Here is a 124,936-nt window from a genome sequence, read left to right as displayed (position 1 = left end):
GGAAGGGGAAAGGGACACATTATCGTTTTGGTTTAGTGATTACTGTGCCCAAGCTGTTATTTTCATCATAATTAAACATGGGGTTTGACATTCCAGGGCTGAGACTTTTGAGAAATGCAAATATAAATGAATAACAAAATAAAAAAATACAGAGTAGCCTTGAACATGGCCATATTCTTGACCTCATTGGCCTAGGAGAAGTAGAGCAGTGAATGAAACCCAACTCGTTTTAGAACACTGGTAACAGTGTTTCTCAGAGGACATCATGATATTCTCTGAAGAGTTAGGTTGCCCTTTTGGTGACGGGTGGACGCATTACTACCCCCCCAGGAGAGAATCCAGCCCCTGAGGTGCCAGCTCAGTGGGCCTGTCTCCTCCCTGTTTGCTGCCGTGTTCTCTCGACCTGATGGCAGGAGCTCCTTTGCGTATACATGTTGGCCCCAGTGCATCAGCAAGGCTGCCCTCACAGAGAAAGTCAAAAACAGACCAAAAATTACAAATTAGCCAGCCCAGAGATTTTTAGAGAAGCATTGTATTCCTTCCATGAAAGAAATAGCAACAAAAAAACCCCGTAACTTATGAACTTTGTCACCAAGAACTTCATAGCCACAGAATGATCTTTTTCTTTTTGTAACTTGGGTCATTTCTCTCACCCATGAAAGGACTCCTGTCCCAGTCATGGCAGCTGGGGTCTTAAAATTGTGGAAGCTCCCGCCTCTCACCCCGCCTTTGAGACTCAGGCCAGGAATGGATCCACAATGACTGCCCAGCTGGAGGGCTTCCAGGTGACCACCAAAGTCCTTTGATTCAAAGCTGTGGGATTCAGTGTCAAATTATAGTTCTGCCAAGTTGTGTAACCTTGAGCAATAGTTAACATCTCTGAACCTCAGCCTCCTTACCCATAAAATGGTAATACAGGATTAGTAATTCCAGTTAGATAGTAAAGCCAAGGTTTGCTTTCAGGCTTAGCACTGGCTCTATCTATAGTAGGCCTGGAGACCCTTAGTAGGCCTGGGAACAAGGTATGAAGGATTCTGCTAACAACACAAAAAATAATTGGAATAGTTCTTTCCAGAATGCTATGCTTAGAAAACAGGGGTCAGCCTCACAACCCGATTGCCTAGGCAGAACTCTTCAGTTTGGCCCAATCGTCATCTCAAGTGGTTTAGTTCCCATGTGTGCCAGCTCAGGACGCAGTGATATGAAGTCCCAGGGTTCCCCCAGGTGTGTGCAGTGTAGCTGAGGCAATAAAGCTACACCATGTAGAATAGTTGGTACAGATCAGTATATGAATTATAAAGATGTGATGGGAAGAGTATCCGAGATGATCCAGGTCAGCCCAATGTGATCACAAGGATCCTTATAAGAGGGAGGCAGGAGGGTTAGAGTTGTAATGATGGAATCGCAGCTTGGAGGGTCACGAAGCCACAGATCCAAGGAATGAAGGAAGCCTCTATATAAGCTGGGAAAAGCAAGGATACAAGTTCTCCCTTGTCGCCTCCAGGAAGAACGCCACCTGCTTGCTGAGACTGGTTGTGGACTTCTGGCCACAACTGTAAGAATCCGTCTGCGTTGCTTTCAGCAACCCTATGTGTGGCAATTACTGCAGCAGCAGTGGGGAACTAATACACTAGGTCGGTTCAGAGGAGGGAAGAATGCTCTAGAGCAGTATTTTTCACATTGAGAGTCAGAGTCCATTAGTGATTGTAAAAGTCAATTTAGTAGGTCATGATGAATTTTTTTAATGAAATGAGAAAAATAAAATTTTGTATTACATGTAGTAAGTAAGTATTGTTTCACAATACTTATGTTTCAGATACACACAGAGGTTTGTACTAGGTCACAATATATATCACTGTGGCCCTGAACAAAAACAGTTTGAAAACCACTGAGGTAGACAGAGTCAGTCACCTGAGGGGATTCATGAGGAAGGGTGCTTTATTCACACCTTGACGCATCACTGCAAGAATAGCTAACTGTGCCGGGCACCAAGGTAAGCAATTGATAGGCATTAACTGCTCACAACAATGTTGTAGTGTTGGAACTGCTACTGCCACATATTAAAGATGACAAAATTCAAGTCCAGAACCGTGACAATCGCCAGAGCACCAGCCGTAAATGCTAAGCATGCGCCCTATTGGGCAAGGGCAGGGAGTGGAGGTACAGCAATGACCAAGCTCAGTTCACTCATGCTCAGGAGTACGGGGGATGTCACTGGAACTGATGGAAGAGGACCTCTCTGATGATGCCTTGTGCAGTTTCATTGTAGACCTGAGTTTCTCAATTGAACTGCCACATAAAACTGTGTGGCTTGGAAGGGGATGTGCAACAAGGGGCCAGCCCTATCAGAAGGCCTGCCCCCTAGAGCCAGGGCCAGGGGTGTGGAATGCTGAATGCTCCAAGCCTCAGCCATGGTGGACACCTGACCTCCCAGGCTTTGGGCACCTCACATGTGCGTATGGTCTGGGGAAGGAGGCACAGGGTTTCCCCTCTTCCCTTCTGCTCACAGGGATCAGCAGGCTATCCCTTTATCTCAGGGATAGAGACCCATGGTCCACATTCAGGCGTGGGCACACATTGAGACAGAAGGAGAACATGCTGGGCTCTTCCGGGAAAGGGTTTTCCCTGGAGTCCCAATGCCTCAGCCAGACCACTGCGTCCTGAGTCCCCATGTATGGAGCATGATGGCAGCATTACCCTCTTGTGAAAAGAAGCAGTAAGGCCAGTGTGGAGAGGAGGAAGGAGCAGAAAGTCAAAGAACCCTGATGACCTGGAGCCATTACCCCAGCTCCTGACTGACTGCCCTCCTCCCAGTTAACTCCAAAGCCTGAGTATGTAGGTGCATTCCTTGGACACCTGAGGAGGAGGAAGAGAAAGAAGAGTGTAGCCTCTTCTCAGGGCACCGCAGGGTAAGGCAGCTTCCAGGAGGAAACAGAAAGCTCTCGCCTTGTTCTCAAAACTCCAAATGAAATTCTTCACCCCCAGGCTCCCCTCACCCAAGAAGTGGTTTCACTTCTTAGACTTAGAAAACTTTGTCTCCCATTTCAAATAACACTTCTGCCACTTCCCAATTTGAGCTGTGCTCTCCCACCCATTGGGTCCTCCCCCTCACAGAGACCGCAGGCCTGTGAGGCGGGCAACAGTGCATGTATGAGTCAGCCTCACTTTACAGAGTCAGAAAACAAGGCACTGAAGGGAAGTTATATTTGCATGAAGTTACACTACAGGTAAAGTGGCAGAGCCAGGAATGGGTTCAATTTTCTAACACCACTTGTTCGTTCATGCATTCACTCATTCAACAGACATGCATTGAGTGCCTCCTGTATGCCAGGTGCCATTCTAGGCACCAGGGAGAGCAGAGTGAGCGATACAAACATGGTTTCTGCCCGCACTAAGCTTACGAGTTGTCCTTTCATCAAATCAGGCTACCTCGGACCACTTTTCAAAATGAAGAGAAACGAGTCTGAGTATGATATTTGTCAGGATGCTTTTAGTGATAACAGAAAAACTCAAATCAGTTTTAAGAACAGACTCCTTAGCTCATGTATCTGAAACCTCTGGATAGAACAGGTTGTCTCAGGTTGACCAGTCAGAGGTTGACCACGGTTCTGGCCCTTTTCCTGGGATTCTGTCCATCTGAGCTCTAACTGGGTCACCTGGCTTCCTTTGTGGCTGTTCCACTTTTGTGCTCAGATTCGTACAGCTCACCCAGATGGGGCTTCTCTCCCTCCATCGTTATCCAAAGTCCTGGGCTTTGCTTTGGCCTGGCCATCTGAGGTCACAAGTCCAGGATAGGGAACACCAGGAGCTGACTGGGCAAAAGCACTCAGTGCCCACACCAGAGGTGCGTGTCAGCCTCACCTGGGGTAATTTCCTGGGCATATACAAAGCTGTGGAGGAATGGAATGGAAGCCAGAGGTGCCACAGGTGCCCCACGGTGTCCCCTCATAACTGCACTTGTCCCCACGGGAAGGGCGTTGCTAGTACAGACCACCTGAAACTTTCTGGTTAGACTAACACTATCACCAGGATTTAACAAGGTTAGATGGGGACCCCTGGTGACTGCCACTCAGTGTCTCCTCTGAGCCAGGAAAGTTCAGGATCTTACAAATCTTAGCTAAAGTTTACTGAACACTCTACTTGCTACTAGAAGTGCTCCATGTTTTTAGATACATTTAATCCTGCAGGAGTGGAATTCAATGAAATAGGAGCTGGGACTGGTGAGCACAGGATGGGAGTCCAGTGGACATCTTTAATGGGGAGGGGGTCAGGGTGAACGGTGAGCTAAGATGCTCAGCCACACCTGCAGGATAAACTGAAGTAGGTCAAGTGGGGAGAGGGTGGGAAAGTGTTCTAGGCAGAAAGAACGGCACCTGTCAAAGCCCCTAGATCTGGACCTCCAAAAACCATGAAGATCCCACACCTCAACCCACCCCCTGCCGCTGCTTGCTGCCTGGCTGCCCTTGGGTGAAATGAGTCATTCCTCGGGAGAGGGTGCAGAGTTGTCACCAGGGTCTCCTCCTTCTGTCAGGCCACCTAGCGACATCAACAAGGATGAGACAAGGTAGAAGTGGAAAGACTCACGGGGATCACCTGGCCCAAGATCCAAATTCAGGTGGCCGTAAAAGGAGTGAAGCAGTCTGCGGTGGAACAGAGATGTAAGAAGTCGGCCCTGAGAAAATGCTGGGCCCGCCAGAGTCAGGCAGGGCGCCAATGTGCACTCCGCCCCCACCCCCATCCCCGGGTTTCGTAGGGCGGACGCTGAGACGGGGAGGAGGGGGCGGAGCTGTCTGCCTTGGCGACGCCCTGCTGCACTTTTGGCGCCCAGTGGGTATCAGCTGGTGAAGGAAGGGGCGGTCCCCGCGGTCTGGGGACCGAGTCCTGCAGAAAATCCCTAAATTGCTGGGTCACAGCTGGTGTGAACCCAGAGCCCGCCCCCCTCTTGGTGTTGTCGAGGGGAGGACATGCACCTACCGGACTCCGGGTTCCCGCCAGCTGGCTGCTCAGGCTGCGCACCCCTCTCTGAGCCTCAGTTTCTCCGTCCATAAAGTGGTGAGAAGCGGTCACGGACAGTGCCAGGGCCCCGGCGGCCCCCAAATCCAAAGAGGTGGGCGGGGCCTTTGACCTCCTGACCACCGCCCGGATCCCGCCCCCGGCCCCGCGGAGCTGAGGCTGCCAGGCCCCGCCCCCCGCCCACGAGGAAGTGGTTGCGGGTCCCAGAGCCGGTTCGGCGCGTCGACTGTCCAGAGTCCGCGGCCAGGAGCCCCGAGGTGAGGGGGCGCTGGGAGTTGGTGGCCCCCAGACGGAGGGTCTAGGGGGCCGCCTGGAGATGAGGGGCGATTGAGGGGACGCGGGGATGAGGCGGGGCGCGGGGAGGGGTCAAAGGGTGGGGCGCCTGGAGGTGAGGTGGGGGCCTGCTCGGATATGTGGGGGCGCCCCGAGGTGAGGGGGCGCCTGGTGGTGAGAGGGTACGGGGGCGCAGGGTGCGGGTGGCGGGCCCGGCCGAGGGTGGACAACGCAGGGCTCCCCGCACCCGGCGTCCTGGGGGTGGCCGGGCACCCGGCCTCTGCGTCCGCTCCTGCCCTCCTTCCCCGCTTTCCCATCTCCCCGATTTTGCTCCACGGTCGGTGCCCGCCCCGTTATTTCGGTCGGCGAGGGTCCCACGCCTAGTCACTTCCCCTCCATCCTCCAGCCTTCCGGGTTGCTCCAGCGGAAAAAGAGCTGGCGTCCCCGCCCGGCACCTCGCTCCTCCCAGTGCCCCCTCCCCGCAGCCTGCCTCCTGCCCCAGGGGCCAGGTCCAGGGGTTCCCTACAGACGGAGCCAGACCCCGACGGATCTGATCGGCCCCTCTGCTAGCTGCGGAGTGAACAGCCAGGCCACACAGGCGGGGCAGGGCCGGGACCGCGGGCAGTGACAGTAATACGGTAATGACTAGTGTGAAGCAACAGGGGAGCTGGCTCTCCACTCCCCATCCCCGCTACCCTCTCGACGTTATTCCAGGCTGTCCCCACGTTCCTATCACCTGGAGGCCAGGACTACCCAATGGGTAAGGTCGCCCATTGCTGGTGAGGTCTTAGGGACCTAGGTAATAATGCCAGCTTCTTCCTTCACGGTGATGACCTTAGCAAGCCACCTTCCTTCTCTGGGCCTCAACTTGCCTTATCTGAAAAATGGGGGCCTTTCAAGTCCTGAGCCATAAATATGATCATCTGTGCATGGCACTTGCCAACGTGCCAGACACACACAAAGTATAAATGTGTGCTGCTATTGTCGCTGCCGTTATAAGGCCTGCCCGCATTTATCGAAGTATCTATCCAGGTGAACCTAACCTGAGATTTGGGGTCAGGATCTGCTGTGCATTTTAAGAACTGTGTGACTTTGAGCCAATCTTGGCTTTTAGTTGCATCTCAGTTTCCTTCTGTACAAAATGAAGGTTAAAGAAAATTCTTAGGCTTGCTTTATTTTTTTTCTTGTTTGAAAATGTAAGTGGGACCTCATAATTTTATTTCATTTTTTTAATTAAGCTTGCTTTAGGTAAAAAAGAAAATAGACTATATGTAAAAGTTCTGGGAAATCCTGGGCATTTAGAAATGGCAAATAAAGTTAGTAACTATCACATGTGTGTTTATAATAGTTAAATAGAATTAATATCTCATGTTCTCATTACACATCTGTAGTCATCTGGATTTTTCTACCCTATTACAAAGAAGATTATTATGAATGTGTTTGCTTTAAAAAAGAAAAAAAGCCAGTGGCTATTTTCTTAGCACCGAAATGAATTTATGTCACCAGAGTGTTGACAATCTTTTATTTAAAGCATTTTTTAAAGATTGATTGATTGATTGATTGATTGATTTTTAGAGAGAGGAGACAGGAGAAGGAGAGGGAGAGAAACATCATCATTGGGTTGCCTGTGGTACTTGCCCAAACCGGGGACAGAACTTGCAATCCAAGCATGTGCCCTAACCCAGAATTGAACTGGCAACCATTTGCTTTGCAGGAGACACCCAACCAACTGAGCCATACGAGTCAGGACAATAGTGTTAACAATCTTAATTTCCTGTTCATGTCATTCTGTTCTGTTTTTTCCTACCCAGCTGTTAAATTAAGCATTATCATGTCACTCTTCAGAAAGACTGAACAAATTAGCAACAAATGAAAATTTCTCTACAGCCCTGCCAGCATAGAGTTTTATGTGGTTCTGATTTTTGTTTTGTTTGAATTACTTTAACTGGGGCTTTTTGGTGCTTTTACGATTGTTTTCATTTGTGTTTCTTGACTTAACTTCTTCGCCTGATTTGTGACTTCAAGAGCAGAGTTGGGGAGAAGGGATTGGCTGGCCTGTTTGGGTGGCAAGGGCTGCTCCACACACAACAGGAAGTTGAGTAATTGCTTAGCATGCTGCAAAATGGCTCGCGGGCAGCTCACTCCAGCCAGCCTCTGAACTGGGTGGGGACTTCCCTGAGTGCCTGTAGTGCAGAGATCCTTGCTCCAGGCAGCTCTTGCCTGGATTAGCCTCAAGTACAGCCAAATGTCTGGATTTAGAGAAGGCTGGCAAGCTTCTCTGAAAGTGAGAAAAAAAACCTACAGTGTGTGCCTTGTCCAGCCCCAGCCTTTTCTGGATGGAGATGTGAAGAAAGCATTGTCTGAGAGCATCCAGCCAGTATGGACAGAGCCAGAATTTGAACCCGGCACTGTAAGGAAGGAGCGCTGAGGCCTGAGACCTTTGACAGGGCAGCCTGAGACTTCACCTGGCTTGCTTTGCCTCAGAAAGGATCTATATTCTCCCCAAATTCTCAGAAGACCCTCTAGATTCCGGATTTTCAAGCGTTTCTGATCATTGATCCTATCAGGAAAAAATGTGAGCACATGCTCTCCAGTAAATATTTACAAATTTCATCCATGTGCCACTGAAGTAATAATATGGCATATCCCTTATAGACCATCCCCTAAGACAGACATGAAAGGATACGATTCACTGATTCAACTACATTCAAGAAATATTTATTGAGCACCTATTATTTTTCCAGGTACTCTAATTGGTGCTGGAGATGCGTCAGTGAACAAAAATACCCCGTGGGGCATATGTCCACACCCCAGAGCATGGTCTTTGGCACCCCCTGGATGGAAACCCACGCCCCACCTTGTAGACCCACACCCCTTTCTGGCCCCCATGTCACTCCTCTCTGCCCTCACACCCCCAGCCATGGGTGCTCCTGGGTCCGTACACCCTGAGCATCTGCTGTGTGTGGACATGAGGGAAGTGCTGCTGGGACCACAGAGAGATCCTGGCTCCAGGCTGGGGGAGAGCAGGGATTCTTTCAAGGTTTGGCCTGTGTTCCCCCAGCCTCATTCAGTTTCGGAGGTGGTGGGGGGCAGGGGCACAGAGCACTGGCTGTGAACTCCAAGTCCCAATGCCATCCCCAGGGCCCCCTCCTCTCCTTGTCTTTAACAGTCAAATGGGCCCACAGGGTGCTGGCTCACAGAGCCAGGTGACAAGTGGGTGGGTGTCCCAGAGGCCACAGCCTCAGCCTGCCTTTGTCTCCACCAGGAACCATCACAGAGGCAATGCACGGGCAAAGCAGCCCTGACAGCATTTCCCTCAAAAGGAGGTTGACTGGCAGTTGAGCCCATCTCCCCACCTTTGTAGGGCAGAGGTTTTCCTGGGAATGATTGAGGCAAAGTTCCCGAGGCAGGTGGCCCAGTGTGAAGGCTGCGTACCTGGGTCTGGCTGCAGGGACACTCCAATGATTCCTGAGCTCGGAGGCTACAGTGGCCAGAGAAGCCTCTCCCCTCTCTGGGCTCTCACTTCCTCGTTTGTAAGTGGGGGCTGGGAGTCATTGCTGGGGCCCTGCTGGTTGCAGTTGCTTTGCAGAAGTTATGAAAAAAGGGAAATGCATTTTGCTCTCTCCCACTGCCTTCCTCCATACCCCCTGTTCCCCTTCAGGTGCTGGTTCAGTGAACTAGGAAGTATTTCTGTATGAGTTCATGCTAAAGGGTGACTGCTCATTGGTGTGGTCTGAACCTCCTTTCCCTGGCTGTCCCACTGTGCATGTGGCCATCTTTGCCAGCCCCTCCCTCTTCCACTTGACAAACTTTGGGTCCCAGGGAAAAATGATGAGGGTTCCCCAAGTTCTATTGGTAGCATGGCTTGCTAGTATGGGTGCCACAGCCCTCAGCTGATCCAGACTCCCGTCTTCTCAGCCTGGAACTCGAACATCATGCTAGACAGGCTTTTATATGACTGGACACTCTTGCCAAGACCTTGCAAAGAGCATAAATGACTGGCCACACGGTGAAGCTGGGAAGTTGGGTTCTGCTGACCAGCTTGAACCCAAATCTGAGGTCTAGGAACCCTGATCCTCACCCTGGGCTCCAGCCACAAGGCTTCTTCCTTCTGGGCCTCCTGGGACTGAAGAGGTCAGGGGTGGTTGGCTTCCACTGGAGTCCAGGGGTTTGGAAGTGGGCTCTGGCCTTAGCCCAGCCCCTGCTCTGTTAGTGATCTTGGAAAATGGGGCTGGGCAGATTAGCACAATTTAGCAGTCAGACAGGGATGGTGCTCCCACTCCTGGGTTGTCATCTGTAGTGTAGACAAGGATGGCACCCTGCCGCAGCAAAATTGGGTGCCAACACTGGTCCAGTCCAAATGCACTGGAAGCTTGGGGGAAATCCCCATTGGGCCTGCTGATCTGGGCTGACAGCTTGGTCGTCATTTCCTGGCCTTTGCTCTACACAAAGAGGCCTTATAAGGAGAGAGGCTGGGGAGGCAGCCATTGTGGAAGCAGTGTGCTTGTGTGTGTACAAGGCTGAACGTGCATGAATATTTGTGGCCTGAGCCTGGGCTGCTGAGAAAGTGATATTCACTTTGGTCTTTACAGATGAGTAGGACGTTGCTGCATAGAACAGGGGTGGGCATTGAGTGCCTGGAGAGAATGGCTCACAGGTGTGAAGTGTGGACAGAACTGGCCTTGAAGGTACATGACGCACATGCCCAGGAAGCAGCCTTCCCTGCAGAGGGAACAGCATGTGCGAAGGCCAGTTCTGCATGCTCCAGGCACAGATATGGCTGAGGGCAGTAAGCTCCACATGAAGAACTGGCAGGGGGGCCTTGCCCACCCTCACAGCCAGGAGTGAGGGGGTAGCCTGAGAGGTCAGTTGCTGGGAGGAGCCAACCAGTCCTGGGCAGAAATGTGCAGAGCAGGATGAGGGGGGGTAAGGGCAAAGGGAGGCTGTGGGTGACCCACCTGCATGTGGACACCACCCCTCCTCAGGCCCAGCCCGCCCCTGCAGCAGAGCCAGCAGGTGGGAGGAGGCTGGGGATGCGCAGGCACTAAGCTTGGGGCTGGGCCAGTGAGCCATGGCCCCTCTCCAGGTGGGAGGTCCAAAGGCTGCTGCAGTGAGGCCTGAAGCTTCAGGTTTGGGTCCAGTGTCCCTCCTCCAGGCACCTAGCTGCCCTCTGAACTCTCCTTCACCTCACATTCAGGCCACCCCAGGACTCCAAAGACCTAACCACCCACTTCATCCTCCAGCCTCAGAAGCAGCAAATGGGTTTTTTTGATGAGAATGGAATCCGTCTGTCTGCTGTGCACCCCACGCAGGCCTCTACAGACCTGCCCCCTCACCATGTCCTCTCCCCATCCGGAAGAGAGTGGGGAAGAGCAGGGCCCTGGGTGTGGAGGGCACTGGTCTCAGTTTTTGAGATTGTTTCATTTCATCCTCACCCCATTCTGGGATTGAGCTCTATCTGTGAGAAAACTGAGGCACGGATAGATGACGGGTGATGGCCTGTCTGGTGCAGGGTCCCAGAACACCCTACTCACAGTGGCGGCTTCACCCACATCCCCATATCCCCCACTCCCGTGCCATCCTTTGTCTGTTCCCTGGAGCCTCTGAGTGAATGAAGCAAGGCACCAGGCCAGAGCTGGGAGGCAGACGGGCCTCCCGTGAGGTCAGTTAAGGCCTGGTTGGGGATGGGCCGGGCTGACTTGGGCTCTCCCCCTTCTTGGGCACAGGAGCTGAGAAGCCATGGCCTACCACAGCTTCCTGGTAGAGCCCATCAGCTGCCACGCCTGGAACAAGGACCGCACACGTGAGTGCCCTCCATCCTCCAGAGCACATGTGGGCATTGAGCAGCCAGGCACCCTGGATTTGTGGGCTCTGTGAGGGCCAACTGTCCCTCTCCTTCATCCCCAGTCCTGGGTGTTTAGGAGGGAAGGGATGAGCAGCTCTGGGACAAGCAGGGGCAGCCAGGCCAGTGGGCATTGAGGGGCGGAGGTGAGAGCAGGACCTGCACAGGCCAGGCTGTAGGTGCAGGGGCTCCCAGGCTGGGGGAGGGGCTGGGTTGAGAACCAAAGACATAACCTGCAATGGCAGGTAGTGAGATGAGCTTTGAAGGACAGCACATGGGGTAAGGGAAAGCAGTGGGGGCAGAGGTGTTGGTTTAGAAAAGGTGGCCGGGGAAGACCTTTTGAAGGAAGTGACATTTGTACAAAGATCCTAAAAGAGAGGAGGGAGAGGCAGGCACAGAGGCCCTGAGGTGGGAGAGCAAGGAAACCTGAGGTGAAGGAGAGGTGGCTGGAGTTGAGAGCAGAGTGCAGTAGCAGGGGACCGGGAGAAGTTCCCAGAGGTCTGCTGTGGGGACGTCCAAGGTGGTACAGGTGAAGGGTGGCCAGTCCCTGGGGAAGTGTCAGCGGGGGAGCCCAGCAGGGCTTGAGGGAGTTCAGGAGACCCCTCTTAGGCAGAGGAGTCCAGGTCTCAAAGGATACAGTGTTGCCCAGGTGGTCTATGAAGGGTGTTCCTGGTAGAGGGGAGTCGTGAGGGCGGGAGGGAACCTGGCCACGTGTGCATCGTCCATCTCCCCACACCCTGCTTGTCTTCCCTGCAGAGATTGCCATCTGCCCCAACAACCATGAGGTGCACATCTATGAAAAAAGCGGAGGCAAATGGGTCAAGGTGCATGAACTCAAGGAGCACAATGGACAGGTGACAGGTGGGTCAGGCCAGCTGGGACCAGCCTCCTGAGAGGAGGCAGGGGGTTGGTGTGGTCAACCAGTGCCATCCATCCACTCACTGTGTTGGTAAGGATAGTTTGGGCTGTAAGTAACACAACTCTGATTCAAAGTGGCTTAAGATATAAAAGGATTGTGTTGGTTCCTGTTATTGTAAAACTCAGAGTTTGTGGGCTTTGGGAAAAGTTTGATCCTGCAGCTCAACATCACTGAACACATTTCTTTTCTGTCTTTTGGCTTGGCCTTCCAGCATGTTTGGTGATAGTTGCGGGAGCTGTAACACTGCTCCCCCCACCCCAAGAAGCTCTAGTAGCATCCCCCCGGGCAGCTTTCATTCAGATTGTGACCTCTGGACCCCTCCTATGTAGACACTGTAGAGTCAGCCACCTCTGCTTAGTTCACTTCAACCTAGTGTCCCCTCCCCATCCCACAGGCATTGACTGGGCTCCTGAGAGTAACCGCATTGTGACTTGTGGCACAGACCGCAATGCTTACGTGTGGACACTGAAGGGCCACACATGGAAGCCCACACTCGTCATCCTGCGGATCAACCGGGCTGCTCGCTGTGTGCGCTGGGCCCCCAACGAGAACAAGTTCGCTGTGGGCAGCGGCTCCCGTGTCATCTCCATCTGCTATTTTGAGCAGGAAAATGACTGGTGGGTGCCTGGGAGGGGCCTGAGTGGGCTGTGAGGTACCCTGGGCTGCAGACCAACAGGTGGTAGGACTAGAGTGTCCCAGAAAGCACCAGAGGTGGTTTTGGGCCCCCTGTTCACGTTACCCTAGAGAATTGTGTCCTCTCTGGACCCTGTAGGTGAGACCAGGGGCTCTGCACAGCACTGGGTGCTCCCACAGCCCTATTTCAGTAACAAGGAAGGGCACAGAACACTCCACGTTGCCTCTATAGTGATCAGATTAAGCTCTGCACATATATTGGCCTTGGCTTCCTCACAGCCCCCTGGACTGGCATCTGTTGTTCTCCATACTTCACAGATGAGCAGAGTGTGGCCCTGAGGCAAAGTCACTTGCCCGAGGTAACCAGACACAAGCTTCCAGTCACATCATAATCTTCTCCGCTGGGTCTCTGAGAGCACAGGCCAGGCAGGAGCTCAGGCTGGAGTCTGGGAGACCCAAGTTCAAATCCCACTCTAGCCAGTTAGCAGCTTCGCTGAGCCTGCCCAGGTTGTGAGGTTTAAAAGAGACCAGGGATAAAGTTCCCACACACTACTGGGTTGAACTTGGCCCTGGCAAGCCATTGGGCTGACAGTGCCCAGACCCCTCCCTCTTGGGATCTCCGTGGTCTGCAGGGCCCGGTCAGAGCCTGGAGTTCCCGGGGCACCAAGGCCAGCGGGTTACCCACCTGTCTGTCCCTCTCTCTCCCTACCTGTCCGACTGCCGTATCCAGGTGGGTGTGCAAGCACATCAAGAAGCCCATTCGTTCCACTGTGCTCAGCCTGGACTGGCACCCCAACAACGTGCTCCTGGCCGCAGGCTCCTGCGACTTCAAGTGCAGGTGAGAAGGCAGGGCCCTGACATCAGTGCAGGAACAGGGATTGGAAGGTGAAGGGAAGCCCCCTCCTGGGGGCCTCAGTCGAGCATCTGTGAGGTTGTGCTCTTGGGAGGATCATCAGTGGGTCTTGTCTCCAGCCCTTGGAGAGTCTTAGTCTCTTTCTGCCTCCTACTGCCAGCATGGTTTCTCTCCTGGGCCTTCCTCTCCTGCTTCAGTAGAACCTCCCACCTCTTCAGTTTCCCAGCTTCTGTCTAAGGAAAATGAGTGGGTATACTTTTTCACACAGAGCTATAAGTGACTGATTAGCTGGGACAAACCCTCATTATCTTAAGGCCTGGAATGTCATTTCCAGTAGCCACGGGCTGTTTTTCACTTCTGGGTTCAGTAGCCCCAAGCCTCCCAAGACCTCCAACTCCCAGCACCAGGCAGATGGCCTGGGTCCCTGAATCTCCTCCTGGGAAACAAGGCTACTGCAGGCTCTGGAGGTCCCTTCGGAAGCCCTGGGCACAGGGAGGATGATGTCCTGATGAGGCTGTATTGGTGGGTAGGGGGCTGGTTTGTTGGCACCCTGACCTGTCAGTTGACCCCATGCTGCCTCTGGAATGCAGAGAAGAGGATTAATGTGTGAGGGAGCAGCAGTGTGCAGGGTAGAGCTGGCAGGACAAGGGGCAGGACAGGTTCAAGGTGCAGAATAAGGGGGAGGAAGGGCACCAAGGGGCTGGCAGTGGACGAGTGGCCTGCACGATGGAGACCAGGACACCCGTTGGCAGCATGTCACCAGTGGATGGTCAGTCCTCAGGTAAGGACCCCAAGGGCCCTAGGAGTTCACAGGACAATGAGCTGGGAGAACTCCTGGCCCCACTCCATTGCACAAACAGGGCACTAAGGCCCAGACTTGATTGTGTGAAGATGCAGGCCATGAAAAGCTGGCTCTGATACCGTAAGCTCCTAGCCAGTTGCTCTGACCTCACCAGGCTTCTTTGAGACAGGGTGTCTCTTGTTGGTGCCCTTCTCAGACCCCTCAGTCACCCTTTTTTGGGGGGTGGGGGGCTTTGTGGGTAGGATCTTCTCAGCCTACATAAAGGAGGTGGAGGAGCGACCAGCACCCACTCCATGGGGCTCCAAGATGCCCTTCGGGGAGCTGATGTTCGAGTCTAGCAGTAGCTGCGGCTGGGTGCACGGTGTCTGCTTTTCAGCAAGCGGCAGCCGTGTGGCCTGGGTCAGCCATGACAGCACCGTGTGCCTGGCCGATGCCGACAAGAAGATGGCGTGAGTACAGGCCACCCAAGGGGAAGACAACCAAGGCATAGAGCAGGAAGGGCCGGTGTGGCTGATACCTCTCTCTCTCACTCAGAGTCGCAACTCTGGCCTCTGAAACGCTGCCACTGCTGGCCCTGACCTTCATCACAGAAAACAGTCTGGTCGCTGCGGTAAGGAAGGAGGGAAGGAGGGAAGCAGTGGCCCTTTAGAGCAGGTCTCCCAGCAAGCCCACAGATGCCCAGGGCTTTTGTTCTCTGTCTCCCTCCCTTCCTTTCATCCATCCATCCACCCATCCTTTCATCCATATATCTGTATTGATCAAAATAGGTTGCATTATGCTATAGTAACAAAAAAATTCCCCAAATGCAGGGGCTTGCTTGCTTGCTCATTTTATATGTCCACTGTGGATATTGTGAAGGGGGGGGTCTGCTCAGTGCAGATGGAGGCTTTGTCACTAACATGCTCCCCCAAATGCCATGGAGAGAGAAGGGGGAAGGGGAGCACATGCCTTGAATGGATCCTGACATCTCTGCTTATTTTCTTGGCCAGTGGAAATGACAGGGCCATGCCTAACTCAGAGTAGGTCTGTGGGGGAATACAGTTCTACCGTGTGTCCAGAAGGGCACTACTGCTCTCCCTCCTCCTGCCCACCTATCCAGTTCCTTTTCACCCCTCAGCAAACATAACGGGAGTTCCAGAGGGAGAGCAGGGTTGTTTAACCTAGAGAAGCTATAGCTATGGGGGTCCCTTCCAGAGCAGGTGCAACCTGCTGGTTAGGACAGAAGGCTCCTGGGCTCCCAGAGTCCCAAACAAGCCTTCTTATCTAGTCGCTGGCTTTGCTGAGGTAGGATCCACCCCTATATGCTCACCCCCAACCTCTAGTTCTGCTGCCTGGGGTTGGCCTGGCTGTATCTGCACACAGGTGTCAGCTTCCCCATAGCTCCTCCACCCAAGTCCCACATCCAGCGACCGGGGTCACATGACTCATGGCCCAATGCCCCTTGGCGGCACACCTTGCCTCCAGCTTCGGTTTCTCTGGGCAGAAAATGGGGGCACTGCGGGCACTGTGCCTGCCCTCGGCCTGTGCTCAGGTAGCACCCCACCCTCACTCACTACAGGGCCATGACTGCTTCCCAGTGCTTTTTACCTACGATGGCGCTGCAGGGACACTGAGCTTTGGTGGGCGGCTGGATGTGCCCAAGCAAAGCTCACAGCGCGGCTTGACAGCCCGCGAGCGCTTCCAGAACCTGGACAAGAAGGCAAGTTCCGAGGGCAGCATCTCTGGCGGGGCGCTAGACTCGCTGCACAAGAACAGCGTCAGGTAAGAGTGGGCCTGGGGCGGGGAGAGGAAGGCCTGGGGTGGGACCTGGATTCATTGCACAAAAAAGGAGGCAGATGAGAGCAGTGCCTGAGGAGTAGGAAGGGGCCTGGACGGGGTGAGGCTGGGAGCGGCTGATCTGGGCTCAACTCTGCAGCATGAAGGTGCAAGCCCTGATGTAGGGATCCAGGTTGACCTTTTCAGCTTGCATAAAAATGGCATCAGGTGAGGACAGAGCAGCTAGCCTGTCTGCATTTGTAGAACATGGTTGTGAGGGGACCATCATAGGGGTGGGGCCTTTCGTTTTCTGGGGATGGCCAGGCAGTGACCAGCTGGCTTATAGGCAGGGCCATAGTTAAAGCAGGTCTAGTGCTAGAAACTAGTCCACTGGTAGTGGAACTAAGGGTGAGACTACAGCCTCCTTGAGGAACTAGGGTGGGATGAAGGGAAGACCCTCCAAAACTTCCAAATCCTACCAGCCACTGGTATCCGCCCCTTGGCAAATACACAACTGTGGCAAGACTTTCTGACCAAGTCAGTTAAACCCTCCTGTGGCTGCCAAGTCCAGTGTTCTCTTCAGACCAAACACCTTTGCCTGGCTTTCAAAGCTCTTTGGAACTAGGTCCTTGACCTCCCAGCCCCATCTTTTATTTTCCCCCATTGAGCCACCCTGCCATCACCACGCGCATTCTCCAGACACCTGCCCTTCGTGCCCTGCCCAGGCCTTTGTGTGCCCTGTTCCAGTTGCCTGGGCTGCCCTTTGCACCTTTCACACTACTGCTGTTTCTAAAGCAGACTTGTGAGCCCCGTTCTGTCATCCTGGACAACCTGCCTCCCAGGCTTTCCCTTTGAGGCCTACCCTAGCACTTCTGCCTGAAATCAGCACCCCCCGGAGCTCCCAGAGGGCAGAGGGGACTTGAGTCCAGCACAGACACAGACTGGGATCCATGAAGCCCTCATTCTCTTTGCAGTCAGATCTCGGTGCTCACTGGGGGCAAGGCCAAGTGTTCGCAGTTCTGCACTACTGGCATGGACGGTGGCATGAGCATCTGGGATGTGAAGGTGAGGCTCCCTCTCCCCATCCCCTTCTCCCTGGTAGCAGTCCTTCATTCCTGCAGGAGAAAGGCACTTTAATGGAATGAGGTGGAGGGATGAGAGGCAGCCCCTTGACAGCTGGGCTCTGCAGGCTCTGGAGTACCTCCTTAGGGCTGGGATTCGCACCCAGGCCTGCTGGACCCCAAAAACCACGTGTTCTGTCCTGCCTGGCTGGGGCAGGTGTGGGCCAGGTCCCTGCAGGTAGGATATCCACAGGACAGCTGAGAACCAGCCTGTTCTGTTCATCTCCTTCCAGAGCTTGGAATCAGCCTTGAAGGACCTCAAGATCAAATGACCCGTGAGGAGAATGTTGGCCTCAGCCCAGCTCCTGAGGGAGGGATCAGGGAAGCTAAAGCTCGCTTTGCTAAATGTTTCTAGGGTACCAGTTTGGATCCCCACAGGGGAGAAGGAGGGGAGGGGTAGGAAGCTTTTTTTACCTATTTGAAGAAACATGTGCCTTTTCCAACAAATACTTTTCATTTATTGTAAAAAATGTTCCCAAAGCACTCTGCTGGTCATGAATTGCTTCAAAACGTGGAGGTAATAAAAGTACGATTGTACAGATGCCTGCCTGTGTTTCAAAGAAGTTAGTGTTTGCATGGACATTGGTAGCTTATTTTTACTTGCCAGTAAAATTGAGCCATAAACCCAAGAGACTTCCTCCAAATGGTTCCTTTGCCACAGCAGTCCAGCCTGGAGGCTGCCAAGACCCTGCCTTTTCCTTCATTCAGTAGCCATTCTTAAGACGAGTGGTTGCACTTCCAGGTTGATTCTAGGCCTTAATGTCAATCTATTTTTACTCTATTTGATGTTTGCAGTGGTTTTCTGGTAAATGCCTTTGTTTTTTAAGGTATCTTTTCCCTCATTCTTATTTTATTCAGGGGATCATTTTTGTTTAATCACTTACTTTTTATTTACCTACTTATATAATCATGGTTTTTCTCTTTTAATCTAGATAATGAGAGGTTTTCTGCAGACTAGGGTTTGCTGCAGATGCTGGCAGCTGTGGTATCCCCCCTGGGGTGCCCAAGGCTGTTGACCTCCAGCGTGGTCAAGCCCAGGGGTGTGGTAGAGATCGCTGGGAGTCAGGGGCTTGATTCCATCTCCACTATTAAATCCTTCTGACCTCAAGTCAAACCCACAGCTTGGCATCCAGTAACTGATCTCTCAGGACTATGTGCAAAGCGAAGAATGCTGCTGTTCACAAGGCAGGACTGGCACCGTGGCCGAGTCTGCAGGCAGCCCAGGTTATTGTGCTAAGCCAGTGCCCCTGCTGCGATCCACTCCATACTGGGTATTGAGGACTGAGTGCAGTATTGCCTGGCAGTCGTGCTGGGTTATCAGCTACTGGGCTGCTTCCTCCCAGCGCTGAAATCCTAAGGCTGTTACCACCAGGGGGCACCTGGAGGACAGGACAGGCAGATCCAGAGTACTGATGCCAACCTGCTGTGGATGGGGACAGGTCCTTGGCCCCTCTGGCCTAAGATCTCTACTTGGTTAAGGGGAGGGTGCTGACTCCTGTATCCTGAGATCTCTTCAGTTTGCATGCCTGGGGTCCAGCCACCAAACCCTGCTCAGTGTCAATAAAATCTTGTGGGGCAGGCCTGCCTTGAGAGTGACAATGTGCCCTGCTCAGTTTGGGCATAGGGGCCCAAAGATGGATCATGGAACAAGGATTTACGATAATGTCGAGTTTAATCTGTCAAATATACAAGTTTGATTTGTGGAACATGTTTTGCCTGGGTGCTGCACAGTAAACAGAGATGTTTCTTGAAATGATCCATGGATCGGGTTAAGAACGGGCCCTGGCCAGAAGGGTGTAAATGGGGCAGAAAAGGGCACAGGGGAGGCCACGGGATGAGCCATGATCCTCAGGGACCCAGGGGTACAAGCTCCCAGGTGACAGGCCCTGAGAGAGCACCCAGGCAACACAGATGGGCCAGTTGTTGAAAACTCACCAGCACCCCTTACCGTGCAATCTACTGGACAAATGGAAGCTCTTCTTACCCCACCTCCCAAGCACCCCCAACAAGGGTTCTGAATTCTAAAAACAGCAAAAACATTCGAATGGTTACATATGAAATGCTGTCCTGCATCTTTCTGTCTCAAAGACAGCAGCTGCCCCCTCCCCCCAGCCCCCCACCCACCATCCCCCAAACGATTTCTGTGCCAGATGAAGAGGAGGCCCCAGGCCGTGGGGGGACTCCTTGTCTTGAGGGGCTGCTGCAGCGGTGCCAGGGCACAGAGTGGGCGAGACACAGCAGCAGTCCTGGCCTCCATGGCCCAGTTCTCTGGTATCTCCTCCCTCAGGCCACGCTACTTATTCAGGGAGAGCGACTGCATTCGTTTTCCTGACAAAGTTGCGTCATCTTTTGCTGAGGATGGAAAGGGAAGGAAAGAGTAAAGTTAAAACCAGCTCTCCACATATACAACCTCACTCCCAGAATCACAAAACTGTAAGTCTGAAAGGCCTCAGAAAATATTTGTGCAACTGACTCACTGGGAAGATGAAGAGACGGGAGGAGACCTGCCTGATGCCCCCCAGAGGGAGAAGCCACTGAACTCAGCTGTCCAGACATTCTAAGTTTGGGGCCCACTCCATAAAGGCCCACCAACACACAATCCACAACTCAAAGAGAACCCTGTGGAACCCAGTAATTCTAATCTCTCCCCATGGGTTCTGAATTCTCTAAAATCAGCAAGTGTTCGAATAGTTGGGATTTGTGAGGCAAGAAGAGCTGCTAGCAGGGAGTTGGGATAACCAGGTATCTCCAGTGAGGTAACAATGCTCCTGGGCAACTGGTTTCCCATTTCCAGTCCTCAGTTTCCTTGCCTTCTGGTAGGAGGCAAGACAGCAGGATCCCTAGGGTCTCTCATGGTCCCACATGTGGAGAGTGCGTGAGACCAGGAGACAGGAGGACATGAGTCAAACATTCCTATAAACCCAACTAACTCCCACAGCCAACCTGGCCTACAGGAGTCCTCTACCAGCTTTGGCCCCAGTGGAGGGAGGACATAGGGGAAGGACACTTGGGACAGATTTCATCTGAGTCTGCACCATGAAATCCAGCCCACCCTGCACCACCTTCCCAAGCCCCCAGACAGCTGTCCCAGCCACACAACGCACCAGACCTTGGTGGGACTTTTCAGACTTGAAGGTCTACACTTGGTACATCCCTGAGACCTCCCTCAGATGCCATGGACAGTGCTAGGGTTCAAACCCATATCTGACTCCATGCTTCTGCTGGAACCTCCCAGCACCCTAAGGGGGAGGGGGCGGGAACACCCAGTTCCACCTGACAGTGAGGAAGGTGCATACCTACAGGGTAGGCCTCTACCAAACAATCTGACCCCATCCCATTTCACAACCAGGACAGTGAAGTACAGGGTTTGATGCCCAAAACCAGAGCCAGACAATGCTCCAGTGACTCAGGGCTTACCTTTCCTCTCTTCTTCTTTCTTCCTGGCAGCCTCCTCCCGCTGTTTTCGGATGATCGCCAGCCGGGCAAGGTCAGCCTTGGCTTGCTCTGTCTTCCCAGCTAAATGCATTTTCATGTAACGCTCTTTTGCTTTTTGCTTCTCAATTTCTTCTCTGTTTGGATAAAGTGGTGTCAGAGGGGATATCTTCCCACCATTATCAGCTGGATGTGGGAGCCAGAATAAAGGCCAAGTACTCAGGCGTAGAGCCCAAGCGGTGGAAGGCACCCTGGCTAAGGAAGGGGCCCTGGCGCCATGTGCCCATCTTTGATGGACACTCACCAAACACACAGAGGGACAGGCCTGGACCTCTGCACAACAGGCTCAAGGGGCTGGGGGAGGTTCAAGGGGTGTACTCAGCTTCCTCAGATGGAAAATACAGGATAGGAGTGTGCTCAGCACCCGTGACCTTTGAAAACCCTTAACAGTGTAGACTATGGGGTGGTGAGGGGATGGGCACTGTGGTTAACTAGGATCCAGTGTCCATACTGATAAAGGAGAACCAAAACCAAGTGAACCATGTGTCCAGAGATGAACAGAAAGAGGAAGGCAATAGAAAACACATTCTATAAGGTGTGAACCAGGTGACCACAGATGGGAACCAGACACAGCACACAATCAATCAATCAGTACAGCTCAGATGTGCATGAAGCTGCCACCAAGGGGGTAAGCCCCCATAAATGGGGGTGTGAATAAGAGCTGGATTCCCATGGAACAAAGGTGACAGCCACCAAGCAGAAAGAGGAGAGGGTCCTTAGTTTCCCTTTGAGGATCTTCCTCCCAACCCTGAGATTCTGAACTAGAGTGGATGCCCTCCATGGTGTGAGATCAGGGCGTCTCATTTACACCAGGTTCTTCGATGAGCCAGTTCTGGAGGTAGCAGGGAAGTCCTGCCTGGCAGGAGCTCGGGGAAGGGAGTGACTTGGCATCCAGAGGCCCCATTACACACGGCTGGGAGTAATGAAAAACAAGGCATGGAACCTGGCCAGCAGGGAGGGAAAGAAACCCAGCAACCAAAGTCGGTAACAGATGTCTCGCCCAGAAGACTCTGGACTAGACACTTCAAAGATGAAATGGGAATACCGGTCAGTCCAGCAGACCCTCCCCTGGGAGGGAAGAGGGGGGCATGGAGGCATCTAGAATGATAAGCAAAGCTGCCTGAAGGCTCTGCAAGGCCCCCTCAGTGAAACCTAAGTGCCAGGCAGGGTGCGGGCCTCTCATTCTGCAACTCAAAAGGTGGAAGTAGCAATAGGATGCCTTTCTCACTGGTAATAAAGAAGCTACCGGAGTGGGACAGTCCATCACAGCCTCCAGTCAGACCCCATCATGGAACCAGCACAGGAAGGTGAATTTAAATACTAGCAGCCCAATCAGGAGAGAAAACAGGGCCATTTTCCCTAGGGGCATTCAACCTCTTGTAAGTCTCTTGTCAGCTGGTGTCCATCAAAAGTCAGGGCACTACTTGTGGAAAACTGGCTGTGTGCAGGACACTTAGTTACTCAACTGTGATCCTCACACCACCTATGATGAAGCTATCTGCAGCTACATTTCACCTGGGACTTGGAGAGGGCTGGGGCAGCCCATGAATCTCCCTGCACTGCGCTGCCTTCTGGATTCCACAGGCCCCAAATCCTCTCCCCAATCTCCATTGCCATTACAGATGGAAGACATTACAGATGGAAAAAGGCCAGGAATGATGATGATCAGGCTGGATAAGGGAAGTGTCCCTGCCTATGGAGGCAGGAACGGCAGCATAACCCTCTGTAACCCTGGGGATTACTTCAAGTGCAATGCTCAGATCTGAATCTGCTCTTCTATGTTTCTATTGGTGAATTCAAAAATTCTGAATTTTGTTTTGTTTTTTTGAGGAAGCTTCTATAGAGACTTTAGGGAATGAGATGAAACAAATCAACACCACAGCTGGGGCCCCAAGCCAGCCACTGAGGATCTCAGAGCCCAGGAAGTGAGAGCCTCAGAAGAGGTGAATGCCTCAACCCCCCACAGGTCAGCCCCTGGTCTATGTGCCCACAATACCAGGCCCAGCAGCAGAGGTTACCGTTCTCTCCTTGAAAGCTCCTTGGGCCCATCCAGGTCCAGTTGTGTGACCTTTTTGGTTGTCTGTGCCACCCGGTTGGGGTTCTCAATGTCAATAAGGCCTTCCACACCTTTGCGCTTTTGCTAAGACAGGACAAGAAACTGACTGTTGGTGAAGTTCAGGTCCTGAAGAGCCCCTGAAAGCCAGCCCCAACATCTCCCAAAAGTCCATCTGCATGGGGACAAACTCCTGTTCCATCCCCAGCTCAACACAATGCTTGGCCCAAAGCACCACAATGGGAATAGCACTCAGGAGTGTCTTCACCAGCCTGGGAGGTGCAAAGAGAGCAAGCCCACGTGACTAGAGCCCAACCTATACTAAGTCCCAGTAGCCATGGATTATTATCCCAATTCTAAAGATGAGAGAATGGAGACAGAGGATTCAATAACTGGCCTAAAGCCAACCAGTAAGTAGACAATAGGTGAGAAGTGAATCCAAGCCCAACACAAGAGCTCCCCGCACAGAACACTCGCTATGCTATCAGCCTCCAAAAGCAGTTTTCCATGGAATCTCACACCTGACTGCAACAAGCAATGCTGGATCCCCAGAGGAGGATGGGCCAACAACAGTCTCAGGACGAATTCTAATTCCTAGCCATCTACACTCACAGGAGGGAAATACAATTTGATCCATCAGATCATAATCTACAGGTTTGAGAGCTGGCCCAAGAATGTGGAGCCTACACCTCCCACACCCCTGGAGAAGCCGAGAAAGAAATGAGAGCACATGTTCTCAATGTAGGAGATTCGGTCAAAGTTTCAGACCCCATTAAGCCCATGTTTTCACTTCAATAAAGTGACGAGAAAGACAGCGTCTGAGCACTAGTCAATCTGACTACTATACAGAGCTGCAGACGCCTATATCCAACCCGGATGCATATATACACTTCAACTTGGATACCTGACATCACAAAATTAATGTATCTAAAACAGACCTGGAGATTCATCCTCAATCCACCCCGCTCTTCCTCACAGCCCTAAGCATGGCCCTATTCCTTCTTCCCTCCACCACCTCACCTAACCCTCAGCAAACCCTGCTAAGTCTCTCTCTAAAATACAGACTGAATTTGCCCATTTTTCTGCACTGCCATTACCACCACCCTAATATACGTCACAATTCTTGTCTAGATACCTACCAACATCTCCATGCTTCCTACCTTTAATATCCTACAATTCACTCTTTGCAGAGAAGCCAAAACAATCTTTTAAAAGCAAATCTGGTCCTCTCTTTCCAGCTTCAAGACCTCCACCAGCTGCCCACTGCTCACCTTCAGTGAAACCCAAATCCCTTCAACAGCCCCACAGCAGCTGCCTTTGCCAACCTCTCCTCCTTCATCCCTAGTCCCTCTACTCCTTACCCACCAAGCCACAGTCCCACCAACCTCTTTCTATTCCTTAAACATGCTCATGGTATTCCCACCAGGGCCTCTGCACTTGCTAATTTGGCTGTCTTGATCGCTGTGCAGGGCTGGCTCCATCTTGTTTTTGAGATCTCAGTTTAAAAGTCACCTCCTCATCACATGCTACTCCAAGTACCCTCAATCACAGTCCACTACTTGAAATTATACTGTTCATTTACTTCCTTATTGTCTATACAATCATGTGCCCCTTCACGACACAGGGACACAGTCTGAGAAATGCATCGTTAGGCAATTTCATCGTTGTTTGAACATTACAGAGTATACTTACACAAACCTAGATGGTATAGTCCACTACTGAAATTTATGTGCTATATTTACTTTTATGTGACTGACAGTACAGCTTTCTTTACACCAGCATCACCACAAACACATGAGTAATGCGTTGCATCACAATGTTACAATGGCTATGACGTGACTAGGTGGTACGAAATTTTCGGCTCCATTATAATCTTATGGGACTATCCCATAATCTTATGGGACCAACAATGTGGTCCATCATTGATGAAAACATCATTGTGCAGCATATGACTGCATCTCCCATCAGAATGTAAACCCTTAAGAGCAAGGACTCTCTCTGCATCCACAACTGGCACTAGTAATCAACAGGCACTTGATTAAATGTTTGTTGAATGAGTAAGTCCAGGTCCCAGGCCCCGACCAAACTCAGTACCTGGTAATCATCTTCTTCATCCTCACTCTCATCCGAATCTAATGATTTCTTCTCCTTTTTGGGGTCACCTGCAGCCCCATCTCCACTTTCTTCTCCTTGTTCCTCTTCTTCCTGTTTCAGAAATGGACAACCTGCAGAATTAAAAATGCAAAACAAACCCCCAAGACTGTGATGCCTACCCCAACCAACTCCAGACTATGGACTTTGAAAAGGCTGGGACCAAGGAACACAAAAACAAAGGTCCTACTCCAAGACCCTGGCCCCCCTGGGTCAGAGGCAGCCTATACATTTGACTCTGCAGCCTAGAAGCCACCCCTAAAGTCCGGCAAGCCCCTCACGCAGCTATAAAGGCCCTGCTCCCCTTCTCAGGGCAGGAACATCTCCCAGGGTCATAAGGATTCAGCTGCGGGGCTAGAAACTAGTCCTATTCAGCTCCCCTCCTGCTTCCCCAGCTGCCATGTGCAGCTGCCAAACTGTACTTTCTTGGGCAAGTCCTCCCCCACATTCCATTCCCACGATCAGTGGCAGGCCAGTCACTCCAGCCTGCCCCTGCAGATGCCCTGTGCACCGGCTTCCCAAGACAATACCCTGGCACACCACTTCCCTCTACCTTTCTTGCCTCCCCACCAAAGAGATCTCCCACAAAAACTATACATTCTTGCCCCTTTAGCACCAGCACACATTCTCAAAGATCCTGCTCAGCTGCCAGTGCCACCAGGTAGGCCCTCCTTCCTTCTACCCCAGCCTAACTGTGCTCCCTTCAGCCCTGATGCAGATGAGGATCAAACAGTGTAGTAGGGAACATGAACACCAACAATGATGGAAACATTTTGTTTCCTGACAGTGGGCTGGAAAAAGTGCTGTGGAAACAGAGTAGAGGCAACTACTAATCTTGCACTGGAGGGGGGAGGGTAGGTACCACCAATGAGAGTCACAGAAGAGGTGACATTGAGCAAGGTCTGGGGGAACAAATGTTAGTCTGGTAGAGGTGTGGGAAAAGCAGGACATCATGTTATGCTGGGTATGGCAAGCAGTCCTGCACGGCTGGAGCAGACAAGGGGTCGTGCTGGAGCTCAACTTGGGTATGAGAAGAGCCTGACGGTGGGAGAGCCCTGGAAGGTGGGAACACAGGAACAGGAACAGAGACATACACACTAAGGCAACCATTTCTAAGTGAGTGAAGCTCTAATTGATCCAATCAGAGGATGGCTGGCACTGGTTGTTCTGAGACTCCTGCCTATTCCTTGCTGCTCCCCCAAACTCCAGGTGTAGGATTCTTCCTGAAAATGGGTGATCCTTGTCTGGCCTCTCTTGGTGCCAGAGGCAGAGCGCCACCCTGGGACACTGGAATGGCCTAGACGGGTACATACTCACCCTGGCCTTCTGCTTTTCAGCCTGGAGCTGTGCATCGATCTCCTCAGGGCTCGTGTACTGCCGTGCCCGGCCTTTGTGGCCTCCCTTTCTACCTGCAGGAGGATTGGCAGTTTAGGAATGCGGGCAGGAAGTACCTTCCCGACTGCTGAGCCCCAAAGAGGGCTGCGTCCTGCCTGAGGCCCTCTCATCACAGGTTGCAGACCTCACCTACCCCTCACCAGGCACCCAAACCTATACTCCCGCACCCTCACATGTTCAAAGAGACAAAAGAGGTAACAAATGTCCATCTAATGCAGCACTAAACTATGTGCTGGATGCAGGCTCCCACAAACAAGAAATGCAGGGAGGGTATGGGGAAGGAAATACTGCATGTAGTGACTGGCTAAATCCCCTGGTCCCTTAGAATCCAAACAGCAGATTCAGACACAACCATGAGAACATGGAACATGCCCCTGCTGTCACTACAATTTTTTACTTGAAATATTCTGTCACAGCCATGGGCTTATTTGATCCTTAGAACAAACTTATGGTGCAGGACAGTCACAGTGGGTTTCATTTTACAGACAAGCAGACTTAAAATCAAAACAGAGCAGTGAGGAACACACATATGTTGCAGTCAGACCTTGGGGTTCAAATTTGGGCAGGTACTTAACCTCTAAGACTCTCAGCTTTCTCATATGTCCCTACCTCAAGGGTTGTCATGAAGGTAGATTTTAACATATGTAAAGTTGTTGGGACAGAGCCTGGCAATGAAATAAACACTACAAAAATGTTGTAACCATCATTTTTCTATCTATACAGTTTTTGGGGAGGGGGAAGAAAACAAAACCACATAGATGATTTACTGTACCTGTCAGGGAATGCAAAATATTAGGTCAGCCAAAAAGTCCGTTTAGTTTTTTCCATAAGACACATTTTTCATTATCACCAAGAACTTTACTGATTTGGATATTTTGAGTTTGTTGGCTATCTTCCACTATTCATTTCTAGTGGGTAGAAACCAGGGGCACTGCTAAACATTTTCCAATACGTAAGACAGCCCTGAAGCAGAGTTACTTGGCAAAAGTGTCAATAGTACCAAGAAACTTCGCAAACAACTTTTGACACGTTTGATCAGTCACAGCACCTTCTCCATACACTGCACAAACCTTTTTTTGCATTGTAGTTGTGTTTTCACCTTTTTTGAAATAATAAGCCAAAAATGTTGCGTATCTTCTTCCATCTTCAATATTCAAATGGTTGCACAAAATTCATCAATTTTGATTTTTTTTTTAATGCACACTGCTATGATAGCTGTCACAATACAATCGAACAAAATTGTTTCGAATGAGGTTAAAGACAAGTAAGCACTACTAGAGCCATTGTATGGAAAAAACTAAAACTTCTTAGCCAACCCAATACTTAATGTTCACCTAAGTGGTATGATAGACAAAACTTAAAATCTATTGGGGAAAACTTTCTTGTGCTTGAAATAAGAAACATAAAGTTGAAAATAAACCTGACTACTGTCTAAGAGTAAGAGTTAAAAATATGACTAACAAAGTTCATCTGGGAGTATCAGTTTTATAGACTGACCCCTGCTAAAGCATTAAGTCAGTTTTATAGCAAGGTGGCACTCCTTCTGCTGGTCCCAGAGGACACTGGGACCATCCCCACCTTTCCTGAAAGCTATGGTCCACCGGACTTCCAGTGAGTCTCTCACTGATAGCGGAGGATCTCAATATTAAGATAGCCAGAGCTGCTCTGAACTCTAAATACAGCAACATGGATACTGGCCTCCGCTGATTTCCTAGACAGCAGCTGCAGAGTCATAATTGGGCTGCTACAAAGTACCCACCCACTTTTAATGACTACCTGGGTTCCCAGGAGTGTCTCAGTATACGCTCATGAAAGACCTATTGTAAGAGATCAAGCTTGCCATTATAAGAAACCAACACCCTTTCTTGCCCCCTTAGTATTCCAGGCAATTAGTAACAACTCAAAACTGGCTACTACAGGCTCCCATCCTGCACACTTGGCTATGAGATACTGATCTTAGTGTAGTCTATAGTAACTTTTATTAGAAACCCTTCATGCCTCTAAAAATGTTTCATAGTTATATAATGGAAATAAAAGTTGGTTTTGGCTCATGGGGAATTTGATACTTTAACATCTTTGTGTTTTGTTTTACTTTTGAAGCAAATTAACACAAGCAAGAAATAGAAAACTTGTTTACATATAAATCTTTTCACAAGTCAGAAGAGCATGTCATTTAACCAAGAATTCACTTTTAACACTTTCTAACTAACCTCCAAACATGGTTCAAAGTATCTCCTAGAGCCAGAATTCTGGAGTCAGAAGGGCTCACCTAGCATCCTCTTTGTGCACAGCACTAAGGAATATAGAAGCGATACGGCTTTCCCTACCACAGAATAAACCAGAAGATAACTAGGTTTAAATGGATTCAGTTCTGTAAAGTTCAATGTCTCTGGAAGTAGAGTCTAGAAGTCATTTAGGTATGAAAACGCTCCAGGGAGATTTTCCTGAAGGTGGATACATCTCAACCAACATGACACTTGATCTACCAACATTAACTGAACATCTGTTCTGTGCCAGTAGCTAGCCAAGTACTTCAAGTGCTATCATTTTATGACTCCTAACCCCAATTCTCCAACCTATGGGTTATCAGCCAGGTGTTCCAGATGAATAAGACAGGCTGGAAGGAGTTGAATAACTTGTCAAAGCCACAGGCTGGACTTCAAATCGAGAACTGTTGACTCTTATGAGAAAGAGGATGGAGAAGGGTCGACAATGTACTGGGAAGCCATTAGATTCTTTACCTTCCTGGCCAAGGAACAGAAAAAGTCTTACAAAGAACAATAGCTAATGCGTACTAGGCACCTGACTGCCCATCACTGTATCGCACGCTCCACGTGAATTACCTAATTTAAAGTATAGCATCAGTAATATGAGGTAAGTACAATCATAACCCCCTTTGCCAATGAGAAAGCTGAGACATGAGGAGATTAAGCGACTGGCTCAAAGCACAGGTCAAGCCAATGCTGACTGAATGCGGCAGTCAAAGCTGAGTCTGCAACGCTCAAGAGCATCAACTTCTGTCTCACTCGGCAGGCCTGGCTCGCCCAGAGCCCGAGAGGGCCCACGTTTTACACGCGAGGCAGGCGGGCCCTGCACAGGCGCCGGACGCGGTGACTCAGTCCACAGCGAGAATAGAATAAGGAAAGCTCCAAACCCCCCTGTTCCAGGAGAAGCGCGCCCTACATCTGGCCTTGTGCGTCGGGCAAAACCCGGCGCCTCCGAGTCCCTTCAAACCCCCGAGGGAGTGGCTCGAGGCCACTATAGTCCTCTCTCCATCGAGACAATTAGGCGTCGAGGCCCAATTGCCTGGCCATCAGCTGGCACGGACATCCTCCCTCTGCGTCTCTCTCCGAGACGGGCGCAGGCTCAGTGGACAGCAGGAGCCAGACTCGGGCCGCTCCTCGAGGCCCGCCGGCCACGCGCGCCCGCTCCTCACCTCCTTTAGGCATCGCGGCTCCGGCGGCTGCGGCGGCGGCGCCTTGCACTGACACCGGAACCAGAAATACCAGGAGATCGACTTCTTCCGCCCAGCCCAGTGTCCTCAGAGCGCCGCCGCCGCCACAAGGACTGGGCAACACAGGGAGGCCGGTGCTCGGAGCTGGGCTGTCCCGCGTGCCGCCTGATTCCAGGCTCGCACGCGCGCTGCCGGGCAACGGTACCCCCAGCCTCCCCGCCTGAGGAGACGCGTAAGTCGGATGGTCAACCCCTGGAAAGTGAGGACCAAAAAAAAAAGCAACAATGATTTTGGTATTCTGTACAGGCAGAGCTTCGGACACATAAGATGACGCAATATTTGCGCGTAGTGGGGCGGGGCTCCGCAAGGCCCTCATCCTGAAGTGATCACCTGGGAAGCGGAAGCAGTAGAGAAAGAAGCGGCGGCCGAAGACGTTAAAGGTTCAGGTGGGTGTTTTTGATCTGTTCTCAAGTACCTTGGTAATGGCTAGGGCCAGATATCGGAGGTCTGCACTGGCCCGGAGAGCGATATGAGTGGCTGGAGTGGAACAAGTTCGGGTTTCGGGAATGGGAGGTCGTGGTGAGAACCAGAGAAGAGGCGGTATCTCGCCCGTTCTGCAGAGGGGATGGGAGTTTGGGGGGTCCTTGTTTCTATCTTTCCCCGTCCCCACACACGCTGTTTTCTCTACTGAGAAAGTTTTCTGCCTAAAAACTGCTTGTTCTTATAAGCTTGGTTCAGATGCCGTCGTTCTGTAAGCCTTTACTCCAGTCCTGGATGTAACATCTTCCCTCTTTTCCTTCGAAAGCCTTCCCACTCGTCGCCTCTGCCAAAGGCCACTGCCGATCTTAGACCTCCTGATATCTCTTCTTGATCTAGTTTACCTCCTACCTGTACCTCCCCTGGAAGGTCTCCTCTGACTCCAGGGCTGGGCCAGGGCCCTCGAATTTCTCTGGGTTATGGCAGAGTGGTTATTCCCGTGTCTTTGTCCTCCCAGCCCTTGAGCGCCAAGGCAGGAACCGGATTCCATCCATCTCTGGCTTTAACGTAGGGGAGACAGGCGCAAACACCACTGACTTGGGATTCAGGAGTCCCCAGTCAGAGTCAGACGCTGCCAGTTCCCAGCTGTGCGACCTTGACTTTACCTTTTGGTATTTAGTTCCTCATCTGTATGGTTGTTATGGAGAATTCATGAAAGGAAACCGTGAGGGTTGGCGGCGGGGGGGCGGGGGGGGGACTTTGTAAACTGTCGTGCGTCCTACAGAAGGGAGGGGCTGAATGAATTTGAGAGAGAGTAGTCTGCTGTACTTAACGGTAAGAGATAACTTGAGTTCTCCGCCAGCTAAGAAACGTTATGAGGTTTGAAAAAAGAAACTTTTCTATTTACATTTGGGCTGGACAATTATATGGGCTTTACATGACTTTCCTGTAGGTAGTATGTTTGCTGAGTTTAAAAAGGGACCTTGGTGCCCCAAGCAAGTGGCTGTTGATTGGAATGTTGTCCTGTGCACCAAGAGACTGCAGGTTCTATTCCCGGTTTGGGCACATATACCTAGGTTTCAGGTTTAATCCCCTGTCAAGACATGTATGAGAGGCAATTGATGTTTCTTTCCCTCTCCCTTCCTCTCTCTCTAAAATCAGTGAAAGCATATCCTTGGGTGAGGATTTAAAAAAAATTTAAAAAGAGACCTTGGCAATCCAGCTAATCCACCACCCTCATTTTACAGATGAGACTGAGGACCAGAGAGAGAATGTGACTTCCCAAAGTCACATTATTTGGTAGAGCTGGACAAGAACCTGAGCCTGTAACTGAAGAGACCAGAGATCTTTCAGTTACAATCTTGGGAAACAGCCCTAAGGTACTTGGGTTTTACATGGTCTTTTTCCTTTTTAAACTCTCATCCTCTCATTTCCCCCCATTCATAGTTCTTGAATTGTTGACTTTTTATTTTCTTTCTCCTTCCTAGATTGTTACCTTCTCAGGGACAGAGGTTGTATCTCATTCTTTGTTCTATGTTCCCAATATCCAGTACAAGACCAGGCTAATAGTTGGTGTCAGTAATTAATGACAACCTCAAAAACCTACTAAGCTCCCATTAAAAGCCAGGCATGTTGCATACAATTAATTATGTCTTCCCAACGACTCTATAATGTAGGTTCTATAACCCTATTTTATAGCTGCGATAACAGAGATAGAGAAGTGAATATGCCCCACAATGGAGGCAGGTGAAGGCCTTTGGATATCTGAGGGTCAGAAACTAATTTACTTAGTTTTTCCTCCCAGATCTTTGCAGATTATCTTGTGGGGAAAAATGCCTAAAGTCAAAAGAAGCCGGAAAGCTCCACCAGATGGCTGGGAGTTGATCGAGCCAACACTGGATGAGTTAGATCAAAAGATGAGAGAAGGTGAGTAGGGAAATTCCTGTCTGGTGGGCTGCATCCAAGGGTCACTGGCTTAGAGAGATGCCTCTATGAATCAGCCATAAATGCATGTATAAACACACAAAGAGACAGGGGGCACCACTGGGGCCCCCTGACACTGACATATTTTGTTTGCTTTATAATTCATAGGAATACAATGTCAAAAAGTAAGATAACACTAATGAAAAGGGCCTCAAGAACATTTTGGGGCCAATTTGCATATAAAAGCTTTAGGGAATATAGAGCAAATAGTTTGCCTGTAATTACTATTTTGATTGGATCTATTTAAAGTCATACAAAATGTATTTATTTACTTGCAAAATCCTATTCTTTTCACTTTTTTCTGTAACATTTTTATTCAGACTTTTTCCTTATGGGTTTCTGACCCTATTTTCATCATCTTTGTTTCTGCGTCATCTACCAGTTCTCCAGAAGGCACCATCTTCACTTCCCTCTAAATGTATGATTCTGCACTTGTGAATCAGTGTAGTGTACTGTTTTTTGAAATTTAATTAGAAGCCACAAGCATCTGTTGGCCTTATATGATCACCATGTAACCATTCATTAAATTTCTTTTTTTTTAATCCCCACCTGAGGATATGTTTATTGATTTGAGAGAGAGAGGAAGGGGGGGAGAGAGAGAGAGAATCAACAATATGAAAGAGAAACAATGATCAGTTGGCTTCTGAATGCACCCCGACTGGGTATTGAACCCCCAACCTGGATATGTACCCACAACCTTTCAGTGTATGACACAACACTCCAACCAACTGAGCTACTGTGGCAGGGCCTAAATAGCTTCTTAAAGTGATATTTTTTTTTTTTTTTTTAAAGTTTGAGGTAACTAGCCATTGTTATTGTGGAATCATACCACCAGCAGTAATTACTAAATCAGTGTTAAATTACTTTGCCTTCATTTTCCAAAACCTCTATTGAATACCCGGAACTTAAAGTAATTGAGATCATTTTGGGCTGAGAGATTTCTTCCCCAAACAGATCTTTATTCAGAATAAAGGGACTTGGAGAGTACTGTAATAGATGAGATTTTATTAGTCCTTAAAAATAAATCTTCCTTTTTTAAGGTATGACTTTTGGGGGGAGCGTATTTAGACATATATGGTCTTTACCTCCAAAAGGAGTATTCTTTCTCCCATTTTTACTTAACCATGTAGCCCTTCAACATTTCTTTGCTTTCCCAATTTACTCTTACTTCTACTATAAAGAAAACAGAGTGGGTGGCAGGTGGTACCAAACTTGGCTTTGGTGTTGGGAACCATAGGAAGCTCTAGGGATGTGGGCACACTGGAGAGGGGCAGAAGCTGCTCTTTCTGAGCCCATTTTACCATATTGAATACAGCCTGAGTATTACCCAATTTGCTAAATTTTTTTTTCTCCCAAGAGAAGCAGGAAATCTAGCTACTTTATGTAAACTCTTCTAATTTAAAATTCAAACTTAAAAAAGACTTTGTGGGAGGAGCCAAACAAAACCTATCTTTAGCCTGGCTGGGGCTGTCAGCTTCCAGTTTGTAGCCTGCAGTGCAAGTTTGTTCTATTAACAATTTTTTCTTAAATTTTACTTATTTTCTGAGAGGGGAAGGGATGAAGAAAGAAAGGGAGAAAAACATTCATGTGCAAAAGAAATGTCAATCAATTGCCTCTCACACACCCCCAACTGGGACCTGGCCTGTGGGCCAGCACATGAGCCACACCACTCAGGGCAGCCAGTGCATGTTTTGCCTGTGGAATCTGTCACCATGCTTTCAGGCTATAGAAGACCCCTGTGTGGCCTTTGCCACAGAGAGGCCCAAAGCTAGTGGCATTTCCAGGCCTGTTCTCTTGATCTGAGGGCCATTTACAAAACATTTCACACTTACGGAAGCAATTGGCACTGTTATCTTAGAAGGGAAGATTTCAACACAACTCCTCAGCTCTTCAGATGTCTCTTAGCTCATTATTTAAGTTTTTGTGTAGCCACTGTTGCGCTGTAAGTCCCTCCAAAGATGGCCCAATAATAAAGACTGAGGGTCAGAGATGGAGGAAATTATATGTGGCAGAGGATTTTATAGGGATTTACAAAGGCATTATCTCTATGGACTGTAACCAGGACTTGTAAATAATTTTGTTTTTATAAGAGCTTTAAACTAGTTGAAGCCCTGGCTGGGAGGTTCAGTTGGTTGGGGCGTCATCCTGTACACCAAAAAGCTGGGGGTTCAATTTCCCATCAGGGCACAAAGGGGAGTCAACTGATCAGTGTTTCTATCTCCTCTCTCTCCCTGCCTCTTTCCCATCCCCCTACCCCCTTCTCTCTCAAGAAAAAAAAAAATCAATAAAAACATATCCTCAGGTGAGGGTTTTAAAAAATTATAAACTAGTTGAAAATTGAGCATAATCAACATTTGCATAATAAACATTTAATTAGACCTTTGAGAATAGAACTTTAAAAGAATTGTTGCCTAGGAGTTTTTGTTTTTTAATTGATTTATTTTTAGAGAGATGAAAGGAGGGAGAAAGAGAGGGAGAGAAACATTGATGTGAGAGGGAAACACCAACTGCCTCTCATACATGCCCTGACTAGGCACTGAACCCGCAACCCAGACATGTGCCCTGACTGGGAATTGAACTGGCAACCCTTCGCTTTGCAGGACAACACTCAACCAACTGAGCCACACCGATCAGGGCTTCTTGCCCAGGTTTTGAAGTTAATGGGCAATTTTTGGTATTAGCCAAAAGGCAAAAAAAACCTAAGTCCCCTATAGCATGATGTCCCCCACTTCTAGCCTCTTTTCATATCCTCATAGTGACAGGACTTCATAGTGCCCACTGAAAACTGCCTTCCACTTTTGTGCGAACCTATGCAAAATAACATCCAAGAATGTTCATATTAGCTTGTCAAAAATGGGTCCAAAGGGGGATTGTTGAAATGTGTGATGCTATGACTAAAAAGATTGAGTGAAGACTCAAAAACAGGAGGGTTCTACTTCCAGGATGGCATCTGAAGGAGCTCCATGCCCCTGCATTTCCCTCGGTGGTCTCATCTATCCACATTGCTTTCTGCACTCTCTACCCAGGTTACCAAATGATTTCTCCAGCCTTGACTCCACACTAGACTGTACCAGCTGTCTGTTGGATGGCCCCATTTAGGTATCTAAAAACTTCCCAAACTTAACATGTCTAGAACTAAATCCTGATTCACCCACCCCAGAACTGCTTCCCTTCTCAGGCCATGAACTGTGAAGCTGTCCTTAACTACCCTCTTTCTTTTATTTCTGTACAAGCATCGAGGACATCCAGACTCCTACAAAGGGTGGCAGAACAACGGGGGAAAATTGTTACAGATAAATAAGACTTGAGACAAGTCAACCAAACACAACATCTGGACATTGTTTAGATCTTAATTCAGACACAGAGTTGTCAACAAGTATTTTTGAGGTATTCAGTGAAAATTGAATGTGGATTATAGGATCCTAATAAGAAATAATGATTGATTTTGTTGTGTGAGATATTGGTGTTACAGATATCAGTATGTAGAGACACATGTATTTATGAGTGTGATGCTCAATGTGTGAGGTTCATTTTAAAATACTCCTATCCCCCGACTCCCAAAAGTGGGGAGTACAGACCCTGAACTGGTGTGGCTCCGTGGGTTAGGTGTCATCCTACAAAGGTCTCCAGTTCAATTCCCAGTCAGGGCACATGACTGAGTTGAGGGCCAGGTCCCTGGTCAGAGGCACGCAAGACACAACCAATTGATGTTTCTCTCCCTCTCCTCCCTCCCTTCCCCTTTCTCTGAATAAATTAAAATCTTTTTTTTTTAAATATTAAAAATAAACTATGTTGCCTTTTTAAAAAAAATAAAAACGGGGAGAACAGGGCAAAATTAAACTAGCTGTTAGTAGTTCTTGAAGCTGAGGGGTAAGTACTTTGAAGTTGAGTAAACTGTTTTCTCGTGTATAATTGAAATTATTCATAGTGAACTCTTAGAAAATTCATTTATCTAAAATCTGATGCCTTTGATCCCATCTACCCCTACCACCTGGTTCAAGCTACCCTTGCCTCTCATCTGGATTACTGTAATAGCCTCCTGCTTCTCTCCCTGCAGTTTTCTCCGCAGGACAGCCAGAGTGAGGATTTTAAGTCATAAGCCAGGTTATATCGCTGTCTGCCCAGGACCTTCCAGTGGTTCACCTCCCCATCAGAGCAAAACCAAAGCCCTATGGTCTTTCAGGTCAAACATCTTCTCACCCCCAGCTCTTGAGCCCCATCACCTACCTCTCTTCCTCCCTTACCTTCCCAAACCCTCAGCCACCCTGCTGTTCTTTGATCCCCACGTACCTGCCTCAGGGCCTTTGTGTTGCTATTGGCTCTGCCTCTCAAGCATGTTTGCCCCTCATTTTTCTTTTTTTAAATTGAGATATTGACATAAAACATTGGTTTTAGTTGTACAACGTAATGATTTGATATATGTATACCTATATTGCAAAATGACTACCAGGATAAGTTTAGTATTAATAAATATCCCCTCACATAGTTACTGTGTGTGTGTGTGTGTGTGTGTGGAACATTTGAGATCAACTGTCTTATCAACTTCAAATGTACAATATAATGTTGTTAACTATATTCACCATGCTGCACATTACATCTCAGGACTTAATTATCTTGTAACTTGAAGTTTGTACACCTTTTGACCACCTTCACTCATTTTGCCTACCTCCCAGCCCACCTACACTCCTTGTTTCTTAAGGTCTCTGATTATATGTCTCCTGTGTGCTTTCTTTCATCACCCATATAAAATGACAGTGCCTCTTTCCCCACTTGCCATCCTGTCCCATGTTTTCTTTTTCTCTGTGGCTGTTACCACTTAATACCAAGTGTTGATCTACTTCCCTCCCCTGGAACACAGCTCTGGGACTTTTCTGTCTTCCTCCCTGCTCTATCCTCGTCTCCCAGTGCAGGGCCTCCCCTGCAGTGGGCACACTTACTTACTGCATCCTCAACACCTGCCTTTTGATTCCATCACAGAAATGTGTTTGTTGAACTGAATTGTAAATCTTAGGTAAGAAAATAGCCTTAGTGTTGGAGAAATGGAAATTTGTCTTGTTTGTTTTAACCATTCCTCACCTACCTTCTCTGCCCTAAAAACCAAGAGGAGATGGTAGATAAAGATCAGCTTGTAACTACTAAATTGCCTGTGGCAGGGGCAAGGTACTACCTGACCCGATAGATAGATAGATAGATAGATAGATAGATAGATAGATAGATAGATAGAGATACAGCAGTTATTTCCTGCAGGCCTGCCATTCTGTGAACTTTCAGACTTGCCCAGTTGTGTTTTTTTTGTATTATTTCTAAAGGACATTGATTGGGAAATGAAGTTAGAGGTACCTTAAAGATCATTAGGATGCCCATCTGTGGGCCCAGAATTATGTTGAAAAATTATTATACTGTAGAAATAGATCTGGAAGGACAAAGACCAGGGTGTTAATAGAGGTTACCTTTGAATTATTTTTCAAAATCTTTGATTTCTATATATCCAATTAAAAAGGTATTTTAAAATTAAAATAATTGTTTAAATCATGTGGCTTTCTCTTCTTGCTTTTTAAAAAGTAGCTGTATAAGATAGAAATCACATAATGTAAAATTTGCCCTTTCAAAGTGTTAAAAGTAGGGCGTGTTTAGTATATTCACAGAGTAGGCAACCATCACTATGGTCAGTTTTACATTTCATGACCCTGGGGAGAAAATCACATACCTGTTAGTGGTCATCCTCCCCCTTGACATCTCCCAGTTCTCAGCAATCAGTAATCCACTTTCTGTCTCTAAAGACAGAATCATATGGTAGGTGGGCTTTGGGGACTTTCTTTCATTTAGCATAGTTTTCAAGGTTCATCCATGTTGTAGCATGTATTGGTACTTCATTCCTTTTATAACCGAATTCCATTGTATGGCTGGTTTACATTTTATCTGTTTATCAGGTGGTGGACACTGAGGGTGGTTTTTACTTTTTGTGTGCATGTGTGTTTCCAGTTCTCTTGGGTATATTCCTAGGAGTAGAACTGCTAAGTCATATGATAACTCTTCAGCTTCCTGAAGAACTGCCAGACTGTCTTCCACAGCAGCTGCACCGTATTACATTCCCACCAGCAGCAAATGAGGGTTCTGATTTTTCCACATCCTCACTATGTTATTGTGTATTTTTTTTAGTCATTTTGATTTTAGCCACCTTAGTGAGTATAAAGTAGGATTTATACTTTATTCCTAGTTATTTAAAAACAAAAACAAAAAACACTGCATCCTGTGCAGAGTAACCCTACCTGCCTAAACAAAACACACACCTTTTTCTCTCCAGCTGAAACAGAACCTCATGAGGGAAAGAGGAAAGTGGAATCTCTGTGGCCTATCTTCAGGATCCATCATCAGAAGACCCGCTATATTTTTGACCTCTTCTACAAGCGGAAAGCCATAAGCAGAGGTAGCTGGTTATATTCTCTCTTGGCCTTTCCAACCTGAGTAGCTTCTCAACCTCAGCAAGTTTTCATGATTTTTCTTACCAGTAAAAAAGCGGGGGAGGGGCGAATGTTGCATACTCTTTAATGAAGAGTAGTGATGGGCTAGGGGTGGGAGAGGCTGTTACATCATAGTCTGATGTCCTTTTCCCCATCTTTTTGTCAGAATTATATGAATACTGTATTAAAGAAGGCTATGCAGACAAAAACCTGATTGCAAAATGGAAAAAGCAGGGGTATGAGAACTTATGCTGCCTGCGGTGCATTCAGACACGGGACACCAATTTTGGGACAAACTGCATTTGCCGGGTCCCCAAAAGCAAGCTGGAAGTGGTAATATCTCTATCCCTATCTTGTCTGACAGATAAGTTTGATGTTACTTTCACTTCAGAATTCTGTCCTAGTTGATGCCAAGGGAGTTTATACTTTTTTGGGGCTGGAAATAGTTTGGTTGCTGGATGCCCTGCTGGCCATCCCCTCCCATGCCCCAGCCTAGAAGTGAGTCCCTCAGTTCAGGAAGCCATGCTAAACACTTAAGCAGTAATCATATTTGCTATGTCGAGGGCCCAATCTCAGGTCGGTCTATGGGCAAGTTATTGAACTCCATGCCTCAGGGTGGTTGGGAGAATTGAGTCCAGGAAGGGTAAGCCAGTCAACAGTGCTTACCCTTCAGCTGCCCTTTTTTCCAGGCCTCCTTTTCCTCAACTTGACACTTTAATTACACTGTTTCTTCTGTCAGAACTTTCTGTTCCAATAGGCTGGGCAGCTCGGGAATGGTTCTGGGTATGCAATGGCTGAGCTGAGGGCACAAACCTCTCTGAAATGGAGTTACTGGGATGTTGGCCATTAGTGGCCTTTGAGTGCAACCCCTGGGCTGACTGTTGTGGATCCAGCTGGGAGCTGAGACCAGATTTCCCATCTTCTGGCTTGGCCTTTCACACAGTCGTCACAGGGGCCTTTACTGTGCAGACTAGTTTGTACAGTTTAACTCTGAGCCCAGTGCTTTAGCTCAGTAGGCAGCAGTCTCCCTGAATTCATCTGGAAAGTCAAGGACAGGCATTCTGAGCAATGAAAAGTGAATGAGGGCTGTCTCCCCAAGGGAGGGTGCTGTGGGTCAGTACCAGGATTGTATGAGCATCTGGTTGGTGGTCCTGCCCCAACCTTGTGGCCAGAATAGAGCCTGCTTTGGATTTAGTTGGGTTTTACCATCAGATATTGTTTGCTTAGACAAGAGTTTTACTCCCCACCCCCACCCCCGCCAAAAAGAAAGAGGAAAAAGGAAAATAAACTGCTCTGGGGTCCTCTGTCTGCTGGGCAGGCCCCTGGCCAGGCATTAGGCAACACACCTGGCCAAGGGATGAGGCTATTCTGCTACCATACAGATTCAGGTGCACACTGTTCTCTCCCTATCCCCTCCCTGGAAAGTTCCCCAGCCCAGAGGAGCCCCTGAGCAATGGGAGACACCCCCCCCCACCACAGGTCTTAACAGGGAATGTCATACTCACTTTGTAGAACAAGAAGACTCACACAGATTCACCCCCCCCCTCCTTTTTTGGGGGGGAAAGTTTAATTTGCATAAATTAAATACACATAGAGATGTAACTTCAGTGTCAACAGCAGCTGTTTCCATTTTGGTGAGGGAACTGAATTTTTGCCATCCAGAACTGTCATAGAGTTTCTGAGGAGTGTCCCATAGGGAATGACGGTCCCATTGCCAGCCGCCTCAGAGGGAGGATTAGCATGTATGTGGGGAGGGGTGGAATGCAGTCAGGGTGCAGTGTCTCAGCTGTCCTCTGTTGCAGGGCCGGATCATCGAGTGCACGCACTGCGGCTGCCGGGGCTGCTCTGGCTGAGGCCCTTGAGCCCTGGCCCCTTTCCAACAAGGACTTTGGACTTCATAAGTTTCTGCCTTTCGTGCCACCCCTTTCCTGAGAGCAGCTCTTCTGGTAGAGCAGTGCCCCAGGCCCCAGTTGGAGCATGGTCTCTACGTGTGAAGGCATTGTTGTTCATTAGCTGTAATTTGTAAAAATAAAACTTTTAAACCTTGGGCCCTGCATTAGTTCTTTCAGAGACAGCAGTCTGTGGAACCCAGTGGGAGAGTTCCAGGCCCTTGAGACTCAATCCTGACTCTGCCCCATAGGTGCCATGTGACCATGATCAAATTCACTTTCCTCATCAGTGATGGGGTTGACAACCTCTCAAGTGAGGATGGCCTGAGATGACGTGCCAAGGTGGCCCAAGCTGTGCTGGAACCTGCCATGAATTTGTCAGGCACCTGGGTCCAGCATTTGTCCTTATACCATTGCCTGCGAAATGCTGCAGCTCTCTCTCTGGCCAGACCTTGTACCTCATGTTTGAGGCTACACCAGTACATTCATATGTCTTTAACATGAAAGGGACTCCTAGAGTTCCCACAAAGCACTGTAAAGGCTGTGTACTTAGTTCCATCTCTGCTGGAGGTCCTCCAGGGCCTCCCCATCACCTGTCCCCAAGGCCTCTGTTCACATCAGCCTCAGAGAGAGTGTCTTGGTCCTCCTTGGGCTTGGTCCGGAACTTCTGCCATGGGTGAGGGGTTTCCTCTGCTGGCATTCCTTTCAGCCACTGCTTATAATAAGCTCGAAAACCATCAATCTTCTCTAAGTAGGTGTTTCTTCCTTTGTACTATAATTGGAAAACATGGAATTCAAGAGTTCAGAGAAGCCACAGTAAGAATCAGCATGCTACCCACAGCTAATCCCAAACCACAGCAGCTGACTGAGGCTTCAGGGAAGCTGTGGAGAAGGGAGAGGGCATGAAAGCTGAGTATACTATGGAAAAGTGAAGTGTGAAGTTGCTACACCATGAGTCAGATCCAGATTCCCACCTGCTAACAGTCCTTCCTAAATATGTGTGGTTCTGCTCCTATACCTGGGGATGTCACCCCAGTCCTCCAGGCTAGAATCACAGGGTCCCACCAGCTGTGCCTCTACAGTCCGCTGAGTGTCTCCACCTCAGTACAGTCACTGTCTCCCTTCTGACCGTCCTCTTAGCACTGCTGCAATGGTCTCTACAGAGGCGGGGGGAAGAAAAGGAGGAAACGAGCTGTACCAGTCAGATCCCAAGAGAAAGCTGGTATAGGAATAATAAAAAAACAAGCGTCAGAGATAAAAGACTGACCACATGGTGATAAAAGGCTTAATTCAAAAGATTTACCAATTCTAAACTTGTATGTATCTAATGTTGCCTTAAAGTACATAAAGCACATCCTTCACAACCAGAAAGACAAATCCATTCTTAAAAGGAAGTATGAATGTATGATTTGAATACAATAAGCTCTAAGTATTTCGGTAGTCTGGGGACTGCTGGCAACCTGAGAAGACCCTTAGTGGGCCCTCTACCAGAGTGAAGAGACAATCTACTAACTAGTACATAGTTGCAACATGCACCCAATAAGGCTAGTATCCAGGATATATAAAAATCCCTGAGGAATCCATAAGAGTAACAATCAACTGCTCAAAGATGGCCAGCTATGCTTTCTGCTTGGCATACTCTCCATTGCTCTCTTAATTCTTACTAAGCCTTCCAAATGGCACTCAAGCACCACACCTGCACAGCTGTCCCTGACCCCATGCCCCCATAGTTTGGTGTGTCCTTGCCATCTCCCCACCCTTCCGATGGTGCTCCTCTAAGCCACAGCTACTCTGGAGCTCAGCACAGGGTCTGACTCAGTAAACCTAAAAACAACCCCCAGAGGGCATGGGGAGAAGAGGCCATTACAGAACAGGTTCTGTCACTGCCCTACTACCATCCCCTTTCACTTGCCAACAGTCGTGTTGGGTGCAGGCAGTGGGCAGGCACCAGGGATCCAAGTGAGCAAGGCAGGCAGTCTCCACCTCTAGGGGCTTACAATTTCATGAAGGCGAGACACACGTGCACATGTAAACATAGGCTATGAAACACAATGAAAAGGAATAATGCTGTATGTAATGGGAAGGGAGGCAGCAAGCTGGGTATCTTCTGAGAAAGAGCCATTTAAGCTGAGACCTACAGGACAAAAAGGAGCCAGTTATGTAAAAAAGCAGGGGGAGCCTATGCAAGGCAGACAGAATGCAAAAAGTCTGAGGCAGGAAAAAGACTGGTGCTATCTAGAAAGGACAAAAGTCCAATGGGACTGACAGAGTCAACAAAGGGAAGAGTGGCCTGAGATGAAAGCTATGTGGACAGGGACTTGCAAGCTGTGGTCTAAGGAGGTTGGGAATTCTCTCTCCTAAGGGAAGCCACTGACAATTCAAAGCAAGGGAATGCTGATCCCAGAAGGCCATAACCAGGGATGGGGGAGGCACAGGCTAAGGAGACAATGGGCACATTAGAGCTCGGTGCACATACCCGGTCAAAGGTAGGTGGGTACTCGGCCGCAAACTCCAGTTGACGGATGACCACCTCATTCACTGGGACTCTGTTCTGCCTCATGTCCTTCAGGATGTTGATGAGATAGGTGTAGTCCAGCTTCTTGATGGCTGCATTGATGAGGGTGCTATAGATGTGGGTGTTGGGGGTCATCTGGGATGTCTGGAACATCACAGACATACAATCAGAGAGATGATGGAGACGGCTGGGGCAAAGCCTGCTGCGGCATGTCCAGCTCGGTGAGTTACCTTGCCAGTCAAGTCTGCTCTGCAGACCAGCAACCAAGGACAAGATGGGCAGAATCTTGTAGAAACAATGGACTTCTCTGTCCCCTCCAAAAGGAAAGCCCAGCTGCCCCACTCTGTGGGTCCATCCCATATGGCTAAGAACCTTACCCTCTCAGTCCCAAAGTACATGGAGAAAAAGAATGTTGCTCTCAGAGACCAGTGGACTCAGGCTGTAAACCGGAGGCAGAAGGCCACCTCCTTGGTTCTTGGCTGTGGGTTTACTGTACTGCTTGCCCCCTCCAAAATTCTGATACATCCCTGCTCTAGTCTACCCTCTGTCCCTCCAGAGTGTTGGGGCCAAGAACTGTCCCCACCCCTCAGTCTCACCCCGCTACCACCATCTTCAAGATTGTAACATCCTTGCTCTCAATGCCCAGTGCTGCAGCAGCTCACCAGGGTCTACTTTCTCCCCAGTTGGGCCAATGATCACTCTACACTTGAAGCTAGGGTGACCCACTCTCCCTGCTCCTGCCCCTCCCACACACAATTTATCCTGTCTCAGTACAGAGGTTTGGGGAGTTTGGGAGGATCCCCACTTCCCCCTACCCAGATTTTTTTTCTGAGCACCCCCAGAGCGCTCCCCAGCACCATGAGTCCTGGGCCCCACTCACCTTCATGTCTGCCAGCAACTGCAGACCGTCCTGTGGCCTGTGGCACCCAATGGCCAAATTGCAGAATGTCTGGAGGTTGGGGGCGATTCCCCTCTTTGCCAGGACTGGTAGCAGCGCCTGTGGAAACAGACATGGCATCACCATAAGCTGTAACCCATCAGCCCTGACAAGAACCTTGTCTGTCGAAGCTCTTGGCAGAACACTGGAGACCCCAGGAGCACAGGTCTGCTCCAAGGCCTCAGGCTCCCTCTGCTGGTCACACTGGGCACGGGCCTCAGCCCAGCATTCAAGGGCACAGGTAGGGTCCTGTCCAGCCATCTCTCAGAGCTGTCCAGCCAGCTCCCCAGAATTCAGCTCTACAGGTACACCTTGCCTTCCAGCTTGCCTATCTCCAACATGCTGTCCCTTCTCCCTGAATGCCTTATCATATTCCTGTCCCTTTCTACTCTTCTGTTGGCCATCCATCCCTGCACTTGGACCTTCAATGTCCACGGAGCACCAGGGGCCTTAGAGGCTCATGTCCCATGGTCCAGGGTGGGAGACACCGACAACAGTGTGAAAAGTGCTCCTGAGAAGCCTGGGCAAGAGGTGAGGAAGAGGACAGATGACACCTGCTCAGCCTGGCTGGGTCAGGGAGGGTCCCAGGGAGGGGCTCTATCATATTTAGCTTATCTAGAGAAAACTGCCCTCAGTACTGTAGGTCTGAAGGCAGAGGCTGTGTGTTTGTCACCTTTGATGTTCACAAGTGCCCAGGTTAGTGCTCTGGCAAAAAAAAGGTATCACATAGAAACATGCCATATGAGTGGACAAAATCCCATGAGGGTCCTGGTGTCCCCATCTGTGAAGTAGGGAAAGCTACATACCAGCAGTGCCTCCAGGTGTGGTCAATAAAGAAACAAAGGGATGTGGGGGTCTTAGAACAGCATCTAGCACAGAGTAAGTGCAATGCTAGTGAGGTGGGGGTGGCTGAAGGCTAGGGATACTCAGGAGCCACCAGCCTCTCAGGCCACATGTCCCCATGGCTCCCATGTTCCTTGTCAATGTCAGGATATGTTTGGTGTCTGCCTTCAACCAATCTGTGAGCTCCTTGAAGAGAGCAGGAAATGCAGCTTGCTCAACTCCCAGCTTCTCACTCGAACCCAGGCCTAGGACAGAGGCTCTGGACAATCTGCCCACTAGCTGTGGAAATGGACGACACACCTGGCAGAGAAACCAGGTCCCACAGTCAGAGGGTCGAAGGAGGAAGGGAAAGGGTCTCCAGCCCAGAGCCCAGTCTGCCTCCATGCTCACCTTTGCTCCCTCCAGATCGCCCAGCCTGCTCTTCTTCCTCATCAGAGTGTTGAAGAATGTCACGTCAGCCTCCACCTCGTACATGTCCAGGATGGTCAGCAGCGAGGACTCTGCAGGGCTACCGGAATCTACCACCTCAGCCAGCAGCGTGAGGGTTTTGATGTCAGGCTGGAGCCCATGCTCTGCCATCTTGCCCAGGAAACCCTCCAGGCCCCCCATCAAGGCCAGCCTGTCAGCTGGGGTGGTCACAGTCCCAAAAGAGACCACAGCTGAGGGGACTGTCCCAAGAGTCAGGAGGTTGGCCTCCAGCCCCCATACAGGCAGCTCTGAGGCCATAGAGGCAAGGGCCACGGTGTGGTCACAGTCCATCTTGGTTTCCACCTCAGGCTGGACCTTGCTGGGGACCCTGGCCTCTTGATGCTCCAAAGGCCTCTCAAGTGCCTGAGAAGGTTCCAGAAACAGCTGCCTCTCCAGGGTCTCCACGTGCAGCCTGGCTGTCACACTGTCAACCGTCCCAGCCTGGGCTTTCCTCCTTGCCCACCGTCCACGTGCAGGGGTCTGAAGTGGCACCATCTCTTCCCTGGGCCTCAGGAGTAGCGCTGAGGCCACTTCTGGGTCCCCCAGGCCACAGTCCCGAGCTGCTCCCAACAGTAGGTTGTAACCATGTCGGCTCGGCTGGAGCCCAAGACTCAGCATTTGCCTCCACACCTGCCAGAGAGAAACAAGCCTGAGCTCCACGCTCCCTCTGAGGAGGGAGCAAGCAGTGAGAGTCAGCAACCAGCTGGCAAACACAAAAGGTGCAGGAAGAACCCAGAGAGTATCCAACCACAGAACAGGCTGTAGGCAACTAAGAATCCTAAGACTCTGGGAACTTTATAGGACACTTCAGGGGGATACCACTCCTTTCCGCCCTTTAGCTCACCCCAAAACTCTTCTCACTCTGTCCTCTCACAAACCCTGTATCAGGGAATAGGTTTTGCCCTAGGTTCCTGCTCACCACTGTAGTCCCCTGGGGATAAATGGCCAGAGGGGCTAGGTTCTGGAACAGTCTAGGCCAACTTAAGGATTGGATTGAGCTGCACTTCCTGTCTACTGTGCACCCTGCCTCAGGCAGCCTTCTCACACTTGAGAGTACAAGGCGGGCGCGGGCGGAGAGGGACTCAGCCAGGCTGTGGGCCTAGGCAGCCCCTTTTCCTCATGAGATGAGATCATTTTCATCCCCACAGAAGTGTTTAGCATGCTCTGTCTATTCTCCAAAAAGCTCTTCTCTGATCATGGCTCGGTGACTGACACCAAGACAGTACCACATGGGCTCAAGGTATCACTTATTCCCCTTTGTCTCTCCGCTCAACAGAAGGCCTCACTCAGTGGACCTAGAGCTCTGATTTCCTGCCCTCAACAGGGGCCGGTGTGCAGGTGAGGCAGGGGCTGGTAAGGTCCTGGTGGGAACAACTAGCAAGAAGGCTGCTATGCACCAGATAGGGTCTTGAGGAAGGCAAGGTCTTAGCAGGCACCTCCACATGGAATGTTGACAAACTGAGTTTTAGCAGGGACACAGACCCTATCCCATGGTGACAGGGATTCTGACTCAAGAGTCAGATGAACCTCAGTTCAAATCCCAGCTCCACTGCTTGGTGGCTGTGGGGCCTTAGGCATGTTACTTAACCTTGGGGAGCCTTCGTTTCCTTATCTGTAAAACGAAGCTAATGGTGCCTTGCTCAAGCAGTTTAATAAGTACAAGACACTATGTGCAACTGCTAGTATTAAAGACTATTTCTAACTAGAACAGATCTAGGCCAAAAGGAACTAGGTCTTGGCCATTTTTCACTATAAAGCTTGCTGATGGCCAGAGCATGGCCAGTGGCCACTCCTTCCAGAAAGTCTGCACAGGGGAGGCAAGTTTTTGGCCCAGGGCTGTCCCAGATTACTGGGGTTTGAACTCTGTGCAAACCAACTACCTGGGGATCCTGTTGGAATGCCGATCTGGATGCAGAGATGGCGTGGGGGGAGTCTGCTGCGACCCTGGCAAGGCTCAGGTGAGGTTGCTGCTGCTGGTGTCGGAGGTACCTTAAAGTAGGAGGCTCTAAGTGAGCTGCGGGACCTTCCCCACTCTAAGGAGCTAGAACAGCTGTGGTACCACTGCTAATACTGCCTACCTACTTGGTAAGTGGAGTTCTTCCTGGGAATCTAAGGCGGCATTAGAGCAGTATGTCTCGACTTTGATGTCTGTGAGACTCTCCCAGGACTTCATGCAACTCCTGGAGATCCCCTGCAGGGATACTGCAGGACAAAACTGTAGGAGATGGATGAGGTAGTACCTGAGGTGGGTGTGCTGCAGGTATTCAGACACCATGAACTTAGTGGAGGCAGGCTGACTGCACAAAGTTCTGCTGAGCAGAGTAGGACAGCGTGGGCTGGCTGTGCCCTCACTCTCAGGGCAGCATGCCTCCAGACCACCTCCAAGGGCCTCCTCTCCCCATATGTAAAACAAGATGGGCCGGAGGAGCACTGTACTCTGGGAAGGCCACAATAATGCAAATATAAACACCCAGCCCAGGGCAGTAGCAGGAGCTCAGGAAATGTACACAGGATCATCATTTGCACCAGACACAGGTGCTTGGTGGGGGTGGGAAGGGAGACAGGAGAAGCAGGAAGGCAGAGCCAGGACAGACCTGTAGGGCATATCGGAAGCCTGTCTTCTTGTCCTGGATGCAGCCCATAAGCAGGAAACTGAAGGTCTCCTCTGTGACCGCATGCCCTTTATGAACGATTTCCTGGAGGAGGGAATGAAGAGGTCCCGCTGGGAATCTGCAGCAGAGCCCATGAGATGGGTCTGACTCAGGCACACTCTTGGGGAAGGTCCAGGTGTACCAGGTCTACCTACCCTGAAGAGGCAGGGCCCAAATCTGGCTCTGGGGCCAGCTCTGAACCAGCTGTGGAGCAAAGCTGTCCAACTGGTACCTGCACTTCCTCCCCCTCTTTCCCTGGTCTCTCTTCCCAGCTGCTCCTATCACTTCTATGCAGCACCTCTGCAAAGAGCACTCAGTGATCACTTTTAGCCCCTGTACTCAAAGCCTTGGAATTGCAGAGCCAGCATCAAGTCCCTGCTGTGGGAAAGAGGCAAGGCTCCCTGGTCTGTTTCCTCATCTGTGGAGTAGGATCACAGGCAGGGTTTGCCTTAGAGGATCTTTGAAACCACCACATGAAACAGTATGTGCACAAGACACTAATTATCACCGGTCTCTCTCAGGCCAGCTGGGGCTGGCCACGGTCTTCTTGAGACACTCCTTCTACCTTTCAGCACCTCAGGGTCTCCTCATATCTTCCTGTCTCTCTTGTCAGCAGAGGTGCTCCCACCCCACTGCTGCCATTTTCCAGCCTCCCCTCTGTTGCCAACCCATCCACCTCAGTGAGATTTTAGTCTGTGCGCTCTCTCTCGTACAATCATGGCTATCTCTTAACTGATCCCTTCCCCCACCAGCCAGAATAACCTGCCTAAAATACCAATCTGCAGCTCCGCACAGGTCAGGTCAGAGCCCTATCAGCCACACTTCTTCCAGAAGCTTCAGGCACCCTTTGGAGGTATTTGTCCCCCACAGGGAGGTCTCCAGGATCTAGACCCCATGATCCTGCTTCTCCAGCAGGGCAGGACCACTCAAGGTAACCAACCAAGGGTCTGGCCAAAGGCTGCTCTGCACCACGTGGTGCCTGGACAATCCATCAGGTCTTCTCTCCTGGGACGAGCAGGTGGGACCTTGCTACATGCGGTGAGGAAGACCATCAGTCAGTGATGTAAGGAATAAGACAGAAAATAGTCAAGTCACTCTAGGTAGAAGGTAAGAACGGAAAGTCAGAAATGCCTGAAGAAAGTGTATGAGGGCAAGGCTGCCAAGGGCATGCTGTGCCCTGACGTGACCCTGGTTCTCCTAAGGTTTGGTAGTGGCAACCCAGACCCTTCCCTGCTTCCCATAAGCCTTTGTATCAGTGTTAACTCACATCTGCCTGGTTTCCTTGCAACCTAAGAAAGCAGAACCACCACCCTGCACATGGTACTCCCTGCTCGAATCCCCTCCTGGTCTCCTCTGTAAACTGGGAATAAAAAACCTTAGAGGGCTCTGGCCAGGTGGTTCAGTTGGTTGGAATGTCATCCTGTACAGCAAAAGGTTGTAGGTTTGATTCCCAGTCAGGGACATGCCTGGGTGGCAGGCCAGGTCCCCGGTCGGGGGCATACAAGAGGCAATCAATCGGTGGATGTTTCTCTCCTTCTATTTCTCCCTCCCTTACCCTCTCTTTAAAAATAAAGAAATAAAACCTTTTTAAAAAAATTATTTAAATAATAAAACATTTTCTTGGATGAGGATTAAAAATATATATATTTTTTAAACCTTCTTAGGGGGGCCACTGAGCAGTATAAGCTACAGGCCACAGCCCTAACGCAGACAGACCCATGTTCAGTGGTCCCATGCCTGCACTTCCCCGTTTCCCTCAAACCCGACATACCAAATGGCCAGACTCCATAGCTCCCTGGATGCCAGGGCTTTGGCTTCTACTGTTCATTCTAAGGAGGAGGCCATCCCCTCCTGACTCATCTTAAGTGCTATGAGGCCACCCTCCTCCATGGCACCACTGAGTCCCACACAGCAAGACATAGCACACGGCAGCACACAAAACCCACTGCCTTCATGGGGTTGAGGGTCTCTCTGTCAGATCAAGGCCTCTGAGAGCAGGGTCTCGTCAGATTCATCTGTGAACCCCAGAGGAACCTTCCTGTGTGAGGGACACAGATGGCCACAGCCTCACACTGCTACATGGGACAGGTCCCAAGTGGGAGGCAGGAAGGAATGGCATTCCCACCTTGAACACATCGAGGCACATCCTAAGGTCTGCACACTTGGCAGCCACCTTCAGTAGGGCGTGGTATGTTTTCAAGTTGAGCTGGAAGTTCCTGGCCTGGAGCTGCTGCCGTAGCTTCAGGGCACTCTGCAGAGCAGAGTCCTTCCAGGGGGACTCAGCGCAGACATTGAACAGGGCTGTATAGGTGGCGTCTGAGGGCTCCAGGTCCCGCTTTTTCATCTGTGGAGATGGAGAGAAACGGAGGTGGCTCTAGGATCAGCTGGACACACAGGTGACAGTCACCCCAAGAAAGCTAGAGAGGACTCCATTTCTGCATTAAATGGGCCTGGGAGCAGGGCCTGCACTAAGGCAGAGCTGAGTCACATATCAGAGCTCAGCTTTCCAAACCTGATTCAGCCAGAAGGACTCTGAAAATTGACCCCAGTTTCACCAAACAAAAAACCATCCTCCCTCATGGTGCTCAGAAGCTCGCCCTGGCCCTAAGTTGCTTTAAGCAGGGTCTTCCTGATGCTCTCACCCTCTGGCCCTGGGGTGGATCTGATCTGGGAAAGGGTGGGAGGTAACAATCAAAGCCCAGCTCCAATGTTTACTAACTGAAGGGTGTGGGCAAGTTAGCGCCTCATTGGAAAAAACAGGAATGATACTGTCACCTTGAAAGGTTGCAAGGGTAGGGTGGGAGAGCGGCCCCCAGACCAGCAGTAATCAGGACCACATTACTGCAACACCTCTCAGGCTCCCCACACCCTTCGGACTCACAACCCCCAGGCTGGGTCCAACACCGTGCTTATTAAGCCCTCGGGGTGACTGAACTCCTGGTAAAGCCAAGTGCTCACCATTTCCCAGAGAAGGGCTACCTGACCAAGGGCAGGCAACAGTTGCTATGGAAGAGTGAGTGTGAAGAGCACTGAGCAAGCCATTTTGGGTTCAAATCCCAACCCCAGAGGTAGCTTTGGACAAGGCAGTTGACCTCTGTGGGCCTCATTTTCCTCATCTGAAAAATGAAGATGGTGATCCCAACCTCAAGGATTAACAGTCTGTATGTATTCACACATTAGACAGATGTGTACTAAGGACTTACTACAAGTCAGGCACTGGCCAACAGTAGATACTAGGACAGATACAGCTTGTCTCACTGAGCCTACACTCTAGCGGGTGAGAAACACAACAGACAAATAAGTAACCAACGACTGTGGTTAAGTGCTATGAAGAACGCCCACAGAACACGGGCTGGAAAGATTAAAAACAGTACCACCCTGACTGGTGTGGCCTGGTTGGGTGTCGTTCCACAAGACGAAGGGTTGCCAGTTCAATTCCTGGTCAGGGCACATGTGTGGGGTATAGGTTTGGTCCCCAGTCGAGGCGTGTGTGAGAGGCAACCCATCAATGTTTCTCTCTCACATCAATGTTTCCCTCCCTCTCTTTTTCCCTCCCTTTTCCCTCCCCCTCTCTGAAAATAAGTAAATAAAATCTTTAAAAAAAAAAAAGGTAAAGAAAAATAGTAACTTCATGGTGGAGAAACCTGGCAAATACCATTTAACCAAGTGATCAAGGTAAATGTCACCTGTGATAAGTCACACCAATGTTGTGAAACACTTATATAAGGGCACTTCACCTCTGTGATACTCCTTCCCCAAACCACAACCCCAGTCTTACCATGAGAATGTACAAATCCTCAAATGAAAGACACTCTACAAGACCTCTGACCAGTACTACTCAAAACTGTCAAGATCATGAAAAACAAGTACTCTCAGAAAATGTCGCAGATTGGAGGAGCCAATATGGGAATCTGGATCAGATACAGGAATAGAAAGAGGATCTCAATGGAAATATGCTGAAATCCAAATACAGTCTGAAGTTTCGTTAGCAGTAATAAACTAACATGGTTTCTCAATTTTGACAAATGTACCATCATAACCCAAGATGTTAACATGAGAGATGGAGAGGCGGAAGGAAGTATTTGGTAACTTTCTATATTATCTTAGCAATTTTTCTATAAATTTAAAATTATTCTAAAATAAAAAGTTAATTGGAAAAAAGAAAGCAGCAAAGTAATAGAAAATAACTAAGGTTAAATAGACTGAACTGGACTTCTCTAAGGAGGTGCCATGTGGGATCTTCCAAATGTAAGGAAGTTCTGCTAAGGACTCTTCACCAAGAGCCACAATAAATGCGCCACACACATACCCCCAACCCCTTTCATTTAGCACCTGAATGCTTTTTGCTGGCTAGGTAATCAGGGCAGTCTCTTTTTTTTCTATGCCATGACATGTAATTAAGTCTTTTAAAAAAAGAATATATTACTATATCGTTTGTAAGTTCATTTCCTCCCACTTGCCCCCAGCTAGAGATTTTCAGGCCTGGAGTCGGAGTATCCCAATGACAAGACTAAGGCTCCAAAGAATCCTTGCTGGAGTAAAGGATGTCCCAGCTTTTGGCTGCAGGAGAAGATGGGATCATTTCTGCTAAAGTCCACAGTTCTCTCCTGATTCACAAAGGAAACAGCTTCTTGGTTCTGAGAATAACAAATACAACACACCCCAGAGATGGGTAAATATAAAGTAAAACCATCTTCCAAGAGAAATAAAAGCCCTTTTTCAAAGGACCAACTTTGACAGAAAGGTGTATGTGTGTGGGGTAAGGATAGGGATGAGAGAAAAGAAACACAAACTGGGAACAGCAGTCAAAAAAGAAGGGGATGGGTCTGCCATGGTCCAGGCGAATGCCGGAGGACTTCCCATGTCATCTAATGTAATTATCCAAGATGACTTCCATTTTACAAGTGACAAAACTGAGGCTGCAGAGGTTAAATCATTTGCCCAGAGTCAGGTACTAGCAGGTGACACCTTCAGGATCAGCACCTGGCTGTTTTTGGTCCCCAAACCCATGCTCTTTAGAGCCTTGCCCCTGCCACCCCGATGCCCCCCACTCACATCGTTGTAGAGCCTGAAGGCCTTCTTCAGGTAGCCGGCCCGCCCGCAGCCCCCAATCAGCACCGTGTAGTTGCACTCAAGGGGCTGGAGTCGCTCTCGCTTCAGCATCTGCTTCTCAAACAGGTCCAGGGCCTCCGCCAGCTGAGGAAGGAAGAAAAAAACAATGGAGGGGTCTCAGGGTGGCCTCAGAGATCCTCAGCAGAGGGAGTTTGAGATCAAGTGACTCTCCCTGAGCCCAAGACCAGACCTGCCCAGGAGCCAAACACCCACCCTGAGCCTCTGCCACCAGCCTCTTGGTCCCAGTGCTCTGTAACAGGGGAGCTTTGGGGCAGCCAAGAAGGAAAGCCCACTGGATTCCCACCACCTATGGAAGCTCTCAACCCCACTGCCATGGCTAACCTCCCTCCAGCTACAGGTTGAACTCCTTGAGAGCAGGAGCCAAAGATGTCTTGGCATTTTTGTGGGCCTATTGTGGAGCCAAGGCCTGGCACTCAGTAAGTCCTCAGCAAATGTTAATTCTGTGGATCTCAGAACCTATTTTGCCCTTGCTTCCTTGGTGACCCCATCCATAGTGCCTATCCCTTGGGTCTGAGCTAGATGGAGGGCTGGGTTCTAGTCATTTTGGTGGGCATGCTCAGAGCCACTGTACTGCATAGTCACAAGGGGCCATTCACAGCGACAGCATCCTGAGATGGTGCAGAATGGCAGCCCTGGGTGACTAGCTTTTTCCAATTGCAAACTCCCTCAGCCCGCAGCTGTTTTTGCCCCATACCCACCTCTAAACCATTCCCCTTTAAACCCTTGGTCACTCTTTTACTCCTTATTTTTTCATCCATTCATTCAACCAGTAGTTACTGAGTCCTACTATGTGCCAGGCAAGATCTATTTGCTGGGGATAACGCTGAGAAAAAGAGGGAGCTCCCTCATGGAGCTCATCTCTTAGTTTGGAAAGAAAGACACCAAATGAGAAAACTAAGAAAAATATCTAGTATGTCAAGTGGTGTTAGGGGCTATGAACATAAATGAAGCAATTAAGTACTAAAAGAAGGGTGTGGGAAATTCAGTTTTAGAAGCAACCGCCAAGCAGGGCCTCAGAAGGTGACAGGTGAACAAAGATCCGAAGGAGGTGAAAGGAGGAGCACCATCGCTACCTGAGAGAACAGCCAGTGCAAAGGCCCTGAGGCAGGAGTATGCCTGGGGGTTGGAGGACCAAAGAGGAGACTGGGATGGGTACAAGAGGGTAAGTGGGGGAATGAGGGTGGCAAGGTAAGAAGGGCGAGGAAGGGTAGTGGCAGCAGATCTTGCAGGCTTCATAAGCCATTGTAAAGACCGGCTTCTCTTTGTTTATTTCTCAACTTTCATTATGAAAAATTTCAAAAATATAAGTGGAGAGAACTGTGTTAATTACAATGACTATTAATGTTTGGCCAATCTTGTTTCATCTATCCCTTGCACTTCCCCACTAAACAGAATTTTTTTAAAGCAGAATCAGAAATCCTATCATTTCATTTATAAAATCTTCAACACATACCTCTAAGGGAATTTTAAACATAAATGAAATGTCATTATCAATTGACCTAAGAAAGTGAACATCTTCAATGTCTTTGAATACATTAGGAGTTTTGGAGGAAGAGTAACACTCTCTGCTTTCTGCTTTAATAGAACGGCTCTATGCTATGAACTGACATCTGGCCAGGAGGTGGCAAGAGCGGTGGGGAGCCCTATGACAAGTGCAATAGCTGAGGGGGCAAGGAGAAGGCTAGGCCTGGACATTCAGCAGTGGGGTAGTGAGAAGTAGTAGGATTGGCAACATTTTAAAGTTAGAGCTAGTGAGGGAAAGAGAAGAGTTAGGAATGATCTGAAGGCATTTGGCCTGGACAGATGGAATAATGGGGTTGCCGTTTAGTGAGATGAAGAAAGTGTATGGAAAACGAGGTTGGAAACAAAAATTTCAGGTCAATGTAAGTGTAAGGGAGATGGCGAACAGAGAGCTAGATACACAGACCTGGAGTCCAAAGGAAGTCTGGCCTGGAGATTCAAATATGAGAGCTACAGTGAGGAGGGGGCACTGAAAGCCAGGAGGCTGGCGGGTCACCTGGTATGGCACCCAGGGTGACAGAAGACAGAGAAGAGCTCTGAGCATCCCTACCTTAAGAGATTGAAAAAGGCAGGGTGGCCCCTCACGAAGTACTGATCTACCCGCGGTGTAGGAGCCAGAAGCAGCAGAATCCAAAATTTCCCTCACCTTTCCTTCCTTGATCAGGTGTTTGCACTGAAAGAAGTACCAGTAAGGGGTATTTCTCCGGCCCTGCCATGATTTTGGCTCCAGCTTCCTTTCCTCATCTTCTTCATCTTGTTCCCCGAGCCGCAGGTTATACAACTGGTCCGTCGATTTGCGGAACATTTTCCGGGAGGAGTATTTATCAGAAAGAGTCCCAAAGTTCTCTTCCTCTTCTTCCTCCTGGGTGGCCATGGGGCTGGGCTGGCTCAGGTCAGAGCTAAGGCTGCATGTGTTCTTCTGCCTCCTCTGGTTGAGGGGCAGCTGAGAGAGGGAGCTACAGAAGGCTGCAGGGTACCTAGTCAGCCCGATGGCCCTCAGCCATGCAGACCCCTCCCTACCTCCTGTCCTCCTGGCTCGGAGAGGGTCAAGGTGTTGCAGGATGGACAGTCCCAGGGGCCGGGGGCTGGAGAAGAGCCGGGCAAGTCTCACCAGGTCCATCTCTGGCTTTTACCTCCAGGGCCTGGCACAGGTCAGAAAAATAATGAAGTCAACTCATGTTCATAGTCCAAAAAGGCAAAAAGGAAACAGAGAAGTGGTTACAAGCATGAGCCCTGAGGTTAGAAAGCCTTAGGTTCCGACTTCAGCTCTGCCAAGCAATGATCCATGAGTCCCTGGGCACTCACTGCTCTGGCCTTGATCTCCTCGCATATAAACTGGGATTAACTATAATGTCACCCACACAGCACTGTTTGAATGAGGCAATGATTGAATGAGGTCTCAGATATACAGTGTACAGCACAGTGCTGGCCCAGTAGGCACTCAAAAGATATAAGCTAGTGATACTATCAAGCCATGATCTAATAGCACAGGTGCTGAAATGAGAGCTGAGTTTGAGACCTAACCAGAGTTATGACCATAACCATTACTTGACCTTTCTGTGCATCAATTTCTTCAGCTGTAAAATGAGGATAATACCAGTCGCCTCACCACAAGGTTATAAGGATTAAATGAGGTGTTTCAGCACAATGCCTGCATTTAATAGGTGTTCAAAAACTGCAGCTACTATCATTTATTATTAGGAAAAAACTTTGACATTGTGGGCCTCTGCCCAGGAAAGCTAATTCAAGCGCTTCTTATCTGCAAAATGTCGTGGACAAATGGGTTAGAACTGTGCTGTCAAATACAGTAGCCACTGGCCACATGTGGCTACAGAGCACATGAAACACAGAAATCACACTAGATTTCAAAGACTTCATACAAAAAAAAATACACAATTATTTTACATGTTGAAATCATAATATTTCAGATACATTGTGCTAAAGAAAATTTGACATTTATTTCACAATTTCTTTTTATTTAATGTGGCTACTTGAAAATTTTAAATTACAAATGTGCTCCCACTATATTGCGAATGGATAGTGCTAGCCAGAGGTCCTGCTCTTCATACATGAAACTCTTTCATAAAAAATATCAGAATAACCAGCATGAAAATATTTTAAGGTCTAGTTATATCAGACAACTGTTGGAAAGACCTCAGAGGCGATTGCAGTTTGAACAGATTAATACCTGAGGCCCAGGGAGGAGAATGACTTGCTGGGGGCCCTGCAGCAGGGTTGTGGGCGGGATAGGTCAGCTGTGGAGACGGCCTGGCTTTGATCCCCAGTCAAGGACAGCCTCTCCTGACCTGCACCCTTAGTGACACTAGTGCAGAGGACCTTTACCATTCCGTGTCTGGCAAGGCCTGCAACTCCAACAGAAACATAATGGGAGCACATATGTAATTTTAAATTTTCAAGTGGCCACTTTAAATAAAGTGTTTACCTACGTTCAGTGAAATACACAGGATTACAAAACAATACATCGTAAGAGGTATCAAATGTTTTAAAAACAAACTTATGTTATACTAGTATATGTGCTTTTTTTCATATATGCTAAACAAGATCATACTAAAAACAAGATCCTGTCACCATGTCAAAGAATGATGGGTGGAAATAACAGCTTGTAGTAGTTGCCGATACTTTATCATTTACACTCACTTGAAACCGCGACTTAGTACTGGGCACTGCTAACGCTACCCGTCGGTCACGGAAGGAAATGCTCAATTTCACAGAGGCAATAAAGGTGTAATCTTCTTCCTACCCAAGTTCATTAACCTGCCCAAGCTAATACTAACTCCTGTCTTAGAAATACAGCTTCTCTCTTCCCTCGGCGGACCCGCCCCTCCTCGGACGCTACCCCGGAGCCTCAAGCCAACCCGATACCTCCACACTGACCTTTAGAGCCTCGGTTTCCTCACTGCACGCCCCGGTTTAACCTTGGCTGCGGCATTCGCTGCCCCTCTGGCCTGTCCCCGCCCGGATCTCGGTCTCCTGTGAGGGTCAAATAGGAACCCACTCTGAGTCCAGCCAGCGAACGCGGGCCGGGTGCCCGCGCCGAACCGACCCGGGCCCGCTACTGCCTCGCCTCCCAGCGCTGTGAACCCAGCTCTCCTTCTCCTCCACCCTTCCCGAGCGCGCCCCAGCCGACCTCGTGCAGACGCAACCTGTTTCGCGAACTCCCCGAGCGTAGTTACGTTCGGCTGGCAGATAGCCGGGCCTAGCAGAGCGGCCCCTACTCCGCGCTCGATTGGCCGGGTCTGAGCAGGCGAAGGGCTGGCGCGGGCTCCGGGCGCTCCCGGCATACTTCGGGCGGCGGCGGCGGCGGCGGCGGCCAGGTTAGGCGAGGCGAGGCGGCGGAGTGCCGTGTACGGCAGGAGGTGGCGGGTAGAGGTGTGAGAGTGGCAAGGTACTGAGGAGTTGCCAGGCCAGTGGGGCCGCCGCCGCCGCCATGCAGGAAATCATCGCCAGCGTGGACCACATCAAGTTCGACTTGGAGATCGCGGTGGAGCAGCAGCTCGGGGCACAGCCGCTGCCCTTCCCCGGCATGGACAGTGAGCATGGGGCCGGGGTCGGCGGGCAAGGGCGCAACCGACTCAGACCCGGGAACCCTCTCCCTCGGTCCTGGGACTCGGACTCCGGAACCCACCTTCCTCTGATCTTTGATCCCCTGGGGCTAGCTTAAGACAGTCTTCTGGAGGGAAAGACCGTATCTGGCTGTTCAAGTAATTATAGAATGAAAGCGGGTATCCTGGGTTGGAAAACCTTCCTCCACCCCCAAACACTCGCCAACTACAGGAAAGTGCTGCATAACCCTCTTTCCCATATCCAGCTCCCACTGTGATCTGCCTCTTCTTACTTTCATCGAAACTGGGCCGTTGGGGGAGTCAGGCCAAGACAAGGTCCAGTTCTCCCTGAGAAGACCCCCAATTAGTCTTTCAAGCTCCATTCTTCTCCTGGGATTCACACTTCTGAGAGCCTATCCCTCACTTGTTTTATGGACTCCAAGTCTGGGTCTTTTGATCACACGCAGGCTTGTGCCTGAGCTCCCTTTTCAAACTTTTTCAAGTGCAAACGACTGACACCTCAAGGATTCCCAGTTCCACCACCTTAAGTCTGTCCTAGCAAAATCTGCCTGCTCCCCAGAAGTCAAGGAAGCCCGTGCAAGTTAGCAAGTAGAGACACGAAAATGGCCTTCAGAGATGCTGGGTCTTCAGCAATTCTGAAACACCTGCTGATAGAGAAAACTTTGTGAAACCGAAGGTTTATTCTGATAGCCATGGCCAGTGAATTACTGGGCTCATTGGAACAACTTATCCTGAGCCAACAGACTTCTACCATATGCAGTCAGCCTGTATTCTCTTGTGCCCTTCACCTGAACCAGCTGCATCTGTAGAAGCAAAAGACTGTTCCTTTAATAATTGTGGTGGTATTGGATATTAAGAGCAGTCCCTCCTCTGTGTCTTCAATTATGCTCTCCCCTCCCTAATAGCCTCTCTCTCTCTGGAGCCTGTTCCTTCTTAGAGCCCCCATTCACTTGTGGTTCCTGTGAGATTGTTTCCTCTCTCTGCCTCACTTTAGCGCTCTAGAAGGTCCAAGCACCAAGTAATTAATGTTGATGATTTTGTGCCCCATTCTTCTCCCACCCACTCCCAATTCCTTGAAAGCATCTTTATTATAGGAGGCTCTCAGAAAGCCCTGAATAATGACTGGTCTCAACATACATGCCTCATTTTGCAGGGAATGAATGAAATAAACAATTTTTATTTTTTTGCTTTGTCGAATTTTGCTTTTTTTTTTTTTTTTGCACCTATTTCCTATATCATGAACCCTTCATAGGGTTTCTTTTCCCTGCCTTCAGATGTCACTAGTAGCAATTGCACCTTGCTTTGTTTAACTCCCCTCCTTATCTCTCCTCTCTACAGAGTCAGGGGCTGCTGTCTGTGAATTCTTTTTGAAAGCTGCCTGTGGGAAAGGTAAGAGACCCCTGGTTCCTTTATGTTCCTCCTGGGGTGCCTTCCACCACTCTGCCCTTTAGCAGACTTGTAGGCCATCAGGTCTCTGGGTTACATTGCCTTCTCCACACTAACAGTGTCCCAAGGTGAAACTGTGGTTTGGATAGGCTAGGAACATGATGAGGTATTCTGTGTAAAACCTAAAACACTGGACTTAACCTGGCTCTGAATCTCACCTCACTTTCCTTGTGGCCACGAGCTGACCTTTATGACATGAACAGAAGCTACTAGCACTGAGATGTTCAGGAACTTTCTCAAGGTCAAAGAGTTAGTGAGTGGCTGAGCCCACCACAGTCTGCACAGGCTCACTGTCCTCAGTGTCTTCTCATCAAAAAAAAAACCCCCACAATAGTCTGTCTCATGGAGTCTTGTTCATACTAACCGGGCCCCCACAGAGGCTACATGAGTCGGACTATTCATATGGAAAAGTATCAGCTGGGAAGGACTTTACATACTATGGGTAGGTCTGACCATTTTTCTTTCTATAGGAAAGTTCACTTGGAAACTAAATTTTAATCACAAGCTTAAATAGGGGGCACGGAATTGGAGCAAAATTGGTTTTAATGGCTGATTTTAGCAAGTTTTGGTTCTATAGCTCAGTCATTTACCATACCAGCTAGCTAGTTGGAATATCATCGCTCCTAGTCTAATTCCCATGTCCTTGCTCAGTATTTCTGCCTTTCCGACCTGCCACCATCTGTTAGCAAACTGTCCTTAACACAAGCACTATGACGGTCTCTTTGTTAACTAATATAGTAGCCACTAGCCACATGTGGCTATTCAAATTTAAACCAATTAAAAGTAAATAAAATTAAAAATGCAGTTCCTCAATCATACTAGTCATATTTCAACTGTTCGATAGCCACGTGTGGCTACTGGTTGCCATATTGGACAGCATAAATATAGAACATTACCATCATTGCGGAAAGTTCTGTTGAACAGGGCTGGTCTAGATCTTTCCCAGTCACCACCTACTTCTGGTCAGGCCTTCCCAGTGGTCCCACCAGGACACTTTAGAATTGCAACCTTCCCAGAGTATGGCTTTGTCCTATCTGTATGGATGATTGCTCAGGTCCTGCTACAGAAGACAGGCCTCCCCCGTTTTCTCTGCAGTGCATTTCTTCAATTCTGTAGTTGATTGTCTTTCTTAGTTATTGGAGGCTACATAGGCAATTTTAACTAAAGATGGAGCTTGCCTGAAGTCTGGGCTTCTTCTGGTGGTCCTCTTTACCTTCTATCTTTTAGGGCTTTGTTTCCCAAACCCCATTTTTTCTTTAACTACCCCTACAATGTCTGCCATGTTTGTAGATCATGGAACTATTCTTTACTTAAATAAAGAAATAAGTTCACTTCTCCTCCACACCGCCATTGGGCTTGTCAAGTCTCCATCTTACAGTAAAATCTGTGAAATCATGATTTTTTAGTTAGATTTTACTGAAGCACATTAAAATTAAATATATAACTATTTAAACTTAAAATGTGTGCCCCTGTACTGCCTAAAATCACATAGCCTTCTGCCAGGGGCAACCAGCATGTTCTGGGACATTTTGCTTTCAGGTGCTTCAGGGAGGTATGGGGAGAAGGCACCTTAGCTCCCCAAGGCCCAGTGCCCCTGGGCTCAGGGCCACATCTCTCTTTTCCTCCACAGGGGGCATGTGCCCATTTCGCCACATTAGTGGCGAGAAGACAGTGGTGTGCAAACACTGGCTGCGGGGGCTGTGCAAGAAGGGAGACCAGTGTGAGTTCCTGCACGAGTATGACATGACCAAGATGCCTGAGTGCTACTTCTACTCGAAGTTTGGTAAGGCAGTTCTGTGAGGTGTGTGGCAAGGCCCCTCCCTCCACCCGAAACCCCCCCTCATCAGTAGCCCTGGGGAGGCTCCACCAAGAACCAAGACCCAGAGGAGTTAAGCAGCTGCTCAGGCACCCACAGTATCTACCATCTCCCATCTTTCCAGCTTCACATGAGAACCTTAGGCATTGCCCTCCAACCTCAACTGGCCCATTAGTCATAGGAAGTTTTGATTATCTAATAATCCCTACATCTTTGTAGTGTTCTGTTTTTTGAGCACTTTCAGTTCCATTGGGAATTTGAGACTAATGAGGGTCTCCTGGTGGACGGGTGAGCAGTGCAGCTGGCTGGAAACCTTGTTTCTGCTCAAGTCAACCTCCCTTAAATCAGCTTCTTACTGTGTGACAACTGAATGCCCCCCGAGCCAGAGTTTGTTTTCTTCTCTCTGGGCACGTGATCCCATGTAGCAGTTTGTCTGTCCGAAATATCCCTTAAGAATAGCAAGTTTGGAGGGATTACATTCTGGTGGCAAAGAGCCCTGCTCTTCACCTTGAAACTGAGATTGCCTTGATCCCTGCTTAGGGAACACATGGCCTAAGCGGTCCTGAGTGAACTGCATGGGGAACTGGGGCTGGCCTGGGGCTCAGCCAAGCTCTTGTGCTCTCTGACAGAACTAGAACCTCCTGGCTCTCTGCCCTGAGCATTGATGAGGAAAAGGGCTTGTTGGTCAAGATGAGGGCTAGCTCTGGCCTCAGGACTGCTGGCCCCAGGCCCTGTGCAGAGGCCCAGTGGGAGGCTGGAAGCCTGCTGTACCCTTTGTGGTCGGCTGAGGAGCGCTAGACCTGCTGCATGCTTTCAAAGCAGTATTGTCAGGGGAGACGCTAATTATTTCAGCAGCCCAACAGGCTTGGCCTGCTGGCTTATTAATTACAATTGTGGTTCTTTTTTTAAAAGGCAGCACAAGCTGAAGTCAAAGCACAGGCAGACAGAAATGGGACTCAGGCTTCCCAGCCCACAGCCCCCACCCCACCTCCCCTTCCCAGCCACACTGGAACCAACATGGAAGGAAGCAGCAGCTCCTCCATGGGAGCCTTCTCACGTCTGGCCCCAAAGGCAGAAGCCAGCCCTCACGGGCAGATTCTTAAAGGTGCCTCCACAGGCTGGCCTGGGTTCCCTGTTTCTCTGCCAATGATCCTCGGCCCAGCACCACCACCCCCGCCAAGTCCCCCCGCCTTTGTGGCAAATCCCTGCCCACCATTCCCCTGAAGACCCTCACCTGGTGCAGATGTACTGCCTGCAGCACCTTTCACCTGTGACATGGTGCAAGGCCCTTCTAGGCCCTGAAGAGACAGTGGTGAAAAAGGCCTGTTCCCTACTCCATGGTGTTTTTGCCCTAGTAGCCCAAGGAAAGAAGCAGCGTTATGCCATTGAGACAGATAGAGGAGAGAACTGTGCACAATAAGTGCTCTGAGGAAATAAACAGTGAGGGAACCACCTGAGGAATTTCCTTTAGGTAGAGTGACTGGGAAGGCCTTTCTGAGGAAGTGAGACCTGAGCTGGGATCTGAACACTAAGAAGGGGAGAGTCCTGGCAGAGGACTGTCTTAGAACAGCTAGGGGGACAGTGTGGCTAGAGAGGAGGCGGCGGCTGGGGAGGGGCGGGCCAAACCACATGGGGACTTGTGGGTCTGGGAAGGAGCTTGTATTTTCCCAGACTGGCCATCCTTTCATGGGTGACATAGATTGGGAAGAAAGGACAAGCATGGAGTTGGCTGAACCATAGCTGGGTAAAAGATGCTGGTGGCAGCTAGGCCGATTGCTCCTGAGACAGCTCCTCTCTTTAAGGCTTCATTGCCTTCTACCACAGGGACCCAGCTTCAATTTCCAAATCTTCCCTACTTTTGTCCTAAAAGGTAGACTCCTCAGATTTTTCCCCCATCCTGGCTAGTGCATGTGAAAAGCTGATCAGAGAACAGTAATTTCCTGGCCTCAACGGGTACATTTGCCTATCTGGGCACACCACAGTACCGGGGGCAGCCTCTTTGGGTAAGGGATGGCACCGTGAGCTATTTGATGATATAAGTGTATACCCTGTGCCCACCTCTGTTAATGTCATTGACCCTTGTGGCATAATGGACACATATGAGGGAAGGACCTTCACAGCGCACGTACAGGTCAGGAAACCAAGGCTCTGAGGCACTCTCCTGAGTCTCAGGGTTTGCCAAGCTGGGACCGGACACCAGAAGCACCTGGCCCTCTTTGCCACACAGTGGGCCCTGGCCTTGGGAGAAACCGAGGTGGGTCTAGGTCCAGCTCTCCCAGAGCTGCCCCAGGTGGATACATATCTGTATTTCCCTGCAGGAGAGTGCAGCAACAAGGAGTGCCCCTTTCTGCACATCGACCCTGAGTCCAAGATCAAGGACTGCCCTTGGTACGACCGTGGCTTTTGCAAGCATGGTAGGTGTCAGAGTGGCTGGACCCCCTGCCAAGAGACCAGTCCTCTTTTCTATTGCTCATGTGACCCTCTACCTGTCCTGCCTATTCCAACAAAATATGGTGTTAGGCATTGGGGGCTAGTGAGGCTTTTTTACACTCTCAGCTCACTTGAACCTCCCGGAGCCCCTGTGTGGACCGCTTTTTCAGTAAGGAAACTAGTATTTTAGAGGTTGTGTATCCTGTCCAGTGTCCCCTGTGAATGAGAGGCAAAGCCAGCATTTGAAGCTCTGCTTATGCTCTCTGTACCCTACACGGTGGTCTGGGCAGGGCTCTGACTGTCAGAGGGGCACGAGGGTATCCCCTGCAGAGGGAATGTCTGAGTGACCTGATGCTTGACTCCACAGGTCCCCTGTGTAGGCACCGGCACACGCGGAGAGTTATCTGTGTGAATTACCTCGTGGGATTCTGCCCAGAGGGGCCCTCGTGTAAATTCATGCAGTGAGTAGTCATCCCCTGTTCCCCCAACTCCCACACTGTTCTTGTGCTGTCCTGCACATCTTTCCTGAGCTCAGTTGGGCTTTGTCACTGAGTGGTGTTAGCACAGTGCCTGGGGCAGGGGCGGGAGGTTGGGGAGGGACCCTTGCTGCTTCCTGAGCCCACAGGTGGCCCTGCCTAGACCAACATGTAACCTCTATTGAGCACAGCCATGAGGGAATCTGATGAAAGCTATGGGCTCTGTGCTCCAAAAGAATTCAAGCACATATGGCTTTGCATATTAGTTAGGGCCTTCAGGTTAAGAACCTGTGCTCTAAAGGAAGGGAACTATAAAGTGTCAGGATCTCCGGTATGGAGATACTGAGCTTAGGGTTTCACATACACTAGTTCATGTAACTCTCACAAGTGTGAAAGAGAATGTCCTATTTCACACATAAGAGCACTGATGCCACTCAGCCACTAGCCAGAGTTGCATGGTGGTAGGGGGTAATGCCTGCTCAAAGGCAGGTCTGCAAGTCTCCGAAGCCAAGTCCTTGCCCAGCGGGTGCAGTGTTCCACTCCTGGGCCTCAGTGCACCTGTCACTTTGGGTGGTTGAGGGGATACAGAGTAGTCTCCCCCTACCTTGCTGCTTCCTTCTGCACTGCCAGCACCTGTACAGGAGCAGTGTCCTGGTAGCTGCCACATGGTGGGCAGGTGGTCTGTGCTCTTGACTTGGTCCCACTCCCTAGATGAGAGCCCAGGAGCCCACAGGTGGCCCAGGGGTTTCTGCTTGTGGGGCAGGCAGGCAGGCCTGTCCCCCAGGGAGTCTCTGTTGTCAGAGAAAGTTAGACCCTGCAGGGGAGAGTATGTATTAGAAGGGGTTTCCATGCTCACAGCCCCTCATGGAGCAAGCTTGTGACCTCTGACAATACCAACTGCTGTTTCTCTCATTTCTCTGAGCAGCACTTTCCCCAGGTCTCAGCCAGGTATAAGCAGAGCTGGGTCTGGGCCCAGGCTTGTCAGCTCTGTTCTTCCTGCTGTCCTGTGGCCTCAGGGGCAGAGCTGAGTCCAGGCGGTTTGTGTTCTGTGCTTCAGTTGAGAATGACCGTGATAGCCCCTTGGCCAGAATTTGAGAACACTGCCTGACCTAGCTCCTCTTTCATCTCTTCTCTTTTTTTCTCATCCCCTCTGGCTGTCGGGTGACCAGCCCTCGATTTGAACTGCCAATGGGAACCACCGAGCAGCCCCCACTGCCGCAGCAGACACAGCCTCCGACAAAGGTACCGTGTCCTGGCCCCGCCTAGGCCCTGTGGCACTGCCAGCCCTGGCAGTACCCTTGCAGCAGAGAACTTGGTGCCTGCATCTATGCACGATCTGTCATAGACCCAGCTGGAAACTTTGTGAGAGGAAGGGATAGGACAGGAGGGGAGTCTCTCTGAATTCCAGCAGAAAATTCAGGGAGCAAAGCAGTTTGCATCTGCCTCTAGAGATGGAGGGCTGTCTGCTGGACCTGAACACCCACTTGGTTTCTCTTCCCTTGCCTGGCAAGTGCCTCGGCGGCTCAGCAGCACCCTCCTTGAGCCTATCTCGGAAGCCAGAGTGGAAGGCAGCATGAGCGCACCACATGTCAACCGCTCTTGTCGTATAGGGAGGGGCTTGCCTAAGGTACCGCAGCTGGGCAGGAGCAGATCTGGAAGCAGAACCAAGACTGGCAAGTTCTCTAGCCAGTGCTGTGATCCTTCTGTGTGGATGTTCCCAGCTGCAGGGAAGGCTGGGAGTAGATGGCTGAAGGCCCAGCTGACTCTAGTTGTCTAGACAAGACGGGGTCCTACAGCCCAGCTGATTTCCTCTCAAGCAGGAGGAAAGAGGGAAATGCCAAGGACAAATGGGAATCTGCAGCAGCCTCCCCAAAACCAAGGGCACCCTGGGTTTGGTTACTGGAGTGGGGGTGGGGGGTGGGAGCCCAGAGGAAGTGCTGGCCAATGAGCTAGGCAGGGTCTCGACAGGCTAAGTAAACCCACCTGCCAATCTTGAGCCTTCTCTCTTACCTGGCTGGACTCTGAGCCTGTTGCCAAAGCCCCGCCAGGTCCTCCTTAGTGCTGGAGGCTGAGCAGCGAGAAGAAATGTCTGCACTTGTTATACTGACCCCCGCTCTCAAGAGGTTATGGGGCAGACCGGATAGGATTCCTCATCGGCAACGCTGGGAATCCCTTGGTGTGGGTGCAGCCTTGACAACCTGGGTGTTTCTGTTTCTGGGTACCTGCACTTGTGAAGGCCAGAGCCAGAAACCACTTGGTTGGGAGGTGGCCTTGCTGTCCAGTCCCCACCCCAGCAGCCCCCGTCACCCTTGCTCACATGACTCCCTAGCGGAGGGCCCTCTCAGCCCCTAGACCACAGGTCAGCGTGTCAGCCTCCAACTGTTTTTCTGTGACTGTCGCTCGCCGTGTAGGCTGCTAAACATCTGGCTGAACCAAGCGTTCATCCTGACCTGAAGCTAGAACCTCAGAAACAAAAGTAAGGCCTGCTCATGCCCCCGCCCCACTGCCCCAGAGACCTCCTCGTCTCTTTGATGTTTTGTTTTCTACTTTTATTTTTCGTTTCTGTGTGTCTGCATGGTATTTTTCGGGCAGCAGCTCCTGCCATCATCACCAGATGTTTCTTTTCTGCCTGCTCTCCCGAGCGGGGCCACTGCAGAAGCTGGTCATGCGGGAGCAGTCCCGCCCTCTTTTTTTCCTGTCCCCATTGGTAGTCCGCGTGCACGTGTTTTCCGCAGTAAAACCGTGTTGTGTAACTCTTTCCAGCAAAGTAACAATCCGCCATTACAAAGGTCGTCCTCCTTGATCCAGTTAACGAGTCAGAACTCTTCTCCCAATCAGCAGAGAGCCCCACAGGTCATCGGGGTCATGCAGAGTCAAAACAGCAGTGCAGGCAACCGGGGACCCCGGCCATTGGAGCAGGTCACCTGTTACAAGGTGAGTCTTGGGGTTGGAGGGGGGATAGGGGTGTTCACAGTCAGTAGCCATTCCCTCACTCCCCAAATAGTTCATTTTGTGAAATGAAAAATCTTTGTTTTTGCTGATTGTAAAAGTAGGCCACTGGTGGGCTAGAGGCCATCCAACTTTCTTCCACACTAAGGCCAGGTGAACAATTAAACACACACTGTTCAATGAATGGAGTGTACTTGCAAAAGGAAGGACATCTCTCAGAGGCCAGAAACAAAGTAGAAGCGGGAATCCAGGCATGAGAGTGAGCCCTGGAGCCTCTGGTTGTCCTCAGATCCTGTGTGAGCATACTCAGTGGAATGTTTCAAAGCTCTAGACCCACACAGAGAAATCAGAATACCCTTCTCACCCCCTACATACACACAGACATAAAATAGGACACTCAGTGAAAGAGTAAACTTCTTAAAACCCCACTAGAAGACTTGTCATTCTTGGCTCTGGATGGAAAGAGTTGGGGGGAATCCCTTGAGAATTCATAGTCACTGGTGAGAGCTAAAAAGCTAGTTTTCTAACCTAAAGTAGTCCCAGATTGGCTCCTGGCACCTGGCTCTTTGGGGAATTTATTCTCAACCCAGGTCACACAGAATTTGCACAGCTAGAGTTCCGAAAAATGAGTGCACAATTAAAAATCACAAAGTGTAGGAGGAAAAAACCGTGTGAGTCAGTAGAAACAACCAATAATTGAACTAGACTTCAAAAACTTCAGACTGGGATTTGTTAGAAGGAATACAAAGTGCTTTTTGAAAGAACTTATTGATAACAAAGACGTGTTTAAGAATCAAAGGAAGTGTTGTCCCTTATCCCCACCTTTTCTAAAATAGCCATTTTACCCAGTATATTCTGTTCTCATGTTTTTTTAGTTTTGTTATTCCTTTATACTCCAAAACCCCTGATGGGGACCCCACCAGGAATCCCTGCACCCCACTTGGAGAGCTGCCCTTCTCAATTTGTTTTCACACAAGCACCAGTATAGTATGTATTTTAATATAAATGGAGCAGGCCCTAGTATGTACAATGTTCTATACTCTTTTCTTTGTTTCTTCACAATATATTGTATTGTAGATCTATATCAGTATATGTAAATCTTATCTTTTTCAGTGACTGTATAATATAACCATAATTTATTCTACCAGTTTTCTGTTGGTAGACAATTATAATTTTTGCAGCTAAAAACAGTGCTGAGTCTGATACTTAGACATTTGTGAGCTCTTGTCTGATGATGTCAGGAGCATTCATGTCTGCAAGTAGAAGGTCCAGGTCAAAAGGCATATATTTAAAATGTTCATAGAAAAGCCCACTCACTGGGTATTCCTCAAGGCCATCAGACACTCACTGAGCACATGCTCTGTGCCAGCTCTGCTGAGGAGACAAAGACTGCTGTTCCTGGGGATGGGTTTTTGTTCTCAGGGAAGGGGCAAGGCCAGTGCCCAAAGACACTGAAGTTAAAAGTGCACATGGATTCAGGGAAGGCCTCAGATTTCTTAGCCTGAGCCAAAACAGGTGAGAATACAGAGGAGGATGTGAAGGTGAGGTGAATGGGGGCTCTTGCCCAATGCAGAGCAGCTTCTGGCCAGTCCTCAAAAACTTAGCTGCCCTGAAGCAGTAGAGCTGTCATCTTGCCTCCCTGTAGGACTCTTCAGCAGGGCTTCTGTGAAGCAAGATCTCCTAAGTCCTTGAACCTTAGAAAGATGGGGTAGGGACCTGCTAACCTCTTCTTACCACAGGCTTTAGAGTTAATATTAAAGATGCCATGTGGGAATCCTGGATTACCCAAAATCAGCTGTGGAAGCTGATAGACACACTAAGTGCTATGAATGAGCCCATACAGTCCCTCCCTCTGGTCTCTGGTCATCACATCAGCCGAAGGACTAACAGGCAGCCACATAGGCCACTGTACCACACAGGTCAAATGTACAGACAAGAAAGACTTAAAAACATGAGGATGACATGCTCGGAAGTAGAGCAGCCAAGAATTCTGGGTAGTAGTGATGACCAAGTAGAGCCCCACAGTCCAAGCTGAGGGAGGGACTAGGAAGGCGCTGGATGCCAGGTTTGTGCGGAGTGGGTGCCCCTCCCGTCTCTGGACCCCTTCCTTCCTTGTTTGGTGCTTGAGGCTGCCATTCACTTCCCGTCTTAGAATTCTGCTTTTGAGGAACAAGAGTGAATGAAGGGAAGTTTTAAGGCAGGGACTGGATCATTAGAGCTGGGACAAATCAGGGTCACTGCTAGATTTTTTGAGGTGATTTTACCAGGTCTGTTCACCCAGTTCTAATCATTGTCCCATCTCTGATCCTGACTGGAACCTGTCTCCATGGGTAGCTTAGGCAAATGTGCAAGAACTAAGAGGGAAAATTTGGGTGCAGCCCACACTCAGTGTCCACAGCAGTGAATCCCTCCCTGCATTGAGGGAGGAGCCAGGTGCCTTCTCTCTCCTTGTTCCTTCCCATCTCCAGGGAGTCAAAGATCGGTGCCTCAGAGGTAAGTGTCTGGTCAGCCATGCAGAAGGGCTTGATTCCTGGACAGGTAGGGGAGCTCTGGAGCCATGGGCCTCTCTTCATCCTGCCACCCGCCATGAGAACCTTTCTTTGCGCGGGCCCCATGTGCCCAGCTGGGTGAAGGAGCTCCCTACCGTGTGCTCTCAGATCCCCTGGCTGTAGGGGTCTCTCTGTTCCACTTGATGAGTTGTTGGTTGCAGTTTGTGTCATGTACCTTCTATAGTTCCTTTCCCCTTGTATTTGAATGAAAATCTGTACCACTGAGAGTTTGAGTCCCCATTCCCAACCTGGTATTTGGTGGGTGCTGCCTTACATGAAAACTGCATTTGAAAACTTTTTTGTTTTCTTCCCTTACTGCTATTTCCAGTGTGGTGAAAAAGGACACTACGCCAACAGATGCACCAAAGGGCACTTGGCCTTTCTCAGTGGACAGTGACAGCAGCTGGAGACAGCTCAGAACAGCCCAAGGGACCCCGTTGTGGGGACCACTCTGGGCCACCCTTGGGAGTGTGCATTTAACTGTTCAATGCCAGTGTTAGTGCAACTCTGGCTGAAGCTGGCAGGCAAGCACACTGGGGTTTTTCAATGTAAGGGGCTATGTCTGTCAGTTCCCCTATCATCTTGCTGTAATTTTTTTTTTTTTAAGGGGGACATGTGCTCCATTTCTGTCCCTCAAGTCAGCATCATGTTTGTCTAGGCATCAACACTTCCTGTGTGGGACTTCCTGAACACCGCCCTCTGGAAAGGGGAGGAAGTTGCCCGGAAGAGCTTGTGCTAAGCCGTTCTGTATGAAAGACGGCCCTTCCCCTCAGTCCTCATTAAACACCAGTTCTTGGTGACCCCAGGGACAGGTGGATCATTAAAACTGCAGCTAGGTCATGCCTGCTTCCTCCATGTCCTGCTGAGTTTAGAAGCTGTGCCTATCAATGTGATTTGAACAAGGCAGCTCTTCAGGGCAAACTCAAGTGGACTTGTTGCCTCAGCTTGGTCCTCTTCCAAGCAATTGAGAGGAGAGGTGCAGGGCTCTCAAGTGTGAGGGTCTTTTTCCTCTGGGCCTATTTTCTTGGGGCACATGCTTGACAGTGTTTAAGGTATACCTTAAACTGGAGCTGCAGACAACCCTTTAAATAGATGACGCAGTCCACCTTTGCACCTACCTCCAGCCCCATCAAGTGTCTGTGCTGTCACCTGGACACCTTTGGCCTACAGAGACTACCCTAAGCCTGGAAATGTGAAACCACCTGGAACCTGCTGGGCAAGGGGGCCTATCCAAGTTCAATTGTAAAAACAATTTTTATGACGTTGATTAAAGCTTGTTTTTTAAGCTGTGTCTCATTACTTAAGACACTCCATGCCAAAGAAAGGATCTTGCTAGTGGCTGCACTAGCTGCCTGGCACAAAGCTTTGACACTGGTGCCTGCTTGTCCCCCTTCAACAAATGGATCTCCAGAAGGGAAGCGATGCTGCCAGTGAAAGGTCTTTGTACTGGCAGCTAGAAAAGTCTAGAAGCTTCGATTTTGTAACAGCCACCTGGCAGGTCCCATTTCATCTCAAATGTTGGATGATATTTATTCAAATTTGGGTCTTGGAGATACTTAGCCCCCAGCATCTCACCCTCTTCTACTGTGGTTTATTTGCTGACCATATACCCATGAAGAAACCAGTTATGGTTCATGTCATTTTGCCGAAGACCTTTGATGAAGGTAGATAAGAGCACTGGATGCAGGGCTGTCCTACCTTTTGGCATCTGGGCCACACATTAAATACACAAACACTAAAAAAACTGATGAGCAAAAAAGTTTCAAGTACATTTACAATTGTGTGTTGGGCTGTATTCATAGCCATGCTGGACTGAGGGTTGGACACCCCTGGATAGAGCTTTCAGGGCCTGTGCTTTTCCTCCCCTAGATCATCACACTGAGCTTCCTTCAGGCATATACTCCTGGGTAATGTAGAATATGGTGGGAAAGGCATTCGTGTAAGTCAGGTTCTGCGTTATACAGTAAATGTGCCAGGTGACAAAAAGCCAAAAGTGCTCAGGACACTCAAGGCAAAGAGCAGGGAAACACTAGAAAGTATAGTGCTAAGTGACACCCCCACACACTGGGCTGACAAGTGATGTAGGTGCCCAGGGCTAGCAGTTCCCCTTTGGAAGTGGTAAAGCTATCTTATCCCACTCAATGCAAAGCGACCTCCTGAAGTGCAGGGAAATGGCCAAACCAGTGAAGCAGCCCAGTACCAGCCATCTTTTTATTAGGTGTTAATTACAATATGAAAGGATTCAGAGGTGCTGTGCAAAGATAATGGTCAGGAATCCACACTGGGCCCTCTTCAGTGGTACTTGCGTCGCCGCTCGTGTTCTGAAGTTAGAAAGGCAGAATGGTAAGTTTCTTAAAATGTGCAGTGAAAACACATGATGGGAAGAAAACATCAGGCTAAGATCACATAAAGCCACCCTAAGAATTCCTTTCAGGAAAAGACTCCAAACCCAATACTGACATGGGGACAAGAAGGCACCTCAGGTGCTAATCTGGCCCCTGGCCAGCCTCTTCCCAAAAGGAATACCCACTCAAACAGCCATAAACCCAATTATGGCCAGCAGTGACACTCTGGCACCACCCACTGGACAAGTTCCTCCTGGGTCTCGACCAGAAATGGCTCCACTTTTCCAGAGCACTGCACTGACAAGACTATACCGCTTCTTTCCCTCTTTGCATGGGCTGCTAAGAAAATGAGGCCAAATTTTCCATTAGCCTTTGGCAGAGCCTTCAATATCTTAGAATGCTTCCTAAGTATTACCTTTACCCTACCTTCACCTTATTTTTTCCTGTGTATGTTCTCTTTGCCACAATTTTCTCAAAATAATATCCTAAATACTATATTCTGACAAGTCCCTCCACTTCTCTGCTGTCAGTAAAATGATGGACTTCTAAATCTGACAGTGAACCAATGCCACCCTCTCATGAGAAACCCCAAAGACAAGGTACCCAAGAGCCACTTACTGAGTTCCTTGTAAGAACGGCAGTAGTTAAAAAGCACGTAAGCTGCCAACACCATAGAAACGCCAGCAACATTCCCTTTCTTCACATTGACATACTTGTTGTAATACCGGTAGTAACCTGCAAATGAAGAGAAGGTCACTGTCCTCTGCTGTTCATGTTTCACATAGTGTGTAAAGCCAAGTCTGGTAAATTCAGACACCCAGTCCTGCTCTGGCTCTTTAAGCCAGTGACACTACATTCACAGATTGATAATGGGAAAAGCACAAATGCCCCAGAGAGTTTTAGGTCCCCATAAGCCCAGGAGATGCTCCATCTAGGCTCACCTTAATTCTACCCTTTGGCCTCAATTTGTAGACCTGGCTCAGCCTGCCAGCCTTTGATCCTACCTCACCCTCACCTCCAGCCTGGGAAAAGTTGAGAGGGAGAACATCAGGCTAAAATCACCTAAGCCATCCCGGAATCGTTGAGGAAATGATCCAGAACCTTCCTTTGTGTCAGCAGCTTACCCTAAATCTGAATGTGAATCCAAACCTCAATAAGGGCCACTTGGGGAAGTGGAAGGCTTTTATGCATTTCTCTTTATTAGGTGAGCCCACCAGTGAGGAAACAGTATCTGCCCCCTTGGCTCATGACCTAGTAGACAGAAAAAGAATGAAATGGTCATAGAAGGCCATAATTTACAATAGTGAGGGATGCCCTGAAGGAGCACTGCAGGGAGCTGTGGGCATTAACAGGCCACTTTCACCTCCACTGAGTCAGGGACTACTGCAACTAAGTGTGGGGAAAAGGCAGAGTATTCTAATCTGAGGACACTCAGGGCAGGAAGATGGCACACAAAAGAGAGCCACAGGGAGGCCAGAATTAGAAAGAAAACACAGTAGGGAAGCCCCTGAGGAGGATGGAGACCATGCAGGCCCCCATGGGAGGGTGTGGGTCTTTACTCTTAGAACATGACATGAGTTCCACAGGACTGATCTGACTAGCCATGTACTACAAGATACAAAGACTTGATGGGCAGATCATTTCAAATATTCATTGTAGAAGCTGTGCCTGGCAGGAAGAGCATTATACTTTAGACTGATATCCACTATGCTTCACTCATTTTCCTCCTAAAGAAGTCTCATGATTGTGAAAGTGCTCATAGACATTTCTCGAAGATGAAGGCAATACCAATTCCAAGCAACAGAAAACATTTTCTTGGCTCAAGTATCTCAGAGCCTTTTTTTTTTTTTTTAAGATTTTATTTACTTATTTTTAGAGGGGAAGGGAGGGAGAAAGAGAGGGAGAGAAACATCAATGTGGAGTTGCCTCTCACATGCCCCCTACTGGAGACCTGGCCTGCAACCCAGGCATGTGCTCTGACTGGGAATCCAACCTGCAACCCTTTGGTTCACAGGTCGGTACTCAATCCACTGAGCAACAGCAGCCAGAGCTCAGAGACAGTCTTTGACAGGACCAAACATGGAAATTCAAGAGCTAACAATCTCTCCCTGTCCTCTATCTATAAACTGGTCTGAGACAAGGCCTTTACTCCCCAAATCAATTCATAGGAAAAAGAAACCTCAATAACCAGAGATTTGCTTTTGTTTACACATATCCATAAGGCTCTAACCTCTTTGAAATGCTCCGGCAATGCCTTTAGGGGTGAAATCCCGCATCAGTATCCAGCTTGGCAGCTCCCCTAGTTTGACATCCATGAGTCTCTTCTCCTTCAATGGTACTGATTAGGAAAAGCAAAAAATAAATAAACACACACTGAAAAATCTCCCAATAACACAAATAGCATCCTTTTATGTCACTCATTTCAACCATTCAATAAAGAGGCATTCAATAACATCACGACATAGAGGCTGGACATAATATGAATAACTATGTCACACAAAATTCACTTATTTTTTTTTAAATCCTCACCTGAGGACATTTTTTATAGCTTTTAGAGAGAAAGGTGGTGGCGGGGAGGGAGCGGGGTACATGAACTGGTTGCCTCTCACACATACCTCAACTAGGGGCTCAAACTTGCAACTTTTCAGTGTACTGGACAACACTCCAACTGAGCCAGCCCAGCTAGGACCAAATTCACTATTTTAATCCAGAGTCTGTATAATGGCAGAATGCTGTACTGACAGATTAGTTAAAAACAAGATTTTTTTTTCAAGATTTTATTTATTTATTTTTAGAAAGAGGGGAAGGGAGAAACAGGAGAGAAACATTGATGTGTGAGAGAAACAGGTTGCCTCTTGCATACCCCCAACTTGGGACCTGGCCCACAACCCAGGCATGTGCCTGGCCAGGAATTGAACCAGCGACCTTTCAGTTCGCAGGCCAGCACACAATCCACTGAGCCACACCAGCCAAGGCTAAAAACAGGGTTTTAATTATAAGCTTGCTGAAAATAACTATGTAAAAGGAGAACTAAGCACTATGAGAAAGAAGGGAATAAAGTAGAGGACAAAATAGATTACTGCAAAACTAGTATTAACATTACATGTATTAGCTCATTTAATCTTTGAAGCAAGTAGTTGATGCCTTTATTTTACGGGGGCAGAGGGGGAGTGGCTCACAGAAGTTGGTCAACTTGGCCAAAGTCACAGAGCACACAGCCAGTGGAGGCAGGACTCAACCTCAGGTCTGGTCCTGATGATACTGAGGCCAATCTGATTTCTACCTCAAGAATCCTGCCTGCGACCAGAGATGTCAAATTACAGTAAAAACTACTCCAAGTGATCCAATAGGCCCCAGACTATATTTGGATGAGAGTCTGATGACTGGAGAAGAAGGGCTCCTAGCTGAGGCCATACTGTATTCATCTCTGTCCTTAAGAGTAAAAAGCAAGAGTGTGGGGAGGGGGCGGGACATGCAGAGCAGTGAGTGTCCAGATGCTCATGAGGGAATGGTCTCCCTTCCCCTGTCTATCCCCAGAGGGCAACTTTAAAAAGCTGCTTAGTAGGTGTCCTCTTCAGAGCCAGGGATCAAGGACTAAAGTCCCTTCTTAAAGATGACCAGCCACAGGAGGATCCAGACTAAATCACTCCAAGATTTCTTTTCCATTTTGGAGAACCAAGGAAAGACTAACGCTCCCTAAAGACCAGGCTCAAGAGTCCACTAAGTGGAATCCCACAGGTTTCCTGACATCTCCCAACCCTTAATTAAGGGCAAGGACTGTCAGGCCATAAAGAGAAATGCAAGGCTTAACAGCAACTTCTAATCTGCTACCGATGGTCTGGAGAACCAGACCCTTGGCACTGATGAACCAGACTGAGTGCCTACCACAGCAGGCCGCAAGTGACAGGTGGAGGCATAATCCTATGACTTGTATACATTGTTTAAGGGTCATGGGTTAGGCTGTCTGTCCCAAACAAACTGGCTCAACCTTCCACCTAGAATGAGCCAACAAACATGGAGCACCTACTATATGCCAGGTAGCAAGCACACCAAGCACTGTGGACACAGCACTGACCGCAGATGAGAACCTTGCTTTCAGGAGCCAACATTCTATCAGGGAAGACAACATATCCACTCATCTTCTTGGCCTCACCACACTTGAGCCAAAATCCTTTGTTTCTCATATGCAACAGAATTAATTCCACCTGAGTGCCCCACATTCCTCACCAGATTATCTCAACTTAAATGGTATCTCCTAAAAGGCCTCCTTCCCTCCCCTCCTTGCCTTAAGTTCCTTTCTATGTAATTTGTGAGCTCATTTCTTTTTCTGTTAAATGGTTTATTCCATGGATTGAATGAGAATCTATATAAAAGCACTTGGAACAGTGCTCAAGAATTGTAAACTGTTATTATTACTATTGAAATTTCAGAAGGTTTACGTGAAACTTTTTTTTGTTTTAAAGGATAGGAAAAAAGAATGGTATGAGGCAGGGGAAAGCACATAAACCATACTTTAGGACATTCCAACCACATAGGCCTTCAGGGATTAATCTCACCCTTTAGTCCTTTTACGAACAGAAAACTGTAATTAGTAATATTTTTGAAATGTCAAATAATCTCAAATGAATTTTAAGATATGTTCCAAATTTCTATTGGAGAGTTTAGTGTCAAATGATATTAAGCTCAACACCAAACAATGTCTTCCGAAAATGACCTATACTACCTTTCTCTGTCACCTTGCCTGTGCCATTTTTTTTTTTTTTTTTTTTTTTTTTTTGCACTTGTCTCCAAGATCTGAAACTGACGGCCACCGGCCAGGCCGTCAGTCACATGTCACTGGCACTGCTATGGCACTGGAATGGAACCCGTCAGCCACAGCAGGTTAACGGGTCACGAACAGTGCTCGCCTGTGCCATTTTTTTAAAAGTTAGTAAGTACATATCTTACCAAAACATCTGAATTGGTAGACTTTTAGTCCAAGGATTACTATACCACATTTATTCTTGAATAAGAACATAGTAGTACCTTTATTACACTCTCAAAGCCTTCTTGCATGTGGTAAGGAATGCAAACATGTCATTCTAAGACCAACTCTGGCTTTAAATACAGCATTGTGGTGGGAAATGGTGATGAAGAAATAGATCTAAAATAGCACAATGTTGCTAACTGCTGATACTGGGTAATAAGTACAAAGCACTCATTACATGATTCTGTTTCCTTTTTATTTTAATTCTTCCAAAATAAAAGTTTAAAGTGCTTTGAAAATAGAACTATGTTGGGGAAACTATGCAAAAGGAGAACAGTATTTTAAATCAAAATATTTTTTAGTGGTATAAGGCCGGTGACTCAAAAAACAAACAAAAAAAAAATCAGGCTACTTCTGGGCCTACTGAAGCTATCTTTTTCACACTCACAAAAACTATGAAAACACATTCCACATTCTCATGACTACATTCAGAAGATGGCATGGTGCCTTGGCATCAGAGGAGGAAAAAAGCCAACTATCATTTTCTACATACTTATCTCTCTGTACTACGAAGTCAAAAGTGTTTCCTTAATCAAAATGAAGAAATTTATATGCACAGAAAAAAAAATCACATTAGTTTTAAGGAGAGCAAGTACATCACCATTACAAAACTCCGAGAGGCAGATTCATTAGAGATACACCTACATTTATTCCAAGAATTTCTCTTTTAGTGGAAAACAAAGGCCTCAGTGCTTGGCAGCCGTACCGGAACCCCACTCAGCACTCCTCCGCAGTGCTGCACAGCCCTTTGCAGTCACTGGTTCCCACCAGTGGAGTGCAGTGATAACACAGAGGACTCTAGAGTCCAGTATTCTGAGTTCTGTGCCACTTTATAGCTGTGTGCCCTTGGGCAAGTTACTGCCCTCTCTGTGCCTCAGTTTCCTCCTTTGTAAAATAAGGGTAAGAAGAGTACCCACCTTAGTACTTGGTTGTAGGTACTGTGTAAGTGGGAATTATTATTATTTGTCTTTCTGTCTATGAGCTATCTGAAGGTGGGAACATCCACATACACAATTCCTGGTCATGACAGACTTTCAGTGAAGACTGTGGAAGGACCACGGGTCTGGTCCCATTTTATGACTTTAAGAAGTCAGGAAGGAGGCATCCATGGCAGCACTTCAAAAACATACTGTTTGTTCACTTATATGAAGAGGCATCTAAATGCCAAGTATCTTCTACGTGCTAAATGCAACCCAGGGATTTGCCAGAGAGTAAAGAATATAAGATTTGCAGGCCACACAAGGCCTCTGTAATAAAGTCTTTTTCTGTACAATTTTTTAAAAAAACATAAAAACCATCCTTAGCTCACAGAAGAAAACAGGCCTCAGGATATCCAGCCTACTGGCCATAGTCTGCCAACCTCTGATCTCATCTATTGCTATTAATTTATATTTTCATCACTTTATTTGCTAATGAGTTAGTGGCTTTATACTCTGGCAACAGATATCACCTACAAGATAATCAGTACTTAAGAGACTTGGGACTCCAATCCCCCTTCCCCAGATGCTGCTGCATGTGCCAAATGTAACATAACTATGCCCAAAGGTCAGAGTTTAAGCTGGGATGACCAGTACTCACCTGCGCACTAGGCCGTGTTCCCAGTACCTTATATATACTAGGCTGTTAAATCCTTAGTCCATAGTTCTCTTCACAACAACCCTCTGCTTAAATAAGATGCCAAGTCTCAATACTTCCTTTTCACATGTAGCCTTATTTAAACAACACAATCACCTGTGGATAACTACTCTCATGCCCATTTTTACAGATGGGAACAGCATCAGTCTCATCTTTTCTGATCCCCTTTTCATTTCTCAAGGCTGAGATTAAGAATAAAAAGACTGGAGTAAGACACACATAGATTAATCAAAACTCTGCCACTATCATGCTATACGACCTCAGGCAGGCCACACCACATCTGCAAACATTATTTTCCTCATCTTTAATATGGGGTCAGCATTCGGTACTGACTTCTTGACAAGGTTACTGTGAGGATCTAGGGCTTATACGTGGTTTCCGTATTATTTTAAGAATAAAAGTCAGTGTGCACTTGTTCGATGACTGTAGAAATTTATACATGTCACCGAAAAACCGGCTAGTCCTAAAATCATCTTTGTAATTCAACTTCAGTTTACCGCGAGGCCCCCAATTCCTAGCTTTGAATCGCAGCTCAGTCGCCTCACTAGCTGTGACCTTGAATAGGACACTTCACCTCTCAAAACCTATTCGGCCCAGTCAAGATATACGCCTCTAACCTTTCGTTGTCTCAGGCACTGCCCTAAGCATTAAACTTCTCCTGAAGCTTAATTTTAATTTCAACTTTAGAAAGAAGGATACAGTCTGCACATAGGGTTCAAGTGCAAAGTGCCTGGGTCGCGGCGAGGACGAGAACAGCTATTCCTTAGCGGGGACTGGGTACGAGTCCCGAGGCGACGCATTCCAAGCCCGCGGCGGTGCGGCCGGGAGAGGAGAGAAAGGTCGGCAGGCGCAGGATCCCTGGCAAAGTGTTCAGTGCGCCTCGGGTAAGGTCGCGGCGAAGGTCTTCAGCGAAAGACAGGTAGCTCCGCAGCTCCCTCCCCACCCATTGCATCTCTGAGAACTCACCCCGACTCCTGCTTCTAACCTGACAGGCCCTAAGTGATTCTCGGTACTCACCGACTGACGCCATTTTGGAGTCCTAGTGACCCTTCTGCGGGGCGATGCGAGGACTGCTGGGTAGGGCGCATGCGCCGCACGGTCGCGGAGAGCTAAGGCTCACGGGAAGTAGGTCACGACCGATGCTCTCAGCTGGGGCTGCAAGTGCACAAGGTGAGGGGTGAAGTGTATGGAGGACAAAACACCGTGACCCTCTCAGTTGGGGACAGGGGTAGGGGAAGTAGGGTTCAGCCTGGGCTCCACATTATGAGAGGGAAAAGAATATCCTGGTTTTCTTACTCTGTCGTCTTAAATTTGTTGTAAAAAGTTACAAGAGTACATCAAGATCCTTCCTCCCAACTGTGCTGGATGGGAGGTTAAATTCCGACTCTCAAGGAATTTCCAGTCACCAGGAACAGCTGTGTCCAGGCTTAGGTTCCAAGTACGTTGGATTCGAGAGTACCTATATGTGTCCCAGCTCAGGGCTGAGTTCTAAGTACAGAGGTATGCAAGGCCCTAGGGGCTCATAACTCCGGCCTTTTCTTTTTTCCCCAGTTCTTTTCCAGGCGCTGTGACAACTGACCACCTTCTTATTTTTTTAATGGAAAGGCTACGTTAACCATTGCTGGTTAAGGAATTCTGACTTGGGGGTGATGTTTCAATTCCTTGAATCTCAGTTTCCTTCTCTGTAAAATAAGGATGTAATTAATGCTTACCTGGCATCCTTGTGGTAAGAATTAAATGAAACAATGTGTGTGAAAATAAAGGATTAAACACTGAGTGGATAGTAGGAATTGGACCAATAAACTGCTAGTTTTATCAGGGAAGTGACATGGGGGAGTTAGGAAACTTTTTATTCACCAAATAAATATCAGCCATTTATTCATTCACCAAACATACTGGTGTTACTAGGGACATAGAAATCAATCAGACATGATCTCTGAGCTCTAGGACATCTTAGTGAGGGAAAGATCTGGAAGGACTTGGAAAGAGAAGAGGAGCTTATCTGGGCTGACTTTCAAAAAAAATGGAGAGGTAGTTATTAAGTGAACAAAGTGTCCAAGGGAACACCAAGCACCAGGAACTGCAAAGGTATAAAAGGTTTAGAGCCATGTATTGGATTTGGGACAGGATCTTAGCAGCCCAGGAGTTCGGGTTAGATGGGCACAGAGTTTCTGTTTGGGATAATGAAAACGTGGAAATGGATAGTGGTGATGATTGCACAATAACATAACAGATGAATCTGGGGAGGTAAGCAGGGGTCAGAACACAAAATGTTGTGAATGCTGGGTGAAGAGTGGAGTTTATCCTCAAAGCAGGGGGGAGCCAGTGAGGGTTAAAAAAGAGAGTGAGATGGTCAAATTTACATACTTGAACAATAACCCAGGCTGCTGGGTAGAGAATAGATAGGGGGAGAAGTAAGATGGAGGAGGGGGCGTTAAGACTGGAGGATGCAAGCCGGCTATGTAGGGAGGTCATAACTCTGTAGGATGCTCATGTCAACAAATACTGAGCGCTTTCCTGTTTCAGGCACTGAAGATCCTGGGAAAACAAGTCAAATAAAAATCCCTGCCTTGTGGAGCATTTGTTCCTGAAGAGAGAGGGACAATAAACAAGTGAAATCTATAGTGAAGGTGGGCTAGGTTTGGCTGCAGTAGAAAAACACCTCCAGCCCTGACTGGTGTGGCTAAGTGTTGGGCATTGTTCCACAAACTGAAAGTTCACCAGTTTGATTCCCAGTCAGGGCGCATGCCTGGGTTGCAGGCCAGGTCCCCAGTTGGAGGCCTGTGAGAGGCAGCTGATAGATGTTTCTCTCCCTCTCTTTCTCTCTCCCTTCCCCTCCCTCTGAAAATAAAAATATTTTTAAAAAAGAAAGAAAAGAAAAGCACCTCCAAATCCCAGGGACTTATTCTTAAAAAGGTTATTATTTTACTGACCCTACATACCCATGATGGGTAGTCAAGGGAGTCTACTTGTACTCACTCAGATATCCAGGCTGATCAGCAGCCACCCTTACAATGCGTTGGCTCAGTTTAGTGACTCATCTTGTCAGTCAGATCCTGGCTTGAAGGTGCACAGGTACTTCCACGCAGACTTACTGGCCTGAATTGGTCACATGGCCTTATCTCCCAGAGAGTCCCAGGATGCAAAGTCATCTTCCATTCCAAAGAAGGGAACCCGAGAGATATTTGGGAAATGGCCATGACCTCTCCAGCATGTCTGATGGTGATAAGTGGAGAAAACTAAAGCTGGGAAGGATAGGGATTGCCAGAAGAACGGTGTTTTGTTTATTTATTTATTTATAACAGATGTGATGAACATTTTTCTAAAACACCCTCACCCAAGGATATATTTATTAATTTTATTTTTTTTAATGTTTATTTTGTTTTTAGAGAGAGGGGAAGGAGGGAGAAAAGAGGGAGAGAAACATCAATGTGAGAGAAAAACATCAATAGGTTGCCTCTTGTACCTGCCCCAACTGAGGACTGAATCTGCAACCAGACACGTGCCCTGACAGGGAATCGAACTGGTGACTTTTCGTTTTGCAGAAAGAAGCCTAACCAACTGAGCCACATTAGCCAGGGCAATATATTTATTAATTTTAGAGAGAGAGGAAAGGGGAGAGAGAAACATCTATCAGTTTCCTCCCCTGTGTGCGCCAACAGGATCAAACCCGCAGCCTAGGTATGTACTCTTACTGGGAACAGAACCTGCAACCTTTTGGTGTATGGGATGATGCTCCAACTAACTGAGCCACCCAGCCAAGGTGATATAAATGCACCTTTAACCCTATGCAATTATTCATTCTTTGGAGTTCAAAGCAACAATTTGGACAGTGAAATTCATGATGGGTAAAGAATTTATGTGCTGAATGTACAAGATGCTCCCAATGATCACCTGGCATTTGCCTTTCCAACTTTGAAACTTCCATCTTTGAGTGTGTATATTCTTGGTTTGAGTTCATAGATAAAAAACATTGAGGAAGAGGGAATAGAAGAAAGAGTACACGATCACTTTTCCATATGGAGAGCTGCTGGTGTAGAGAATCAGACATAGCAACACTGCTAATGATACCTGCAGAAACTGTGGGATAAGGCAGAGGTTATCACTGAAGTGTCCTCTGCCACTTATGTCCTTGCATAACGGCCATCCTCTGCATGAGCTCCTTCGAGACCAGGGAAACACACCTAAGGACGTCACTTTTTCTTTGATATATCCTCTCTGCAGTTCATAGGAAGCATAAGAAGAGTCTTAGGAGTTCAGACAGTGGGACTGAGTTGGAGATGGTTTGGGGCTGAAAGTCATAGGGTCTACCCATCCCTGAAACATTAAAAAATTCCATTCACCTGGCCATCCTCTTACATACTTATTTTACACTTTGTAATTATTTATATAAATATTCCTGTAAATAATCCTGCTTACTTTTTTGGTTCATCTGAGATTAAGGGGGCTCTGCAATTGGAGCAATCTGAGCTCAAGAGTTTCCACTCACCCATACTGTTGTCAAGTTCCCTGGCTTAGGACTTCCAGCTCCCTTAAGAGCTCCCATTGGGTTAATTGGAGCTAATTTTGGACATTTCAATGATTGAGGCAAACAAACTCCTTCCCGGAGGAGCGTGGTGTTTGGACATAAATAAAACCCATGAGGAAAGAGAAAAAACATAGCCCTTGTAACACCAGCTAGAGAGGAACATGAAGAGACCCCTAGGATGCTCCAGAACATTCCAGTGTTGTGTGCTCCTATGGCCTTTCAGTCTGTGTTTCAGGTAGTTACCTTATTTATTCCATTTGCATAGTATATCTAAGTCTTGTCAACTGGGATCTGAAAATTCAAAATTATATATTTACCTTAAGCAGCAAAGTGGAATAATGGCCCCTTATTAAGTAGACCCAACTCCCTTGACACTGCCCATCATCAACGTTGAGATCCAGGCCTTAACACAGAGAAGCACTGAACCACAGAGCAAGAAGAGGTATTAGAGGTGAATTATTTCAGAATTTTTTATTTTACAGTTCACTAAGTAGTAAACAACCTGGAGTGGTTCATCGATCCTAAGTCACCATGGACTTGCAAGATACACACTTGTTTTCTGTGCCACCAGTAACAAAAAAATACTACCAACTAAATTGTTACATAAAATTTCATGATCACTTTGACCTTTTATTTTATATTATTAATAAATCCCTTTTAGACTTATTTAGACATAATTTTAGTCATACTTTCAAAATGATCTATAACTCTTGTAAAAGTGAAAATAAAATGCTTAAGGTATTGTTAAACTCTTCACATTCTGGATCCTATTCTGAATCATTTTTTCATGCAGTGTTGTCTGTGCCCACATGTTTTCCCCCAGTATTCTTTTCCTTGCCATCAGGGGTATTGGTAATATGGCACTTCTTAAGTATGCTCCATTATTGTCTCTGGGATTTTCTTCCAAACTGTCAACACCCATTCTGGTGTGCCTGTATTCTGGCACAGGCATGATGAGACACATTGATCAGTTGTCTCCTGTACCTGCCCCAATCTGGGATCAAACCCACAACCTAGGCATTTGCCCTGACCAAAAATTGAAACCACAACATTTCAGTTTATAGAATGACGTTCCACCAAGCGAGCCACACCAGCAAGGGCAGATATCTTGTTGATTTAATCACACCTAGAATTTTGCAGGTTAGCTAGATTTATATTATATATATAAAATTGAAGCTTTTTATTTTGGAGAACCTCCCCCCCGCCCCCCGCCCGCCCAGAATGGAATTATCTTCTGGAAGGCAAGCTCCTTGCAGGACAGGCTTCTCCTGATAGGTGAGTGTTCTAGGAACCCATCTGCATCAGCATAACAGCTGGTGTTTTGTGAGAAGCTGTATTCTACTTCAGTGATTTTTTTTCCCTAAGACTCTTTCAACGCATTTGCCCATTTCATGATGGGCCACACCATGTTGCATGTTTAGCAGTTTTTGTCCAAAAATGGCATGACCCCCATGTCCCACCCTCCCCATTCACCTGACCTCATCCTGAGTGACATTTTTTGTTTCCCTGCATGAAAAAAGTGATGAAAAGGAAAAGTTTTGCCAATGTGGAAGAGGTGAAACAAAAAATAGCAGAAGCACTAAAAGGGATCAAAATCCATGAGTTCAAAAACTGTTTTGAGCAGTGAAAAAACATCTCAATAGGTATATTGCATCAAATGGAGGGTACTTGGGAGGTGACTGAAGTTTAAACATGTAAGAATAAATACACAGTTTTTATAAGTGAATTCTGGAGTATTTTTGGTCTTCCCTTCTTACAAAGACACTTACAACATGACACTCTTTATTATGAAAGCTATACAGTTCTGTGGTATAATGAAGATATTTATACAAAGTGACACTTTGGGATTTGTTTGGCCCCTTTATCTACATATCAGTGAAGATTGACATACACATTAATAAGCATATTGATACTTCATGCTTTGATTATTCTAATTGTGCTTTCTTTGGCACATGGCTATCATGTTTTATTTTAGTACCATATTGTGGATGCCAGAAAACTTTCATTTGCCCTGAGATACAATGTCATAAAGTAAAATGGTGTAGTCTAACTCAATGAAGTTATCATATTTTTTTGCACTTGCTTGACAGTTAGAATTTTTACCACTTTATACCATGTTTACAAGTAGAATTCTGCCATAATATTTAACCACATGCAACACAGGCCTAACTGTGTGTTAAATGTTAAACTGGTTTCATTGCTAGAGATACATTTTCAAAACTGTCTGGAATATTTTGTGTTTCTAGTAGTCCATTCATGGACTTGAGTCTGTGATAAAATGTGTTATCTTCTTCATCTGGATTCTTTCCAGTTTCTCCTTAAAATGTAAAGTTGACTTCTGGTGCAGTATCTTATCTCATTTGAAGATAAAGTACATAAGCTGTGCAGTTCACTGTCATTTGTTTTTGGGTAATTTCTTCTAAAGAAAACTTAAGTCCTCCTCCTGGAATATCCTTCAAGCTGGCTTGACTGTCTACACCTGAAGTACCTTGTGTGCGGAGGGGCGGGGTGGGGGTCCCCTACTTGTAGTTGATGCAGTTCTCTACCGCTGAAGCTGCTGAGATTTCTATTCTTGGTGAGCACAGCTGGGCAAACACCAGTCTGCTCAAGATGAATGGGAAGTATACCAGCATGACACCATCCAACATGCTTCCAGGTCACCCTCTCTTTTATATGTTTAACTAACTTATATGACCTAAACTTGGCTGCTGTGATTATGTTGGGGAACAAGTTGATACTGTTGCTGGGAAAACATATTCCTTTATTATTTAAAACAAAACAAAATAGACATACATGCATTTGAAAAGTATTACCCTAAAAGGGCTCAGAAAGCATTTTGGATGGGTTAGATTATGGTGTAGAATCAAGCAACCTGAAAACTCTCAGAGACAACTAAGGTGTAATTTTTACTCATTCTACATGTCCGTATCTTCACTCTGGAATACAGGCAGATGGAACAGTCTTACATAAGACATAATGAGTGTCATGGCAGAGGGTAAAGAAATGGCAGATTAGAAGCTGACTCTTAAACAGAACGAAATTACTTATCTTTCCCAAGAAGTTTATTTCAATTCACAGGCACAACCCTGAATTCAACCAGATGGGGAAGTACAATCCTCCTACAAAGAGAGACAGCAAAGATTTTGAACAATAATGTAATCTACCATAGGTGTATAGTTAAGATACACCTATGAAAATGTAGCCTGCCTAGCTGATACCGAGGGTTAAGGACTTGGAGAAAGCCAACATAATTACTTAAACATTTACTATGCTTGTTTCATTGATGGAACTCTAACACTGCCTGCTTGAGATGTTTTCCTCCAAGGTGAAGATAAGGAAGCTGCTAGAAACTGCCCCAGACCTATTGGAACTGACCAAATGACCCTCCAGTGGCTTTGTAACTGAGCAGACGGGCGCATCCAAGTGGCGCCTTGGTGAATGACCTAACAATTAATGCTAGAAGGAACAGGTCTTGATTTACAAAACTCCAACCTTGTTGGGGCTGGGAGCATTTCAGCTCAGAGCCCTTTTCTCCCTCAGGACCCAGCACTTACCTTGCTCCTCGCCAGACTATAATCCAAAAGCCCCAAAAGTTCCCCATTTCCTATCTGAATTTAAGCTGGCTGCACAAATAGTCTCACAGGAGCTCTCTCCTTCAGGATCTGGAGTACGTTGTTGTCAGCCTCCATGTAATAGTCCAGGAAAGCATATGCCATGGTGCACTGGATCATGGTGAAGCTCAGGAAAGACATGAGTCCTGAGAGTCCAGATAAAGTCAGGGTTTGCAAGGCAGCAGGTCAGTGTCTTGCAAGGGAGAGTCTTCAGAGTCAGCTAGAGCAGGCACAATCAGAGCAGCACCATGTCTCCTTCCTTACTACACCAGTTCACAGAACCAGATCCTAACTATAAACTACATAGGTGATTGCTTACTTCTCCCTTTCATGTGGCTGCTACATCATTCCTCCCTCATGGCTCTTCTACTCCCTTTCAAGTCACATTGCCTAATCCCCTCATAGCTGTCTGCCCTTAATTCAAGTTCTGACCCAGAGCCTCCTATGTGACCTCATTTCTGACTCCTCCCACAATGAGCTACATTCGCCAGTTTCCTGTATAGTTCACATGCATTTGGCTGCCATCCAAAGTCAGGACAAGTGTGACTCAGTGATCCAGGGGGACCCACCTCCCTGGCTACATCATGAGACAGGATATATCCTGATAGTCAGCCCACCTTGCCCCAAGGCAGTAGCACAGCTATCATCTTGCCTTTGTTATGAAAAGTATCTTAAGCTGTATAGTCCACTCTCTCCATGCCCCAAACAAGGGCTATGAGAGTTTTCTCCTATTTTCCTGGGCACCCCTCACCCTGTACCCTATTACAGCTTCAGTGTAAACTTCTCATTATACTCTCATTGTAATACTGATATCTCCACCCAAGGTGGGGCTTACTGGCCATTTTCTGTACATGTAATTTATTTATGGCCATGTCTACTTACTGCCCATGCTCACCCCAAACATACCTCAACATTTATGATGTAAGCAACTAGCCCTATAATACCATATGGTCTTTTGTTGTCAGGGAGGCACTGCTTTGGGAAAGATGCTTGGTGCGCTCCATTCTCTGGCTTGCTTCAGTTTGGTAAGAGGAAGATAGTAACCTGTGCTTTCTCCCACATCCAAAGTACTCTAGACAGTTCACACCTTTAGATTTAAATACAGGGAAGTTGTAATAGTCAGGAGCTGAGAATTCCCCTGATCTGCCATCTGCAAACAGGAGGCTCAGGGAAACTGGTGGTATAATTCTAGGGCAAGCTGGAGAGCCTGAGAATCAGGGGAGCCAATGGTGTAAGGCCCAATCCAAGCCAGAAGACCCAAGAGCTAGGAGCACCAGTGTCTGAGGACAGAAGATGAATGTCTCAGCTCAAGCTGAGAGAGCAAATACACCCTATTTATTTGTTCTAATCAGACTTTCAATGGATTGGATGATGCTCACTGGCATTGATGAGAGTGATCATCTTTATTTAGTCTACCAATTCAAATGCTGATGTCTTCCTGAGACACTGTCACAGATATTCCCAGAGATGTTTCATTAGCTATCTGGGCATTTCTTAGCCCAGTCAAGTAGACATAAAATTAACCATCATAGAAGTTGGATATATTCCAACCAAAAAACCTCTCATTCTTTTGTGAAATAGATGGTGTTGAATGCATTGACTAAGGAAGAGGGGCTTGGTGATGAGGTTGTGAGCTTAGAAGTATCTGGAATGGCTGTTGAGTGGAGTCAGAAAAAAGTGGTAACCATGATAAAAGGAGGAAACCATGGATAAATAAAGAACTGCTAAATTATGCAGAACCTGGTTGAAGTTGGGAATAATTGTGGAATGGCACCTTCTCAACACTCAACTTGTCAGGCTCTGTGCTTGAAACCTGACACAGTGATGCACAAAACATGTATGGTTTTTGTCCTAATGGAATTTATAGTCAAGTGGAAAGACATACACTTAATAGAAGCAAATATAAATGTATAATTACAAATTGTGGCACATCCATGGAGAAAAAGAGCAGGTTTCTGTGAGATTTAAATTAAGGGGAAGGAGGTCAGGAAACACTTCTCTGTATAACTGACATTTCAATTGAAATCTGAAGGATGACAGGAGGATGTTCTAAGCCGGGGGTGTTGAACCAGTGGCCCATGAGCCACATGTGAGGACTTTTTTGCTAATCTGTGGTGGCAAATATCATGAAGATTATGCACAGAACTTTTTTTTTGCTCATCAGTTTTCATTAGTGTCTGTGTATTTTATGTGTGACCCAAGACAACTCTTCTTCCAGTGTGGCCAAGATGCCCCAAGTTTGGACACCCCTGTTCTAAGCAGAGGGAATGTGTAGATTAAGAGACAGCAAAGGGTTTGGGATGTGTGAAATACCAAAAAGCACATGTGATCTGAGTACAGGGAATGATAGGAAGATAGCAGAAGAAAATTCAGGATTGGCAGAGTTGTAGATTTAGCAGGGTTGTAGAAACTGTGTTAAAGAGTTTCCCTTATACTTCCGGCAGAGGGAAGTCATTGAAGTTTTCTAAGAAGAGTAACATAAACATAATTAGCATTTAAATGTTCATCTTGGCTACCTTGAACAGCATGGATTGAAGAAAGGCAAGATTAGACATGGAGAGACTATTCAAGGGACTATGGTAATGTGGGACAGTACCACACTCGACACTGGTGAATAACTGGAGCTATAACCCCCAGTGTTTCTGACACTGAGTTAAGAAGTATCTTGTCTTGTAGATCTGTGGCTCATGAGGAGAGGTCCTTCCAGTACTAAAGTTCCTGAACTCCAGATGCACACAATTCTGTTTCAAACCCAATCTCCCTATTTGCGTCTTTCTCACATCTAACTTTTCCTTGTGAACTCAATCCTAATCTTGTTTCTTCTTTTATGTCTTTCCAATCAGTACAGTGGCTTCTCAGTCGTGTGTCTGCTTATTTATCAGCTAGAATGCTTTCAACCACATCAGCACTAGCACTCATTTCACAGGTCTGAGCTTTATTATAAGAAAGAATAAGCTCTGGCTGGTATGCCTCACTGGATTGAGCACTAACATGTGGACCAAGGTTACCCTTTCCATTCCCAGTCAGGGCACATGCCTGGGTTGTGGGCCAGGTCCTCAGCTGGGGGCAAGAGGCAGCAAGAGGCAGCCCGCAGATGTTCAGTTTCTCTCCCTTTCTTTCTCCGTCCTTTCCCCACTCTCTAAATCAAGAAAGAAATGAGGAAAGGGAGAGGGGGAGGGGGAGAAATACTAAAGACTGTGTTCTTTTTTTCTGTAACACTGTAACAGGTACCCGGACCCCCACCCCCAATGAAGTCACCTGAAGGTTTTTAGACGACAGTTCTTCATTTTATTCAGAAAGGAGATCTATCAGGTGAGCAATTATCCCCATTTTAAGGATGACAGTAAAGGCCCGCCGCCCCTCCCTCTCCACGTGACAGGCACCGGTGTTCCCTAGCCCTCTGGAAAGTGGAGTCCTGTTCAGACCCCCCAAGCTGGTGCGGTCTCCTCCCAGGGCACAGTTGCAACTCCAGACGCAGTCTCGGCCTCAAGCCTTTTGTCTCCTCGCAGCTCCGTGGGTCAGGAAGGTGCCTCTGTCCCCATCCTCCCAGAGCGCAGTCCAGCGGGGATCCAGACCAGTGACTAGAGCTGGGCCCCCAGCGCGTCCAGGGTAAGAGAAAACTAGGCGTCAGACGCGGGTCTCCGCGACCCGCCCGTCCGTGCACGGTGCTTTAATGCGTCCCGTCGCTGGCCGGGCTCTCAGATTCGGAACTCAACAGGGAAACGGCTGGCTCAGCCAGCGTCCCAGCACCACCCGAATTTCTCCCGCTGGGTCGCAACACAGGTTTGCTGGTTTGTGAGCTAAGGCGTCCGGAAGGTCGGGTTGCCACTAAGCCCTCTGGGAAGTGAAGTCCAAAGGCGTGAAAAGGGCGTGCGTCCCGGGGCATTGTGGGAGTAGGGGCGCGAGCGCGAGTTCGGACGCGAGCGCCTCGGCTGATTTTTGCTTGAAACCTTGTCACTCCACCGAAAGCCAAGAACCTTAAGGTTTTGACTGAACTTTTGGTACAGAAAGAAAAAAAAGGGGGCCCGATTCCCCTCTGTGCATTGTTGTATCAGAGTTTTTGCACCTGCTTGTATTTGGGGGCTATTCATTGCGGGAGGTTCGACTTAAAGGGAGTCTCCTCCTGTGTATTTTCACGGTCTTAAAATAAAGATCCAGTGAGGAGTTGGCTGTATAAGGGCCCCTCTATTGACTTCCTTGTATTTATGAATCGTAAGGAAGAACCAGCTGTGGGAACCCTGATAGTAGTTACTACTGCCATAGTCACAGGCCATCTTATGGACACTTGCATGATTTAAGATCTCATGGGAGTTTCTGCAGGGTTTGAAAGCACGTATGTAACAGTCTCACAGTTCACTGTCCTGATCCTGTGTTTTTGTCGTAGTGTGGCATATAGTGACTCATCATGGTACTTCCAAGGATGGTCTCCCAGCTGTGAAGATTAATTTAGACTAAATAATAAAGGTTCTAAGGAAAGTGGAATTGCTTCTGAAGCTGTAGGATTTAAATACATAGAATAAGCCTCCTAGGAGTAGGACGGGATTATAGGGAGACCGCCCAAGGAGCAAGGATCAATTCCGGAGGAGGACAAAGCCTCAAAATCTCCCTCCAAGAGTTTCAGAGTAGAGTTGAAGGATTTACACGAAGAAGGAAATTATGTAATGCTGAAAATCCATGTTTATCTCATCTGAAACAGTGAATAAGGAGGAAGTCATAGCAATAACAGGACAAAGAAGAGAAGCCGCTCATGGATTATCTGACCATTGAAGTTGAGGGAAAAAGGTAAGAATTATAGAAATAAACATGAAACTGAAAGTAGGGACAAGTGGAAGAGATGATCTGAGTCTGAGACTGAAAAGGTAAGGTGCTCCCCCGCGCTCACCCCATGATAGAAAAAGGGAGCTGACACATGTCAGCAGAAGGCCCTAAGATAGAGAAACTCTTGGTAAGCTACCATGTTTGGAAATCACTAAGTAGACTTCTTGCAACACATTCTCCAGTCCCATCTTTTTCTTTCAGCGTGCTCATCCACATTCTCTCTGAAGCCGTGGAAGGGAGAATATTCCATAGTGCTTGATTTTGTGATGAAGGGTCACAGTTTTCCACCATCCTGTTAGACTTGTGGGTCTGTGAGCTTAATTTTTTGGTCAAAACACTTTCACTTTATTGTCTTATTCTATCCTCATCTGTAGTTCTGAGTTAAGTAAAATTGGCCTTGTGTACATATATAATTCAGCTGGCTTGTAGTAGTGTTTGCTTTAGTGAATTTGGAGGTGGCCAGATAGAGTTTACCTTCTTCTTGGCGTTCCTCCTACTCCTCCTAGCCATGACTGCTGAAGCTATGTCTTTGCCCCAAAAACGGAACACAGAAGAAATGGAAGCTAATGTTGAGCTCCTTCCTGTTGAGTTCCAGGCAAGTTTGATTTTAATTTCTCTCCTGTGAAATCTTAGTTTGGTGTTTACAATGTGTCATTTCTTGTTTTCACTTTGCATTAGAGGTTCACGGAAATCCCATCTAGAGAACCGAACCAAAGTAGTTTTTCCTGATGACTTGAGGCTCTGGAGAGTGCTCAGTCTGGAGCTTTAAATTTGGGATTAATCTATGTGAATGATATTTTAAACTATGGAACTGTATCACTAAGAGAATAAGTGTCGGTAGAAAAGACATGAGATCTTGTTTCTGAGTCCTATGGCTCTCGAACACTTAGAGGTCAGGGAGATGAAGGGGAACCAGCAAAGGAAACTGAGATGATGTGGCCAGTGAGGTAAGAGGAAGCCAAAAGTGTGGCATCGTGGTAATCAATAGTAGAAGGTGTTTCAAGGAGCAGGGTGTGATCAGCTGTGTTAAATGATGCTGCTAAGTCAGGTAAGATGGGGCTTGAGAATTGACCATTGAATTTAAAAACGTGAAGATCATTGGTGACTTCCAAGAACAATTTCAAGGAGTGGTAGGAGGAAAAGCCTGATTGAAATGGGTTCAGAAGAAAATAGGAGAGAAATTAGAACCAGAGATTACAGGCAACTATTTTTGAGAGTTTTACTTTAAATGAAAAGAGAGTAGTAGGGTGATAGTTGGAAGGAGCGGTAAGACCAAAGAGGGTTTGTTTTTTTTAAAAAAGAAAGATGGGAGAAGTAACAGATTTTTTATAGGTATTTAATAGTAGATAGAGAAAAGAAGATGTCTACCCCAGCCAGGTGACTTAGTTGGCTGCAGTGTCGTCCCATACACCAACAGGTTGTGACAAGTTTGGTCTCTGGTCAGGACACTTCCCTAGATTGTGGGTTTGATCCCCAGTTGGGGCATGTACAAGAGGTCACCAATCAATGTTTCTTCCTCTCTCTCTCTAAAAAAAAAAAATATTTAGAATACTTTTCAAACATTACTTCATTTATTCTAAACAATCATCTTGTGAGTTAAGGGTGATACCTATTTAGTAAACTGAGGCTCATGGTAACTTCCTTAGAATGATAAAATGGTTGAACTCCGATCATAACCCAGGTATGACTGATCCTAAATCCCATGCTTCTCTAATTTACTGTGGTCAACAAAGTACATTCACATGACTGTCACTATAATCCAGAGCATAAAGTTTATTTTAGGACAGTTGATCATTTTTAATTTAAAATCAGCAAATCCAGTCTTTCAGAACAACTTTAATTACTAATGAATAACTAAATAAATCTCAAAGTCATGGCCTCAAATACAGAGAAAGAAGAAGAATCTATTAGAATAGCATGACTTTAGCCCTAGCTGGTGTGGCTCAGTGGATTGAGTGCTGGCCTGTGAACCAAAGGGTTCCTGGTTTGATTCCCCGTGTAGGGCACATGCGTGGCTTGCAGGCCAGGCCCCCTGGAGGGGACATGCAAAATGCAACCGCACATTAATATTTCTCTCGCTCTCCGCCCTTCTCTAAAAATAAATAAATAAAATCTTTTAAAAAAAGGATAATATGACCTTCTATATACATTCAGGATATCAATCTGAATGTCTATCAAAGCTCAGAATATTCCAGAAATCAGTATACAAGCTCTGTCTGGAAAAAGTCCAGCCATTGTTACTATGATGAGAACAATTTGCCTGACATTGATATAACCAGGCAGCAGAGGGGAGTAGACTGGAATGCGCATGCGTGAACAATGACAACTTCGCTGTGTTAGCCAGTGGGGGGCAGTAGGCACCACTGAGTGAGGATGTGTACTGTGTGGCCGTCACTTTCAAAATGACTGAGCAAGTAGAGCAATGAATCTGCATCAAATTTTGCATTAAGCTTGAACATTCCTCCTCTGAAACTGATCAGATGATTCAGAAGGTTTTAGGGGATGACACAATGAGTACAGTGCAAATAAGTATGGCATAAACACTTCAAGGATGGTCAAGAATCTGTTGAAAGTAATCCACGTTCTGGAAGGCCTGCAACAAACAGAACACCTGAGATTCTTGAACGTGTATAGGTTGTAATAAACAAAAATTGATAACTGGCAGTGTGAGAACTAGAACCTGATTTGGGGATTCCAAAAACTACTGTGTTGGAGACTTTGACTCAGGATCTCGGCATGAAACGTGCCGTCACAAAATTCATTCTGCAGCTTCTGCTACCAGAACAGAAGGAATATCTTGCTGCAGTTGCTAATGACTTGATTTAAACTGCTACCAATAAACCAGATTTCCTCAAGAAGTTCTTAACTGGAGATGAATCATGGGTCAAAGCCTATGATCCGGAAGGGCCAGTCGTGCCAATGGAATATGCTCAAAGAAGGCATGGCAAAGTCGCAGCAAGATCAATACCACGTTAACTCTGTGTGTGTGTATTTTAAAGATTTTATTTATTTATTTTTGGAGAGGGGAAGGCAGAGGGAAGGAGAGGAAGAAAAACATCAATGTATGGTTGCCTCTCAAGCACCCCCTACTGGGGACCTAGCCCGCAACCTAAGCATGTGCCTTGACTGGGAACCAAACTGGGGAGCCTTTGGTTCACAGGCCAGTGCTCAATCCACTGAGCCACACCAGCCTGGGCCTTAACTGTGTTTTTTGATTGGGAAGGTGTTGTCCATCATGAGTACACCCCTTCAGGCCAAACAATTAATAAGGAGTACTACTTCAATGTTCCTAGTCAGTTGAGAGATTCATTACAACAAAAAGAGCTGCGACTATGGGCAACTGGTAATTGACAGCTTCACCACCACAGCATGCCCACTCATGCATCACATCTCGTGCAAAGGTTTTTGGCAAAATATCAAATCACCCAGGTGACTCAGCACCCCCATCACCCAGATTTGGCAGCCTGCGACTTCTGGCTTTTCCTAAAACTAAAATCAGCGTTGAAAGGGAACATTGATTTCCTTTCAGACTGTCGATGAGATTCAGGAAAATACAACGGGGCACCTGATGACAATTCCACCAAAGGATTTTGCAGATTCTTTGAACAGTGAAAGAGATGCTAGGAGAACTGTGTGAGGTCCCAAGGTGCTGACTTTGAAGGGGACTCGGGCGTCATTGTCCTATGTACAATTTTCTTGTATCTTCTTCAATAAATGTCTCCATATTTCATATTTAATGGCTGGATACCTTCTGGACAGACCTCATAAATTATATATATGAGCTTTATCCCATCTACAAAATAATTAGTAATTAACATTTGGTTGTCATTCAAAATATTAGAATTATTTAGTGAACTATGTGAGAAGTAGAAGAGTAGTTAAAAGTATACCTTTGGAGTCAGACTGCCTCATATAATTATTATTACAAGAGGTAGTTCAAAGGACTTAGCACCTAGAAAATAAATTATAAATGTTAACTATTACTATTTTCTCTAACACAGATTGATACTTAGAAATTTTAAACATATTCTATAAAAATGATTAAAATAAATGTTTAACCTTCAGATTAAAAACACTTCCTCTTCTAGATTGACTTTTTCCTTTAAGGATTACCAAATCCTATAAAAATATGCTTGTCCTTCCAGGAATTGGTAACAGTCAAAGATGAGGAAATGAACTTCATTCATGTGGAGGAGGAACAGCTGAATTCTGCCCAAATGTACATGGGCACAGATGTGAAGGTGGAGAATTGCGAGAGCCTGGTATTTTAGGGTAAGGAAGTTATTTTGTAATGCCAACTGCTTGCTGGGACATAAGTTTTTCTAAAGCTAATGGCATCTAAAATGCCATAGTTTTGCTTAAGATGCAGAGAGCCCTGATCACGTAGGTAATATGTGATACTTTGGGCTCAGAATTGTTCTCTTCTCTTTTGGCAAGTAAAAGTTCACTATGTGTGGAATTGTAAAAGGATTACTTCATTACATTGATTTTCAGACTTATAAAGCTACAGTAATCAATACAGTGTAGTATTGCTGAAAGGATAGTCAGTGGAACAGAGCAGATAGTCCAGAAATAGACCCACAGAGATATGGCCAATTAATTTCTGAGAAAGATGCAAAAGCAATTCAACGTTAAAAGGAGAATCTTTTTGATAAATAGTGCTAGAACAAATGGACATCCCTATGCAAGAAATGAACTTCTATCCATACCTCCCATCATATATAGTAACTCAAAATGGATTCCAGACCTAAGTATATAGCCTAAAACTATGAAACTCCTAGAAGGAACGTTAAGGAGAGTCTTTGTGACCTTTTGTAAGACAAAATTTTATTAGATAGGGCACCAAAAACTCCTCCCAGTGAAACCATCTAGGTCTCGAGTTTATTTTATCAGAAAGTTTTTAACGTTGAATCTGAGTCCCTTACTAGAGAGAAGACCATTAAGATTTTCTATTTCTTCGAGTGAGTTCTGGTAACACTTTCCTATCTTTCATCCCTGATATTGGCGATCTGTATCTTCTGTTTTCATTTTGTTGGTCTTCTGGGGATTTAACAATCCGTTGATCTTTTCAAGAAACCATTTTTTGATCTTATTGATTCTATGTATTTTCTGTGTTCAATTTTATTCATTGATGATTTTTTCACTATTATTTAATATTTACTAAAACTACACATGATGTATTTTACACAGCTGTATGCCTTTCTATGGTATTACTTAAAAAGTTACAGTAATGTTAATACAAGATGCGTAGTCTGAGGATTTATTTCCTTTACAATGCAAATGTAGTGGGAAAGAAACAGATGACTGTCTATAAACTCTGTCCTTTTTTATTTAGCATTCTTGTGCTTCCCTGAGTTGTGTTCAAGCCCCCCACCAGGTGGCTTACACTTTAAGTGCAGCAACAGATATTTACCCTACATTCTAAAATAACATTTCTATTGAAAGTTGGAACTGGAGGAAAAAGGAAAACAAACTTTGGAAATATTTTTAAGAGAAAAAGTGAAAAACAATGTATTCCTAAAAACAGAGGTAAGCAAGAAGCAGTCTTTTAGCTTTTCTTTTTTCTGCTTATCTACTTGTATATTTTTAAACATGTACATACACACATTTCTAACAAAATATTAACAGTGTAATTAACAGTTGATGTTAACAGTATTAATTAATACCACTGTATAATAGTCTTTAATATGTGATATAATAACATCGATTATGATAATAAAACACCTATGTCAACCAAACGAAGAAACCAGAACAAGTTGTACCAACATGTTAAAAAACATAACTTGATGCTCTTATCTTTGTTATTTTCCCCTTTGCTAATTTTATGTCTACCTTTCTCTCCTTTTATTAGTTTCTTAAGGTAGAAGCTTGATTATTGGTATAAGATCTTTCATCTCTTCTTTTTTTAAATTTTAAAAAAGACTTTATTTATTTATTTTAGAGAGAGAAGAGAAGGAAACATCAATGTATAAGGGAGAAACATCAACCAGTTGCCTCTCACATGCCAACTACTGGGAACCTGGTCCACAACGCAGGTATGTGCCCTGATGGGGGAATTGAACTGGCAATCTTGTGGTTCCCAGGCCGCTGCTCAGTCCACAGAACCACACCAGCCAGGCTTTCATCTCTTCTAATATGAACACTTAATGCTATAAATTTCCTTATAAGAACTGCTTTAGCTGAATTCCATGATTTTGATATATGGTGTTTTCATTGCTATTCAGTTCAAAATAATTTATTTTTACTCTTTTCTTTGTCTTTGATTTATTAATTATTTCCAAATTTGAGGTGATTTTCACTAAATTTCTGGCTTTAAATTTTGTGGTTTGGTTCTGTGTGGTCAGAGCTACTTTGTATGATTTCAGTTATTTTAAATTTTTGAGATGTTTTATTACCCATAATATAGTCTCAATGAATGTTCCATGTGTACTTGAAACTAAATTTAATTAGATCAGGTTGGTGGACAGTGTTGTTCTGGTCATCTACACCCTGCTTACTGGTTTCTGTTAATTACTGACAGAAGAGTGTTGAAATTCTCTGACTATAATTTTAGGTTTATTTCTCCTTTTAGTGCTATCAGTTTTTGCTCAATGTGTTCTGAAACTCTTTTGCTAAGTATAGACATGTGAAGAATTGTTGTCTTCTTGGTGAATTGACCTCTTTATCATTATATAATGTCCCTCTTTAACCTTGGTAATATTCCTTATTTAGAAGTTTATTTTGTCTGATATTAATATAGCCGCTGTAACTTTGTTTTAATTAATGCTTGCACAGTACATGTTTCCATTCTTTTAGTTTAACCTATTTAAAATGAGTTTCTTGTAGACAGCATATAATTAGGTCTGATTTTAAAATACATTCTGAAAATGTCTGTGATTTTCAAATGGTGTGTTTAGAGCATTAAACTTAAAGTTATTATTGATGTGGTTGAATTTAAATCTTCCATATTTGTTTTATCTTTTCCTTGTCCATTTTTTTGTCTTTTTTTTGATTGGGTATTTCTCTATTTTTTTTAAAGTATATTTTATTGGTAATGCTATTACAATTGTCCCATTTTGTTCCGCCCCTTTATCCCCCTCCTCCCTGTACCACCCCTCCCACCAGCATTCCTTCCCCACCACCTTAGTTCATGTCCATGGGTTGTACCTATAAGTTCTTTGGCTTCTCCGTTTCCTATACTGCTATTAACTTCCCCTGTCTATTTTGTACCTACCAGTTATGCTTCTTAGTCCCTGAACCTTTTCCCCCATTCTTCCCCTCCCCCTCCCCACTGATAACCCTCCATGTGATCTCCATTTCTATGATTCTGTTCCTGTTCTAGTTGTTTGCTTAGTTTGTTTTTGTTTTTATTTTAGGTTCAGTTGTTGATAGTTGAGTTTGTTGTCATTTCACTGTTCAAAGTTTTGATCTTCTTTTGTTTAGATAAGTCCCTTTAACAGTACATATAATAAGGGCTTGGTGATGATGAACTCCTTTAACTTTACCTTACCTGGGAAGCACTTTATCTCCCCTTCCATTCTAAATGATAGCTTTGCTGGACAGAGTAATCTTGGATGTAGGTCCTTGCCTTTCATGACTTTGAATACTTCTTTCCAGCCCCTTCTTGCCTGTAAGGTTTCTTTTGAGAAATCAGCTGATAGTCTTATGGAAACTCCTTTGTAGGTAACTGTCTCCTTTTCTCTTGCTGCTCTTAAGTTTCTCTGCTTTTTACCTTTAAGTTTCTCTGCATAATTACCTTTAACCTTGGGTAATGTAATTATGATGTGCTTTGGTGTGTGCTTCCTTGGGTTCAAGTTCTTTGGGACTCTCTGAGCTCTCTGAACACGAAGAAGCATCAACATTTAAGAAGAAACAGCAGAAAAAGATCCAAATATGTAGAGATCTGGAGAAATACCTGGAGAGCTTAGAATTGCAGAAATGAAGAGAGGATTTAAATCAATTATATATGAACAAACCTGGGTCAAGGGGAATGGAGAGAATGTTGTTAGGAGGAAGGTATGGTCAACACTGTCAGGTGTTGCTGAGAAACCAAGCTAAACAAAGAATGAAAGGATCTACTGGATTTGGGTGATATAAAATGGTAGCAACTTCAATGAGAACAAAGAGAACACAGACTACAGTGAATTCAGGAACAAGTAAGTGATGAGGGAATATACAAAACCTTTTTGAGAAATTTGGCTATGACAAAAAAAGAACGAAGGAATGAAGGAGGGAGAAGGAGAGAGAAGAAAGTGAGGGAGGAAATAAGAGAGGAAAGAATATGGAAGAAAATGGTTAGTGGAGATAGAAAATCATAATTAAAGAATATGTTAAAAAAACAAATTTGTGCCTTTAAAAAACTTTTTAAAAAGTTGAAAATATTTGTCTTCAGATGGTATTATTATGTGATTTTTGTCTAATACTTTTCAAAACTCTCTAGTCTCAACCCGTGTTTTCATCTTGCCCCTTCCTTAATTATTTTAGGTCAATATGATTCTCATTCAAAATGCTTATCCTCCTCCCTGGTTACTCTGTTCAGTTTTTTTTCTTTTAGGTAGAGCATCCCTCATTATCTGTCCTTTTATTGTGCTTTATTAGTCACCTTCTCATCGTTGTTATTCCCTGAAACTTCATCTGTCATTTTAGGAGGCACTTTCTGAAAATATTCAAATATACATTTTTTAAATTTTTATTTACTTATTTTTTGAAATACATTTGTCTGTGCCGAGGCAGAGTCAAATATACATTTTAATAGGCATCATTTTTATTCTTTGACCCTCCTGCCAACTCAACCATTTTCTTACTTTCAACACAGAGAACATAAACATTTGCACTTTTTATTTATTTCAGATTCTGAATCTATACATGAAACTATAGAGTCCCTTTCAAAACAGGAAGTTTATGAGAAATATCACCTGAAAGGGAGCTGATAATAGAAAGACATAAAGGATGATTCCTGGGACTCCAGATTTATAGAAGCCTGGGAATATGAAGGCACATTAGAAAGGTAACAAGGAAATCATAAGAAAGATTTAAGGCAAGTCATAATTAAACACAAGAAAACCTCTGTGAAGGAGTGTAATGAAATTGGGGAAAGTTCAAAGCCAATTAAACATCAGAAATTTTGCTCATTGGAAAAATATTGAGAATGCAACAAGTGTGGGAATTCCTTCAGTAACCATTCAGCCTTAATCCTACATCAGTGAATTCATACCAGAGAGAAGCCCTATGTGTGTAATGAAGGTAGAAAGGCCTTCATCAGTTGGAGCTCATCACTTATCCCGCATCAGATAATTCTCCCTGGAAAGAAACCTTATGAAGGTAACAAACGTGAGAAAGCTTTCAGTCATCGTTCAGCCCTATTCAACATCATATTATCCATATTGGAGAAAAGCCCTATGAATGTAATGAATGTGGGAAGGCATTCAACCAAAGTGCATACCTTATTCAACATCATAGAATACATACTGGATGGAAACCCTATTAAATGCAAGGCGTGTGGGGAAGCTTTGAATGACACCTCATCCCTTATTAACCCTCAAAGGGTTCATACTGGAGAAAAACCCTATGGATGTAAAGAGTGTGGGACAGTTCAGGCCTTATTCAACTTCAGAGAACTCATATAGGAGAAAAGCCATATAAATGTAGTGAATGCAGGAGAGCCTTCAGTGACCACTCAGCTCTAATAAGACATCAGAGAATTCATACAGGAAAGAAGCCTTACAAGTATAAAGAATGTGAGAAAGCCTTCAATCAGAGTTCATATCTTACAAAGCATCTGAGAACTCATACTGGAGAGAAAGCATGTAATGCAATGATTGTGGCAAAGCCTTCAACAAGAATTCACCTCTTCTTCAACACCAGAAAATTCATATGGGAAAAAAAATTTTACAAATGTAAAAAATATCAGAAAACTTTCATTGTGCATTCAGACTTTAATCAAGGTGAAGAAATTCATAATAAATAGAATGCAGCATCTTGAAATAATTATGTATTCTCACCTGATTGTAATGATAAGCAAAATTGGAGGACTTACACTATCTGATAACAAGAATTACAAAAATGTTAAAATAATTAAGATAGTGTGTATTAGTTTAGGCCAGACAAATAGATTAATGAAACTGAAATAAGTCTTGAAATAGACCCACACATTTATATGGTCAATTTATTTTCAAAGGAGGTGTCAAAGTCAGAGAGTCCCAAAGAACTTGAACCCAAGGAAGCACACACCAAAGCACATCATAATTACATTACCCAAGGTTAAAGGTAATTATGCAGAGAAACTTAAAGGTAAAAAGCAGAGAAACTTAAGAGCAGCAAGAGAAAAGGAGACAGTTACCTACAAAGGAGTTTCCATAAGACTATCAGCTGATTTCTCAAAAGAAACCTTACAGGCAAGAAGGGGCTGGAAAGAAGTATTCAAAGTCATGAAAGGCAAGGACCTACATCCAAGATTACTCTGTCCAGCAAAGCTATCATTTAGAATGGAAGGGGAGATAAACTGCTTCCCAGGTAAGGTAAAGTTAAAGGAGTTCATCATCACCAAGCCTTTATTATATGTACTGTTAAAGGGACTTATCTAAACAAAAGAAGATCAAAACTTTGAACAGTGAAATGACAACAAACTCAACTATCAACAACTGAACCTAAAATAAAAACAAAAACAAACTAAGCAAACAACTAGAACAGGAACAGAATCATAGAAATGGAGATCACATGGAGGGTTATCAGTGGGGAGGGGGAGGGGAAGAATGGGGGAAAAGGTTCAGGGACTAAGAAGCGTAACTGGTAGGTACAAAATAGACAGGGGAAGTTAATAGTAGTATAGGAAACGGAGAAGCCAAAGAACTTATAGGTACAACCCATGGACATGAACTAAGGTGGTGGGGAAGGAATGCTGGTGGGAGGGGTGGTACAGGGAGGAAGGGGATAAAGGGGCGGAACAAAATGGGACAATTGTAATAGCATTACCAATAAAATATACTTTAAAAAAGGTGTCAAAGCAAATCAACAAAAGGTGTTTGAACAACTGGATATTCTTATGGGAAAAAAACCTTTGACCCCAATTTCATTTTATGTGCAAGAAATAAATAAAGATATATCAGAGACCTAAATGTAAAAACTAAAGTATAGAACACTTAGAAGAAAGCATCAGAAATTGCCATTATGAAAAGGTGATAGACAAAAACTTCTTAGGACAAAAAAGCCATACCCAATTAGACCTAATGTAAATTTAAAACTTTTGCTTTTCTTATAAGCCATTAAGAAAATGAATAGGTGCCATGGGTACTGTGGCTCATTGGGTTAAGTGACAGCATGCAAACTGAATAGTCACTGGTTCAGTTCCCAGTCAGAGCACATACCAGGGCTGTGGGCCTGGTCCCTCATTAGGAGTGTGTGAGAGGCAACCCATAGATGTTTCTCTCCCTCTCTCTCTCTCCTTTCCCGCCTTTCTAAAAAAGAAATAAAATCTTTAAAAAGAAAATGAATAGGCAGCCCACCCACCTGGAGAAAATATTTGCAAGTCATATATCTGACAATGGCTTGTGTCCAAAATATTTTTAAAATGAGCAAGAGAGTTGAGTTCCACAGGAGAAAATATATAATCATTGAAGGAGTCCATGAAGAAGTGCTCAACAGTATTATTCATCAAGAAGATGCAAATTAAAACCATGTTGAGATACACGAACACAATAGTTTAAGAAAAGTAAAATTAAAATATGCAAATGTTGGGCGGCCATGGTGGAGGGGGCAAAGGGGAAAATTGGGACAACTGTAATTGCATAAACAAAATATTTAAAAAAATACAAATGTTGATAAGGTTGAAGAAAATGTTGGTGTGGTTGAAGAAAGTCCAGTATATATTGCTGGAGAGAATATAAAATAGTATGACATTTTGAAAAACAGTTTGGTTATTTAAAAGAAAAGATTTTATTTATTTATTTTGAGAGGGGAATGGAGGGAGAAATAGAGGGAGAGAAATATTGATGGGAGAGAGAAACATAGATCAGTTGCTTCTTGCACACCAGGGACCAAACCTGCAACCAAGGCATGTGTCCTGATTGGGAATCGAACCTGCGGCCTTTTGCTTTGCAGAACAACATCCAACCAAACTGAGCCATACCAGTCAGTGCTCGTCATTTTTTAAATAAACACATGCTCTTTGACCCAGCAATTTCATTCCTAAGTATTTACAATAGAAATTAAGACACATGCCACAACAAAGAATTGTTCTTAATTCATAATAGCAAAAACACGGAAACAACACAAAAGTCCATCAAGAAAAGGGAAAATGAAACTATTATATATTCATGCAACATATACTACTTAGCAGTTAAAATGAACTACTGATACACATAATAACATGAATGTATTTCATAGACATTATGCTGAGCAAAAGAAGCCAAATACAAAAAAATTCATACTGTATGATTTCATTTATATGAATTTCTAGGAGACAAAATTGATTGCTTTAGGAAGTATGTCCCCCTTCCCTTAAAGAAACCTACACCCTAATCTCTGGACCTGTTAATATGTTACATTATCTGGCAAAAGAGACTTTGCAGGTGTAATTAAGGTTAGGGACTTCTAAATGTAAAGATTGTCTTGGATTAATTTAATCACAAATCCAATCACATGTGACCTTACAAACAGAGAACTTTCTCTGGCTGGAGATACCACAAAAACAAAAGAGAAATTCAAAGCACAGGAATGATTCGGTGTGCCATTGGTGATGAAGGTGGAGAGGGTTCCGGGGTCTCAGCCCACAGGAACTGCCAATAACTTGAATGATCAGGAAGCTCTGGGGGAGAGCTTCCAGCTAAGACCAGGCCTGTGGACACCTTGATTTCAGCTTTGTGGTCAGAAAACCAGATGAGTCCACCAGGACTTCTGACCTATAGAACTGTGAGAGAATAAATTTATGTTGTTTTTAAACTGTTCAATTTTTGATAGCACCTATAGAAAACTAATACATAAATACAATGTGAAAAAATTATAACTGTGATTGCCTTCGTTAGTAGGAATTCACTGGGAATGGACACTAAAGAGTTTTCTGGAGCAAGGAAAATGCTCTATCTTGATATCAGTGTGTTCCCTGCTGTCAAAAGCCATCAAATTGTTTAATTAAAAACTGTGCATGTTAGTGTATGTAAACACTACCTTACCAAAAAAAAACTATAAATACTGAAGTATATTTAATAGGTTTGTTAATTGTGGTATGGATTGACAATTTTGAAACTCGTGTGTTCATTAGATACATTAGTTAGGATATGATTAGAGGAGTAGAAACACTAAGGAATTTATAGCTGGGAGCTGGATAAGCAGTCTGTGTGAATCTGTTGACATAGCACCTGGTGCTATGGCTGAAGTCGTATGAGCTGGCAGTTGCAAAGAGAAGATGAATGTGGAGTGTAGAGGAAGAAAATGAGTCATTACTACAGGCTCAAAAAAAAATGGGAACAATAAGTTTGAAGCAACCAGGGGATGTGATCATTGGAGGCATCTTTCCATTTACATGACAGAACAAGCCTTTATCATTATTGAGTTTCACCACCTGGCCGATTAGAGCAAGCTCATCAAACTGAGTAACTTCATCAGTTTTGACCACTGTCTAGCACTTAGAAGGAGAGGATGAAGTGCATTTTCTAAGGATATCCTACATATCCTGGCATACAAGGGGCCGTCAAAAAATAATACTTTTACTTAAAATATTATTAATGTTTACAACATCATGGCCTGCTTTTGAGTAAAGACCAGCTCTACTGCGTTCAATGTCATTCTTTTGTTAATGTCATTTTAAATGGTGTCCAGTGTATATATTCTTGATTACATTTTTAACAAAAACTTTTATATGAGCGATTTTTTATATGAATAGATTTTTAGCAATTATTTTTATTAAATTCTTCTTCAGAAATTATAAAAAGATGCATATTTACCAAAGCCTGTGATATGATACAAAAATATATATTAAAGCCCTGGCTGGTGTGGCTCAGGGGACTGAGTGCCGGCCTGCAAACCAAAGGGTCACCGGTTTGATTCCCAGTTAGGGCACATGCCTGGGTTGCAGGCCAGGTCCCCATTAGGGGGCGTTCAAGAGGCAACCATACATTGATGTTTCTATCCCTCTCTTTCTCCTTCCCTTCCCCTCTGTCTAAAAATAAAATAAATTAAAATCTTAAAAAAAAAACAAAATGCACCCTTACATTGGATGGGGTGGAGCCTTAGGTAATTGGCAGAGTGGGGCAACCCATGAGAACCATGTTGATGGAGTCTCAGATACAGTGTCACTGCTCTGTGGTTCTGTGTGGGGGAGGGCTCAGAAAAGTGATAATGGCCAATGCTTGGCCTTGGAGCTTTGTCCAGGAGGAAGCTGTCCCCTAGCACTTGCCCTGATGCCAGACACTTCAGTTTCTCCCTATATGCCACCGGTGCCTTTCCCCCTGCTGCCCCAGTACTGGAGTTCAGAGGGTGAGTCTGTGTAAGTGCTAAGTCCGTTGCAGGCCCTTTAAAAGGAAAGGCCTAAGAATCCCATAGTGTCTTCTGCTGCCCCAACCCCCACTGATTTTTACAGCCAGAAGTTATGGGGACTTATTTTCCTGGCACTGGAACCCTGGGCTAGGTGACCTGGTGTGGGACTGGGATCCCTTGCTCCTAAGGTATCCCTCCTGATTTTTATCCACCACACGTGGTTATAGGACTGCCCTTTCCATCACTCTGCATCTCCACCCCTCCTACCTGTTTGGATGAATGTGCCTTCTCTAATTCCTGTGTTGTCGGACTTCCATACAGCTGGATTTTCTGACAACTCTGGGTAATAGTTGTTTTGTAGTTTAGCTGTAGTTTTTTCTATGCTTGTGCATGGAGGTGAGCTGTGTTTACCTATGCCTCCATCTTGACTGGAAGTTCCTAATCATGTATTTCTTATGTTAATAAAAATTGCCCCCCAAAATTGCCAGATTACTTCCCACAGATATAGAAAGTAATTTTTCTCCCTGTAATGTTGAAGTGGCTCTCAGTGCATGACCACAAAAGCTCCTCTTAAATCATTTCCTAATCTGGCCTCAAGGTTTGAGGGGTAGCCTAAGATAACTGACTGCAGGTCAAACTTTATTCTAGCGGTTCTCAAATTTCAGTGTGAATAAGAATCAACTGAAATGTTTGTTAAAATTTTAGGTCCCTTAGCCTCAGCCCCATCAGTAGGTACGAAGAATAATGCAGGAAACTGTATATTTATGCTGCATGTGCAACTTGATGTAGTTGTTTCAACAGCCATACTTTAAGGAACACTTTTCAACTCTACGGCAACATAAGTTCAAAAAATTTTTGTGGTCTGGTTCAATTTAAAAATGATAACTTAATGTAATATAGTATAATCAAGTTCTAAAACTCATTCTTTGCAATAGACTGTAATAAGTCAAATATGCATTTTGCAATCTCTAGGTTAATTATCAAAAGAACACTAAAAGATTGGGTAGCTAAAAAGTTAGTACAAAAGACTAAATAGAATGATAAAAATATCTTAATCCAAATTAAGGGGGGAGGGAAGGAGAGAAAAAAACATTGAATATATTGGTCCAACAAAGTCAGATAGTATATATAGATGCCAGCAGTTAAATATAATATTGACATTCTAAATAAAAGATTAAAATTATCAGGCTGCATAAAATAATCAACTACATGCTACTTTTAAGAAACACAGTAAATACAGTGTGGGACAAAAGTAGGTTTACAAGTTGTTTATATGGAAGGTAATACAATAATAAACAGTAGAAGAGTAAACTCTGTTTCATGTACTCACAACTGTAAACCTACTTTTGCCCCACCCTGTATAAGGAAACAGGATGAAAGTATTATGCAAATGCTAATAAAGAAAAAATTAATGTAGCTATGTTAATATGAAAGAAAGTATACTTTTGGGCAATGAGTATTACTAAAGTATTTCATAAAGGGTCAGTGTAATGAAAGAAGAGAAATTAAATATTTATCTTCCAAATACAGCAAGATAAAATTGACAGAGCTCATCTCTCAATAGCTAATAGAATAAGAGGCAGAAACAGAATATAAAAGGTCTAAACAATGCAAATAACTAACCTAACCTAACTGACATATATGGAACACTGCCACCCAAATAACTGCAAAATGCATATTCTTTTCAGGCCCATATGGAACATTTGTTAAAATAGCCCATATGCTGGGCCATAAAACAATCTCAACAAGCTTCAATGGATTAAAACAATATATTCTCTTTGGAATTGATCTAGAAATCAGTAACAAAAAGGTAACAAGGAAAATGTCTTAACTTCCTAGAAATTAAGAAATATACTTTAAAATAATCAAATAGAAAAGAAGAAATAAAAATAGGAATTGGAAAATATTTTGAAAATGCAGCATATCCAAAATGTGGGCTACAGCTAAAGCAATGTATAGAGAAATCTCTAGTATTAAATTTTCTAAAACTAGAAAAAAAGGTTGAAAATTAATTATGTCAGTTTCCATTAAAAGACCAGAAGAGAAATTAAATACAAATCATATAAAATATATAATAAAGAATGGAAATTTAAAAATAGGAAGCAAATTCACAATACAAAGTCAAAAGTTGTTACCTTGTATATGGCTGCATTTGCAGAAAGAAACTAGAAAAACTCACAAGAAATAAATAATTACATATGGGGGTTGGAAGGAATGAAATCAATGGGGCCAGCAGGGGTGAAGTGCAACTCTTCACTGTATTTTGTTTTGACTTTTGAACCATTACCTTTTCTAAGTATTTTAATATCCACCCAGTGTTAATCCAAGCTGTACTGAATCCTGAAGGAAAAAGAAACATAGGTGCCCTGTTTATACTTACCAAGATATCATTCCGTGTTTAGAACCAATGGGAAAAAAATGAATAAAAGCTCTGAAATTTTAAAAAAAATGACTAAAAATGAAATTTTAAAAAATGTGGACATATAAAGTCCACATTGTCTAATCTATTTGCACATCATTGTCAACCTGCACAAAGTGGGATTTGATGGACATAAGGCCTAGGAGCCATGAATTTATTGGAAATGACTTTTGGCCATGCACAATAATTCTGTGTTACAAAACAAGCAATTAATGACTTGTCATATTTAACATTTTCATATTTTTTTATCATGGATTTTTTTGCATTAATTTTGATTAAAAACATTACATTAAGAAATTATGTATCTCAATTATAATATTATTCATCTTGATTACTGAGGGGTTTTTTTGCACCCAAGGAGAATGAGTGTTTCACTTGCCTCATCCTAATCCCTGCCCTGAACACAGTATGTGGGACTATTTGGCATTGGGAAAGTTGGAACTGGAGTAGGTTCAGAGTGATTTTCATCATGCCCAAGTAAAAAATCTTTTTTTTTTTAATTCTCACCCAAGGATATTTTTCATTATTGATTTTAGAAAGAGAAGGGAGAGAAAGAGGGAGAAAGAAAAATCAATGCGAGAGGGAAACATCAATCATGAAATGCAAACGTTCATGGGTTGCCTCTTGTATATGCCCCAGGGATCAAATGTGAAACCTAGGCATGTGCCTTGACTAGAAATCGAACCCACAACCTTTTGGTGTACATGGCAACGCTCCAACCAACTGAACCACCTAGCCAGGGACATATGGCTTTAATTGGGTCCCTGTTCTCCATCTCTCTGACCAGGGTCATTTAAACTATGTATTCTCTGATTAGGAAGGAGAGTTATAAATCATTTTCTTTCAGGAGTCCATGATCAGAGAAGATAAGGTCTTGCAATTCAGTAGATGGTTATAAGTTGCTCAAAGTATTTGGCCATGTTCAAATTGGCCCATCACACAGCTATGATGTGAGTGGTGTCCCTAGAGTTGAGTAGTGCACAGCCTGAATTGTAACCTTTATTTTTATTACTGGCCTGTAGCATGAAGGCTGACAACTTATTGGTGCTCAGTAAATGTTTCCCGAAGGAACAAGAATGATGTAGAGGATCACTGGTGTGAGATGTGAGAGCAAGAGTTGCTGAGAATCATTAGGGGCCCAACTGTATGTACAGAGATAACTCAATGGGAGATTAAACCATTTCATCCCCATTTTGTTACCCTTCACATAGAGGCAGAGAATGCAGATGGCCGAGCGGGTCAGGCTGAAGAGACAATAAAAGGAGGGATATTCAGGATAGTGGTGAGAGAGTGCTTGAGGATGTCAGGTTTGGTAGGAGGAAAGAAAGGTCGTGAACTTTTTGAGATTCTGGTGTCTGTCTCTAGTGAGCTATGGGAAGCTTCTCAGGATGGGGGTGGGTATTCCCTATTACTGAGAATCTTTATTCTGCACAAATATCCCCCGAACCCACACAGTGTTTTGTAAGAGCAGGGAGTGTGATGGGCAGAGGACCAGACCTCTGCTCCAAGGGCTGCAATAGCATATGAATGAGACACCTTCTGTTCTCCACCCACAGGAGGTGAACGCACATTTGCAAATGGAAACTGCTGCTGCATACATTTTGTCAAACACTATCCGTTTGGATATACTTTCTGCCCTTCCCCACTTTGGTGTGTGCCCTGGAAGGCTGACCTTTATAATTTACCATCTGTGGGCTCCCTTGCCCTCGGGCTTCTGGTTGGCTTTTGGCAATGGGATGCTGGGGGTCAGGGGACAAGAGTCTTGGAGGAAATTAATGTTGGGTTCTTACTCCTACAGCTTCCTTCCTCCTGGGCTACTGGATGACAGTGGCCGCATCCCTCTAAGGCCCTGGTGTGAGCTTTGTTTCCTTTCCAACAACTTTCTGGATTCTCATAACTCCTCCCCTGCCTTCCCCCTCAGATCTAGTGGGTAATGGTTCCCCAGCACAGCCAGCCCCTATGTGCTTCAGCAGGCCCTGTTGGAAGCCTGCTCATTCTTTTATGAGTAGTCTGCACACTAAACTATCCTTAATGACCTCATTTGAGTGTGCTATCTCTTCCCTTTGTGAACCCAGGCAGAAGAAATATATCATTTGTAAATGGTAGCATTGTATAGAGCGGAGGTCGACAAGCTGACCTGTACCTGGTAGTAAAGTTTTATTAGAGCACAGTCAGCCAAATAACTGCAGCAGAAAGCAACGGGCCTGAGAAGCCTAAAATATTTACTATCTGACTTCTGAGGAAACGTTTGTTGACTCTAGTTTAGAAAAAAAAAAAAGGACATGTCTGGCTTGAGGGTAGGAAGACTGATGCTGGTCCCTGAATCCACTTATTAATTGAATGAGCTTGGCCAAGTCACTATCTCATCACACCTGACCTATAGAATAATAATAATAGATCACAAAGTTATTGTCAGAATTGAAGCTATAATTAGCCGTTGTATTTTCAGGAGTTGCTGTCCTTTGAGGATGTGGCTATGTACTTCAGTGGAGAAGAGTGGAATAAACTTGACTGGGTTCAAAAGGAGCTCTGTAGAGATATGATGCTGGAGAATTACAGAAACATGATTTTGTTGGGTAATGACTTGGCTTAAAGATTTGCCTTTTGAGTGTTTGTGTGTCTACACAAATCCTCAATCCCTTTTCTGCAATTCCAAAATCAGAAAAAGCTCTGAAAGTCAGAAATGTTTTCATAATTCATTTGGCTACAAGATCCAACTTGAAATCATCTGGTGGCCGAACTTGAGTCATCCTACAGGAAGATATTTATCATCCTTATTTCTCCCATTTGGTCTTTGTATCATATATTTAGCATCAGAAATATTCATGTGTTTGATTAAAGGTACAGCTCCAAACCCTTTTGTGGTTTGGGGTAGTATACAATAGAAAGTCATCTTTTTAAAATCCGGAAAAAATCTGAATCCTGAAACTCATCTGGTCTCAGAGTTTCATTCAGATAAGGGATTGTGGACTAGGAAGTTTCCTCTAGTTTTAGAGTTAATTTCCGACCACCATTGGTCCCCTCCACATCTATAAGAATTATTGGAGTTGGAAAGATTGTGGCTGATTTTGATTTCAAAGCTAGCTTCTGACTCTCTTGAAATGTCTTATTTATTTTCTGTGAAAATGTGTTCCTTTCTTATTTGCAACATCACTAGTTGCCCAGGAAATGATTCTTAACTGACTTTACCTCTGAACCTTCACTGCTTCATTCTTCCCAGGAGCCAGCCTTTTTCTTAATCCAATGCAGAGTGTCTAACTGTGGGAGCTGCCTGGATAGTTTTCTTTCTGGATATACATATTTGACTCCCAAACTAACACTCTTAGCATAGCGTGTGTCATAGGATTGCCTACCAAACTCTAGATTTTTTAATGTTTATTTATTTTTTCTTTAGGTTTCTGATATTGTGATGAAGACATCTTTTTTGTTTATTTGTTTCTTTTTCTTTTAAAAATTACAAAGGCATACTTGAATACATGGAAGGTATATGAAAGCCTGAAGGGAAGGGGAAAACATTCAAGGGTAATACTGTTAATATTTTGGAGTATTTCCTTTCAGTTTTGTTTTATAACATCAGTATTTTCCTTATGTTATTAAAAGCCCCCCCCCCAAATACAGTTACTGATCTTAATGTAAATCTGTTGTATAATCTGTAAAACTTAATCATTTTCCCATTTAAAGATGTTAAGCTTGGCTTTGTTTTTGTGTTTTGGGTTTGCTTATGTGTTTATCATTTTCTATATGATAACATTCCAATGAATATTTCTGACTATAAATCTGTATATGAATTCCTGATTATTCCCCAAGATGTATTCCTAGGACTGGAGTTTTGGAGTTAAGTGTTATGGCACTTTTAAATCTCTTAATATATACTTATTATTGAATAATTTTTCAATAGTAGAGTAGAAAATAAAAATCATCTGCAGGCCCACCGCTCAGTAGTAATTTGTCAACACTTTGGTTTACTTTTTTGTAGCCTTTCCATTTGTATGTATACTTATGTACATGCAGTTTTAAAATACAAAATTTGGATCATACTTCACATGAGTTTTGTATTCTGCTTTAAAAATGTACAGGGAGCACTTTGATGTTCTAATACATATATTTTGAACACATGGATTTTTAATGTGTACTTAATACTTTTTCCTTCATTGTATTAATGTGCTACACTTTATTCCCTTATTAACATTTAATTTATTTCTAGTTTTACATTGTTACAACTCTGATGAACATCTCTAGAACATTAATTTTTCCTTAGGTGTATTTCTAAGAGTGAAATTACCACATCCAAGAGTGTGAATATCATTCAGGCTGTCAATAAAGATTGCCATATTTTCACAAAGATTGTGCAGATTTCTATTCTCAGGAGCCCTTTTGATTATTTTAAAAAAGATTTTATTTATTTATTTTTAGAGGGGAAAGGAGGGAGAAAGAGAGAGAAACATTGATGCAGGAGAGAAACATTGATACATTGATTGGTTGCCTCTTGTATGCACCCCATCTGGGGACTGGACCCACAACCCCGGCATGTGTCCTCATCGGGAATTGAACTGGCAACTTCTAGCTTTGCAGGACGATGTCCCACCAACTAAGCCAATCAGGGCACCCTTTTGATTATTGTCCTTATCTCTCCTTGCCGCCATAGACCCAAAGGGGTTAAACTGAGCTCTAAGATATCTCTCTAACTCACTAACCACCACATCCTGTTTACTTCCCCATAAGTAGGATTTCAGATTCCTAAGCCTGAGGTGATCTGTCAGCTGGAGCAGTAGGAAGACCCATGGATCCTGGATCTACCAAGGGCTGGGACTATGAAGGCTTCCAGTCATGTTTGCCCAGGTTGGTGAGAAGACCCAGTCAAGCAGAAATCATAGAGAAGCAGGGAAATCACATTAATGAACCCCTTCTGTGTCCCAAATACTGAGCCAGGTGTTTAGCATATATTTTTCCATTTCTTTATCCCTACTGCCCTCTGAAGGTAGTAGTAATACCATCAGCTCCATTTTCCAAATGAAGAAAGTAATAAATTAAGATGTCTATCACACCAAAGATTGCTAGTTGGGATTTGATTTCGAGCCTGCAAAGCTCATTCTCTTTTGCAGTAAGATACTTTCTGAAGCAGCCAGTCTGGTGTTTTCTGACAGCTCTTATGCCATCCAACTACTGCTTTATTCTACACTCATTACTTATACTTTCTGCTTTCTCTTGTTCCCTTGCTTTCATTTTGTTTTTCACATTACTTGATGTCTCTTGATATACCTACTTTTTTCTATTTACTATGTCCTGTTGTTGCTTCTACCCTTTTCCACATCCTTCTATTCCAAGGTTTCTTAGTTGAGGCACTTTGACATTTTGGGCTGGTAATTCTTTGTTGTAGGGGAGCGGTCCTGTGCATAGTAGGATGTTTAGCAGCATCCTTGGTTTCTACCCATTAGATTCCAGTAGCACCACCCAGTTGTGACAACCAAAAATGTCTCCAGACATTGTCAAATGTCGCCCAGGAAGTAAAACCACCCTTGGTTGAGAACTATTCTGTTTTGTTGGCTTCTCTCTGAGAACCTACTTCTCTCTGGTTCCTTTTCTATTCTATTTTACACTTTCTCCATTTTTAAGGAGCTTGTTCTCCCAGAATTATTAAAAACATGCTTATCTAGGTGGTATAAGATACTCTCTAACATTTATGTGATACTGCATAAAAAGCAACTATAGTAAGTTGCTTTTTAAATAATGGTAATGGGTTCATGCAGTTCTCACATTCTCTAACACACTCTTGTGCGTTTTTTTAGTCGGCTAGTTGATGTCAAGAGCTCTTTCAGGAGTTAGAAAAGCTGAGAATGCTATAAAAGTCAGAATCTTGACCTCTTTAGTACTAAGTGAGCATTTCTTAGCCTCATTTGAGTGTCTTATATCACAAACAGTTGGTTTATTTTCCCTTTTCCTTCTGTAGTTGACAGGTCAATTATATATTTTCTTTTTATTTCACTAGGTTCTGAAGGCAGATACCAGATGGTAAAACTAACTCCAAAGCAGAAGATGGCCATGGCACCTTCAGAAAAGTTACTTAAATGTAACAAATTTATGGACATTTATGGAGTTGCACTCCCTACTGTTGGTAATGAATGCAACCAGGACTTCCTTCAAGACAACCTTTTTCAAGATCTGAATACTCAAATAAGTAAGAAGCAGGGCAAATATGATGAGTATGGAAAACCCTTCAATCAGAGATCATTGCTTTTGAGGCATAAGCAAATTCTTACAAATGTAAAATCTTATGAACGCAGTGAATGTGGAAGAGCCTTCAAGCATCAACCAAATTTTGTTCAACATCAGAGAATTCATACTTCAGAGGATCCCTTTGAGTGTGACATATGTGGGCAAGCCTTTAAATAGAAGTCTGCTCTTACTGTCCATAGAAAGTGTCACCCTCAAGAAAAACCATATAAATGTCATGACTGTGGAAAATTTTTTTGTCAGATGGCATATCTTGTGGAACATAAAAGGATCCATACGAAAGAAAAACCCTATAAATGTAGTGAATGTGAAAGAACATTTAGTCAGAATTCAACCCTAATTTGGCATCAGGTAATCCACAGTGGCGAAAAACCCATAAATGCGTCAGATGTGGGAAAACCTTTGTTCGGAATTCAACCCTTAAGAGTCATCAACAGATTCACAATAAACAGAACACTCATAAATGCAATGAATGTGGAGAATCCTTTTGTCGCAATATAGATCTCATTCAGCATCAAAGGACCCACACTAAGGGAAAATTATTTGAATGTAGGGAATGTGGAAAAACTTTTAGTTTTAAGTCAAATCTACATCGACATGAGGTCATTCATAATGGAGAGAGACTATACAGGTGTGACAAGTGCCGGAAATCTTTTAGTTGGTGCACAAGCTTTATTAAGCATCAGGGTACTCACAGAGAGCAGGTATCTATGTCATAGTTATCAGAACAGCTATCATTTAAAGAATGGAACTTACCACTATTGCAAATATGTATAATTAGATTGTTTTATGAAAATTAAAAAAAGAGTGAAACTGTTTTTTTTTTCCCTGTGGTGGCCCTCACTTTGTAGGTAACCTTGCTGTGGTCCAGAATTATGTAATGGAAAATGTGATAGGCTGTTGTATCTAGTTTCCCTTGAGTCTCTATACCTTCGTTCCTCAAATCAAGGCAGAAGGGAGGTATGTTAGCTTTGCTCTGTGGTCCCCCAGGCTGGATACCATTTATTTAATAGACCTCAAATGATTTAAGAATGCCTTTTTTGGTTTCACATAGAAAAATGACCTGATATTGATAGGTTTTTTAAAAATAAGTGCTATTCACTAGTAGCTAGTGAGGTATAGTATTAAGAATTACTAAGATTGTATTATAAAATTAAATCAGTGTGCTGATTTTTCATCTCATGACACACATAAACTAATTATCAAAATTTTGTAGCATACCAAAAAATATATTTTTTGCTGATTTGACAAAAAAAAAAGTAATTTTGATGCATTCACACTGGATGGCTATTGTTGTGTCGGCTGTTGTCATTTTTTAATTTGACAGTCTAGGAGAAATGAGGTTAGTACCCCTGGCTGTGTAGTCAGGCATTGCATGTTTTAAAAATTCTTGTGGCATAGCAGTGTGCACAGCAAATGGGTTGAAAATCACTGTGCTACTATATCCTACTGAAAGCTCTAAGTCAGTGTTTATAGCAGATACTGTTGGTGCCCTGCTACTGCCCCTCTGGGCTTACCCCTTGTATATGTTTCATCTGCTTTGCACTATCTTCATCTCCTGGCCTACAGACTTTTTCTAAAACCATGAAGGGTCACTGCTCTGTGGGGGTAACAATCACATCCTGGGAGAACGCCTTACGCAGTGTGTGATGGGAATTTGATATAAAGCATATCTCTCCCCTTTGGATGGAGTATCTCCAAAGCATGTGCTGTATGCTGTTTTCAGATTTTCCTGTGGGATTACACACATTCACTCACCATGGCAGCTGTTTTATCAGCTGTCTTTCCTTATCTGTGTCTCTTCATTCCTCTACCAGTGTTTCAGCAACTCTACCCACAAGTAAATGGCTTGTACTCAGAAACCGTCAATGGTAGTCCTGGAGGAAACACATCCTTTTTCTTCCCACAGTTATTCCAAGGACATTATTTTTCTTAAAAAAAAAAATGGTTTATCAATTCCAAATTGTGTTAAACACATGGGCGAAACAGCCAATCAATACACAACTGTTGCCTCATGATAAGGTGCTTTTATCAAACCTCAAGTCTAAGAATGTATACAGATGCTTTTTTTGTCTATAATAATTATCTTGTTCAAGTTTATGCTCAGCTGTAGCTTCATCAAGGTGGCTTCTCCATTTGTCAGCATTTCTTAGCTGGTGGGAATGAAGAAGATGGGAAACTAGATGCAAGCAAGTATAAAGCAAAAATACTACATAAAGTTATAAAATAAAATTTAAAATAATGTAGTAATAGTATGGCTTCCTGGCAAAGTAAATTTTCAGGTAAGTTCTTGGACTTTTAAGAATAGGTTTATGGTTACTTATTTGTATCACTATTGTGAAAACCAAAACAAAAATAAACACCTGAATGAATTATTGAACAAATAACTAAGCTTGGGCTTTTTGCAGTTTCCAAAATATGTATGTTGAAGTCCTAACCCCTGGTGCCTCAGAATGTGACTGCATTTGGAGAAAGGGCCTTTAGGAAGGTGATTAAGTTAAAATGAAGTCACTAGGGTGGGCCTCAATCTGATCTGGTGTCTTTACAAAAAGAGGAACTTTCCATACAGATCTATTATACAAACAGAAGACCATGTGAAGACACAGGAAGAAGATGGCCATTTATAAATCAAGGAAAGATCTTAGAAGGAACCATGCTTGCCAACATCCTGATCTTGGAGTTCTGAACTATGAGAAAATATATTTTTGTTCCAGCCAATTTGGTTTCTGATGAGGACTCCACTGGCCTGGCTAACAGACAGCTGCTATGTCCTCACATGGTCTTTCCTTGGTGTATGTGTGGGGAGAGCAAGCTTTCTGGTGTCTCTTCTTAGAAGGAAAGTATTCTCATTAGGTCAGGACCCCACTTTATAATCTCACTTACCTTTAGAGGCTCCATCTCTAAATACAGCTACACAGGAAGTTAGGGCTTCAATATATAAATTTTAGGGGGGCGCAAAACCAGTCCATAACAAATGTCTACAACTACATCAATAATATGGATAAGTGCATACTGGGTGACTCCATTTATATAGAGTAAAAAAAAAAAGGTAAAAATCTATATTGCTTAAAGATAAAGTAATGCCTTTGGTTGGGAGATAGTGATTAGAATGGAGCACAAGGTGGAGGCACTTATGGGGGCTGGTAGTGTTTAGTTTATTGATCTGGATAGTGGTTACTGGTATGTTCAGGTTATGAAAACTCATCTGATTGATTTTGTAAATTGTACTTCATTAAAATTTTTTTTAAAATATCTGATGGGCCCAGTGATACAATGGCACTTCCAAAGATCACAGTCTTTAAGATGTCCATAGCCTTTAGCTTTAGTACTTTACAAGGATCATAAGTATTCCCTAACTCTTCAGGAGTTGTCGTTTGAGGAAGTGGATATATATTTCACTAGAGAGAAGTGGAAGGACTTAAACTTGGCTCAGAAGGCTATGTAATGCTGGACAATTAAGCCAACATGTCTTGCTGGAAAGGACCCTCTCTCCTTACAATTGGGCCTTGTGTTTCTAGATGTGTACCTAAAATTTTATGTAGGTTGATAGAAATATCCAGTGCCTATATACATAAATATCCACAATCCCTATCTTTCCAATTCCAAATATCCTGAAATCTCTGAGGGCAAAAATGTTTTCTCATAATCCATTTAGTTACCAAGCCTGAACTTATCTGAACTCATCTAGTGACAAAACAGATCACTTATGGTCCCAATTGGCATATTCATATTCATACATTTTGTTCCAGAAATACGTGTTATATTATGGAATATTGACCCAAACCCCTATATGATAAGTAAATATATTACTTTTCTAAAAACTAGAAAATTCTGATTTTTGAGGCACCTGTGGCCAGCCCCAATTAGGAGTGTCCAACCTGTGGCCCATGGGCCACATGCAGCTCAGGATGGCTATGAATGGGGCTCAACAAAGAATAGCAAATGTACTTAAAACATGAGATTTTGTGTGTGTGATTATGTGTTGCAAAGTATTTAATGTGTGGCCCAAGAAAACTCTTCTTCCAATGTGTCAGAGATACCAAAAGGTTGGACACCCCTTAGATCAAGGATCTTAGACCTCTGTGTAGTAGAGATTTCAGAGCGGAGTATTTCCCTCACCACTCACCTCCACAAGAAAGGCCTTAAGAAGGATGTATTTCAAGAGTAGAGGAGCAGCACTACTATTAGATTAACAATTACCCTGTGTACCCTCTGGAAACCCAGGATGCTTTGAGACGTGGAGGTCAGAGCTCTGTTCCTGAAGTTCCCCCCAAGGGGCTCCAGGAGCTTCCCTTCTAACTCTATGCCAATGCCCTGGAGACCCATTAAGTCCCAAGCAGGGTGCAGGACCTTCCAAACTAGAACCCGAATACGTTAAAGACATTGTAACACAATAGATTTTAATGACTTTGTAAGTCCCAGTTTCAGTCAGATCTTCTATCACTTTGTTAGCAAAAATCTAGATTTACCATTTTGGTAAGTTCTGTGCTCAGTGCTGTGGGAGAATAGTTATTAAGATGGTTCTTCATTGATGTGTTTAAGTCCTAATCCCTAAAGTTACTGTTTTTGGAGATAGGGCCTTTAAGAAGCTAATTAAGGTGAGGTCATAGGTATGGGGCTCCAACTGATATGTGTCCTTATATGAAGAAGATACCAGAGTTCTTTCTGCCCAGCACACAGAGGAAAGGCTATGTGAAAGACACAATGAGAAGGCAGCTGTGTACAAGACAGAAGGAAGCATCAAAAGATACCAGCCCTGATGGCATCCTGATATTGGATTTCCATCTTCCAGATTGTGAGAAAATAAATGTTATTTATCAACCCAGTCTGTAGTATTATTTTTATGACATCAGAGCAGACTGAGACACCCTTTATAATCTAGGGATCAGAGATGGCATATACACATTATCTTACTATCTATAGTAATTTGCATGGTAAACAACAAACAAAACCTACAGATAGTGTTAGTAAGGGGACTATTTGGGGATAGGATAAATAAGCAAAATTTTTAAATTGTTTTATTGAGAGTGTTTTTTTTTTTCTTTGTTATTTAGGGGCTGAGAAAAGGGAACTGGGATTAAAAGCGGAAGAAGCATCTTGACCAAAGACATATTTGTGCACAATTCTAGTAGTATATAGGTAACAATAAATGTCAATATAAGATAGAAGAGGGAAAGAATGGAGGAAAACTACAGTTGGAGAGGACAGTCCATTTTAAATTTGCAGATTTTCTATAGTAAAAAACAGTAGATCAGAACCTGTACCAGATTATATATACGGTGGGCCAAAAGTAGGTTTATAGTTGTTCATGTGGAACATAATACAATAATTGAAATAATAAAACAGTAAACTCTATTTTGCTTACAACTGTAAACCTACTTCCCCCACCCCGTAAATGACTTACTAGCGATCTGACCTTGGGCAAATAACCTTGATAAGCATGGACAAAACACCAATGTGATACAGGTCATGGCCTGCTTAAACTTTTACCATTGCCTCATTCGCAGCCCAGTTCTCTTAATATTACATCTCATTTAAATAAAAATTAAATACTCCACATGACACTCCAAAAATCTGAAGGCACCTAGGCCAGCCCTCTCAGAGTCCCTCCTGTTAATTATAAGGAGGGTCAAAGAAGAAAGCATGCAATATTCTACCACATTCAAGGTCAAGGAAGTGAGTTCTGAAAAGCAGTTGATTTGGTTTCAGTTTTTGTAAATTTAGGGAAAAAATTGATATGAGGTAAGGTAACAAGGCTAGAGTAGAACTCTCATAATAGAATGTAATTGGGAATTAAAAGCCAAAAATAGCACACACACTCACCAGAGAATTCCACCTGAGAACCTAGCCTTAGATTCTAAATGATAATCCAAATTATGCTAAAATTACATTGATATTTACTACAGCACTGCTTGCAACAAATGAGAAATGGCCCTGGCTGGTGTGGCTCAGCAGATTGAGTGCCAACCTGTGAACCAAAGGGTCGCTGGTTCAATTCCCAGTCTAGGGCACAGGCCTCAGTTGTGGGCCAGGTCGCCAGCAGGGGCACATGAGGGGCAACCACACACTGATGTTTCTCTCCCTCTCTCCTCCCCTTCTTCTCTCTAAAAGTAAATAAAATCTTTAAAAATTAAAAAAGAAATGCCTGGAATTTTCAATAAAAGAAAAATGGCTCAATTGTTACATCCATTTAATAGAATATGATGCAGCCAATAAGTATAAAGGCTATGAAGACCATATAAAATCCTTAATACCTAATATATTAAACTAAAAACTGATTTTTATTAAAATATGCACAGAAAAAAATCAAAAGGAAATACAGTTGACCCTCGAACACGGGTTTAAACTGTGAAAGTCCACTTATACATAGGGTTTTTTCCAATAAATATACAGTTGGCCCTCTGAATCCACAAGTTTCACATCTGTGGATTCAACCAACTGTGGAAGACAGTACTTTCTACCTGCGGTTGGAAAGCCATAAACAAAGAAGACTGAGCATATGAATTTTTCTACACCATTTCATGTAACGGACTTGTACATATGCAGATTTTCATATCCTGAAACCAATTTCCAAAGATACCTAGGGATGACTTTAATATTGGGGGAGTCAAAAGTTATATGTGGATTTTTGACTGCACAGGGTGTAGGCACCTTTAACCCCCACATTGTTCAAGGATCAACTGTAAATGACAGTAACAGATCAAATGTGGAAGTATGGGTGATTGTTTTCCCAAATATCCAATAATGTGCTTATATCTCAATTTTAAACAAGTTTTAGAAAGAATTTAGATGCAATACATGTTACCAGTGTGCAGAAGTGCAAAGACAATAGACTTAGGCTCTAATCCAAGTTTTCAGTTGTGCCTACAGTTTAAGACAACAGGGAGAATGGGAAAGGAGAGGGACTCTGCAAAATTAAATATTTTAGAAGTCAAAAATATACGGTGGGTCTTGTATGCACTTAACTGTATAAGGTACTTTGGATGTTAAAATATTTGAAATCCTCTCTGTCATCTAAATAGAAAGTTAATTCTAAGTGCCTAAAATGAATTCTTAGGGAAGAAATTGGAGTGCACATGATTTGGTCCAAGAGCATCAGAGGTAGGAAGAGTAGAGAGACAACAACAGAACTCTGTCACAAGTGAGCCCTCACACTTCTCCAAAGTCTTCTCCACAGAACCATCTGTCAGAGTGGCTCCCAACTTACGTGTTTCTCCTTCATAACAAAACTCTATGAATATGTATTTCTTGAGACTAAGTCAGACTGACTCTATCTTTGGGTGTGATGACCAAGGAAATACAATGCACAATTGAGTGAAATACTCCAAAGCCAGAGAATGTAGTTTCTAGGCAATGAAAAAAGAAAAGGAAAAAATAAAACAGCTCATGCAGAATCATGTCAAAATGATGGGACTTTATTTCTATGGATCCTTTGGTGTCGGATAAGATGTGGGCTCTGTCTAAAGCTTTCCCCACATTCAAGACATTTATAAGGTTTTTCTCCAGTGTGAGTTCTCTGGTGTATAATGAGCGTTGCACTCTGACTGAAGCGTTTCCCACAGACAGAACATCCATAAGGCTTCTCCCCAGTGTGGATTCTCTGATGTTTAGAGAGGTCAGAGCACCGTTTGAAGCTCTTTTCACATTCTTCACATGTATAGGGTCTCTCCCCTTTATGGATTCTCTGATGTCTGAAACGGTTGGAAATACGGCAGGTTTCCCCACATTCAGTACATTTATAGTGTTTCTCTCCTATGTGGATTCGTTGATGCCGATTGAGATGTGAGCTCTGTCTGAAGCTATCCCCACATTTGGGACATGTGTATGGCTTTTCCCCTGTATGTGTCCTCTGGTGTTTAATCAGGGCAGCACTCTGACTAAAGCTCTTCCCACATTCTTGGCATTCATAGGGTTTCTCACCAGTGTGGATTCTCTGGTGTTTCAAGAGGTCAGAACGCTGTTTGAAACTCTTCCCACAGTTATCACATTTATAAGGTCTTTCTTCACGGAGCTGCCTCTGGGTCTTAAAAAGGCCTGAAGTATGGAAATTTTCCTCACTGTCAGTAGATTTGTGAGACTTCACCACTTGAATTTTTACCGTATCTAAACTCTGTTTGCACTTGTCGCCACCTTCATCACCATTAATGGACCTCTCTGCTGCCAGGCCATACTGATGAAGAACCAAGTTTGAACTTCTGAAACTATTCCCAAATTCATTATTTTTGGAGTCTCCCTCTTCTGTGGGACCATTTTTGAGATCCAAGATGCTCATGAGTCCTTGCTCTTCAGCAGAGTTTTCAAGTTTCAGCAATGAGAGGTTTCCTGACTTCTTTTCTACTCTGTTCTCATGGGTATCACCACATTTGGATAACAAGGGAGCCTTCCTCTGGGACCCTTCTTGTAGCTGCATCTGTGGCTCTACTTCTAGAATTTCTTGTTTTGGAATCAACTCTTTGTTCTCAGTTCTGGTTTCCAAACCTGAAATATTAAAATACAAACTGCTGACATTTCATCCTGTGCAAGAATGAAATAAACAAGTACTTGCAGAAAAACAGCCCCAATAACCTTTTTAATCCCCATTAAACCACTCCTGAAGTTAAACTGCTTTAGTTAACCTGTCAGATGTGCTCACATTTTCCTGTCCAAACCCTGTTTCTTTGCTTTTATACCTCTGCCTGCAGTCACCAACCCATCTCTTATCCCCTGCACTATTCCACTGTTGTATGAGTTGCCTTATTACAACAGGCAAATTTGGAAGGGTTGTCAAGAGAGGTGGTTTAGCTTTTATCCTATGTCTCATGAATGGTTTAATAAAAGAAATTCTAGGCCTTGGCCTGTTAGCTCAGTTGGTTAGAGCATTCTCCTGATATACCATCCTTGTGGGTTTGATCTTCAGTCAGGACACACAAGAAACAACCAATGACTGCATAAGTAAGTGGAACAACAAACTGATGTTTCTCCTCTCTCTCAAATCAATAAATTTAAAAAAAATAATTAAAAAAGGAGAAATTCTATTCAAGAGATTAGTTACAGTAGTAGTCATACCAGGTTTCTCCAATGTCTGAAAGCAAGGGTCTGTTTGGGAGATAAATCTAGGACTGACTGAAAATCTATAAAGGAACAAACAGTCAAGATAACAGGTTCCCCTGCCCCCCACCCCCAATCCAGATTTCTTACAGTTTAATCTCCAGGAAGGCTGAACCGGATAAATTCTGTATCAGGGACATCAGGCACAACTAAGAACAGGTGACAGGCACCCATCGTATCAAGACAATCAAGTGAAAATTGACATACTGATTGGTAGAACCTCAATGTACTGTCCTCTCCTCAGACTCAAACCATTGGCTCCAAAGCTAATACACACCAGGTGGAAAGGGTAGAAATTTTTATAGCAGGGATTTCATAGGCTGTATCCCCATCAAGAAAAGCACCTGGCTTACGGCAGATAGTCAATAAAGTATTTGTTGAAAAATCTCTCTATGGTAAACCTTACCAGCTCAGGTCAAAAAACCAACTGACACTGACCTAAGGGAATTCTTAAGCATCTGATGGCCAAGCCTATACCGAACATCACCCCAGTTCACAAGTCCTACCCCAACAGAGTCCAGTCAGAATTCTTATGTTTGACTGTTAAATACAAACAGAAAGCAAAAGATCACTAACATTTCAAGAAATTCTCTAACAGAAATACCAATGAAACATACAATGAGTAAAACGGGAAAATTTAATAACCTATAATTAACATTCTCAGATAAATAAGAGAAGATACTGCATACAAGAAACAAGGAGGCTACAGGAAAAAGAATAGTTAAAGAAGAAAAAGCTGCCCTGGCTGGTGTGGCTCAGTGGATTGAGCGCTGGCCTGCAAACCAAAAAGTTGCCAGTTCAATTCCCAATCAGGGCACATGCCTGGTTTGCAGGCCAGGTCTCCAGCTGGGGGCATGTGAGAGGCAAACACACATTGATATTTCTCTCCCTCTCTTTCTCCCTC

At 45.4% G+C, this 124,936-nt stretch overlaps 7 protein-coding genes, 1 non-coding gene and 1 pseudogene across 14 annotated transcripts in view; 3 read left to right on the top strand and 6 right to left on the bottom strand.

Moving 5' to 3' along the window:
* Positions 1–4,889: 4,889 nt before the first annotated feature.
* On the top strand, positions 4,890–18,066 carry ARPC1B (actin related protein 2/3 complex subunit 1B). Its single transcript, XM_054589861.1, has 10 exons — positions 4,890–5,270; positions 11,013–11,089; positions 11,885–11,989; positions 12,442–12,664; positions 13,411–13,518; positions 14,578–14,784; positions 14,870–14,945; positions 15,894–16,096; positions 17,065–17,155; positions 17,445–18,066. Exons 2-10 carry the CDS (start codon positions 11,026–11,028, stop codon positions 17,481–17,483), a joined length of 1,116 nt encoding a protein of 371 aa, XP_054445836.1. The 5' UTR covers positions 4,890–5,270; positions 11,013–11,025; the 3' UTR covers positions 17,484–18,066.
* Positions 18,067–19,344: 1,278 nt separating this feature from the next.
* PDAP1 (PDGFA associated protein 1) lies at positions 19,345–29,869 on the bottom strand. Its single transcript, XM_054589857.1, has 6 exons — positions 29,739–29,869; positions 26,225–26,316; positions 24,851–24,961; positions 22,722–22,843; positions 20,629–20,780; positions 19,345–19,563 (listed from the first exon to the last, which is right to left on the bottom strand). The coding sequence occupies exons 1-6, from the start codon at positions 29,749–29,751 to the stop codon at positions 19,505–19,507; spliced, it is 549 nt and encodes a 182-aa protein (XP_054445832.1). The 5' UTR covers positions 29,752–29,869; the 3' UTR covers positions 19,345–19,504.
* Positions 29,870–30,094: 225 nt separating this feature from the next.
* BUD31 (BUD31 homolog) lies at positions 30,095–40,725 on the top strand. Of its 2 annotated transcripts, XM_054589858.1 has the most exons (6): positions 30,099–30,202; positions 31,481–31,612; positions 32,038–32,159; positions 38,521–38,643; positions 38,844–39,010; positions 40,480–40,725. In XM_054589858.1, the coding sequence occupies exons 3-6, from the start codon at positions 32,066–32,068 to the stop codon at positions 40,528–40,530; spliced, it is 435 nt and encodes a 144-aa protein (XP_054445833.1). In that variant the 5' UTR covers positions 30,099–30,202; positions 31,481–31,612; positions 32,038–32,065; the 3' UTR covers positions 40,531–40,725. The 2 variants fall into 2 exon arrangements, with proteins under 2 accessions (XP_054445834.1, XP_054445833.1); XM_054589859.1 differs by lacking the exon at positions 31,481–31,612 and having other exon boundaries at positions 30,095–30,202.
* Positions 40,718–57,826, bottom strand: PTCD1 (pentatricopeptide repeat domain 1). 4 transcript variants are annotated; one of them, XM_054589849.1, is made up of 10 exons: positions 57,783–57,826; positions 57,530–57,625; positions 55,281–55,776; positions 53,036–53,176; positions 50,106–50,324; positions 47,924–48,025; positions 45,252–45,959; positions 43,962–44,078; positions 43,043–43,225; positions 40,718–41,338 (listed from the first exon to the last, which is right to left on the bottom strand). In XM_054589849.1, exons 3-10 carry the CDS (start codon positions 55,752–55,754, stop codon positions 41,156–41,158), a joined length of 2,127 nt encoding a protein of 708 aa, XP_054445824.1. In that variant the 5' UTR covers positions 55,755–55,776; positions 57,530–57,625; positions 57,783–57,826; the 3' UTR covers positions 40,718–41,155. The 4 variants fall into 4 exon arrangements, with proteins under 4 accessions (XP_054445824.1, XP_054445828.1, XP_054445826.1 ...); XM_054589853.1 differs by lacking the exon at positions 57,530–57,625 and having other exon boundaries at positions 57,783–57,824; XM_054589851.1 differs by lacking the exon at positions 57,783–57,826 and having other exon boundaries at positions 57,530–57,743.
* A 111-nt stretch (positions 57,827–57,937) lies between these two features.
* CPSF4 (cleavage and polyadenylation specific factor 4) lies at positions 57,938–71,152 on the top strand. Of its 3 annotated transcripts, none has more exons than XM_054589856.1 (8): positions 57,938–58,185; positions 59,557–59,607; positions 61,295–61,447; positions 63,799–63,894; positions 64,278–64,371; positions 65,556–65,628; positions 67,228–67,320; positions 70,213–71,152. In XM_054589856.1, exons 1-8 carry the CDS (start codon positions 58,083–58,085, stop codon positions 70,279–70,281), a joined length of 732 nt encoding a protein of 243 aa, XP_054445831.1. In that variant the 5' UTR covers positions 57,938–58,082; the 3' UTR covers positions 70,282–71,152. The 3 variants fall into 3 exon arrangements, with proteins under 3 accessions (XP_054445831.1, XP_054445830.1, XP_054445829.1); XM_054589855.1 differs by having other exon boundaries at positions 67,225–67,320; XM_054589854.1 differs by having other exon boundaries at positions 67,150–67,320.
* Positions 71,153–72,068: 916 nt separating this feature from the next.
* ATP5MF (ATP synthase membrane subunit f) lies at positions 72,069–79,981 on the bottom strand. The gene is made up of 4 exons (XM_054589860.1): positions 79,908–79,981; positions 74,460–74,567; positions 72,848–72,964; positions 72,069–72,205 (listed from the first exon to the last, which is right to left on the bottom strand). Exons 1-4 carry the CDS (start codon positions 79,918–79,920, stop codon positions 72,177–72,179), a joined length of 267 nt encoding a protein of 88 aa, XP_054445835.1. The 5' UTR covers positions 79,921–79,981; the 3' UTR covers positions 72,069–72,176.
* On the bottom strand, positions 77,009–77,134 carry LOC129083946 (small nucleolar RNA SNORA54). Its single transcript, XR_008530519.1, has one exon. It is a non-coding gene; the product is annotated as a small nucleolar RNA SNORA54 (small nucleolar RNA).
* A 5,362-nt stretch (positions 79,982–85,343) lies between the features above and the next one.
* On the bottom strand, positions 85,344–87,149 carry LOC129083515 (latexin-like; annotated as a pseudogene).
* A 35,195-nt stretch (positions 87,150–122,344) lies between these two features.
* ZNF394 (zinc finger protein 394) overlaps positions 122,345–124,936 on the bottom strand; it is a 9,698-nt gene continuing 7,106 nt past the window's right edge. The window contains exon 3 of the mRNA XM_054589344.1: positions 122,345–123,423. Within this exon, the coding sequence (XP_054445319.1) occupies positions 122,345–123,423 (1,079 nt within the window). The remainder of the gene's footprint in view (positions 123,424–124,936) is intronic.

The sequence above is a fragment of the Pteronotus mesoamericanus genome, unplaced genomic scaffold (assembly GCF_021234165.1).
Source record: "Pteronotus mesoamericanus isolate MK-2021 breed Mesoamerican mustached bat unplaced genomic scaffold, CSHL_Meso_final scaffold_167, whole genome shotgun sequence".
In the NCBI taxonomy this organism is placed as follows: Eukaryota; Metazoa; Chordata; class Mammalia; order Chiroptera; family Mormoopidae; genus Pteronotus; species Pteronotus mesoamericanus.
The sequence above is the reverse complement of the archived record's forward strand: the minus strand, read 5'-3'. Positions and strand labels throughout refer to the sequence as shown.

Coding starts and splice junctions, on each gene's coding strand:
- PTCD1 (XM_054589849.1), bottom strand. CDS start 55,754: ATGGACCTGGTGAGACTTGCCCGGCTCTTCTCCAGCCCCCGGCCCCTG. Junction 50,325..53,035: donor CCTTCAGGCTCTACAACGAT/GTGAGTGGGGGG, acceptor CCATCTCCACAG/ATGAAAAAGCGGGACCTGGA. Junction 41,339..43,042: donor ACCCACCTACCTTTGACCGG/GTATGTGCACCG, acceptor TTCCAATTATAG/TACAAAGGAAGAAACACCTA.
- ATP5MF (XM_054589860.1), bottom strand. Junction 72,965..74,459: donor TGCCGGAGCATTTCAAAGAG/GTTAGAGCCTTA, acceptor CTTCATTTGCAG/GTTACTACCGGTATTACAAC. Junction 72,206..72,847: donor CCGTTCTTACAAGGAACTCA/GTAAGTGGCTCT, acceptor TTCTAACTTCAG/AACACGAGCGGCGACGCAAG.
- ARPC1B (XM_054589861.1), top strand. CDS start 11,026: ATGGCCTACCACAGCTTCCTGGTAGAGCCCATCAGCTGCCACGCCTGG. Junction 13,519..14,577: donor TCCTGCGACTTCAAGTGCAG/GTGAGAAGGCAG, acceptor CTTTGTGGGTAG/GATCTTCTCAGCCTACATAA. Junction 14,785..14,869: donor GATGCCGACAAGAAGATGGC/GTGAGTACAGGC, acceptor TCTCTCACTCAG/AGTCGCAACTCTGGCCTCTG.
- BUD31 (XM_054589859.1), top strand. CDS start 32,066: ATGCCTAAAGTCAAAAGAAGCCGGAAAGCTCCACCAGATGGCTGGGAG. Junction 38,644..38,843: donor GCGGAAAGCCATAAGCAGAG/GTAGCTGGTTAT, acceptor TCTTTTTGTCAG/AATTATATGAATACTGTATT. Junction 39,011..40,479: donor CCAAAAGCAAGCTGGAAGTG/GTAATATCTCTA, acceptor CCTCTGTTGCAG/GGCCGGATCATCGAGTGCAC.
- CPSF4 (XM_054589854.1), top strand. CDS start 58,083: ATGCAGGAAATCATCGCCAGCGTGGACCACATCAAGTTCGACTTGGAG. Junction 59,608..61,294: donor GAAAGCTGCCTGTGGGAAAG/GTAAGAGACCCC, acceptor TTTCCTCCACAG/GGGGCATGTGCCCATTTCGC. Junction 65,629..67,149: donor AGACACAGCCTCCGACAAAG/GTACCGTGTCCT, acceptor AACTCTTTCCAG/CAAAGTAACAATCCGCCATT.
- PDAP1 (XM_054589857.1), bottom strand. Junction 24,962..26,224: donor CTGAAAAGCAGAAGGCCAGG/GTGAGTATGTAC, acceptor TTTCTGAAACAG/GAAGAAGAGGAACAAGGAGA. Junction 22,844..24,850: donor ATGAAGAAGATGATTACCAG/GTACTGAGTTTG, acceptor GTCCTGTCTTAG/CAAAAGCGCAAAGGTGTGGA.